Below are 141,333 nucleotides of genomic sequence, written 5' to 3'. Positions count from 1 at the left end.
CTGGCTGCTCTACAGGGAATAAGGTACAGGGAGCCACTGGAAGGAGATCAGCTGGAGACCTTTGCAGTGATCCTGGAGGAAGAGTGGTGGTAGTTCAGCTAGTGAGAAGTAGTCAGATTCTGAAGGTATTTTAAAGGAGTTGACAGGTTTGGCTGATAGACTGAATATGGGTTTTGAGAAGAAAAAGGAGTCGTTTGGATCAAGGTTTTGGTTTGAACAACTGGAATAGAATGTACTGAGACTGGAAGGCTACAGGGATTTTGGAAGTACAGAGCAGGAGTTTTGAACTTGTTAATTGTGACACGGCTATTGATCCTTGAAGTGTACATTCAAGTAGGCAGATGGGTATACCGGTCAGAAGTTTGGGGAGATTAAAAAGTTATGACCTTTTCTATCCTGTTACATGCTCTTTTATTCAAGGATGTCACCCTGTGCATTTCCTTGCTCAGCCCTATATTCCCTACCATCCAGGAATGCCAGTGCATCCACCAAATGGTAGGTCTGGTGACACAATAGTTAGCTCAGTTGCTAAGTGAAAAGTCAGCAGTTTGAACCCATCAGTGGCTCCATGGGAGAGAAGACCTGGTGATCTGCCCCTATAAAGATTACAGCCTTGGAAACCCTATGGGGCAGCTCTACTCTGTCATATAGGATCACTATGAGTCACAATTGACTTGATGGCACACAACAGCACAATATTTTGTTTAGACCCTTCTGACCTGGAACTGAAGCCATTCCCAGAGACCACCTTTCACCCAAACAATAGACAGTCCCCCAAAATAAACAGTAAGACCTAAGAGGAACATGTTACCTACAGCAATCAGTATACTAGATCAAAAGGACAACACTTGCCCAAAAGCAAAGATGAGAAGGCAGAAACAGGTAGAAAATTCAGATGAAAGGGAACGGAGAACCCAGGGTGGAAATGGGGAGAATGCTGACACATTGAGGGGAATGCAACCAATGTCATGGAACACTTTATGTACAAACTATCCAATGGGAAACTAATTTGCTCTGTAAACTTTCCCCTAAAGCACAATAAAGTTGTAAATAAATAAAAGTCATCTCTTCAAAAAAATTTATGTGTATTATTATCTATATTATTGAGAGATAGTAGTCTGTAATTTTTCTTTCCCATATTGCCTCGTTGGCTTTTGGTATCAAGATTACGCTAGCCTCGTAAAATGAGTTTGATTCTTCTTAAGAGCTTGGGCCAATTGAAGTTACTATTTATTCCTAGAATGTTTGGTAGAATTTGCCCAAGATGTTTGAGTTTTCATTGTGGGAAGATTCTTGCCTATCCCATCTTCTCTTCTATAGATATAAGTTATTTCATGTATAGGACTGTTGAGAATTTCTATTTCTTCTTAAGTCACTTTAGGTAAGCAATGTTTTTCTCTAGGACTTTTTAAAAATTTAAATTTATTGGCATAAAGTTGTTTATAAACCTTACTTTTATATGCTTACTGTTATTGCATAGTGATTTGCCCTCTGTGGCATAGGTTATTATGCATTTTTTTCTGTATCAGTTCTCCAGAGGTTTGCCAATTTTACTATTTTTTTCAAAGTGTTAATTTTAATTTTTGTTGATTTTCTTAATTTGGAGCTTGCTTCTATTTTATTAACTTGTAATTTATCTGTATTATTTTCTTCCTTACATGTTTTTGGGTTTATTTTGCTATTCTTTTTCTAACCCTTGAGATAGGTGTTTAGCTCATTAATTTTAAGTCTTTATTATTTTCTAATATGTGCTATATATTTCTTTGTAAGTTTTAACTTAGATACATTCCTAAAGGTTTTGATATATTATATTTTCATTATTGTTCAGTTCAAAATATTTTTAATTTGATTTCCTCCTGATCCATGTGTTATAAAGAAAAAAAAAATCCATGTGTTATAAAAAAGTGTGTTTTAAAAAATTTCCAAATATATGGAGATGTTCTAGTAATTTATTTGCTATTGATTTTTAGCTTAATTGCATTGTGACTGAAGAAACATTAGCTGAATACTTTAAATCCCCTGAAATTTATTGAGATTTGCTTTATGGCTCAGAGCCCTGGTGGCGCAGAAGTTAAGAGCTTGGCTGTTAACCAAAAGGTCAGCTGTTTAAATCTACCAACAGTTCCTTGGAAACCCTATGGGGCTGTTCTGCTGTGTCCCATAGGGTCAGTATGAGTTGGGAATTGGCTCAATAGCAACGGGCAATGGGTTTTATGGCTCACAATATGTGCCGTATTTATAAACGTCAGGAATGTGCTTGAAACAAATGTGTATTTTACAATTGCTGTGTACAGTGATCTATTTATGTTCATTAAGTCTAGTTCATGAAGTAGGCTCTTCAAATCTAATCCCCATTATTTTAGTCTCCCTTTTCTCTCAAACTGAGAAAGGTGTCTTAAAGTCTCCTATTATGGATGGCTGTTGATTTGTCTATTTTTCCATGTAATCTGTTAAGTAGGAGCCAGAATTGACTAGATGGCGATGGGCTTAGTCAGTAAAGTTTTGCCTTATGTATTTTCAGCATATGTTATTAGATGCATACAAATTAAATTTTTTTTTATATCCTGCTAGCAAAATTAACATTTTATCATTATCTTTATCTCTGGCAATGCTTTTTGCCCTAAACTCTATTTTCTATTAATACAGTTACACAAGCTTTCTTTTTACTAGTATTTTTATCTTATTACTTTAAAATTTTTTGTATGCTTTGTTAACATAGTAACAAAGTTATCACAAAAAAATTTTGAAGGGGTTCCCCTAAGGTCCGGAATGGAAGTGCTCCCTCTAGGCTTTTCTTTTGCTTCTGCCAGGCGGTTAGAGCACTTTCAGATGGAAACATTTCAGACCAAGTTCAGAGCTTGAGGTTTCTTGGCTATCACAGGCTATTGTTCCTGGGTAGCGCTGTGTGTGAGGGCCAGTCTCTGGTCATGACTTCTCAAGAACGGGCTCCTTCCCCTTCCCTTTTTTCTTTGTCTCTCCTCAGCACTAAGCAGCTTTATGGGCTCAGGGGGAGGAGGCATGGTTTAGCTCTGGTTTACTCTGGCCCTGAAGAGGGGATCCCAACTTACATGGAGAGAGTCTGCTTTAAGATTCCCCTCCCTTGACTTGTTCTGGGCCTTGACTTCTGTCCTGCCTGCCCTGAGAGTCTCTAAACCTAAGCCCAACTCTGTAAAAAAAAAAAATTTTTTTTTGTGGCATCTGCAAAATGCCCTTAATCCGGAAGTGGCTTTGGCGTTCTGTTATTTTGCTTACCTCCGTGCATTTAGATTTTCTCCTTAAATTTAGCCTGCTGGTTCCACGTGATCTTTTTAGCTCTTCAGTGCTATAAAATCTTTGACACCTGTTCAGTGGGAGGTTTCACTGACATAGCATAGCCCACTATAACTGAAAACAGAATCTTAACGTCAGTTTTAGACTTGTTGAGTGTGAGAGCCTGAAGGGACACATCCATCAAGTGACCATTCTGTGTTGATTTGCAGAAAAGAAGAAAATGAGGGGACCATTCCTTTTATAACACCAGTCTTTGCACACATCCACCTTACAATTGGCCGCCACTTCTGTGTTGCACTGCCAACATGAGGTGTCTTTTGAGATGTGAGCAGGATTGAGATAGACGCCACAGACAAGAACTCAGGGAAGTTTAGATGCTTTCCCTTCCTTGGGGAGGCAGAAAGATGGCGCCCAACTATTCCCATGTCTCTCAGTGACTTTCCTGTGTCTACCTGTCCTCTAAACAGCTGGCCTAAGGGCCTCTTACCTCCTCCTCCGTGGATTGTTCATGAAATGATGGGCTGTGTGGTAGCTGGTTAAAAGCATAGACTCCAAAGACAGGCTGGCTGGGTGGAAATCCTAGTGCCCCTCCCACCCCTCAACACTTGCTAGTTGTATGACCCAGGCAAGTTATTTAACCTCTCTCCACACTTGAGTTTCCAGATCTGCAATGTGGGGATTATAATAATGGTAACTAACTCATAGAGTTGGTAGGAGAATCAATGAGTTAATAATTGCAATGCACTTAAAGGATTGCATTGTATGCAATAAGAATTATAAAGCATCTGTTTAAAAAAAAAAAAAACTGATGATAAAGCCGGTTTTACTTACCTTCCAAGGTCAATGAGAACAATGGGGTAATTATTACTATTGTTCTTACTATTTTTATCTAGTGCAATCTCTTCATTTATAGATGAGAAACTGAAACCCAGAGAGGGCAGGGACTCAGCCAAGGCCACCCAACAGGCCACTGGCTCCCTGACCTGGGCAGCAGGACTCCAGGGTTCTAGTCCTTGCTCTGCCACCACTGACTTGCTGTGTGACTGTGGCCTAGGCTTATCCCTCTCTGGGCCTCAGTTTCCCCTTCCGTGGAGGCAGGGCCCGTAATCCCTCCTCCTGCCGCTAGCTCTGTCTGATCTTTGGGGGTGTTATGATCAGACCCTAGGGTCTGTATCAGGAGATTTGGGGGCTGTGGTTGCATACATGACTTAGGGACCCAGAAGGGCTGGGGCGCGTGGGGTAGAGTGATGAGTTGAAGCTCCTAGGACCCATAAGCTTGAGCATTTCCAGCCTCAAACCAAGTGCAACCATGCCTGTAGCACTTCAGTAGGTGTTGTCTGACATCTGGTTTGGGTGAGCAGCTTCTCACAAGAGAGGGATAGACCACAATGCTTGGTGAGAATTTGCTTCAGCCCTTTGGCTGTGTGCCCTCAGATCTCTGAGCCCGCCTCAGTCCTGCCTTCCCTGAGCTGAGGCTGAAGACTGGATTCTGTCCTTTAACTCTCTGCCTTTAGCCTGTCCCTGTCCCTCTCTGGGTCTCAGCTCCCCTCACTGAAATGGGGCAGGGGATGGGGTAAATAAGTCTCAAGAGTCCCTCTTGCCCGTCCATCAGGCAAATGTGTGACCTGTGCCTCCTTGTGTGTGGCTCTGATCTCCATCTGCTCTTAACCCAGGGGAAAGACATTGTTGAGTGTGACCGCTGGGCAACTGTCCCTGGCCACCTTGCTGCTTGGCTTCCCAGGGCCTCAGTGTTCCTCACCTGTGCACGGGGAGAACGGCAGACCCACATGGCAGAGCTGGTAGTCTGACCTAAGGTAATTCACCTGGTGCTAGCTCAAGGTCAAACCAAAAAAAAAAAAAAAAAAACCAGTTGCCATCGAGCCTATTCTGATTCATAGCGACACTATAGGACAGAGTAGAACTGCTCCATAGAGTTTCCAAGGAGTACATGCTGAATTCAAATTGCCGACCTTTTGGTTAGCAGCCAGCCTCTTAATCACTGTGCCACCAGGGCTCCAGCTCAAGGTCAGTGCTCAGTAAATGCAAAAAGTAAGTCCCAATCTACCAATGTCGCCTCCTGCCCCTGACAGGCCTCCAGAGCTAGATTCAGCTCCCAGACCCCTGCAAGACCCCACATTTCCAGCCCCAGAGTAGCCAGAACTGGGAAGAGGCCTTGCCTGGGGCAGTTCCAGAGCCCCTCTCTGAGACAGGGGCTCCCACACACCCAGATCCTGTCCTGCCTCCAGGCCAACCCCCAAATTAGTATCATTTAGTGAGGGCCACCAGCCTGAAGGCAGTTAATTGCTGCCATTAGCAAAACATTAAGACTTTAACGAACAATTAATTAATAAAACTGGTGACACAGAAGAACTAGATGGTGCCCGGCCACAACCAATGACTGCCCTGACAGGGAGCACAACAGAGAACCCCTGAGGAAGCAGGAGAACAGTAGGATGCAGACCCCAAATTCTCATAAAAAGACCAGACTTAATGGTCTGACTGAGACTAGAGGAATCCCGGCGGTCAAGGCCCCCAAACCTTCTGTTGGCACAGGACAGGAACCATTCCTGAAGAGAACTCATCAGACATGGAAGGGACTGGACAATGGGTTGGAGAGAGATGCTGACGAAGAGTGAGCTACTTGTATCAGGTGGACACTTGAGACTGTGTTGGCATCTCCTGTCTGGAGGGGAGATGGGAGAGTAGAGAGGGTTAGAAACTGGCAAAATTGTCATGAAAGGAGAGACTGGAAGGAGGGAGCGGGCTGACTCATTAGGGGGAGAGTAAGTGGGAGTATGGAGTAAGGTGTATATAAGCTTATAAGTGACAGACTGACTTGATTTGTAAACTTTCACTTAAAGCACAATAAAAATTATTAAAAAAAAAAAAACTGGTGACAGCCAGAGCCGATTCTTTCAGCAGGGACTAATTTTATTAACTACTCGGTCACTCTAGCAAAGGCTGATACCTGTGGGTTTGCATCTGCCAAGGCCCTAGTGAAAAAAAAAGATAACTGGCTATAATTCATAGAGGGTCAACTCTGTGCCAGGCACTGTACTTTAAAAACCCCATCTTATTCAATCCTCACGGTGAGATACTATAGCTATGCCCACTTTACAGGTAAGGAAACTGAGCCCCAGGAAGGCTATTCTCCCCCGAAGGTCACATAACTGAGTCCTTGAGGTCAAATGGATCCCAGGCTGTCTGACTCCAAAGGTTTTTCCTTTGGAAAACCAAAAAGCCAGTTGCTGTTGAGCAGATTCCCACTCATGGCGACCCCATGTGTTTCAGAGTAGAACTGTACTCCATGGGGTTTTCATGGTTGGAAACTTTCAGAAACAGATCACCAGGCCTTTCTTCTGAGGTGCCTCTGGGTGTGTTTGAACCGCCAACCTTTCCATTAGCACCCCAGTGCTTAACCGTTTGCATCACCCAGGGACTCTTCTGTTTCCTTTGATGGTTGGAAGGCTCCAGAGCCTGTGAGCTAAGGAGCCATTGCCTGATCCCTCAGGTAGAAGGGATGGATGTTCCCAGAGTGGCTTTCACTGCTTTAGTGATGAAGAAAGCCCTCGGGCCCTCAGACACACTCCTCCCTTTTATCCCCTCTCCTCAAGCCACATGCCTCCACCCCCACTTTCTGGATCCTTCCTCTGCTGCTTGCTTAGCTCTTCCATGTCTGTTGCTTTTCCCCTGAGGCAGTATGACCTGATTTTAGATGGCACTGGGGGAATAATTTTTAATTTTAGTATCATGAATTGCCCTTCAATAATTATGGCCTGTGACCCTGGTCATTTAAAGCACAGGTATTAGTTTTCTTCTAAAAAGCAATCTTTTTGAATTAAATAATAATAATAAAAGATTAATATATCTAAAAGAAAATATACTGTAAATATTTGGGAGATTTGGGGTGTGACTTGGGAGAAACGGTGAGAACAGAACTTGAACTTGCTTGTCTGAAGTTGGCAACCTGGTCTGGGTTACCCTATCTCTTTTAACCAAACAAGCCCAAGGAGGTGTTTTTCAGCCCTAAGAGAGAAGTCCTTTGCCTGGGGGGAAGTCAGCCTTTTTCCTCAGCCAACGGGCTCACGCCGCAGCCGGGTTATTTATTTTTCTAAAAATGTTATCAATGTTCTACACACACTTGGTTTAAAAATAATTGTGGTTGCCTGGAGCAGGGGTGGAGGGGAGATTGACGGCAAGGAGCACTAGGGTATTTCCTGGGAAGATGGAAATGGTCTATAATTTGATTGGTATCATTGTTACATACGCGTACACATTTATTAAAAGTCACCCACCTGAACACTTAAAATGTGGAGATTTTATCATAGGTAAATAGAGTCGATTTGAAAACAAAATCAAAACTGGAGCCACAAATATTCCTTTATGTTGGGAATTGCTCTTATTTGTTTTCAATTCTGGGTTCTGAGACCCGTGCTTTGCTGCACTACACTTTATGCTAGGTCTCATGCAGCCGTCCTCTCAGCTGCTCCCAAATCCAGTATTGACAGGGTTCTGCCACGTGCTGGGGACAGCAAGGACTCATAAAGTGCCAAAGGGCTACATTTGGCAAAGCGACGTTATGAGTCAGCCTGGAAAGAGTGGGTTCATCCATAAACGTTTTTGGGACAATTTGCTCTCCACTAATAAGAAAATAAAATTAGATCCCTACCTCACAACAAATATACGTGCGTACAAATTTCAGGTGGATTAAAATTCTAAATGTTAGAAAACTATCATACTACTAAAAGAAAATAGAGGAGAATATCTTTGTAAATGTCCTTCATGAAAGAAGTCACAAGAGAACATCACATTTGACTATATGATAACTTAAAACTTCTTTATGACCAAAGACATCAAGAATTTAGTTAGAAGGTATTCAGCGGACCACAGGAAAATGTTTTCCACACAGGCAATGAAGAATCAAAGTTTCTAACATTACAAAGAAGTCCTATAAATCAGTAAGAAAGTGACAAAAATCTAATTAAAAATGGGCGAAGGATGTAGACAGTTGTTTCACAAAGGAAGAAATTAAAAATGAATAGTGAAATTACAAAAAGATGTTCAGTTTTCTTTGTGGCTGCAGATATGTAAATTAAAACAATGAGGTTAGCTCTCTCCAGGTTAACAAGTGTTAAAAAATACTGATGTGGGTCTGGGAACATGACTATTTTCATACAGTATTGATGGGAATCCAAACTGGTACTAACTTTTTAAGGAGGGTAATTTGGCAGTACGGTGGCGCGGTGGTTAAGAGTTCGGCTGCTAATCAAAAGGTCAGCAGTTTGAAGCCACCAGGCGCTCCTTGGAAACGCTATGGGGCAGTTCTACTGTGCCTATGGGGTTCCTATGAGTTGGAATCGACTTAATGGCAATGGGTTTGGGATTTTTTTTTTTTTTTTTTTGGTGTAAACATTTTAATTGTACCAGCTCTATGACTCAGCAATTCCTCTTCCAGGAATCGCTCAGAAATAATTACACAACTGCCCAAAATATATGTTAATTACTGTGAAGAGTATTATACTGAAACTTGGAATTCACCTGAATTTCCTTCAATAGGCGGTTAGGGCTAACGTTTACATTTTGCATAATGAAATTCCTGCGTGAATTAAAAAAATGAACCGGAACTCTACGCATGGACCTAGAGAGATGCCCATTACACTTTGACAAGTGAAAAGAAAACAAGTCGCAAAAACTATGTAGAGCATACGAATCCTATCTTTGTAAAACAATTAATTGTATGTGTGAATTATGTTCTTGTACGTGCCATTGAGTTGGCCCCCCGATTCATGGCGACCCCTGACTCGTGGCGACCCCATGCACAATGGAATCTGACCGTTGTGTTCCGGAGCATTTTCATTGGCTGGTTTTTTGGAAGTAGATCTCCAGGCCTTTCTTCCTAGTCTGCATTAAGCTGGAAGCTCCACTGAAACCTGTTCAGCATCATAGCTATGTGCCTCCACCGACAGACGGGTGGTAGCTTCACCTAAGGTTCATTGGCCAGGGCTCCCACATCAAGGCAAGAATTCTACTGAACCGCCACCGCCCCCCAATATGAGTTATGTTGTTGTTAGGTGCCATCTGGTTGGTTCCGACTCACAGCAACCCTACGTACAACAGAACAAAACGTTGCTCTGTTCTGCGCCATCCTCACAATCTTTGCTATTTTTGAGCCCATTGTTGCAGCCACTGTGACTTTGGGTGCCTTCCAGGAGGAAGGGCTTATCTTCTGGCACTATATCAGACTATGTGCTGTGCTACTCATAAAGTTTTCATAAATTTTTTCAGAAGTAGACCGCCAGGTCCTTTCTTCCTAGTCTGTCTTAGTCTGTAAGCTCCGCTGAAACCTGTCCATCAGGTTTCAAATACCAGTGGCATAGCTTCCAGCATCACAGCAACACGCAAGCCCCCACGATGCAACAAACTGACAGATGACAGCTGGAATATGAGTTACGGGGATACATGATAATATGTCCAACACTTACTGAGTGCTTACTGCACGTGCCAGGAGCGTGAAATTAGTAGCATTCCTAGTCTATCATTGAGGAGACAGGCACAGAGTAGTTTAGCAACTTGCCCAAGGTGACACAGCTATAGTTTGCAGAGTAGAGATTTGAACCTCGGCAGCCTGACTCCACAATCTGAGCATTTGACCTTCTGTATAGACTTTTAGGCATAAAAACTTCTATTAACAGAGGTGACCTCCCAAAACAACATCGGAGAAGCTGAGTCACTTTTTAATAAACAGGACTAATAAACAAATAGGCACCTGAACTGGTATAAAGGACTTAGGATGCAAAGCCTTAGTTTCCTGCAAATCCCCTCTCCGGAGGCAACCACTTTTAGCAGTTTTAGTTCATGTGGTGGTTACCTCCAGGGCAGTAAATAACATGCTTATACTGTTATTTCCTGATTTATTAACCTTGGGTGTTATCTACTAACTGCTGCAAGCACTCAAAGGAAAAAAATCAGCTTTTCTTTTTTCTGCCTTCCTGTTATGGTGTTTCTTAATAACAGGGCCGTCTGTGGCACTGGCTCTGTGCTGGACCTGGGCTGGGTACTTTACCTGAATTGTTAGTGAGACTAGGCCCACTGAGGCTCAGGGTTGTGAATGGACTTGCCCAAGGTCACTGTGAGTTGGTGATGGAGGGGGACTGGACCCCTGGCCTGTGTGACTCTGGGGTCAGGCTCTTTTTGTGGTGCCCTGCAGCCCACCTATGGGTGACTGTGATGTACCCTGGCCCACAAGGGCCTCTCTCACTCTGGCAGAGGCTCAGCGTGGCCTGGGTAGGGTGACCCTGGCTAAGTGCCCACACAAAGGCTGGGCTGAGGACTCCCACTGGTTGGTGACAGTGGCAGGCATGTTTGCAGAGCGGCAGGTGTGGCCTCCTCGTGGTTAGCCAACAAAGGGTTTTCTTCTTCACTGCCTAGACTTTGACCCTTGGGGGCCTCTTCACAGCTGGACTTCCAGATTACTGCCCCAAGGCCCCCAGATCTCCAGGGCAACAGCTGAGCCAGTGGCTGAGGCCTGTAGAGGACTGGGTGCCTGATATTCAAAACCCCAGGGAAGAAAGCATCTCCCTCCCATTCCCAACACTGGGGTCTCCTGCAGGGGTGTTGCGGAGGGAGGGGGTGCTTTCAAAAAACACCAGTGCTAGGCCCCATCCCTAATGAATTAAATCAGCAATTGGGGTGGGAGGGCCTGCAGTCTAAATGGAGAGGAGCCCAGAGAAGGTGGTGATTTGCTGGAGGTCACACTGCAGTAGTGGGATGAGGACCTGGAGAGAAGCAGGCTGAGGGAGGGCAATGCAGAAAATGCTTGGGGTTTAATTGTGGGACTTGTAGGGGTCCCTGGCAGTGGAGGGAGGTCTTGCCCATTACACTGTGGCCCCTGAGGTGGCATGGGTGGTATTGACTCCACTCCTGTAGCTCCTAACCCTCTAGATCATGAGTGTCTTGCAGGTTTGTCTAGGGTAGAGGAAGGGCCCTATCGGTGTTGTGTCTGCACTTAGAGAGGCCACTGTACGCATTAAAGTTACTGACTCTTCAGTTCTCTGCACCTCGATCTCCTCATCCGTAAAATGGGTATGTGGGCAAGGATGGGGTAGGTTGAGGATTGTGGGAACCTTCTGGTTCTAAAATAAAGAATCATAAAGAAGACCCCTTAAGGAGCCAGCACTATCTTTGGAAACCACATATCCCCGACAAGAATCTAATAACCAAAATATATGTAAAACTTCAACAACTTAACAACAAAAAGACAAACAAATCACTAAATCAGCAAATGACTTGAAAAGACATTTCACCAAAGTTGTTGTTCGGTGTCCTCAAGTCAGTTCCAACTGATACTGGCCCTGTGTACAACAGAATGAAACACTGCCTGGTCCTGTGCCATCCTCATAGTCATTGTCATGCTCGAGCCCATTGTTGCAGCACTGTGTCAATCCATCTTGTTGAGGGTCTTCCTCTTTTTCACTGACACTCTGCTTTACCAAGCAAGATGTCCTTCTCCAGGGACTGGTCCCTCCTGATAACATGTCGAAAGTACGTGAAGTGAAGTCTCTCCATCTTTGCTTCTAAGAAGCATCCTGGCTGTACTTCTTCCAAGACAGATTTGTTCTTTCTTTTGGAAGTCTATGGTATACTCACTATTCTTCACCAACAAAGTAATTCAAAGGTGTCAATTCTTCTTCAGTCTTCCTTATTCATTGTCCAGCTAAGAGGACATTTACGTGGCCATCAGACACATGAAAAGATGCTCAACATCATTAGCCATCAGAGAGATGCAAATCAAAACCACAATGAGCTGTCATTTCAGTTCCACTAGGATGGCTAAGATAAAAAATAAAACAAACAAAACCCCCCCAGAAACTAACAAATGTTGGCGAAGATGTGAGAAAATTAGAACCCTTATCCATTGCTGGTGAGAATGCAATATGATACAGCCATGTGGAAAGCAGTGTGGCAGTTTCTCAAAAAACTAAAAATAGAACCATCATATGACCCAGCAATTCCACTCCTAGCTATATACCTAAAAGACTTGAAAGCAGAGACTCAAAAAGAGATGTGTCCACCAATGTTCATTGCAGCACTATTCACAGCAGCCAAAGCTGGAAACAACCTATGTGCCCATCAACAGATGAAAGGATAAACAAAATGTGGCACATACATATAACCGAATACTGCTCAGTCAGTAGGGGAAATGAAGTCCTGATACATGCTACAATATGGATGGAGCTCGAAGACATTATGCTGAGCAAAATAAGCTAGTTACAAAAGGACAAATATTGTATGAACTCACTTATATAAAAAGAAAAGGTGACTGTTTATTAGTGGTTACCAGGGGTGAGAGAGGGGGAAAAGGGGGGTTAACCGTGATGGAAAAATTGTATTGATTGAGGGTAGGGTTGCGTAGCCCATTATTGTAATTGTTGTCAATAAGTTGTACACCTGTACAAGGTTGAATTGTCAAAAGTTGTGTGATAGATATATGTACAACAACAACAAAAGAGTAGGTAGCTGCTGAGGTTGCTTATGTACAACCCAAAATCTCATGGTTCCTTGGTTTGGAGATTTAGGGTCATGGTTTCATGGAACATCCTAGTTAATTGGCTAATAACGGGTTTAGTGTTTCTGTTCTATCTCCTAGTTCATTGTACAGTGCCTGATATATTAAAAGCTTGCAAGTGGCCATCCAAGGCACAATAATTGGTCTTTATTCACCTGGAGCAACAAAGGAAGAAGGAGAGTCCGGAATAGTAGGAGGATACAAAATGTGTGGCTAACTGCCTTCATGAACAACTGTCTCCTTTGCCAGGAGACCAGAAGAACTGGATGGGACCTGGCTGCCATTACTGAACATTTTGATCAAGGATTTCATTGAAGAATACTGATCAAAAGAAGGCAAATGCAGAACAGAATTTCAAATTCTCATGGACCCTAGACTTTCTGAAACCATGGAAGGGTGGATGAACCCCTGAAACTATTGCCCTGAGATAATCTTCAAACCTTAAACCAAAAAAATCTCTGAAGTCATCTTAAAACCAAACAATAGTTAAGCTTCACTAGAAAAAATGTCTCCCTTGAGCATTACGCTCTTTTAAGAATGACCTGTATAGGATCGAAATGACAACAGCAACTGAAAAGATTAGGTAGGAACCTTAGGGGGCAGTGAGTTTATGTTAATGAGGGAGGAACAACTCAGAAGGGTGAGAATGATTGCACAACTCGAAGAATATAATCAAAGTCACTAAACTGTACTTGTAGAAACTGTTGAATTGGTATATGCTTTGCTGTGTATATTCTCAAAGATAACAATAAAATAAATAGAATTTAGGAAAAAAAAAAAAGAGCCAGTGCTAGGTGGGCTAACTCTTTGGCTGCTGTAATACAGAGATGCAGAGTAAAGCATAAATGAAAAGACGTTCATACATGTAATGGTCGAGGCCACACAGGGTAAGTGTGGTGACTTCAGGGTCTCAGGGATCCAGGCCCTTTTCCTCTTTGGCTCCTCCTTCCCCAGGGTGTGGTAGTCACCTACATGGTCGGTGGCCACGACCACGACCATGTGCCCTCCTTCCAATCATCAGGGAGGAGAGAAGCAGGAAGGGAAGTGTGTGCCTCTCTCTTCTTCTGAAAGATGTGATCCAAAAGTTGTAGCTATCACTCCCATTCAGGTCCCGTTGTCCAGAACTTGGTCACATGGCCACACTTAGCTATACAGAAGGCTAGGGAATGATGTCTTTATTCTGGCAGGCCGTGAACCCAGCCAAAAGCCGGAGGTGTATTTATATAAGAGGGGTGAGTGGATATTGGGGGACACCTAGAGAGCCTGACATGGAGTCCAGAGGTTGCCAGCTGGAGGCCCCATGGGTATTTTCTGGCCTGAGACATGCTTTGTTTGACTTCCAGAGGCCTTTAAATCCATCTGAATTAATTCCCAACATTTAGCAATTCAGATTTTCAAACTAAAATTGGATTTCTGGCTTCTTTTGAAAAACTGAACTATCAGGCCCTGCTGGGTCCAAATTCCCTCAAGTGACAGTTCACTGGAGCTGAGTAGTGTTCCCCAACATGGCCCGTACTCTCCAGTTTGCCTCAGGCCCCCACTCCCTATGGCCTCCCACCCACCCACCTACTTTCCCCAGCTTTGCCTGCCTGCTCCCTGTGGGCACTGGAGTTTGTAACTCCCGCTCACATGCAGCCATCAGGTTCTGCAGTTGAGGAAATTAAGGCACAGAGAAAAGAAGGAACTTGCCTGAGATCACCCAGTGAGCCTGGGAAGAGTTGGGACCCCAACTCCAGACTGTGAATTTGGACTTCAGCAAGTGTTCTGCCATGTCAACCACCTGAAGATTAGCTCATGTGCTTGGGAGGGCGATAGCCAAGTGGGTAAGCTAGTGGGTCCTGGAACCCAATGGGCTTTGGTTCAAATCTTGGCTCTTTCACTTTCTAAGACAAATATCATTAGCTCTCTAAGCCTTGGCTTTTTGGCAATGAGATGGGGTACTAGTAGAACCTGCCTCATAAAATTGTAGAAGAATTAAAGTGAGATGCAGGGTTGCTGGCCCCTGAGAGTGAGTATCTCCCTAAATTTTACACCCTACGTGCTTCACTCACCCCACCTTGCACGAGATGTACTTACTCTTGGGGAAAGAACTCAGGCCAGTGCAAAAGTGGTGGGCTTTATCTCCCTGTGGACTGGGAGGGGAGTCCCTGCATGGTGCAAATGGTTACCACCCTTGGCTACTAACCAAAAGATTGGAGGTTCGAGTCCACCCAGAGGTACCTCAGAAGAAAGACCTGGCAATCTACTTCCAAAAAACCAGCCATTGAAAACCCTGTGGAGTACAGTTCTACTCTGACACACATGGGGTCGTTAGGAGTTGGAATTAATTCAATGACAACTGGAGCTGGAACTGGACTGGGAAGGGCTGTGGCCACCCTTCCATGTAACTGGGCAGGGTTTCCTCCCTCGGAGGCCACAGCTGCCCCAGGTTGCTGAGGCCTCCCTCTCTGCAGGGCGCGGTGACAGAATCTGTGTCAGGCTGCGGAGGTGGGCTTGTGAGCAGTGCTTGTGCTGGGCTGCTCTGGAAACACAGACACCCTCTCTGACTCAGGCGTGCCCCTCCCACCACCTGTTCCTCAGAGGGAGCTGTCTGCCCAGGCTATAGTGCTAACACACGTTGGCATAACCTCCGGAAGTCACCAGCTGCACCTCCTGTCAGCTGCTCTGAAGATAACCCCCCAAGAGTGGCGTGCTTCATCATCAGGGGGCCACCCCCACTGTGCCCCCCACCGCCACCGCAGTGCAACATTTGGTTTCAGGCTTTATTTATGTAATCGATATACATAGATATTTGTTTTTGTTTTTGTTTTTTAATTGCACGAACTACATTAGAATGGCCAGAACGGAAATAATGATAAAATGGACAGAAAAACAAGAACAGCCACAACGCCATCAGCTGGCTTTGCTTCCTGATAGCATTGCTTAAGTGCTTATCGCCTGTCAGGCTCTTTGCGAAGCGCTTTCCGTGGGCAATCTCGCTGAGGTTGAGGTGGGAACGTGAGACGGGGAAACTGCGGCACAGAGCAGTTCAGTCACCTCCTCAAGGTCACACAGCCAGTATGAGGCAGAGCTGGGCCTCGAACCCCGCTCCAGAGTCCCTGCATTTACCCACTTCTCAGGTTGCCCCTCCTTGCCCCACCTCCCTGCTACCTTTAGTCCTGACCCAGAAACACAAAGTCCATATTAGACTACGAACAACTTTTTCCATTGCCTCCAGGTAACAACCCTGCTTCAGAGTAGGTGGGAAACAGAGCCCAGAGACACGTGGAGCATCCAACTCTTCATTCTGCTCATTTTCGCTGAATGTACCGTTATAAGCATTGTCCTCTTGTGGTCAGAGGACCATGAAGTGGGAGTGACCAACTGCCCCAGTTTGCCTGGGACTGAGGGGTTTCCCATGATGGAGGACTTGAAGTGCAAAAGCAGAGACCAGAAAAAAACCACTTGCCATCAAGTTGACCCCGACTCATGGCAACCCCACGTGTGTCAGAGTAGAACTGTGCTTCACAGCGTTTTCTTTCTTTTTAAACAATTTTATTTGTTGTTGTTGTTGAGAATATACTTACTGTGCGTCAGGTATGTTAGGAACACTCTAGAATTTTCTCACGGATACTGCTATTATCCCCATTTTTCAAATAAGCAAACCAAGGCTGATGCCCTCCATAGGGTTTTCTTTTTTTTTTCCATAGGGTTTTCGATGGCTGATTTTTTGGAAGTAGATTGCCAGACTTTTCTTCCAAGGTGCCTCTGGGTGGACTTGAACCTCCAACCTTTTGGTTAGAAGCTGAGGGCATTAACCATTTGCACCACCCAAGGACTTGGAATCAGGGACAGTCATAGTCAAATCTGGACAACTGGTCCACTTCCGGAGCTGAGCTGGACTGGGCTATCCAAGCCAGTCCTGGTGCTGGGCACTTGGACTGCATTCAGCTCTTCGTTGACCAGGGTGTGGCAGCTCTGTGACAGCAGCTTGTCACTACAGCATCCTTTCCTTGGGGGTGTGTAGGTTCAGAGGTTCAGAGAGTAAAGTCCTAAGGGAAGGAGGGGATGACTCTGAGAGGGCTTCTTGGAGGAGGAGGTATTTGAACTAGACCACAAGGGGGAGGGAGGTGGGATTTCTACTAGGTAGGGATGAGGGTGGGGAGATCAGAAGAAGAGGGACACCTGGTCCCAGTAAGTGGTCACTGGGCAGGCCAGACTTGTGGCCAGGGCTGTGTTGGGGTGCCCTTCATTTTTCTACCAGCTGGTGGGCACCAGAGATAGGCCAGCAAAGTTTGTCCTGTTCTAGTATACACGGCCTTGACATTTGAGCTTGCACCCATTTCCTGTGTTTGGTTGGCACATGGGGAGAGCCCCCGCTGATAAGACCCCAAGAGGAGTGACTCAGCTTGCCCTGACCCCGGCAGATCTTAGTCAACCTGAGATGTGGGGTAAATCCGGAGAGGCCCCACGGGGCTGCACAAGCACAGCTCCTGCATTGTCACGGAACGCCAAAGATGTGGCCTGATGCCACTGACTCCTGTGGGCTTAGGCAAATCACTCTGACTCCTTGGGTTGCCTTCAGTCTCCTCATCTGTAAAATGGGGACAGAATAGTCCCCAGAGTTGCTGGGATGGCCAAGTGAGCCCACTGGTTGACGTAGTGCATTTCAGATTAGTTTCCCCCTAAGTCTCCTGATGTGATTCACTTGAAAACAATGTAGGATAGCTTCCCTTATTATCCGCATTTCACAGATGGGAGGTGGTCTCCGGGAATGGCTTTAGTTCTAGGTTAGAAGGGTGTTTTAGGTGATAGTCTCAGGGGTTCTTCTAGGCCAGTAAGTCTGATCTTTTTGTGAATTTGATTTTTTGGTCTACATTTTTCTCCTGTTCTGTCTAGGACCTCTGTTGCGATCCCAGTCAGAGCCGTCAGTAGTGGTAGTCGGGCAGCGTCTAGTTCTGGTCTTGGTGGTCATGTAGGCTGTGGTTCTTGTGGTTCGTTAGTTCTTTGGACTAATTGCTCCATTGGGTCTTTGGTTTTTTTCACTCTCCTTTGCTCTGGATGGTAAGAGACTAATAGTTGTGTCTTAGGTGGCCGATCACAAACTTTTAAGACCCCAGATGCTACTCACCAAAGTAGGATGCAGAGCACTGTCTTTACGAGCTATGTTGTGCCAGTTGACATAGATGTCCCCCGAGTCTATGGTCCTTTGCCTTCAAGCCTAGGAACTTCATCCCATGAGGTGTCTGGTTATATCTAAGAGGCTTCCCTGACTGTGGCCCCTGTGTGCTCTGTCGTCTATGTACCTTTTTATTCTTTGTACTATTTTGTATTATCTAATTTATTGTTAGCAATGAATCTATTTACAAAATGCAAAATTCAACAATAAAGCATCTCAATGAATTGATGACAGTAACTTAGGAAAAAAAAAGAAGTGGCTCCCTTATAAAGAGAAATGATTTCCTGACGCATGCCCCAACGTGAATGAGCCTTAAAAACATCACGCTGAGCAAAATAAGTCCGTCACAAAAGGATGAATACTGTATGATCTTACTTACATGAAATAAGCAAATATACACCCCCAAACCAGCAAAACCCATTGTCAGGGAATCAATTCCAACTCATAGTGACCCTATAGGACAGAGTAGAACTGTCCCATAGGGTTTTCAAGGCTGTGATCTTCTTTTTTTTTTTTTGTCCCCTCCAGGGCTGTAATCTTTATGGAAGCAGACTACCACATCTTTCTCTTGCAGAGCAACTGGCGGGTTCGAACGGCTCAACTTTCAGTTAGCAGCCAACCACTTAACCACGGCACCCCTAGGGCTCCAGAAGCAGATATATAGAAATTTTTTTTTTTTTTTTTTTTTTTTTTTACCATGGGTGGGTGGGAGGGGGAGAGAGGGGGTTGTAGCTTAGGGGATATGAAGTTTCTGTTAAGGGTGGTGGAATAATTTGGAAAAGGATAGTGAGAATGGACACACAGCTTGAAGAATGTGATAAATGTCACTGAATTGTACGTGCAGGAACTAATGAACTGGTGTGTTTTGTTGTTTGTATTTTCACCACAATTAAAAAAAAAAGTGGCTCCCAGCTCCTAGGGGCCTCCCAGGGGGTAGTGAGGAGGCAATGGGACAACCCACATGATGAGTTTAGCACAGTGCCTGGTTGCCATGGTTATTATTATTATCATCACTCTCGCCATCAGATATGAGAATTGCTTATTTGTTATGGCGTGTTATTGTTATAATTCTATTTCATTTAGCCCTTTGTTTCAGGAGTACTGGGCCAGGCCCTGGATTGTGGAGCCCCAGACACCAAGTCCCCGGCCCCACAAATGCTCCCCAGGTACCTGCTGTGGCAGCGTCCTGGGCTTTGCTGATGTTGATTGCTTTGCTGGCCCCATCCTGTTTCCTGTTCCAGCCTCTGGAAGGCAGAACGGCAAAGGCTTCCTTCTCAATTAATAGATGACCTGAGGCACAGAGAGGTTAAGCAACTTCCCCAAGTTCACTCAGTGAACCAGCTCCAGCCCCAGCCCTTGATGTTTGATGGGCATCACAACACTTCCCATCGCCCTGGGGGCAGGATGTGGGGTGGGGGCAGGGGACGTGGGTGTTGGGAGCAGAGAACTCAGCTTTGGGTATCTAGGAAGTCACTGAGACTCCCCTGGTGTCCTTATCAGGGTGGGTGGCATCTCTGGGGTCATGGGGACAGTCCTCAGGACCCTTGGGAAACTCCAGGGCTTTAGGAGTCAGGCTGTCCTCCTGCAGACTCGCTGCTCTCTGGGACACTCCATTTCCCTCCTGGTGCCTCTTTTTCTGCTCGGATGGAGCAATCCACAGCTTCCTGCTGGGCAGAGCAGAGGAGGCATTAGCTTGCCAGGGAGAAGAGGGGTGGGGGTCCCTGGGGTCTGGGCTGGCCTCCAGGTATGAGTCTGAGCTGAAGCTAACAGCAGAGCCCTGCCCACCTTCTCAGGGGATCAGAGCTCTCCAACGCTTCACCCTACCTGGATCCATCCTCCCTCTCATCCGTTCATCTGTCCACCCGTCCACCCGTCCACCTGTCCATCCGTCCATCCGTCCATCCATCCCACTTCATCTCCCTGGCCTCATGTCTACCCTGATGCCTTTCATTCAGCAGTGTCGGCCTCCTCCTTGTTCCTTAAACCCACCAAGCACCCCCCACCTCAGGCACCTGGCATGTGCTGTTCGTTCCTTCTACCTGGAATGCTCTCACTCCAGGCATCCCAATGGCCACCTCCCTCTCCACCTTCAGTCTGTGCTTAAATCAACTTCTCAGAGAGAACCTAAAACAACCCCCTCTTCCATCCTCTCTTTCCGCTCCCTCTGCTTTATCTTTCTCTGTAGCTCTTACCCCTAGATGTATTTCATATTTATTTGTTTATCTTCTATCTCCTCCCAGTTCTAAGAGGGCAGAGATTTTCGCGTTTTGTTCACTGCTGCATCCTCAGAGCCTAGAACAGTGCCTGGCACACAGTAGGCCCTCAATAAACACTTGCTAAACAAATGGCTGAATGCATCCATCTTTCTGCCCTTCCATCTGTCCCTCCATGCACTCTTTCTTCCCATGGCTTGGAGATCTGTTGGGGCACACAGATGAGGAAAGAGATCATTCAGACACTGGTCCCAGGAGACGGGGAACTCCAGGGACTGTGGAGATACAGAGGGGTTGGGGGCGGTGAGGAAAGGTTCCTAGCGTCTTGCCCAGGGCCTAGCCCACAGTGGCACCTGATCCAAGCTTTGTTGAGAGAATCAGGGACTAACTGACAGCTTCTTGAAAGAAGTGGCATTTCAGTGGGTGGTTCTCAGCATTGGGGGAATCAGGAGCTGGGGACGTTTAAAAACACACATCGCTTACCAGGCCACCTCCCTCCACTACGGCACACCAGTATCTGGGGAATGGGTACAGGGATATGGGTGCTTTGAAAAGCTCCCCTAGAGAACTGCTGTTCTGAGTAGAGGCCTGAAGCTAGGGCAAGGGTCAGGCAAACAGGGTGGAGGCGAGTGCAGGGTGCCCTTCATGTGGATGGGAGTGGTGTGCCCAGGGCTTCAGGGGGCAGCTCCTTCTGGGCCCCTCCCTTTGGGCCTCTCCCGGGGTACCTGGAGCAGCTGCTGTCACCCCCTCTCCAGGAAGGAGTCTCCCCTCCCTGCCCTCCCCTTTGTCCGCCTCTTCCCCAGTATGTCCTGCAGGAGGAGGCTGGACTTCAAGAAAAAAGGGACTGCGTTCCCATCCCCCTGTGCCACACCCTGTCCCTTGCTTCCTGCCTCCAGCCAGTTGCTGGCTGTTTGCTTGTTTTTATTGCAGGCAGGTAAGTCTGGGCCCAAGATTCAGGAAGAGCCTGAACTCAGGAGGAGGCAGGAGGGAACTCACAGAGTCCACAGATTATAGACCGAAAAGTGGGAGAGGACCTCAGGCGGCTTTCCTCTATACACCCCTCAACAGACCTGAGGCTCAGAGCCATTCAGTGACTCCCTGTGTTCACCCAGTAGCCAGGGGTAGGCCAGAAGTCCCCAGGGGCAGTTGACTTGCACCCCTGGGGGGCGGTGCCAAAAGCCTATGAAGGGATGAGGTGAGAGGAGGGGGTTACTCAGCCCCCAAGGGGTCAGTTCAGCTTCTGCAGGGAGACCCAGGGATAAAGAAGGTGGTGGGAACCGCTGCTGTGGGGCCAGTCGGAAGTGGGGCTAGCGGGCAGGTGGAGCTTCACCTGGGGCCGCCCCTCACCTGGGGCCCGCCCACTGGGACAAGCTCAGACTGGGTGCCTGAATCCCTGGAAGGAGGTGGGAGGGGAGGAGGCAGGATCGACACAGTCTGGTGAGGGCCCTGCCCAGACCCACAGGTAAGAGGCTGTTGTTCAGGGTTGGGGGCAGGGGCAGGAATGGCCAGCCTGGCCCAGTTGACCTTGGGTAGCCTCTCAGGTTCAGTTCAATGCCAGTGGGCACCTGTGTGAGGCCTGGCCCTTGTCTGTTCAGGGTTCTAGGCATCTCCATGGAAAAGACTGGATTTGGAGGTCCCGATTGTTCCAGGGCCCCTGCAAGCTGCTCAGGGTAAGGGCTGGTATGCTCAATAGGTCATGCGGGTACCGGGAAGCTGGCTGGGTATAGGTGTGCTCCCAGTGCCCAGAAGAGAAGGTTGCAGAGCGCCCAGGGCAAGGCCAGGCTGTGAACCCTGGGGCTGGGATGCGGAGGCAGGAGGCAGGAGGCAGAGACTGAGTGCCTCCCACCTGTTTTCTTCCCCAGTGCAGGGAGCCTATTTTCTCCAGGGATCCCATGGGAAACTGGTTTGGGAGCAGGTTGGTCTGGGCTGTTTGACTTCTGACAAGGAGAAGTCAGCCTCTCCAGGTGAGCCAAGTGTAGAACAGAGCCCTCTGCCTCACCCCAGCCCCTGTCATGGCCTTCTGGGCCCTGACTGGAAGAGGTAGGCGGTAAAAGTCAAATTGCCCCTCCATGGGCCGTTCCTCTCCCTCCTGCCCAGGCCCCTCTGGTGAGACCCTGAACGGTGGTGGCCTAGGACATAGAGGGATGGCAGAGCCATCATGGAAAAAAGGCCTGGCTCTGCCACTGAGTCCTGTGGGACCCAGTCCAGCCCCTTCCCCATCTGCACCACGAGGGAGATGGGAAAAGCAGTGGTTTGAAAGTGAAAACTGGAGCGGTGGGCCCGCGCAAACCCAGTCTCGTGGGCCCCACATGCCAAGCAGACAGAGGTGGGTGGCTGCAGCCGCAGCGGAGCTGGCGCCATGCCTGCTCTGCCTCTCCCAGCTTAGCTCCCTGGGGCGTGTGGGCAGCCAAATGGGCCCCCCACGTTCCCTCCGTTAGTTAGGAACCCTTGCTAATGAGTGGCTGCCGTTGTTGCTCCATTACGCTTCCTAAGCCATCTGTGCTCCAGCACTCAGGGGGAGACCTCGGGGGCTCCCTGGCTGTGGGGGCTGAGGCACACGCAGAAGGCAGCGCTTCTGGGAGACATTGTGGGGCGTTTCCTGGAGCAGGGAGCTGGGTGCTTCCGTGGGCTTTCCGCAATGTTCTTCCAACTCCAGCTCCTTATTTTACTAAAGTAAGAGAAGTGGCAGCAGCCTTGGCTTCTGGGTGAGGGAACCGAGGCACTCTTTTTATGACTCCCTAGGTGAGTCTCCTGCAGCCAACATTTAACCCATGTCTGAACTGGCACCTCTGTGCATGCGTGCGTGCGTGTGTGTGTCTGTGTGTCTGTGCCTGTGTGTTTGTGTGTGCGTGTGGGGGTGAGCAGCAAGAGCTGCAGGGGGAGATCAAAGCCAAGATTCTGGACCCTGAAGATGCATAATAGTCAAGTGAGATGCACATTGTCACCTTCATCAAACAGAAACAAGTCCTGCCATCTTTGCACCCCGGCTGTGCTGCCTGGGGATAGTTACTGAACCTCTCTGGGCCTCATTTGCCTCCCTTGGAATGAGAGTGTTGCTGCCTCCCTGACTGACCAGGGGCACCTGGCTCAAGCCTTAGGCATCTGAGCAGCTGCCACCCAGACCTTACAAGCCAGGGCCGAGGGAGCTGCTGAACGAAGGGACACTACTGTGGAGACATTACCAGCAGCTGTGCTGGCCTTTGGGAGAGGGGATGCTGGTGACCCCATGCTAAGTCTGGGCCCTCTCATTTAGTCAGGAAGGCTCTGATGAGAATACGACAGAGAATATAGAAGCCTCTTCTGCCTCCTGCTTACTGGGGGAATTTGCATTTTTCAAGATAACCCAGTGGGGAGGATAAAGCTACACACAAAGAAAGAATAATGACAGTGACTCTTACTGGGGTCTGGGCAAAGCACTTGGCTTTTCCCAGCGGCCCTGCAGGATAGGCCCTGTTATCCCGCATTTTACACTGAAGATACTGAGGCACAATTTGATGCCAAGGCTCATGCTCTGCTGTTTGGAGGACTTTGCGGCAATGTTGGGAGGAGACTGGAGGGAGGATGAGGGGCAGTTTGGAGCCTCCCAGTCACTGGGTCTCCCCCAGGCAAGGCTGCCTCTGCCAGGGTGCCAGGCATTCTCCCAAGACTCAATTCTGAGAAGGGGGCAGAGCTTCTGGCTCCAGAGGCAGAGAGGGAAGGCACCAACCTGGCCACCGAGCTCCAATCCCCTGATGCCCAGAGATGGACAGGACCTCATTTGAGGAACCCAGGCATCTGGGTTCCCAGCCCGCTGCACCTGCTTCCCTCTGCGAGATTAGAGCAGACTGACAGGCACGTGACTGGGGTGGGGAGAGGGCTTGTTTGAGGCGGCCCATTCTTGTCCTGGGCTCAGGGGCTTCTGAAGGTAGTAGGTGGTGGCATGGCCAGAGTGACCTTCCAGGCCTGTTCTGACTGGATCCAACCTTCCCGCCAGGGGCCCTAGGTATGGATTCAGACATTTCGTCATGCCCAGGAGAGGGAGCAGCTGCTGTCTACCTTCTGTCTCGGCCAGCGGGGCAGCCAGGCGTGCCTGTCTCTGGGAGGTCAGCAAGGGGTGGTCCTCAGAGGCCCAACCAGCCTGAACTGTGTTTAACGAACTGCATTCCGCTGTGGTACCCTCCCAGCAGGCAGGAACAGGGGTGACTGTGGTGGGGGTGGGGGAGATGTCTGTCTGCCTGTCTGCCTGGACTGGGCCCAAGGCCACTTCTTGTTGGCATGTGGTCAAGATACCGTTGGAACTAGGACAGGGGGTAGCTGGAGAGGGAATGAGCCATGAACTCAGACCCTGTATGACCTTGGGCTGACTCCCCTCGCTCTCTGAGCCTCAGTGTCCTCCTTCAGCAAATGGGGCAAGGCCTCCCTGGCTGGGTTATAGGAGAAAACCCAAGTCACTTGCTGGTACACAGTAAGTGCTCGACAAGTGAGAATGGTCTCTGCGTCTGGAAACTTCAGGGGAAGGGTGGCAAAGGCCAGTGCTAGGGGCCAGGTGTGGACACAGGGAGCCTGGCTGGCATCCGGGGAGTGTCTCCTTCCTCACCACAAGCCCCAGTGCTTTTGAAACCTGATGCAGGTAAATGTGGGCGGGCAGACTCCTCCCCCCAGGGAGCCAACTATGTTGAATCTGTCCTTGGAGCTCCAAATAAGGTCTTGGAAAACAGGCTTAGACCTGGGCGGTTTCTGCCTCCTGCTTGCCTGGACCTTCATTTCACCATTTAAACTGGCACCAGTCTCTTGTACCCCGTGGCTGGGCTTGAATCTCCACTAGACTTGTCCCACGTTAAAGGCCTGGCATGGCTATGCTCTCTCCACATTTTGGATACAGCAGGCTCCCTGCTCTTCCCATGGCTAGGAATGGGTGGTGGGTGGGGGAGGCAGGCCTAGGGCAGGAGGCACACTGCTCCCTTTGTGAGGGCGGCTGAGTCACGTGGGCAACGCCATGCCCGCTGGGCTTAGGGTGAGTGTGACGGGAGATATCATTATCATGTGGCTGTGGCTGCCCCCACGCTTCTGAGCAGGAGGCTTTCCCATGGGAATGAGCAGGGAGGTATCCCAGGAGCACTGGCCAAAGAGAATGTGGACCTGCGTTTGAGTCCCGACTCTGCCGCTGACCAGCTGTATGGCTTTGGGAAGGTCTCTCTGAGCCCCAGTTACCATCTCTGTTAAATGGGAACAGGCATCACTGTTTTGTAAGGCCGGTGACTTAGTTTCCTAGTAACAGAAATACCAAAAGTGAGTGGCTTTAAAGATCAGAAATTTATCTTCCCATGGTTCTACAGGCTGAAAGTCCAAATCAAGGTCTGGGCTGGGTAGATTCCTTCCTTATAGGCAGTCCTGAGCGCTCCTTGGTTTCTTGGCTGGGAGGCTACCCTCACATGGAATCTGCTATGCCCCCGCCCCCTCCTGCCACCGTCTCCAGCCTCTGTGTGTGCAAATCTCTGGGTCTAATCTGCTCTTTCTATAACTCAGAGGTGAATAGATTTAGAACTCACCCTACTCAGGTAAGATCTAATTAACATAACAAAAAATCCTATCTCCAAACAGGATTACATCCACAGATGCAGGGGTTAGGATTCTGACACATATTTTGGGGAGCATAACGTAATCCATGCCAGAGAACGTGCAGTATAAAGGAAACACTGGACACGAAAGGGCTTTGCAAACTCTGGAGTGCTGTGCCTTTGGCATTTGTGTGGCTTTCTGATAATAATGATGATTCTGGGTGTCCTAGTCATCTAGTACTGCTCTAACAAACATACCACAAGCGGATGGCTTCAACAAACAGAAGCTTATTCTCTCACAGTCTAGTAGGCTAGAAGTCCAAATTCAGGATGTCAGCTCCAGGGGAAAGCTTTCTCTGTCGCCTTTGGAGGAAGGTCCTTGTCATCAGTCTTCCCCTGGACCAGGAGCTTCTCTATGCAGGAACCTCAGGTCCAAAGGATGCACTCTGCTCCCGGCACGGCTTTTTTGGTGGCATGAGGTCCCCTGTTTCTCTGTTGGCTTCTTTCTTTTATGTCTCAAAAGAGATCTGCTTGAGACAAAATCTAATCTTGTAGATCTCATCAACCTAACTGCCTCTAATCCATCTCATTAACACCATGGTGATAGGATTTACAACACATAGAAAAATCACATCAGATGACAAAATGGTGGAAATCATACAACACCGGGAATCAAGGCCTAGCCAAACTGACACATATTTTAGGGGGACACAGATCAATCCATGACAATGGCCAGCCTTTATTTGGCACCTGTGTGTGCTAGGTGCTGTGCACAATGGTTTACGAAGTCACTCAGCTTGCATGGGGAGGAGCCAGGACTTGAATTGCTCTTGTCCAATAATAACCCACCTAGGAGCTGGCAGTAGCTGTCCGCAGCCCCTCACCTGGGTGGGCGCAGCTCTTCACTGTTTGGGTCACACTCAAATGATGTCCTGGCTGGAGGGCTAGAGATAGAGAAGGGTAAGGCCACCAGGAACAAGGGGCTGAGGTCCCCTCTCAGGCCTCCTATCTCCTGCCAGTCCCAAGGTGTCCTCCCACTCATCCAGGCCTCTGTCCCCGCAGGCATCATGGATTTCTGTCCTCTGATCCTGTCCTGTGCTCCATACATTCTCCCAGGTCTCCCCGCACCTCCCTAGTGGCCCCATCTCATCTCCTCTGCAGGCTGCTCTGAAAAACGGCCAGCAAAAATGTGAGGCGCGCTCATTGGGGTGGGCCTGGGCTGTGAGCTTCACAGATAATCTGCCCAGTAGGTGGTGCTATCATTGTCCCCAAGTGATAGGCGGAGAGGCGGATGGCTAGAGAGACGATTGCCTGAATCACCCAGCTGGCAAGCAGGAGTAGAAGCCAGCTGGCCTAAGCCCAGGGCCTGGGCACAGCTGCTCTCTCCTCTGTCCCTTAAAGTGAAGCTTTTCTGCCACTCTGCCCTTCTGCGTTCCACGCCCCATCTGGCCTGTTACCAGTCTGCTAGTGCCCACAGCCTTTTCTGGGCCCAGCCCCTCACCCCTGAGCCCAATATAGCATTCCCAGCTGCCTGTTGGAGGGCTCCGGCACATGTCCTGGGGGCACCCACTGTGCCCAAGAGCAGCCTCTTCCCTGCCTCCCAGACCCACACCCCATCCTGTGTCCCCCATGCCTCGGCAGCGTATGGCATCTTCTTCCCTCTCCCCGTTTCCCAGTCTTCACACGTCGGGTGTCAGGGTGGGAGTCCCAGCTCTGCTTCTGGCCTCTTGCATCAGAGTCTCCTCCCTCTCCCTCCATCCTCCCCACCCCCTGGGCTGGACCCCAGCCTCGCCTCCACCCCTCCATCCTTCCCCCCACTGGAGTCTAGACCAGGATGTCTCACACTTCAGTGCCTACCGGGTCACCTGGGGATATGGTTAAAATGCAGATTCTGCTTCTGCAGGTCTAGGGCCCACCTGAGACCCTGGGCTTCTAACAAGTCCTCAGGTCTGTGAACCACATTTGGAGCACTCGCTACACCCCTCCCCACCCACACACCTTCCCTGGCCCCCAGTGCTTTTGATCGAACCTCAAACTCCATGCTTCCAAAGTCTTCCAGAATCTGCCCCTTACTCCTCTAATTAGATCCCACTTGCTACCAAGCATCACCCAATGTTCCTACCTCTCCACTCTGTTTATGCCGTTCCCTCTACCTGGAATGCCCTTCCTGCCTGTCTCTGTTTATCAAAGCCCCCTCCTCCTCCTTCAACTCCCAGCAAGGGCTCCACGCATTTGATTAAAGCTCTGGCTCTGTCACTCAAAGGCTTGGCAAGCCACTCCCTCTCCCTGTGCAGCTGAGGCTGCCCCAGGTCCCTGCTGGCAGGGCCCTAGGCCAACCTTCTGTAAAGTGATGATGATAAAGTACCCAGCAAGGGCCTGACAACTTGTAGGTGTTTGGTTAGTGCCCACACAGCTTGAGGCCCAGCCACGTACCAGCTGTGTGGCCTTGGATAAATTACTTTGCCTCTCTGATCATCTCTAAGACAGGAATACTAAAAAAAGACAGGAATGCTAGTGGTATCTAACCCATAGTGTCAGGAGGATGAAAAGAGAATGACCCACATAAAGCAGATGATCTTACACAGTAAACCCTCCAGATATTGCAGCCATTATCAGTACTGTTATCGGTACTAATAATAAAACCTGTTGCTGTCGAGTCCATTCTGACTCATAGCGACCCTACAGGACAGAGTAGAACTGCCCCAGAGTGTTTCCAAGGCGATACAGAAGCAGATTGCCACATCTTTCTCCTGCAGAGTGGCTGGTGGGTTTGAACTGCCAAGCTTTTGGTCAGCAGCTGAGTGCTTGACCACTAAGCCACTAGGGCACCTTAGTAATGATAACTTATTTGGTCCCTCTCCTTTGATTCCCAGAGCCCTCCGTTGGTTGCTTGTCTTCCAGGCCAGACTACTCAGAGCTGGGGTTTGCCTCCCACGAAGACTGGCTTGTTGCCCAGCACATAGTAGGTCTCTGAGAAGCCTGGCAGTGACTTGGCAAGCTGACTCCTGCCCTGGCCAGGCTGCCCAGCAGATCCTTTCTATGTGGCCACAGTGGCAGCTGGCTCCAGGCTTCTGGGTTCCTCCCTTGGGTTTCCAGATTGGCTGGGTTCCGTCATCTGTAGAGAGAGTGGGGCCTCCAGCTCTTCATCTGTGCCCTGCTGGTCTGTGCCCTCTGTGGTGTGTGGGTGGGGGGTGGGGGGCAGCAGCCCTGCTGGCCTGGCCTCTGGGGACAGCTGAGGCTGCCCTAGCTACCAGGACGCAGGGCTCTCCAGGATAGGCATTGGGGAAACTGAGGCTAAGAGGGATGACAACTCACCCAGAGCACACAGCATGTCAGAGGCTCCCCATCCTTTCCCGGAAAACTCACCTCCACTCCCTCCTGCCCCTGGCAATAACCAGGTGCCACTGAGGGAGGAAGCAGCAGACCTGAAATAGTCAAGTGCACATGGCACCCCGTGGGGAACGAGGCCGTTAGCTTGGAAAGCACAGCTCTGCTTTCTGGAACCTCTGGACTCAGGGACTCCCTGTACCCTTGGGATGGCTTTGCTGCCCTTCCTCCTCCTTGCAGCCAGCTTTAGGGTAGATGGGCAAGGGGTATATTTTACCTTCAGCAACTCCTGGCCTCCTAAACAAATAAAAAAACCCAAACACGTTGCCGTCAAGTCAATTTCAACCCATGGCAACCCTATGTGTTATACGGTAGAACCGCTCCATGGAGTTTTCTTGGCTGTTGCAACAGTTAAGTGCTTGACTGCTAATGGAAAGGTTGGTGGTTCGAACCTACCCAGCCGCTTTGTGGGAGAAAGACCTGGTGATCTTCTTCTGTAAAGATTACAGCCAAGAAAACCATAAGGGGCAGTTCTACCCTGTTATATGGGGTCGCTATGAAGTCAGAATAAACTTGACATCACCCAACAACAACACCAACAATCTTCATGGAGCAGATTGCCAGGCCTTTCTTGCATGGCACCAAACTTTCAGCTAGTAGTTGAGCGCTTAACCGTTTGTACCACCCAGGGACATCTCCTGGCCTCCCAGGCTGTCAGAAATGCCTCCGTTCATGCTCCCTGCACGTGGCATCAGGAGACTTTCCAGGCCCTTCAATTAGAATGCAGATTCCTGTGAGACAGAACGGAACCAAAGTTCCCGGAGCATCTGCCGTGTCCAGGTCCTGTGCCGGAGGTTTGGGAAGGCCAGATTTATGTGTGGTAAGGAGTGCCACTGTGAAGTCAGGCCACCTGGGCTCCAGTCCCAGCTCCGCGGCTCCCCAGCTATGTGACCTTGGTCTGGCTAATTCTCTTCTCCAAGCCGCATTTCTCCTCCTTGTCCTCTCCCTTCTTCATCATCATCCTTACAGTGAATGTTTATTGAGGGCTCACCAAGTGCCAGGCGCTGGTCTGAGCAGCGCGTTTTACTCCTTGCCACCACCCGTGGCACTATGGAGACAGTGTGAGGGAGCACAGAGCGTGGAATGTGGTAAATGGTCAATGTGTGACTTGGGAATTATTTATCTATGCTGTAAGGATGAGGAAAGACTGGAAGTCTCACTCCCAGGGCGGATGAATTTTTTCTGAAGCTTCCAGAAGGTTAAGTGAATCTTAGCAGTGGGAGGCAGCTGACAACAGAAGCGAGTGGCTGGAAGGAGGATGGGGATGTTGGCCCATTTCCTAAGTTCTCTATGAGCTTTTGAAGCCATCAAGCAAGAACGGTTCCTTGCCTGGGCCTCAGTTTCTTCTTTGGCCCAGCAGGTGGACTAAGGAAGATCATTTCCAGAAGCCCCTGGCGCATCAGAATGCTGAAGCCGGGTGCATGGTTTAGGGGACGTCCAGATGGCCCCTTTGCTGTTCAGACTACCTGGGGCTCAGAGCGTGGGCACGAGGCCAGCCCGCCGTCATGCGTGGCCAGGCTGGCCTCATGCCAGGCTTCATAACCCCGCCCGGCGTGTCTTCCGCTCTGCTGGTCAGCGCCGGCTCCTGTCCAGCCAAGGAGGCTGGACTCTGCTTCAGGAAGGGGCAGTTGTCGACTGGGCCTGGGGGTGGGGGCAGCATCTGCAGGTCTGTTGCTGTGGCAACACTGGCCTCTCTGAGGAAAGTTCAGGGTAGAACAGCCCCGGGGAAGCGACAGATGGAAGGCGAAGTGGCAGCGTTACCCCGGTCTGCGTCCAGAAGCCTGGCACCTGTCTGCCTGGATGGGGGTGAGGTTGAGGTCCCCCTGTGCCGGGCGCTGAGTCATGGTCATCCCCCAGGGTCACTGCCTCCGTGCTCTCAGCCCTGCCCCCCTTGGAGACGTTCGTGAGTCATATAGCATCATCGTCCCAGCCCCAGGAGGAGGGAGGGACCCAGCTGGGGCGGGAGGGGGCGTCCCCCCAACACACCCCGGCTCCTCCCCCCTAGCTTCACACTGGCTGCCCGCCCTGTCCTGCAGCAGGAGAGGGGCTGGGAGGCTCCCACGCTCACCAGCTCCCATGGCAGCGGGACCAGGAGGGCTGGTTAAGCCTTGAGGGGGATCCCGAAAAGTGGTCCAGCCACCTGGCCCCACGCAGGACCCTCCACCTGGCACCAGGTACCAGACCAAGGGCTCGACAGCAGGAAGGAGGAGGGATAGAGTGTGTGTGTGGCTGGTGAGCAGAGGGTGGAGGTAGTTAAATGAGGAATTGGGTGCGGTGTCCTGGCATCTTGATGGGATCAAGCCCAGATGGCTGTTGCTGTGGGGGGTGGTCCCTAGAGTTGGAGGTGCATGTCCTAGGAGATGCCTGGAAAGGGGATGGGGCCCAAGAGGAGCCGAACCTCTCAGAACCACTAGTTATTCGTTAGCTGGGGAAACTGAGACTCAGAGTGGCACAGTCGCTGGGTCCAGCAAGCTGGGTCTGCCCTCTGGGTTGTGGGATAACTGTCCACTCCTGTCTCCACTGGAGAGATGAGAGGACTGAGAGGGCAGGTGGTTGGCTCGAGACCACACAGCAAGTCCAGAGATGGAGAGAGGTCTAGGGAGATGGAGCCAGGGTCCAGCCTTGGGGAGGAGAAGGTGCTCCTGAGGCTGGCATCCCTGTGGCTACCCTGGGGGCTGGACCGGGCTCCCAAGTGAACCAGGGTCAATCTGCCTCTTCATCACCCATGGGTGTAGATGATCCAGCAACAGGGTCAGGGCAAGAGCCCACAGGGTGAAAATGAGCCCTGGGAGCTAGGGGTAGATAGGTGGGGAAGCAGAGGCTGGGGGCTGTTGAGTCCCCTGCTGGTTAACCACCAGACCTCAAGACTCCCATATGCTTGGAACTGATAGGACCTGCCCACCCTGGTGCCACCGCAGTGCCCGCCCTATTCCACACAGGAGGAGGGGTGGGAAACCGATGTTCCTGTACTCCCCCCTCCCCAGCCAGCTTCCTTTTTGTGGTGACGAGTGTGTCCACATGGGAGGGGACTGGTGCGCATTTTACTGAAGGGGACATGGAGGGAGTAAGTCGGGGCAGGGCTCTCTCCCCCCTCCCCTGGAGCAGCTCTGACCTGGGGTAGGGGGAGCAGGTAAGAATAGCCTTTGTGTATGTGTGTCGTTCCTTTGGAGGGCCAAGCAAGTTATTCATCTAAACATTTATTGAGCACCTACTGCATACCTAGTACCATCCTTGGAACTCCAGGGTGCCACAGACCCAGAGCCAGGCCCCCTGCCTCTTCCCTGTGGGGCACTCCAAGGGGAGAGGCTGGCTCCCTGGGGTCAGGGACTCAGTGAGAAAGAGCATCCCTGGTTGATGAGAGCCATCAACTGCTGAGTTGGTTCCTCAGTGTTCAGGCTAGGAGTCTGGTGGGGTCTTCCCTGCCAACGTCCAGGGTGGGACTAGCTCTTAGGGCTGGACCTGAACCCCTTTTCCTTATCCCAGGGGCCTAAGATATGAATCCTCCTTGCCTGACTTTCTCTCCGGGACTCAGTTGCTCCAGCTGCAAAATGGGTGTGTGGGGAGTGATACTAGCTGCCCTGCCACCCGTGGTCCTGGGGCTTGGCTCTGCGAGGATCTGGTCATTGAAGATACCTCTCCAGGCATAGCTGTGAAGGAGAGGCTATGCCAGGCAGCCTGCACTATTGTTGCTGGCTTTGGTGCCCTGGATCAGCCTAGCTGTGACGCCCGGACTTGTCAGGACACAAACAAACAAGACAGTTAAGATGTGAAGCTGAGGAGTGAGATAAGCATGCTAATAGAGGCCTGGAGACCTGGATGGACATGGGGAGGCTCTTTGGAAGGCAGTTAGGCTGGGCTTGGAGAGTGGTAGGTGGCTGGGTGGGGGGTGGGGAATGAGTGGGGGCTGGGAGTGGGAGGCAGGGGTAAAATATGTGTGTATCAGGTTGGGGCTGTGCTGGGGGTGGGAAGGGGGCTGGGAACATGCTTTCTGACCTCTGCCTAGCACCAGCCTGCACTGGCACTAGGCGGGCTTAGGCACCTTCACAGTCAAGGGGGAGCAGGGAAGGCATGCCTGGTGGAGGAAACTGCGCAGTTTGGGAAGTGACAAGGGGCAGGGGCAACGGGGTGTGTGACTGCACAGATATCTGGCATGGGTCACCTAGGACGGGTCACCTAGGGCATTGAGCACCAGGCTGGCAGGTCCTAATTGCTCTGTGTGTGTGGGCGGGGGGGGGGGTGACGGGCAGGGCCGCAGTGAAGGTAACAGCACCCAGGGACAATCTGTAAGTTGCACCCCCTCCACCTGATTTCAAGGCGAATAGATGTTGATCGTGGCAACGCATCAGCAGAAATGCCTTCCCTCCTCTTGTCCGGTGGCCTCAGTCAGGTGCCTTTCATATTTGTGGCACATTGGAATGTCATTCGAGCCTCATTTGGCTCCCCCTTGGACTTGCACCTGGGGGCAGATGTCCCCCTCTGCCCTCCCCATGCCTCTGGTGGTGGGAGGACCAGCAGCCAGGCCAGGTGGATGCCATGGGTAGGCTGGGTGGCCTGGCTGCAACCCCAGCCGAATGGGGAGGGCAGGTTTGTGATGTGGGGCTGGTCTGGCTTCCTCGGCCAGGGGTTGTTGGCCTCCAGACTTGTGCGTCAGGGGCAGCTGTGTGGCTGTGGGGGAAGAGGGGCAGGTGGAAGAGGCGGCAGAGCTGGGGCAGAGTCTATGTGTGTTATGGGATAGCCCTCCTAGCAGGGACACGGCATGACAGAAGCTGGATGTGGGAGAGGGCAGGGATGGCATGGAGGGGACCCCCACTGTCTGCACCTCAGCTGAGCCAGGCCCCGGTAGCTTCATCAGCAAGAGCGCGTGTGGGTGGCAGGCGATGGTGCTGGGCCTGTTTCAGTGGTGCAGGGAGGGGAGCTCCCGCCTCCCAGGTGTGAGGAGTTGGCGGCTGGGTCCTGAGAGGCCACAGGGAGGCGGGGATGGCTGGGGGTGGAAGAGAAGTGGCAACGCAGCCCCCAGCCCTGAACTGCCCCTCCTCCCTGACTAGTGCCCTAGCAGGGATCCCCTCCTCTGGGGCCGCGCTGTGGGCCCGCCTTCTGACTCACAGCAGATGGGGCATCACGTGAGCAAATCCACAGCCAAGGGTGACCAGGACCCCAGGGACCAGGCAGATGGCAAATGGGGGTGGGGCAGGGCTGGCACAAAGGGGCCTCTCAGATAGGGTGGAGGCGGGGCCCTGGCTGGGCCTCAGCTGCCCCAGCCTGCTGCCTCAGAGCCATCACTTGGCTAAGACCTTGGCATAGTAACCCACTCCAGTCTCTGGTCTTCACACCCCATCTGGGGTTCCTTGAAGCCCTTGGGGAGTCCCACAGATTCTGGGGTCAGGCCTGGGCTGCTGGGAAGGGGGGCAAGGGTTAGGGCAGAGGCTTGGAATGCAAGTTTTCTGACCATCTCTCGGCACCAGCCTACTCTAGCACAAGGTGGGCTGAGGCACTTTCTAGTCCCCTCAAGCCCCAAATTCCCTGCTTCTTTGGTGGCTTGGCCTGGGCTAGAACAATTCCAGACTTTCTCTGACCTCTGGGCTCTGCACTTTGCATGCATGTTTATTTCTGTGAAGCAGGTGTTACTGCTCTGCCCACTTCAGAGATGAGGACACCGAGGCAGGGGGGGCTTACTCAGGGAGTAACCTGAGTCTTTGGGGCTCTAGATTCTGGGCTCTTGTCCGTGTGCTCTTCTGCCTCTTTCAGTGGCGAGGGGCTCCTCGGCCAGGCCAGACTTCGTGCTGGGCGTTGGAGGGTATACGGCATTGTCTTAAGCCCCGCTACTACCAGTGCCAAGCCCGTGTTCCTCTCAGGCAACAGGACCCACTGAAAAAGCAAGGCTGGCTTGCATGGGGAGAATCCTTTGTTCCTTTCTGGTTGTGTGACCTTGGGTGTGTGCCTCAGTTTCCTCATCTGTAAAAAGTGGGTGATAATAGTACCTTTAGGAACTCTGGTGGTACAGTGGTTAAGCATTTGGCTGCTAGCAGAAAAGTCTGTAAATCGAACCCACCAGCCGCTCCTCAGGAGAAGGATGTGGTAGTCTGCTTCCTTAAAGATTTACAGCTTTGGAAATCCTATGGGTCAGTTTGGCTCTGTCCTATAGGGTCACTATGAGTTGGAATCAACTTAATGGTAGCGGGTTTGGTTTTGGTTCTGGAAATGATACCTACTTCAGGGACTAGTGCGAGATTTAGGGGAGTTAACATAGTAATGCATTTAGCATAGTGTCTGACCCATGTATATGTTAAAAAACAAAACAAACAAAAAAGCTCCCAAAAAGCCAACAGTGCAGTTGCTTTGACTCTGATGCATGACGACCCAGTGTGCCTCAGACTAGAACTATATGCCATAGTTTTTTCAAAAGTAAGTTGCCAGGCCTTTCTTCTGAGGTGCCTCTGGGTGGACTTGAACCTCCAGATTTCAGTTAACATTGAGCACATTAACCATCTGCACCACCCAGAGACTCCATGTAAATGTAAATGTTAGCTTTTATTATTCTCTCTCCCATTGGCCAGATGGGCACACTGAGGCCCATAAAGGCACAGTGCCTCTTGAAATAACTTGGAAGCCCTTCTTCCTGCCCCCTGGGAGAAGTGGGGCCACCTGGGCCCTGGTGGAACCCATCCCCAGCTCTCTCTCAGCCTGACTGCGCTTTGGCAGGCGGGCCAGTGTGGTGGGCGTCGGGATCTAAGGTTGGTGTCTACTCAGGCTCACGTGGTTTGTGGTACATTTGGCAGTTCCAGGAAGACCTGAAGCATTGGGCAGAGAAAAAAGCTTAGCCCCAGCGGAGCTGGCAGATCTTCCAGGCACCAGTGGACAGGACTCTCTGTATAAGTGGGAGATGGCCTGGGGGTGGGGACTTGGTTGTCCAGGAGCCAGTCCAAGCTCCTGTCCTCTGAAAGGCCTGCAATTCTGCAGCTCTATGTATCTGGCCTGGCTCCCCAGGCTCAGGGCCACTTAAGCTAACTCCAGAGCAAGCAATAATGAAATATTAAAACCACATCTGCCACCTCTCACACCCTTTCCAGTTCAGAATCTACTCCCTAACGCTTCGCGTCCTCAGGCCTCTGTTTTCCTCCCAGAAGCCCTGGCCTGCGTTCTTCAGGCCCATGAAGGGGGCACCAGTTGCTGTCCAGTCGATTTTGACTCATGGTGACCTTGTGTGTGTTAGAGTAGAACTGTTCTGAAGGGTTTTCAATGGCTGATTTTTGGAAGTAGATTGCCAGGCCTTTCTTCCAAGGCACCTCTGGCCTTGCAGCCTTTGGGTTAGCAGTTTAGCTCATTTGCACTACCCAGGGACTCCATGGAGAGGGGCAGGGGAAAGCAAACTGGTTTTGGAGGCTTGTATTTGCTGACAAAGGTTGCAACCTCTCTGGACCTCAGTTTCCTTGCCTGTAAGATGGAGTTAACAATACTACCCCTTGCAGAGCTGCTGCTGGAATTTAGGGCAATAAGGGTCGCAAAGTATGTACTTAGCACAATGTGTGGCTTCCAGAGGTCCTCCATCAACCCAGCTGAAGGTTTAATCTAGGCAGCCTGGGACTTCCTTTTGCTCCTTGAGATCTGAGGCCTGACCTGCTTGGCCACTGTCCTGGGCCTGGTGGGGAGACCTGGGTTTGAGCTGAGCAGGTCTCTATGGTCCCTTCTCTGCTGGAGATGAGTTCCTTGGGCTCCTGGGGGTACAGCTAGAGGGCTGACCCCTCCTAGGTCCCCAGCTGAGTGTGGCCTTCAGGCTGTGATTCTGTGGTTGACACCTGGGCCTCTGGCCATGTGGCAGGGGAATGACTGGCCAGACCCATCTGCCTCAATGGCAACAAATGCAAGGGGTGAACCCCAGGAGCTGGCCGGGGTGGCTGAGTCACTCTCAGCCCAGTGCCTTCTGCCCACGGCCCCTTGGCTGTGTCATTGTCTGAGCATGTGTCAGGCGGTCTGGGGGATACTCATGACCCAGATAGCCTTTCTTATGTGCAGAGCTCCACTGCCGATAGAGACTCTTGTTCACTCTTGGCTGCTGCTTGCCTTCTGAGATTTGAATCTTTAACTCACATTCAAAGATGAGGAAGCAGGTCAAAGTTCCCCGGCCAGTCAGTGGTAGTGAGGACTTGAATGTGGGTCTCCTGCCTCCTGGAATGGACTTTTTCCCAAGGCACCACAGAAGGGCTGTTCCCACTGGAGGGAGTGAGTTTCCCAACCTTGCAGGCATCTAAGTTTGTCAGGGCAGCTGTAGAGGGAACTTGGGCATCATGTGGGTTCTTTCTGGCTCCTTCTTACCCTGAGATTTTCTGATGCTGGTGGAGAGGGGCACCCATTTCCCACTTTCTCCCTAGCTGTTAAATCTCTTAGCAGCTCATGGGTCATTCTTGGGACATCAGGCAATGCTTGTGGTCATGGCACTTCCATCTAGAAACCCTCTCCATAGCCTTGCCTGCCACCATGCCTGAGATTCTACCATTAGCGCCATCCAGTTGCATCTACAGAAGCTCTTGTTGGCGTGTAAATATCTCCGTGAGCTGGATGGGTGCCCCAGAGGGTGCGAGGGACTCAGCGGAGAGAACTGAGGGGAGGTGGAGGGGGGCTGCCGGAGGGGTTGGGAAGGGGTGGAACATCCACCTCCCAAATCCTCAGGGAGCGGCGCTGCACTTGCTGTCCCTTATCCAAGAGGCCGGAGCCTGGGCCAGGTTGTTTCTGATCCCATGATGCTTTCCCCTCCCACATACCCGCAGGTGACATCACCTTGCTGGAGCCGTGGGCAGTGGGCAGGGCCCTGAAGCAATCCTGGTGCGTGGGTTCCTCAGAGCTGTATGTACTTATCCTATGTCCACTGCCACACCTACTGCACCCTCTGTGGGGGGAAGGGTCTGTTCTCCAGCTCCTCAGCTGGGAGCCCGGGCTGCCTGGGGGCCTGGTGTCTGACCTGGGGAGAGGAGGAGCTGACCTGGGTGCAGCACTCAGCACCAGCCATGAAGGAGGACAGCCAGTCCCTCTCCATGGAGATACTGCGGTAGATGACAGTACACGTAGGACTCCCAACTCTGCTCCCACACTTGGGCTTCGGGAGCCAGAGGCAGGAGCCATAGTAACTGCCGTCCGGAAAGAATGACCACAGGGAGCATCTAAAGACCACAGCGAGCAGTGAGGCAGTAAGCGTAGGGTCAAAGGTGGTCTGGCCTCTGTTCCTGGGCCATTAGGCCTTGGACTCTGCTTCTGTGCAGTGTCCGGCTCTTACTTCCATGTCAGGGAGACTCCAGGGCAAGGGCGGGGCTGCCGTGCAGGACAGTGGTGGCAGCACTGGCTAAGGGGTGGACAGAGCTGGATTTCAATCCAGTTTTACCAGCTGAGTGACCCTGGGCAAGCAGCTCCTCCTCTCTGAGCCTCAGTTTCCTCAGCTGTAAAATGGGAGTAATTATACCTCATCATGGGGTGGCTGTGTGAGTGATGAGAGGTCAAGTGCATATCCTGCTGTTTGTGCTCCATGTAGTTCCCTTCCCTGCCCCAACTGCCTTGTGGGGCTTTGTAGGCTAGTCCTTGGGTATACCCTCTTTCCAGGTTCCTAGACCCCAAGTCCCCCCTAGCCACAGACGTCGGCCATTTCCTCTCTCTGCTACACCTTGGGGAGCCCACATGGAGCCCAGGAGGAAGCTCAGTGGTTGCAGCAGTGAGAACATGACCCACCCTCATTGACAAACCCCCTCCCTCGGTCTCCTCTTAGCCCTGGGTCATAGGAGTGGGCCTTTAAGGGGTGTGGGTCCGCTAACTTTGCCTTTAGGGACAGAGAAAATCCAAGATTTGGTGCTCACAGGTTTAAGATGGCATCTCAGCCGTCATCTACTTGAATGACTGTAGGAATGTGTCGGTGGCTGTACGGGTTTAGGAAAGGCTTGGGTTGCCAGACTTTTGTACCGCAGGACTTCTCAGAGCCTTTACCAGGAGGCTATGTATTGTGACTTCTCCAGGAGGGGGAGCTAGGCTGGAGTTTCAGGTCCCACCCCTACTCTCAGGCTGTGCACAGTCTTGGGGGCGCCTCCCTGGACAAGCATCTAGCAGAGGCGTGTGTGCCCCTGACCCTAGAGAGTCAGAGGCTGGGGAGCGGGGATGGCTCAGTACTGGGGCCCCAGACTCTGAGTGGCACCTTTGTGTTGGAAGCACAGCATCAGGAATTGGCTCCTATGGGGAAGAGACTTGGAGCCTGCCTGACCTGGGCTAGAGCCCCGGCTCTGTCTCATCCATTCATTTATTCGATTACGCATTTCTTGAGCATTTGGTATGTACCAAGTACTGTGCTGGGTACTAGACATACAAGTGGTGAACAAGACAGACAAGACAGAGCGAACATTGAGAAATGGATACTAGGTATGCAAATAGCAGGGTAATTTCAAACAGCCTTGAGCGCTGGAAAGATAATAAGACAAGGTGTGGGAGGGAGTGAGGATAGGGACGTAACTCTGGTTGGATGGTCAGAGAAGGCTTCATAGGGGATGGGACATTTGTGAGACGGAGCTAGCCAGGGGAGGGGTCCTGGAAAGAATGTGCCATGTTGAGCAGAGGCCCTGAGATGTGTCTGAGGACAGTAAGGAGGCCAGAGTGACTACACTTGGTGCAGGGAGAGGATGGGGATGAGATAAGGCAGGAAGAGTAGAGTGGGGCCACTAGCTTGTTATTATGCTGCTCTCTGAGCCTCCCTGATGGCATAGCAGTTAAGTGCTACAGCTGCTAACCAAGAGGTCTGCGGTTCAAATCCACCAGGCGCTCCTGGAAAACTCTACTGGGCAGTTCTACTCTGTCCTATAGGGTTGCTACGAGTCAGAATCAACTCGACGGCACTGGGTTTTTGGTTCCTGAGCCTCAGTTACCTGGCTTATAAAATATACCTTACAATTTTTGTCCCCTATCCCCCTTCTGGAGGCACTGGCGATTCAGTGGTAGAGTTCTTGCCTTCCCTGTAGAGACCTGGGTTCAATTCCCAGCGAAATCACCTCAAGAGCGCATACACTACCCGACTGTCAGTGGAGGCTTGCATGTTGCTATGATGTTGATGTTTCAGTGGAGCTTGCAAACTAAGCCACACTAGGAAGGAAGGCCTGGCGATCTACTTCCAAAATCAGCAAGTGAAAATCCTGTGGACCACGACAGTTTGATCTGCAACTGATCATGGGGATGGTACAGGACTGGGCAGTGTTTTGTTCAGTTGTGCGTGGATTTGCTATGAGTCAGGGGCCCATTCCATGGCAGTTAACAACCACGACTCTGATCAAGACTGTTGTGGGTGTTAAGTGAGAAGGTAGGCTGTAAATCTCTTTGTCGGAGACTTGGCTCTGGGCAGCAATGAGCTATTACAGGTATTTTTATTATTACAAGTGAGTGGATGCTTGGTGACCATGGATGGGACCCAGGGTACTGTGCCTCTGTTTTTCCGGGCATCCCTGCATCAAGTGAGGAGCGCTAAGTGCATGTAAAATGTGAGGAGTGCCCATCTGTGGCCTCTCCCCAGCCCGCCCCCTGCCAGCTTCTTTTATATGCAGGGTCCTCTGATCCAACAGTGGCTGCCTTCTCAGACCCAGCCAGCCTGAATACTTTCCGGACAAAGGTTCTACCAGAGAACAGCAACTCCTTTCTTTGCTTTCTTTTCCTCTTCCTCCGGGGGCCCAAAATAGTGCCTGAATAGGACTCAGCTCTGGGCCAGCAGAGAGACAATAACAGCCTGCTGACTGAAGCCACCTCCTGGCCCTGGCCCATCAGCTGGCGGTGGGGAGTGGGGGGTGGGGGGCTGGCGGATGGAGGGGTGCTGCAGGGGCACTCCATCCCCACGACCCCAAGTCCCCACTGCCTTTCCTATGGCCTCTGCCAGAAACTGTCCCCAAGCACCCCCACTTGGTCTGGGAAAATGCTCAAAGCTGCTGGGCTGAGACCACGGGTCCCTTGGCCTTGTGAGCACCCCCCCACCATTTCCCCCTCTGCTGATGGTCTGGAGCTGACGGCCTTGGGGGGTGCCCACCTCATGGTTCTCTTCCATGCTCTGTCTGGCACATGGAGGCCACCCCACCAGAGGCGTATCTAAGGTGTGACAGGTATGGCATGTGACCTGGGTGCCACTTGAAGGGGGAGGGTGCCATGGGTGCAGTTTCTCCTCCCGCAAGCCTGGTAGACACAGAGGCATAGTGAGAGGCAACAGAGAGGGGCACTTGCCTCTGGGGCGCAATCTCAGGGGGGTGCTAGAAGAGGCATGGAATGACATTCCGAGGTGCCACAAATATGAAAAGCGCCTGACTGAGGCAGCGGACAAGACGGGGGAAGGTGTTTCTGCTGACAGTTGCCTTATCAACCTCTGTTCATCTTAAAATTGGAGGTGGGACACAACTTAGAGATTGTCCCTGGGCCCTCATTACCCTCTCTATGCCCCTGCAGGGGCACAATTTCAGTACTTGCCCTAGGTGCTGTTTTGCATAGATACGCCTCTGCACTCCACAGCTTTGATGTTATTTTCACTTTGACTCAATAGCTATGAAGACCTTTCAGAGCTCAAAGGAATGTGACCTTTTGGGAGGAAGCGAGCTCCTTGTCACTAAACCAAAAAAACAAACAAACAAAAACCAAACCCACTGCCACTGAGTAGATCCTGGCTCAGTAACCCTATAGGACAGAGTAGAACTGCCCCAAACAGTTTCCAAGGAGCACCTGGTGGATTCAAACTGCCAAACTTGTTTTGGTTGGCAGCCGCAGCTCTTAGCCACTACGCTAGAGGGTTTCCTCCTTGTCACTGGAGGTGATCAAATAAAGTTTGGATGTGTATCGGATGGAGGGAGGTGAGGGGGTAGGCATTTGGTCCTGAGGTCTTTGTGTCTCCGGGAAGATCTGGGTTGGAATTCCATATCCCTCCCCTACCAGGTGTGTGGCCTTGGGCAGGTCACACCACCTCCCTGAACCTCTGTTTGCCTAGCTATAAGATAGGCTCAATAAGACTGACTGCAGAGAGCAGTGAAAATGGATCTTTAAAGCACCGTGGAGTGCCTGGCACATAGTAGAGCATCTAGAAGCTTTGCCTCTCTGGGCACAGAAAGGAGCCTGGCCCACGCTTGGCTCCCAGGTACCCCTGGAAGAAGGCCAGAGAGAACCTCTGGTGGATCCCTGGTGCACTGTGGCAATCTGGGAAGATTTTCTGGAAGAGGGGGGTCCTAAGAATTTTGCAGGGAAGTGTGGCACACATTCTGAGCTCGTAGCAGCCAACGGTAGGGGCTTGGAGTGTTGTCCGGCCTGGGTTGAGGTCAAGGTCACAGGCCGGCAGCCTCCAGGGGCCAAATCCAGCTGCCAACAGGTGCTATTTGGCTACAAGAGTGGCCCCCATGGGGTTCTAAAAAGACTTGAGTTTAAGTCGATGTCAGACTGGCAGATTTCAAGTAAAAATCTGGATTTCTGCTTCTCTTGAGAAATTTGAAGCACTGGCACTTTGAGGTCCCTAACAGACAGGCAGGTGTTGTGTTCTCCAACGCGGCTCATAGCCTGTGGTCCTAAACCCTACCCTGCCTTATGCTAGCCTTCTGCCTGGCAAAGGCAGCCTCTGAGTTGGGGGATTTGGGTGCTGGACAAGCTGGACGTCGTGCACTGCACTGGGTCGGGGCGGGCAGTGACGTAGTCCCTGCAGCTGCCAACGGTTGCCAGGGGAACGGTTGCCAGGGGCTGCTGTCACCTGCGCCCCTTCTCCCCGACTGGCTGCTGGGGCTTGTCAGCCCATCTTCCCAGGCTGCCCCCATTGTCTGGAGCTCCTGTGAGGGGGTGGTAGCTGGGGCCGCCCAGCTTTTGAGTCTCCTCTGGCCTCTGGAACTGGAAGGAAACTGATCCAGCACCCCAGCGGAGCTGCAGCGTGCAACCAAGGAAAGCCCCTGGCTCATTCATTCACATTCACACCCTGTATGTGTTTGCAGTCCACCTATGCCACGAAGGAGGAGTCCAGGTAGGATTCTTCCCCTCTGCCCCTGCTCCCCTCCATCCCCACCCTCTCTGTCCTGGCCCCTCTCCCCTGGCGCCCTCCCTTCTTGTCCTCCCCCTCCCCTCTTTACCTACCTCTCTCCTTGTTTCCTTCCCTCCTCCCCTTTTCCATCTCCTCCTCCCTTCCTCTCCCCATTCCTTTTTCCTTCTGTCTCCCCTCCCCCCCATCCCCCTTGTTCTCCCCTCCTCCCCTCCCTACCTTCCCTTCCTCCCCCTTACTGTCCCTTCCAAGCCCTTGTTCTCCCCTCCCCTCCCCTCCCAGGTTCTCTCCCCTCCCCTCCTCTCCCCCTTCCCGTCCCAGCTTCTCTCCCCCTCTCCATGCCTCTTGCTCTCCCCTCCTCTCCTTCCCCTGCCTTCTTGTCTCCCTGCCCTCCTGTCTCCCTCTCCATCCCATTTCCCCCCACAACGATAGCACAACTGCAGGGTAGGGTAGGGCAGGACTTGACACAGGGACACTAGGGAGCCATGTAAGTCTTGAGGGTCTCTCTAGGGGAGTTGGCCAATTACACCAACAGCTTCAAGAACTACCAACAAGTTGGTGAGGGCCCCACGCCTCAGTCAGACCCCCACTGAAGATTTTTCTTGGTTCTCGGGCCACACCCTCACAGCCTGAGAAGTGCTGGGAGGAGTGGGCCCAGGGCCTGAGGAAGAGGCCTTAGTGCTGGGGTGAGAAGAAGGAGGGGGTGCTGAGGATGAGGGGTGATTTGGCAAGTTGTGATAGCTCCCGTGACTGGGGCCCTCAGGGAGATGGCGGTTAGCTAAACCCAGGGAAACACTTTTCAGAGGCATGTTTCCTGTGAATTTTAGAGAACAGCACTTTCTAGCAGGTCAGGCCAAGGGGAGGTGGGCTTCGAGACTGGAGCCTGGCTGCTCAGTTCATGCTCGTCTCCACCAGTGCTAGCTGTGTGACCTCCCAGGCCTCGGTTTCCTTATTTGTCAGTTGGGTGCAATGATATGTCTCCAGGTTCTTGGGAGGATGAAATGTGTGCAAAAAGTGTAGAACAACATGTTGAGTTTTCAAAGCGCTTGATTGTCTCATTGGTGATTCCTGGAGGTGGTGAGCACTCTGCACATGAGGTGTGCGAGAGCGGGGGACCCTGATGCTGAGAGATTCTGTGCTGGGGGCTCAGTGGGCTAAAATCTTGCTCCGTGCCCTCACTCCCTTCCCTGAAGGACACCTGGGCACAGTGTCTAGGGACTTGGGTCAGGGTGCCTCCAGGACCCCCAGCCCTGCACAGACCCCAGCCTTAGTTGCGGAGGGTGCCCAGCTGTGTGTCCTGTCCACCCCTCAGCCAGGGACCTGGGACTTGGAGGAGGGCTATTGGCTGACCTTGACAATGCCATGGGTCTCACATTCCAAAGATGGGCGTGTTGCCAGACCCAGGGTAGCTGAGCTGCAGCCCCCAGAAAACAAGCAGGGAGGTAACCACTGACCTTGGGGCCTGGCCTTGGGCACCATGGGAACACAGACAAAGGAAGGGGAACTGCAGCCAGACGGCTGAGGTAGCAGGCTGTGGCTTAAGAGGAAAGAGCCTGGCCAGGGTGGAGGAGATGACCCGCCATCCTCTTTGCCCCTTGCTGCCAGCCCAGAGGTAAGTCCTGCCTTCACCTGAGGGCCTTCTGAGTCTTGCTCAGTTTGTATGGGACCCTGGAGGGCCCTGGGCTACAGAAAATGTAGGCAGGGTGCAGGGATCCTAGTCACCCACTCAAAAGAGGAGGAGACTGAGGCCTCGAGAGGGGACAGGCTAGCCCAAAGGTCCCAGGACTAATTAGTTGGTCACAGAGCTGGTCCTGGACCTTGTGACCCTGACTCTTGGTTACCCGCCAACCCTGCTGTGGAAGCCTTCGCTCCCCGGGACATGTGCTGACTGGTGTGCGTCCTACTTAGTGCCCTACTCCTCGGGGGACGAGGCTGAGTGGGGACTCAGCCATGGCCTCTGCCTGGCTGCAGACCACCAGGGCCTGGAGCATTGGCTGGCATCAGGGTCCCTGGACAGCTTGTGAAAAACCTTAGTGCCCTAATCCTGCCCCAGACAGGGCTGATTCTGGGGCAGCCAGATCTGGGGCCCACGATCTGCATGCTCCTAATCCCTTCTCCTCCCTTAGGTTCTATGTCTCTTCAATCAATCCCAAAATCCTAAGAGCCTTTGATTCTCAGCTCCCACAACCTCTTGCATCCTTACCCCGCCCCCCCCCCCCCCTCTGTCTGTCTCCCTTCTAACATTCTGAGTGTCTCAGCGGCTTGGGGCAAGGCCGAGGGCCCAGCTGGTCATGGTTGACTTTAATGGAATGACTGACCTAGGGGATGAGGCTGGCAGCTTCCCTTTCCCCATGAGCTGGTGCTGTGGGCAGAAGGGAGGTGGGACGGGCTGAGTATACCCCAGGCTCTCCAGGGCCCTCTCACCTGAAAGTGTCAGTGACGGTTATGAGTTGGTGATGAGTTGCCCTGGGGAACACCGCAGCCTAAAAGGCTCCTGTGGCCCATTTCATGCTAGTTAATGGCCTCTGGGACAGCCCAGAGGGGAGGGAGCCAGAGAAGAGGGCTGGCAGGTTTATTTGTGGGGTCATTTTTTAAGGTTTCTGGAGGGTATTCTTCATGTTGATAACAGGTATCTGTCTAAGAAGGACTTCACCATCACATTGGGCTGGGGGAACTGTCGAACCAAGCTCTGTGGGTTTCTTGCCTGCAGGACTTATCAGAGCCTTTGATGTACTAATAATGTACAATAGCAAATACGGCCTGCAGCACTTCTCAAACCTGGGGACTAGCGCTCCTTAGAATGTGCTTTGGCAAGTTCCCTCATGGTAAAGATGGGGAGACTGAGTTACGGAGACGGGAAGGGACTCAGTGAACCACAATAACTGAAAGCATGGGCACTGGGGTTAGGTGGACATGGGTTTGAGTCCTGGCTTGGCCACTTTGGACTTCAGTTTCCTTATCTTTAAAGTGGGGATGCTAGTAGTATTTGTTTCATAGGGTTGTTATGAGGATGACATGATTCCATGATTAATAGAATTCATTTCACAGAGTTATTGTGAGGATTATATGATTAACTTGTGGAAAGTGCTTTGCATGATGCCTGACACCCACTGAGCGCTTGTGACGGGGGAACTGGACTCCTCCCTTCTTTTGCGTGGATTCCAGGCTCCTTTCCACTGGGCCAGAGAGACTCCTGTGTTTCCCACCCACCAGCTGGTGTCCTGCACTGTGGGGCCAGGTGGTGGTGGGGCTGTGGAGGCCTGAGGCCCCGGGCATTGGGGTCCTTGCAGACGTGTCATGAGGCTGGCATGCAGGGAGGAGAAACAGTGTACGCAAAGCCATGGAGGTGGGAACGTGTCAGCCCAGGCTCATTTCTGGCTGGGTGACCATGCTGGTCTCCCTGGGGCTTCTTGAGCAGATGCCCCGTTCCAGATGCAGGAGGCTGTGGCTAGGAGGACTCAGTCCCTTCAGGTGGGTGGGCCCTTCCCCACTCCTCCCCTTCCTCAGCCTCCCCATGGGCCAGGGCTCATCTGAGTATGCAGAGGGACTCTTGACCCCAGGTCTCGGCTGGAGCAGAAGCGGCAGGGAAAGGTCTGCACAGGCCAGGCAGCCCTCCAGTGGGTCCAGTGCAAGACTGTGAGCCTCACCCTGGGCATGAGTGGGCAAGGCCTTGGCATCAGCCAGCTTCTGGGGGCAGGCACCTAGCTGAAGTTTTTCCTACTTTACGTAGGCAATTCCTGACACCTGACATCACTCTGCTTCCCTCAGCTCCCAGAATGCCCTTCCTAGGGAGCTCTGTGTGGTCACCGAGCATGGCCCTCAGCAGCCGTCAGTGGGGTGAGGACAGAGGGAGGGGAAAGCAGCTCAGCATTAGCAAGCTGTGCTCTGTGGAGCTGTGGGTGCTGCTGAGGGGCTGAGGTGCTGGAGTGGGAGTAGGGTGTGGTCCTGAGTCCCACCTGGGTCTGACAGGGGCTGGGGGGGGCACCTCCACTTTGATCATTGGCTACATGGTAGTTCTAAGTAAGACTTACTTGCATACAGAAGTTTGGAACCGTTGGAAGGAGGGTCCTCTCAGCCCCCACCCTCAGCCCTTTGGAGGAAGCACCTGCAGAAGTTTCTGCTTTCTCTAATGTGCCCCTTGCCCCCAATGGCTGGCCTTTGAAGTCTGTCCTCTGTCCTTCTGAGCATCCTCCTTTGTTTCGCTTCTCCAAAGAGCTAGCCTGTCTCCGCCCCCAGCCTTCTTCTGCCTGCTTCCTCCTCCCCATCCACCCATTCACACATGAACACACACATATACACACCCATGCACCTCGCAGGCACCCCAACACATGAATATACTTGTACCCACACAAAAGACACAATGCACCCATCTACCCACACGCACACACATGCACCCCCTCACATGCATACACGTGTACCCACACAAAATACACAATGCACCCATCCACACACATGCACACAGGTCCACCCACACATGCATACATATACACACATGCCTGCACATACATGTACCCACACAACACACACATGCACCCATCCACACACATGCACAGGCACCCCCCATGCGCACACACACACACATGCACACAATGCACCCCACACATGCACACATGCGTGCACACACACGTACCCACACAAAATACACACATGCACCCATCCACATGCATGCACAGCCACCCACACACACACCCATCCACACACATGCACCCCCACACATGCATACATGTGTACCCACACAAAATACACAATGCACCCATCCACACATTGCACACACATGCACCCCCACACATGCATGCACATGCACACATGTGTGCACACACATGTACCCACACAAAATACATACATGCGCCCATCCACATGCATGCACAGGCACCCCCACACACGTACACACACATGCATCCCCTTTGCACACATATATGCACATGCATCCCCCTCACACACATACACACGTGCACCCCCTCACACACACATACACACAGATGCATCCCCCTTACACACATACACACAGATGCATCCCCCTCACACACATACACACAGATGCATCCCCCTCACACACATACACACAGATGCATCCCCCTCACACACACATACACACACATGCATCCCCCTCACACACATACACACAGATGCATCCCCCTCACACACATACACTCACATGCATCCCCCTCACACACACATACACACACATGCATCCCCCTCACACACATACACACACATGCTTGCTTACACTCTCGAGGATTCCTCCTCTGCCCTCTCCCTGCCCCTCTCCTGGGCCAAATCCTTCCTCCCCAAGGCCCTTTACCCAGGGCTTGGCCCCGAAGGTCGGGGAGTCGGCAGCTCCATGTGGACCCCCCACTGGACAGCAGTTGAGGAGCGGGGTACGGAGGTGCACGGGGAGGGGGGGCAGAGGAGAGCTGAGCTGAGTTCTCTCCCTCTGTCTCTCCCGTTGAGGGACCATTGAGGAGGAGCCCCTAGGTGGGCAACACCTGACTCAGATATGAAGATTGACTCTGGGGCTCCCTCCCTCCCTGGGTCTCTCCACACCCACCAACCCAGGCCCTCCCTTTTACCAGCCAGCTATCCTTTAGGAAGCCCCTCCTGGGTTCCCGACATCCTGCTGAGCGCTGGGAGCACCATAGAGGAGCATGGCACACCCTGGCCCCGTCATTCACCAGGTCTTCCTCACCTCTCTCTGTAAAACAGGGCTGCTGGTGCTTATCCCAAGTGTGTAAACCAGTGGTTCCCAAGCCTGCAAGTGTCACTCAATGGGATACTTATTAAAGCCTGGCCCCTGTGCCCTACCCAGACCTGCTGCGTCAGACCCTCAGTGCGTGGGCCCTGTGAACCTACATTTTAGCAAACTCTTTGAGGTGCTTCTGCCCCCTGGCAGGTTTGGGCACTTCTGATGTGAGCACCTTGCGGCAATGGGGACCATGTAGGTTGAGCATGGCCTGTGGGCCAGTAATGGTAGCCAGTTCTGATGGGAGCTGGGGATTAGGTAAGATTTCATGGGAAGGATGTCAAAATATGGTCTCAAAAGATGAGCTGGGTTGTCACAGGGATTACCACTTGCTGTCAGGTCTACTCCAACTCATGGCCACCCCGCGTGTGTCGGAGTAGAACTATGCTCCATAGTAGAACTCAATGGCTGTGCTTTTGGAAGTAGATCACCAGGCCTTTCTTCCAAGGCACCTCCTGGTGGCCTCAAACCTTCAGACTTTCGGTTAGCAGCCAAGCTCGTTAACCATTTGCTCCACCCGGGAACTCCGTTACAGAGACAGGGAAGGCCACGGGAGCAAAGGTCTGGGAGTGGGACGCGTCAGTTTAGGATTGGCCAGTGAGCCACAGTGTGTGGAAAGGGAAGGAGAAGAAAGGGAGGGGGGCCGGGTTCAGGGCATCTTCCTGGCTGGAGGTGTCGCCTGGCCGGGAAGGGTTAGCCCAGAGCCGTCTAGTCCTGTCCACTCAACTTCCACCTCCATCCTCCGGAGGAAATGGGTTTTCCAGGAGCCTGATCTGGACCGGCGGTGATCGTGGCTCCACTAGGCATGGCAGAGGAAGTGACTCAGTCCCCTAGGGGAGAAAGTGAGCCGTGGGTCCCCTGCCCCCGCCCCGCCCCACCCCCACCCCCCCGATGCAGAGGGGCAGGACTGGGCCTGAGTTGGAGCCCCTTCTCCTGGCCCAGTCAGCTCTGGGGTAAAAATGAGGGTCTCAGCTTAGGCAGGCCCCAGCCGCCCTCTGCTCTGCCTGGCCTCTTGGGAGCCCTGGGATGGTGGCCCCCATTGTATCTGGCTAGGCCGTCCTGTTCTGTTCTCTGACTGTGTTTACGGAAGGCCTGAGGTCAAGGCTGCTCAGGAAGTGGAGGTGGGGAGGGTGCTCCCCTGGGGGCTTGGTCACAACCCCTCTCTCCCAGACTAGAATCCTCTATACTGCGTGTGGCCCTGGTTGTCCCCCATTTTATCTCCTGAGGACCTTGGTCTACCTGGCCCCCCAAGCCAGTGGGCTTGGGTGAGTGCGAGCATGTTCTCTAGAGTAAGTCTGATTTTGAACCCTGATACCACCCCTGTGTGATCTTGGAACCCATAGCTCTTCTTAGACTCAGTTTCTTGATCCGTAAAATGGGAAAGCAATAGAACCAGCCACCCAGGATGCCTCTGAGGATTTAATGTGATAACACAGATGTGTCTACTGCTGTTACTGTGTTGTTGATAGAACACCCCTTCTCAGTGACTCCCCTGGCTCTGGGGGCCTCTCTGGCCGCAGTTGGTTCTGATAGGACTTGATGGCTTGAGGCCAGTCTGTCCAGCTCTGCATCTACCTTTCCAGAGGCCTGGGGGTCTAGGCCTGTGTGCAGGCTCATGTATGGGCTCCTGGCTCCTGGTGCTGGGATTCAACCTGCAGAACAAGCCTCCCCACAGCTGTGCCTCCGATCCCGTGCCTTGTCATGGATTCTGACTGTGAAGGAGAAGGTGTGGTGAGATGGGCCCCAGGAAGGGTCTCTGTGGTGTGGTGGAGCGGTGGAGTGGGGGTAGGACAGCGCCAAGTGGACATTCAGGATGATGCCCTCTCCCTTCCCCATCTGGGTTGGAATCTTCTTCTTGTCCCCAATCTAGCCCTCTTACCCCTCAGCAGGTTCTGGAACAGCCTGGCCAGGGCTGCAATGAGGGAAGTTTTCTGGGTGGGGTTTCAGCCTTCTCTTTGCCCTCCCGGAAGGGAAGTTTCATGCTTGAAGAATTTCCCCTGAAGGTGCTCTGGAGCTGGTGTGGAGACTGTGCGGGGTAGGGGGGTGGCGTGGGGGGACTGGGAGCTATGACAGGCCAGGGGTGGGGGGTGAGTCCGGGGCAGGCATGAAGGAGCTGGACAGGAAGTATACAGAGGGGTTTATTTAACACCTATGGCGCTTACCATGTGTATGGCCCTGTTCTACCGGGGATCAATTCATTTAATTTTCACAACTACCCTCGAGGTAGGCTCTGTTTTTATTCTTATTTACAGGTGAGGGAAGTGAGGCCCAGAGAGAGTGAACAACTAGTGCAAGGACACACAACTAGAGAGTAGGGGAGCCAGGATTTGAACCCAGGCCGTCTGGCTTCAGAGTCCACTCCACTGACTAAGGGTGGGTTAAAGGAAGCGAGACTGTCCCTTCTAGACCCCTGAGAATGTTGATAGGGACAGAATTATCTACTTTGGAGCAGCTGTTGAAAGAGGTGGGGTGGACAGGGCATAACCCAGAAACCGTCAGGGTCTTGCAACCTTCCCTCTTATCTGTGTTTGGATCTCTTCCACGACACCCCATGGTGGTTCGGCCTCACTCGTGTTCCTCCACTGATGGGGAGCTCACTCCCTGGCTCTACCCCCGATGCCCTCAAGCACAATCCAGGGGGCTGATGCAAGGCAGATGATTCTGCCCCACCCTGGGGCTTTGTCCTCCAGCAGTAGTGGTCCACTCTGAAGGCTAGTGGGCCGGAGAGATGCATGGGTTCTGGTCAGCTCCACTCTGCTTGCTGCGTGACCTCAGGAAGTCACTAGCCCTCTCTGGGCCTTGGATCCAGACACCAGAAAACAGGAAATTGAGACTGGTGCTTAAGGTGATGTGTGAGCTATGAGTTCACAGTGCAGTGCAGTGGTCACAGCCTGAGGGCTGCCTGGAGGTGGTGACACTTGGATAGGGGCTTGGTATTAAACAGAAACAGAAACTGGCAGAAAGGAGAAGTAAAGAGGAGGTCTGGGATGTTGGGTTTCCTTCTGGTAACCAGAGATGGTGGGAGACAGTTTCAGAAGGAACCAAAATGCTTAGAAAGGACGCAGAGTGAAACCTTACAATCATATTTTCGGAAACAGTGGCTGTTCCTGAAAATGCTTTCACGTCCTTCCTCTTCAGGATGTGATGCCACCAGGGAAAAACGAGGAGCCCACTCAACATATGACTGGGCTGATGAGTCTGAGAAATTGGTGCTCTACTCTACATGGTGGGACATTGGGAACCGGCTCTGGCTTGGAGAGGCCAGATTGGTTCAGGAAGGTGAAAGTGAGCACCTCCCTGGGACACTTCTCCCTGTGATACTGCCCTCAAACGTGCAATTTGAAAGTCATCTCTTCCTGGAAGCCCACCTTGGTTTCTCCCTAACACAGATTCCTTGCATGCCTCCAGGGCGCCAGGCCTCTCTTCATCTGGCTTGTGGGAGATGGTTGCATCTGTCACCACCATCAGATGCAGCTCCCCACAGGATGAGGGTGCCTGTTCATTTCTACACCCAGCTCTGTCACGGGGTTGGGCAGCAGTTGGCAATGCGGAGGGCCAAGCCATCTGGTGTATCTTTACAAGTGCCAGGCACAAAGGTTCCCAGACAGGTGCTATGGTCCTGTCCAGGGGGGGAAAGCCCTGGACTCTGGAGCAATCTTAGGCTAGTCATTTAACTCCTTGGGCCTCCGGTTACCTGTCTGTGAAATGGGCCAACAGGAGTGTCCACTTCACAGTACTAGAGTGAGGATTAATGCAAGTGCGGGGATTGGGAGAGGTCAGCACAGAGGCTGGCAGATAGTAGGTGCTCAGCTAATGGAGGCCTGAGGGGGGCAGAGGCGCCCACTCTACCCTGGGGTGGGAGGTGCTGGACCACCCAGCCAGCCATGGGGAGTTCTTGTCTCCTGCAGAGACAGATGTTCCCCTATTTTGTTCCTGCTGCCCAGGGTCTTGGAACTGGCCCCCTCTGGTGGTCATGATAGGAAGTGCCTCTCTCCTCTAGCCCCTGTAGAGGGTGCTGTGGGCACGTTGATTTCCGTTTCCTTCACCTGGATTCCCACCAAGCCTTTATCCCATTAAGTCTGTGCGCCAGGCCTCGGGCAAGGAGAGGCATCAGGGGTTCTCTGGCTGGCTGAGGAGGAAACAACACGATCCTGCACTGACTAGGGAGGCATTACAGAGGGGATTCTGGTCAGTGGTGGGAACCAAAGGGGGTCAGGGTCAGGACTGACTCTGGAGGGAATTGAGGAAGGCTTCCTGGAGGAGGTGTCCCTCGGGCTGGGTCCCAGGGTTGGTGATGGTGAGGTTCCTGGTGGAGAGCTCTGAGAACCTCATTTCTTCTGTATCTCCTCCAGATCTGGTGGGGAGCAGGGTTATGGTGGTTCTAGGTGATACTGCGGACACTAGACAAGATGTCACGTCACTCCTGGGCCTGGGAGGGAGGCACTATTATTATTTCCATTTTTGGCAACTTACACAGGGTCCTGCAGCAAGTGAGAGGTGGAGCTGGGCTTCGGGCTCCACTGAGTTCCGGACAGCTGCTGCCTCTTGATGCTCAGCTTCTGGCAGCTCTGAGGAGGTCCACGGGCTGTTCCACACTCAACTCCTTGCCTTGCCTCCTAAATCCACGTCACGCTGGGCTGCTCCTCTGCAGGACTGGCCCAACCACCCTGCGGTCCAGGCCCTTGGGTAACACTCCTGGCCTCTTGCAGGCGGTGACTTCTCTGTGTGACTTCTAGGAAGGAAGATGGCTGCCCAAGGGCTGCAGACAGCACTGTTCCCACTGGTTGTGCTCCTACTTATCCAAGGTAAGACTTTCTAGGGCAGCTGCCAGTACCTAGGATAAGCCCTCTGTGCAGGCATGAGCCTGCAGGCACAATTTAGCAAGTGGATGGTGCCTTTTAGCAAAGAAGAAGGCTCCCCTTCTCCTGAGAGATGCAGCCCCACACCAGGGTGCACAGCTCGGGCTGGGAGACATGGGTTGGATTTCAGTCCCACTTGCCTCTGCAGCCAGAGCATCCTTGTGCAGTGCACAGCCTACATGACTGTCCATGGCAGACTTCGCCTCATTAAATACTTTATTGCTATTAAAATACTTTTTTGCCTTTGAAATTATTCTTAATTTTGATTTTGCTCTTTTCTTTTTATTTTTTAAAGCCAGTGATTAAAAAAAATTTTGTGTGTGCTTTTAGTGAAAGTTTACAAATCGAGTCAGTCTCTCACACAAAAACTTATATGCACGTTGCTACATAATCCCAATTGCTCTCCGCCTAATGAGACAGCCCGCTCCCTCCCTCCACTCCCTCTTTTCTTGTCCATTTCGCCAGCTTTAACCCCCTCTACCCTCCCATCTCCCCTCCAGGGAGGAGAGGCCAACATAGTCTAAGTGTCCACCTGATCCAAGAAGCTCCCTCCTCACCAGCATCCAAAGCCAATGATTTTTGAGGAGACAGACTCACATTTTTGTAGACCTTTTTTGAAGTGTAGGTCCTTGGAATGTGTGTAAACCCCAGGGCCGTGCGTTCTGGGCCCAGGGCCTTTACTTTCTCATGTCCTACCCCTGAGCCCCACCTGTGGCCTTGGCTTCCCCCAGGTACCCTCTGTGGGGGCCTCCAGGAAGACTTCCGCTTCTGCGGCCAGCGGAACCAGACGCAGACGAGCAACCTTCGATATGAGCAGACAGCAGTGCTGCACATCTCCATCAAGAACTCCGAGGGGGCTCTGACAGTGCACGCCCCCTTCCCCGCAGCCCCTGGGGCTTCCCGAGTCCTCCCTGACCGCAGAGGCCTCTACCACTTCTGCCTCTACTGGAGCCGCCACACTGGGAAACTGCACCTCCGCTATGGCAAGAACGACTTCTTGCTGAGTGACCAGGCCTCTGGCCTCCTGTGCTTCCGGCACCAGGAGGAGAGCTTGGTCCAGGGCCCCCCACTGCTTGCCACCTCTGTCAGCTCCTGGTGGAGCCCCCAGAACACCAGCCTGCCCGGGGCCACTAGCTTCACCTTCTCCTTCCACAGTAAGAGGACTCCCAGGCAGAAGGGAGAGCTGAGGCAAAGTTCGGGAGCAGGGAGGGCAGGCTTGGAAGCTGCCTGGGCTCTGTTAGGTCACGGAGCCTGGGCTTTGTACAGGTAGTAGGGACCCACTGACGGCATCTGAGCAGGGGAGGCGCCTGATCCAAGGTGTGATTCTGAAAGCTTTGTGGGAAGGTAGGGCTGAGGTGAGAGGGGCAAAATCCCATTCCAAGGCTTCAGGGAAGGTGCAGGAGGTTGAGATCGGAACAGGGCAGGAGTGAAGAATCACTGTAGATTACTTATCCCCATTTCACAGAGGAGAAAACTGAGGCACAGAGAGGCTACCTAGAGCTACAAAGCTCTTAAGTGAGGGAGTCAGGATTTGAACCGGGCAGCTGATTGGATTGAGGTGGAGAATGGGTACAGGAAGAGAGGTCAAAGTTCAGGAAAGCTTTCAGGCTGACTCTGGGATGTGGAACTTGTGTCTGTCCTGCCTGAGGGGGTGATGGGGGTGAAGCGGCTGCTGCCTCTGTTAACTACTGATGGGGGTGGGGTGTGGAGATGGGAGAGGAGAAGGTGGCCAGGGGAGTTGAGGCTTTACAAGGGCCTAGAATTCCCTGATTCTGGTTCTTTCTAGGCACCTCTGGTTTGGGGTGGGGCTGTACCCGAGATGGAGGGTACGGCACTTTGGAAATGTTAGCCAGCCCAGGCTCCTGAAATAGCCTGGGGTGGCAGGGGCAGGTCCGTCTCCTGGCCGAGGTGCCGTCCAGCGCAACAGGCAGGGGTAGAGGCAATCAGACGGGCTCTCCACCCCCAGGCTAGGATTCTACCCTCCACTTGGGAGGATTTGGGGCAAAGTTACAAAGTGCCATTCTGAGAATGGATCTGACCTGGTCTGGTTTGCCCTGTGGAGTGCTTTTTAAAATTTGAGCCAAGGTTTTCAAATCCCCTAAAAATCAGACTTTCTGGCTTGTAAATTCAGATGTGGTTACCCAGGGCCTTGATGGCACGGGGCATGTCCCCTCCTCACATGCCCCACACCCCCCTCCCAGTCTGCCTACCTCATTGTGTCCCCTGTCTGGCTCCTGGAGACACCTGGTCTGCAGCCCTGGGGAGGGGGCCGGAGGCTGGGGACAGGGAGGCCAGCGGGTGTGGAGTCCCTGAACTACTGTACAAGCTGCCCATGTTCCTCCTGACGGAGGCCAGGCTAGGCCAGGCCCTGAGATGGCCTCCATTTCCCCGTGTGCAGATAGAGGGTGCCTGGATAGGCTGTTAGGCAGGCCAGGCCCCACCCCACCTGCTGGGGTTGGAGGTGCTGGAGGGCTGCATGTGACAGAGCCCCTTCTAGCTGGCCTCATCTCTCAGTAACTTTAGGCGAGTCTGTACCACCTCTTGGAGCCTCAGTTTCCTCTTCTGTAAAATGGGGGTAAAAACATTCAGAGTCCTGGTGAGGCTTAACTGGGAGAATAATGGGTGTGGCCCAGCTCCTCAATCAACAGCCTTCCAGCGGGTCTGTCCATTCCTCTCCCCCAGAGCCTCCCCAGAAGGCTTCCCACAATGCTTCGGTGGACATATGTGAGCTGAAGAGGGACCTCGAGCTGCTCAGCAAGCTTCTGAAGCATCCCAGGAAGAGTTCAAGAAGGCCCTCGTCCACCCCTGCCCGACAGTGAGTGTGGCTGGCTCAGGGGGTGGGGGTGGAGGGAGGTACCCGCCAGACCTGGTCCTGGATGGGCTGGGGACCTGGGGCTGGGAGGCACGTTGGAGGCCTCTGCTGGGGCTGGAACATTCTCTGAACTTCTCTGGCTCGTCTTTTCTTCTCCTCCTGGAGTTGCTGAGACACAGCCACCCAGGCTGGGCCCCTCACCAGGCTGAGCCCCTCATCCATGTGAACCAGTAAAAACAACCCATTCACAGCCATCCTCCTGGAATGGCTGTTCTCAGGTCCCCCTTTCCTGAATAAAGGAGAGACTGTTGGCCCAGTTTAGAGCTCAGCAGACTGAAACCCAAGGTGGACAGGGCTGCCCCATGACCCAGAGTGGGTCAGCCCAGGCAGAACTGGCAGTTCTAGAATAGTTGGTGAGCTGCCCCCGGTCTCTCTTCTGTTCTATCCATCTCTGCTGCTCCAGCTTCCTCTCTCCCCCCTCACCTGGCCATTCTCTCTCTCCCACACTCACCTGTTTCTCTCTTGTCCCCCTTTTTCTTTCCCTTGCCCTCTTCCTCAGTCATCTAGTGCTGCTGTAACAGAAGTACCACAACTGGATGGCTTTAACAAAGAGAAGTTTATTCTCTTACAGTCCAGTAGGCTAGAAGCCCGAATTCAGGGCACTGGCTCCAAGGGAAGGCTTTCTCCTTCTGTCGGCTCTGAAGGAAGGTCCTTGTGATCCACCAGCCTTCCCTTGGTCTGGGAGCATCTCAGCTCAGGAACCTCAGGTCCAAAGGATGCGCTCTGCTCCTAGCACTGCTTTCCTGGTGGTATGAGGTCCCCAACTCTCTGCTTGCTTCCCTTTCCTTTTATCTCTTGTAAGATAAAAGGTGGTACAGGCCACATACCACGGAAACTCCCTTTACTTGGATCAGGGATGTGATATGGTACAATCCCACCGTAATCCTCTCTAACATAAAATTATGATCACAAAATGGAGGACAAGCACACGGTACCTGAAATCATGGCCTAACCAAGTTGATACATACATTTTGCGGGGGGGGGGGGGGAATGATTCAATCCATGAAACCCCTCTTCCCCTCTCTCTGCCCCTGCCTCTTCCTTATGTATCTGCCTGAGTCTCTTTGTTCTCTCTCTCTCTGCCCGCCTTCCCTGCCCACCTGGTCCCCTCGCCCACAGTCACACACCCCTCTTTCCTCCCCACCAGGCATCTGCAGAGCCTCGAGTCAAAGCTGACCTCCATGAGATTCGCAGGGGACACAGTGTCCTTTGAGGAAGACCGGATCAATGCCACAGTGTGGAAGCTCCAGCCCACGGCTGGCCTCCAGGACCTGCACCTCCACTCCCGGCAGGAGGTCAGTGCCAAGCCAGGGCTAGGCCCGAGTGGGAAACAGACCTGGGGCCCACAGAAGTGGAGCCGGGGGTGTGCCTGCCAAGCAGCCCCCTCCTCAGCCTTTCCCCGGGCTCTCTGTGGGGCAGAGGCGGGCTGACAGGGAGGCCCTCAGGCTCAAGGATAACCCTCCTCAGTCAGTGTCTACCCCATGGTACTGACGACCCAGTGGTGGAGACAAGCAGGAGGGGGAACTGTTCTCAGCCCCAGGGGCTCCTGGGACACACCTCTATGAATGCAAGACCAACCCCAAAATGCCTATCCATGCACCCTTCAGTGGGTCCCTTTGGCTACCCATGTGGCCCACCACTCCAGGTGCTAATAGGCAGGGCTGGGGTCTGAAGCCCTGGACAAGAGAACAGGCATGTGATTCTCCCAGCCTGTTTGCCCCTGGGCCTCTGGGCTCTAACCACAGGGCCCCCTAGCCAGAGCTGGTGCCCAGGAGGGAGGAGTGAGAAGGGCTGTGGTAAGTCAGCATGGCTTCCTGGAGGAGGTGGGTTAGAGATGGCAGCACCCAGGAAGGGATGTGCTGGGGGCTGGGGGGCACCTCTGGCTGAGCCCTGAAGGGACTCTGTTTCTGCAGGAGGAGCAGAGTGAGGTCCTGGAGTACTCGGTGCTGCTGCCCCGCGTGCTGTTCCAGAGGGCCAAAGGCAGGAGGGGGGAGGCCGAGAAGAGACTCCTACTAGTGGACTTCAGCAGCCAAGCCCTGTTCCAGGTATGGGGCCCTCATGCTCATGCCCTCCCCTGGAGAAACCAGTTTCTGATGGAGAGATGGAAGGAAGGCATGCAGCCAAGTCTCAGCCTCCAGGGGTCAAAGCCTTTCCTTGTGCAGTCAGAAATTGAGCTGCAAGGTGAAAATCTCCCCAGGAGAAGTCCAAGTCATGTAGTTCTCACTACAGTGTAAATGATTACATGGGCAAGAATCGTTTCCAGAGAGAAATTGCATCTCAGAGAAATGTGCTGGGGGGAGAGAGGAATCAAGAAAGCCTTGGGGACTCCTTGGCCTTTCTTCCTCAGCCTTGAGCCCCTCTCTATACTCTTCCCCCAATCCCATATATCTAGGACAAGAATTCCAGCCAAGTCTTGGGTGAGAAAGTCTTGGGTATCATTGTGCAGAACACCAAAGTAGTAAACCTCTCGGAGCCTGTGGTTCTCACCTTCCAGCACCAGCCACAGCCGGTGAGCATGAGAAAACCAATCAGAGGGGGCAAGCATCCCTGGCTTGGCCGTATCCTCCTTTTGACCCCTCCCTCCTATCTCACTTATCCTTAACAAAAAGACTGCCTGGCTGAGGGTAGACTTCCTCTGCCTGGGCCTTTACAAAGGGATGGAATGTAATGGGATCCACTCTCCTTTCCTTTTCCTATAGAAGAATGTGACTCTACAGTGTGTATTCTGGGTTGAAGACCCGACATGTGAGTACAGAGGGGAGGTCTAGGCTGGGCAAATATCTGGAGGAAAAAGAGGGTCCTGGAGTGTGGGGATGGGGAGTTAATCAGGGAAGACTTCCTGGAAGAAGGTAAGCTTTGAAGAGAGAGTGATGGCCAGCTAGGGACCTGCATTTAGGGGGTTAGAGTGGGGTCCTTGGGGACTGGGCTTGATCAGAGCAGCATACTGTCCCCTCAGTGAACAGCCCAGGGAGCTGGAGTGACGCTGGGTGTGAGACCCTCAGGAGAGAGACCCAGACGTCTTGCCTCTGCAACCACCTGACCTACTTTGCAGTGCTGATGGTGAGTGGTCCTCCGCCTACCCCCAGGCACCATAGCTGAGTCCTTGTTCTGTGCCAGGCACGTTTCACACATTATGTTATTTATTCCTTATAACAACCCCCCAAGTAGCTCCTGTTGTTGTCCCATTTTATAGATAACAAATTGAGGCTCAGAGATGGTAAGCAGCTTACCCAGGTTCACACAGCTGGAAAGTCCAAGATCTGGTCTGTGCAGCCCTTGCTCTTTATTCCCAAATTTTGATGTGCGTTGGTATCACCTTGGGAGCATGATTAAAAAACAGATTATGGACCCAGCCTGGGATTCTGATTCCACAGGGTTGGGGTGGGGCTGGAAGTGTATTTCTAATGAGCTCCTGAGGGGATACTGAGACCCTGAATGGAGGCCCCTGCCTGAAGTGGGCTCCAGTGCCCCCAGGATCATAGAAGCTTTGTATCCTAGGTTCATACTCCCAGAATCCTAGGATTCTAGCATCTGAGGGACTCTAGAGGCCACCAGCTCTTCCTGTGGTTGTCCAGTTGAGTGTCCCTGGTGGTGGGCAGCTCACTCCCTCACAGGAAATCTATTCCCATGTTGAATATTGTAGAAAAAGTAAGTGGCAGGAGAGAAAAGACAAATAGAACAAAAAAGAGTTCTTGACCTTTGTGGGTGAGGAACCCATTTGAGAATGTGGTAAGAGCTACTAAACCCCCTCCAAAAGAATACACTTATGAGGACCATATTCTGCTCGGGTTCAGGGTGATGATTCATAGGCTCCCATTTGGGACCCATGGGTTAGTCCCCATCCAGGGCAAATCCTCAGTGTTGACTGGGACACTGAGGCCAGCCCTGACTTGTCTCCCGGCCCAGGTCTCCTCTGTTGAGGTGGACGCTGTGCACAAGCATTACCTGACCTTCCTGTCCTATGTGGGCTGTGTCATCTCTGCCCTGGCCTGCGTCTGCACCATTGCTGCCTACCTCTGCTCCAGGTAGGGCCTGGGAGGGGCAGGAAAAGGGGAGCGAGATGCTCCATTCCAGGGCCCTAGTCCGGGACCCCATAGCCATGGATACTGGCCTCAGAGATTGCCACCGCACCCCCACCCCACCCCCTGAAATGTGTGCGGGGGTGGAGAAGCCGTGGGGGTGCTGTCTGCTAAGCTTGGGGGTGGGGAGTGAGATGGCAGGGTGGGGGGAGCAGGGCACACCGTCTCCTCAGATGTCTGGTGTTTGAACAGCACAGCATTTAAAATTTTAATCAACTGCCAAAATTTAAATATTGGGAGAGTTCACATAAAAACCTAGATTTCTGCCTTTGAATAATCAGATGTGATACCTCTGGGTCCAAGTAATAATATAATGGTGATGATAATGATAACAGTTAACACTTATATTGTGCTTCCCCTGTGCCACCCACTGTCCTGAGTGGTTTACCTTAGTAACTCAGTTCATCCTCACAGCAACACTATGAGGGAGGCTCAGAGAAGGCAAGTGACTTGTCTAAGGTTGTACAGAGAGGAAGTGGCAAAAGCAGGCCTACAACCCTGGCAGGCTAGCTCCAGGCCCACATGGCCACAGTTGCCAGAGCCGAGCTGCCACTGTGGACAGGCATAGTCTTGCCAGCTCTTTCTAGCCCCCATTCCCTCGTTTGAGAGTTTTAAGGCCTGTCTCCTGCAGATATTTGAGTTTGACCCTCATGGGGCTTTTGTCATCCCAGTCCCAGCTGAGTTAGCTGGGGAAGAAGGAGCCCTGTGCCAAGCTTTTTTTTTTTTTTTTTAATAATTTTTATTGTGTTTTAAGTGAAAGTTTACAAATCAAGTCAGTCTCTCACACAAAAACCCATATACACCTTGCTACACTCTTCCCCTAATGAGACAGCCTGCTCTCTCCCTCCACTCTCTCTTTTCTGTGGCAAGCTTTTGCCTGAATGAAGAGTGCCTTCTTCATTCACCCTCAGACTGGCTGGCTATGGTGATTGTGGTGATGGGGCGTGTTGTCTGCATTGTCAGTGCTTGGCTTGGCCTAAAGTGGGGTCTACCTGCAGTCAGGTTCTGGGCCTGTTTGGGTGGAAGGGAGACATCCTTAGTTCTGTGGACACCGGGGTATCCTCCCTGTCTTTCACACTGGGGAAGGGGAGGAAGAGCTGTGTGCGTGTACATACATGTATGTGTGCCTGTGTCATGTGTGTCCATAGCTGTACACGCAGTGGGGCTGGAGCAGATGATGTGGAGGGATGTTTGACGGGCTCAGGGGAAGCCTGGGGCAAGGATGGAAGTCCCCCATCACTACTAGTTGATCACAAACATGCCGGAGAACATGGGACAGGAACCCTTAGGAACTGAGCGTGTTATCTGTGCCAGACGTTTTACTTCTGGGTAACCCTCACCCTGACTCTGGGAGGGAGGTGTTGTGCTGCCACTTCACAGATGAGGAAACCGAGGGTCTGAGGGGAAAAGGGCAGACCAAGGTGGAGTATTGTGCTAGGAACAGGGTGGGGTGGGAGCCTAGGGTGCTGGGGTCTGTGTGCTCTGTAGCACCTCTGGGAGCCAGCTGTCTGCAGGCAGAGCACTGTGGGGGGATGAGGAGTGGGAAGCCATGGAGGAAAGCTGGCAGTGCCGTGGACCACTTAGAATCCCATGGGAGTTGTGCAGGCCCAGACTTGCTAACCTGCAGACAGACAGATGCTCATACCCAGGTTCACAGCTGTGGAAGCACAGCCCTGCAGACAGGCAGGCAGATGCAAAACATGGCATCGATTCTCCAAAACAGCAAAAAACCCCAAATCTTTCCCCTCCAACCGTGGGAGTATCTGGTTTATTGTAGTAGCTGATTTGGCTTCCTCACTTGGCCTGACTAAGTCTTATATTAAATGCTCACTTGGTGCCTTGCCTGTGGGTACTGGTCGCATGTGCACACGGACAAGTAGGAAGCAGACTGGCTATATCCAAGAGAGTAAGATAGGGTGCGTGCATGTGTGTGTGTGTGTGTGTGTGTGTGTGTGTGAAGCCTGGGAAGGCTTCCTGGAGGAGGAAGACAAGTGGGCATACCCCTGCCATCCCCTTCCCACACTCGCCAGCCAGAGTGACCCTGTCCCTCCCCCCGCACAGGAGGAAGCCTCGGGATTACACCATCAAGGTGCACATGAACTTGCTGTTGGCCATCTTCCTGCTGGACGTGAGCTTCCTCCTCAGCGAGCCGGTGGCCCTGACGGGCTCTGAGGCTGGTTGCCATGCCAGTGCCATGCTCTTGCACTTCTCCCTACTTGCCTGCCTCACCTGGATGGGCCTCGAAGGCTACAACCTCTACCGACTTGTGGTTGAGGTCTTTGGCACCTATGTCCCTGGCTACATGCTCAAGCTGAGCCTCATGGGCTGGGGTAAGTGGGTGGGGGTAGGAGTATCTCCCTGGCTCAGGAGGGCTGTTGGTGGGCCTCCCAGACCTGCCTTTCCCACTTGACTTTTGGCAAAACTCAGGTACCTGTTTCCATTTCTTCACCTACCTCTCTGACTGGTCCGTCTCTGTTTCCTTCACCCACTCATCCTCAGGGGTCCTTCACCTTGGTTGGGTCAAGGTCCCTTTTAGGAAGGCGAGGCAGTGGGTCCTCTCCCCAAGAAACACAAATTCCCCACATCGCTCATTGCATTCAAAGGGGGTTTTCAGGCAGGGCTGCCATGTATGGATGTGCAGCTGTACCCATCAAAAAGCACCCAGCTTTGGATGAATGGGGCTGAAATCCAGTCTCCTCCACCTCCAGGCTGGCGGTATCCCTCAGGTAACAGATTCCCCGTGGCTTTGGCCATGTTCTTGGCCAACAACATCCCAATTCACCTATGGCCCAGGCCTCTCTTGTGTCCGGGCCCAGGAGCTCACATCACAAGTCCTTTTGGACATTTCACAGGCCCCTCAACCTCCATGTGCCCGACCCCAGCTCCTCCTCCTGTGTTTCTCACTTGTTCTCTTTGTTGACTCCATCCACTCACATGACACACTTCTGTGTCAGACCTGGGTGTTGGCTGTGGGCGACCCCTCCAGGGAGCTCTCCCTCTGTACCTCATGAAAGAGATCTAGGCCCAGCCCAGACATCCCCTGGGGGCAGAACTCTGGATGTTCCCCTTCTACTCACTCCCACCCACTAGTGCCCCGTCGTTTCCTTTCATCTCTCATAACTCCAGCCCCTTAGATGGGAACTCCAAGCCCTTTCTCCCAGGGCCCCCAGGTGGTGAGGGGATAGGGTAGGGTCAGGGGAGATGGGCCCCCTATGGGAAACCCAAACTAGAATGGGGAAGGAGAGGAGCCAAACTCAGGGGCCACTTTCTCTGAATGTCGGGGGACTGGGCAGGCTCTGGGAGCACAGGCTCTAGAGGAAGTCTCACCCTTAAGGCCCCCATGATGGCCAAGAAAAGAGTGGGCCTTGGGAAGTGGGAAATGGAGCTCCAGAGTTTGTCATCCACAGGGTTCCCCATCTTCCTGGTGACACTGGTGGCACTGGTGGATGTGAACAATTATGGTCCTATCATCCTGGCTGTGCACAGGACTCCAGAGAGAGTAATCTACCCTTCCATGTGAGTGGCCGTGTGAGGTGGGGGCAGGAATGTGGGCCTCAGGGTACAAAGGCTGGAGAGCAGACCTGGGCCCAGGCCATGCTGTCTAGGACACTCCTGGGTTCCAGACTGCTGGAGCTATTGGCCTGGGAGTGGCTGGAGCACTAGGCTGAGGACCAGGAGGGTGAGAGCAGGCCTGACTCTGCCATTCACTCGCTGGGTAACCTTGGGCAGGTCCTGGCACCTCCCTGGGCCTTAGTTTTCCCATCTATGAATGGGGGAGAGTTGAAGCAGATGAACCCCCACTATGTTCCTTTGTTGCTCTTCTGTCTCTTCATGCAGATGGAAAGACTTAGGCCTAGAAAGGCCAGAGATCCCCTGCCACACTGAGGGGCAGTAGTAGAAGCAGGACTAGAAGCTGGGGGGCTCCTGAGACCCAGGCTGGGAAGGAGTCTTTTTTACTGGCTCAGCATTTTGAAAATTTCAGCCCTTCACATCCTGACCCCATGTTTTTTTCCCTATCCTTGTACCGTCTGTATTATTATTTACTTAATATTTTTCTTTAAATCATCTGACTCTTTAGCTTAAATGTACTTTGAAATATTTATCAACACTATAAATAGAAAACAAACACCGCATGTCATAAACAGCAAGAAGTCATGAAAACAGACACAGTGACAACAAAACCTTGTTATTAAATTACAGCTTGATCATATTGCAGGCGAAGGCTGAGCCTGAGGCCTGCTGTTTGTTGAAAAGGAAGACTAGCAAGTGTTAAAGACATTAAAGACACGTTAGTACCAAACTGAGTCTTTTCCTTGACTAAAGGAGAGGAATATAAGAGAACTGAAATGGGAGTGATTCTCTCATTTGTAGCTCAGGTTCACTACAGGGCACAGCCCTGGTCCAGGAAGCTGTGCCAGCCAGGCCATGAGCTGAGCCCTCACATCTTGCCTACAGGTGCTGGATCCGGGACTCCCTGGTCAGCCACATCACCAATCTGGGCCTCTTCGGCCTGGTGTTTCTGTTCAACATGGCCATGCTGGGCACCATGGTGGTGCAGATCCTGCGGCTGCAACCTCACGCCCAGAAGTGGCCCCACGTGCTGACACTCCTGGGCCTTAGTCTGGTCCTCGGCCTGCCTTGGGCCCTGGTCTTCTTCTCCTTTGCCTCTGGTACCTTCCAGCTTGTCGTCCTCTACCTCTTCAGTATCATCACCTCCTTCCAAGGTAGGCATTGACAAGACTCTTCCCCTCAGCCCAGGCAGGGTGCCCATGTGCAGAGCACAGGGCAGAGAAGAGAGGACTTAGGGGACTTGAAGGCTTCCCTTCTCAGTCTTCCCATCCATAAAATGGGGGCATCCAGGCCACATCAACAAGTGTTTATGGAACACCTACTATGTACAAGCACTATGCTAAGCTCTGGGGTTACATTCATCAGGTTGGCCAAGTGAGGACTCTGTTCCCATGGAGCTCACATTCTAGTGGGGAGGACAATGGACGAGCAAGCTACCAGCCACCAGAGGTGACATCAGAGAATAGGAGAATAATAGCAGACAACGTGAGGAACAATGCCAGTGCCGGAGGCCAGAGAGACCAGGGAGCCTTCTCTGTACGAGAGCCATTTGAAGGCCCTCCCCAGGCTCTCATGTGTGCCGTGAGGCAGCTGACTTTACCTTTGAGTCTTTGTTTTCTAATCCATGATATGAAAGGGACTTTGAAGATTATAATTCACCCAGCCAACATTTATTGAGCCATAAATAAATCATGTATTATTATTTGAAGTGTTGGCAGTTCAAATCTGCCAGGCGCTCCTTGGAAACTCTATGGGCAGTTCTACTCTGTCCTACAGGGTCGCTATGAGTCGGAATTGAATCGACGGCACTGGGTTTACTGGGTATTATTATTTGGGGGAGAAGCAATACAAGGTGGTGCTTAAGTGGGTGGGCTCCGGAACATGGCCACCACTGTTGGACTCCTGGCTCTGCCATTTCCTGCTCAGCCAAGCCCCCTTACCTCCCTGGGCCTCAGTCTCTTCATTTGTAAGATGGAAATAATCATGAACAGGACCTCATAGGACCCTTAAAAGAATAAAGTGAAAAGATGTGTGCCAAGGACTTAGTCCAGTGCCTGGTGCATAGTGGGTGCTCCTGAGTGGTATTACATGTCATGTGGGTGCCCGACAGCATGTGTGGGGAGAAGGGTGGGATAGGGAGGGGGGGCAGAGCTGAGTCAAGGTGGCTCTGGGTGGGGAGGAGGTAGAGTGGAATGGGCTGCTCCCGACTCTGAGCCTGTACCCCCTCTACTGCCTCCAGGCCTCCTCATCTTCCTCTGGTACTGGTCCATGCGGCTGCAGGCCCGGGGCGGCGGCTCCTCTTCCCTCAAGAGCAGCTCAGACAGCGCCAGGATCCCCATCAACTCGGGCAGCACCTCATCTGGCCGCATCTAGGCCACCAGCCCATCTGCCAGCATGAGGAAGCAGAGACTCGGCTGCTCCTCACCACAGCCTTTGGCCCCCACAGCCGGGCCCAGCCCTTGGCTGGCCAACCTTGGAAATTGAGAAGGCCCAAAGTCCTCAGAGGGACGGGGCTGTTGCCATGGGGACCAGATTCCCAGGCTGGGCTTTCTGGGTCCAGCTCCCAGTGGGCTCAGGAGTGCACGGCTGCACTGGCAGTGGGATCACCCCCAGCCATCCTAACTGAGGCTGAGGCCAAGCTGTTCATCACCTCTCTCAAGCCCGGCCTCGCTGCTGGGCTTGGGACCTGCAGGACCCAAGATCAGGTTTCACTCTGTGGAGTATATTCTCATCCCTGTGCCACTGTTTCAGGGCAGAATGTGGCCGTGGCAGCTCAGTCTCCGGTGACCACGATGTAGCACTCAACCAGCGCTCCTGCAGCCCCTATCATTTTAACCTGAGGGGAGGCAGAGCTTTGGAGCCAGACCCTGGAGGAAGAGTGGCCCCTCCCTTGGGCATAGTGGCAGCTCCCCTACCTTCAAGCCTAGGGCCCCCTCCCTCCCTCAGCATCCCAGCCTTCCCTCCTCCCTCCCAGAGGTCCCTCTAATCTCCCTCCTATCCTAAGAGCATCCCCAGCCCACATCCTCCCCTCAGGCCTCCCCAGGCCCTCCCCCATGGCCAACTCACAGCCTAGGGTCTCTAATTCCAATGCTGTATTTTGGGTGGTGGTTTCCAAGAGCCGCCTGGTGCCTGCTGTAAACCTTTATGTACTGCACAGACCTCTGCCTGTCCCTGACTCAGACTTAGTATAGATGTTCTACGCTGGGCTGTTCCATCTCTCCTTCTGGGTCTCTCTACAAGCTGCATCACCCTTGCTCACACCTGCCAACCCTATACCTCAGGAGGGTCTTGGCAGCTCCTGAAACCCTTTTGGGGCAAGAACTGTGGAGGGTAACAGTCCAAACTTCTTCTACTCCAGCACTCTGAGGACTGAGACATACCTCCCCTGGTGACACTGGCCTAGAGCCTAATGCTCTCTCAAGGGGTCACCTCCGAATACCTGCAAACAACCTTGTGCACACTTGGCTGCCCAGCACAGTTGATTCCGTGCAATAAGCACACACCGATCAGTCCCTGGCTGTGTCCAGCCCTGTGCTAGGTGGTGGGGACACAGACCCAGCCTCTCCCCTCCGTGAGTTCTCAGTGGAGTGCAGGAGGCATGCACTAGACAAGAGCTCCTGGAGCTACAGGCACAGGGTCGGGGAACCATCATCCTTGGCTGGGAATCCAGGAAGACTTCCTGTAGGAGGTCACGTATGAGCTCAGTCTTTAAGATGGGGAAGGTTTTCTTTTTAAGTACCAGTTCATTTGTCTTTGATTATTTAAGATAAAAACAAAAACAAACAAAAAAACCCTGTTCGTTGTAGAATATTTGGAAACTGTAGAAGAGTATAAAGAAGAAAATAAAAATCAGCTGTCATTGTCACCTAGCAAACCAGCATAAACATTTTGGAGCATTTCCTTCTGAACCTTTTTCTATTTTATTTTATTTTTTTGGTAAGATTCACTCGTTCAAGTGCTTTGAGGCCAGACAGGTGACAAGAAGGAGAGAAGAGGGCCATGTGGGAAAAAAAATAAACTGCTGGAAATCTCATCAAAGAGGGCATGTGCTGGGGAGGCAGCAGGGAGTAGTGGGGTCTGGAGAACTGGAGGTGGCAACCCCACGCCAAGGAGCCGCTGCCGCTTACCTCCAGCCAGTCACTACTCTGTAGGGATAAGAAATCCCAGAAACTCCAGATGGTGGTGTGAAATCCCTTGATTTAAAAAAAAAAATTTTTTTTCACTGGCCAAAGAAATCACATTTGAGGGCTGGATTCATTCCTTGGCCAGTATCAGGATGCACATAACCAGCATAAAGACCATTCTGAAGTAGGAGGGCTGCCAAGAACAGAATGAGTGGACTTTTCTCCCATTACTGCTGTCAACCCAGGGCTTCCAACCATGTTCATTCAGATTCAGACTCCTGCCGAGGCTCTGCTTTTCTAACAAGTTCCCAGGCGATGCTAATGCTGCTGGTTAGGGACCAGTTCTGAGAGCCACTAGCACAGTAGTGATTCCTAAAATTTATTATACATAAAAATCACCTGGGGATCTTGTTAAAATATAGATTCTGATTCAGTATATCTGGGGGTGGAAATGCAAATTCTCAGCAGCGGTTCGAACTGGGATGAACCAGGCTGAAGCACTGTGTCAGCCTTGTCCCATCAAATCTCCCCTCCCCGCCCTGTGACAATAGGTGAGGTGGATCTTTTAGGTTTCCAGCCCTGTTCAGTTATGAGAACGGTCATGCTTGATAATTACTATTCCTGTTCAGGGAGGAAAGTCCAGTCTAGTCTAAACCAAAGCCCAAAGCAGGCTGGCATGAGAGCTTTCTCCCCTCTGCAGCCTCCTCCCCTATCCCCTGGCTGCTCAGGTGGGCACAGGTAGGGCAAAGGAGCATAGGATCAGTGTGATGCCACCTTGTGGCCAGAGGTGGACTGGCCATGTCCCCAGGCTGCGGAGCATTTACATGTTGGCTCTTTTTTGGGAGGTGTGGAAGGAACATGGGTGTGGGATCTTTGGGCGCCTGCAGGGAATGTGACATATGGGCACCCCCTGTGCCCACCTCAACCCTTCCTCTTTGCTCCTGCCTCTTCCATTGGCCTCCCTGCCTCTTTCTCCAGACAAGGGGTGGAGGAGGGTTCTCTTCTGCCCCTCAGCTCCTGATATTTGAAGCCAAACCTTCACAAGTACCCCCATTTGGCAGCTCAGTGGGGTCAGCATGGCTCCCCTCCTTACAGGCTTTCAGTCTCTGTGAGAGGGTCTCTCTGAGCCCCATCACTTGGCTAGGGCCAGCTGGCTGGGGAGGGGGCACTCCCTACCTCTCTGATCTTCAGTGGGAGGGGAAACAACCAGGTCTCCTCTCACAGGCAGACAGGACTCCCCTCAAACAAATTCTCTCTCTTCAAAGAACTCTCTAGAACGTCTCGTTTCTGTTTTCGAGGCTGGCTTGTGTAGTGGGGAGAGGGTGTTAGGTCTGGTCCCGTCTTCTTGTGGCATGCCCTGGTGGGGGCACCTGGCAGCTTTGTGGTTATGGGCTGTGGGGCTCAAGACCACAGGACCACTGTTCCCACCAGGCCGTGACAGGTTGGCATCTGGAAACATCTCTCTGGTGTGGAAAAAGGATTGGTGCAGCCAGAGGTGAGTCAGCTGGCCCAGTCTGGCCAGATGACTTGAGGCCTTGCCCCTGAAGTCAGTGTCTACTTGGAGCTGCTGGGACAACCGTGGGGGCTACAGCACAGAGAAGTGGAAGTCACAGTTCTGTTTACCCCAGGAAGGGGGCTTCACACCAGTCCCTACCCCTTGGAGACCTAGAAGGAGTTCTTTTAGAGAACAGACTGTCGGGAGAGGTAACCCTCCTCCTGGCCCGGCCTGAGTCTCCCCAGCCCCTTTCCCAGCCCCCTGGCCCTGCCTTCTGGATGTGCTTGGCACTATGTCTTGGTCTGCAGACTCCAGGTGCTTCACAGACAGGTACCCCTGAGGCCCTCTGAGGGTCAAGGCTTTCTTTCTCTGCAGGCTCTGGAGGAAGGTCCTGGTCTCTTATGAGCTTCTGCTCCTGGGTGGTCTTCACGTGTCTTGGCATCTCTCTTCCTCCATATCTGTTTCTTTCATTTGCTTATTTGATCTCTTTTATATCTCACAAGAGATTGATTTAAGACACCCTACACTAATCTTGTCCATTAACATAACAAAGACAACCCATTCCCAAATAAGATTATAACCACAGGCATGGAGATTTGGGTTTACAACACATATTTTGGGGGGACAAAATTCACTCTATAAAAGTAGGTCAGGCTTCAGGATGGGTCTCTGAGGTGGACCCAGCACGTCACAGTTCACAAAGCCCTTATCCATCACGTCCATCTCCCCTCATCCATGGCCAGGAGGGCAGCAGGCAGGCAGGCAGGTCAGAGGAAGGCTGGCTGTGGTGCGGTGGGAGGGGCAGGCCCAGTGGTTCCTATCTGTGCTTCAAGCCTTCCTGAAGAGGAAGTGCCTGGGGCTCAGGAACCCTGGATTCTGACCTGTGCTCCATGAGAGATTTGCATCTGCCTCCCACACCCTGTGAGTAGCCCAACACTCCCTCCCCACCCCATCAGAGGACTGAGTCCCGTCTGGATACCATGTGGGAGGAAGAGGCCAGCTGGGGCTGGACGGGCCCTAGTGAGACTCCAGTGTGAGCAAGGCCATCTCTGGCCCACGGCCTGGGGAGGGTGCTGGTGAAGACACCCCTTCATGAAGGTGCCCTTTGCCTCCTGTTCTCGGAGGGGCCCTGCCTCACCCACATGACTCCTTGGAGCCATAAGAGTTGGAGCCTGAGTGGTCAGCTTTCTCCCTGCCCCCTCTCCCATGCCACACCTGGTGTGTGTTTGCAACCCCCATTTCCCGCTTGGGCCCCTTGTGACCAGCTGGGAGATGACGACAATAATTTCACAGCAATGATCATCATAAAACAAGAATGATAACAGTGGCCTTGCCCACTGACTGAGCAATCCACATACATCCCCTCATGAGGCCACCACATCCCTCAAGAGCGGGCCAGAGGCAGACGATAGCACACGCAAGGTCACCGGCCAGGAAGTGGCCAGGACGGTCACCGCCTTGCTGCCGCTCTGTGCCTTGTGCTATCCAGCGTGGTGGGGGAGACCCGGGTGTGGGGCCATCTCCTCTCCTTCCAGGCTCCTGCAGGTGTGGGCCTGAGCCTGTTGTGTTGCTGTGTGCCATCTAGTTGATTTCAACTCATAGTGACTGCACGTGACAATAGAACTGCCCCATAGGGTTTTCATGGCTGTGCTCTTTATGGGAAGAAGCTCTGGTGGTACTGTGGTTAAGCTCTTGAACCCACCAGTCATTCCAAGGGAAAAAGATGTGGCAGCCTGATTCCATAAAGATTACACAGCCTTAGAAACTGTATGGGGCAGTTTTACTGTGTCATGTGTGGTTATTATAAGTAGGAATTGACTTGCCTGCAACAGGTTTGGTTAATCTTTATGGGATCAGGTTGTCAGGTCTTTCTCCCTTGGACCCGCTGGTGGGTTCGAAGCCCTAACCTTTTAGTTAGTAGTTAAGCTCTTCAACTTTTGTGCCACCAGGCCCTGGCCTTGTTCAAACCATAGGAAGGAGCTTGAGCACCATCTGCCTCTCCATCCTCATCCTGCTGCCAGGCCCTCTGCCCGACAGGCACCTCCTCCCCTCGAGGCAGCACCATCACTGTGTCTGCTTCACAGAGAGGGAAACTGAGGCTCAGAAAGACCCATCCTCCAACTGAGGCCCCAGCTGGGAGGGGAGGGTCTGAGCTAGGTGTGCCCAGCTCTGAATTCTGTGTTCATCACCACTTCCCAAGGTCTGCTTGGGTGTGGTTGCCTCTTCCAACGTGAGACTTACACCCACAGCCCACCAGGCAGGGCCCTGGGAGCAGCGACCCTGGGTGGGCTCAGGAATACCTGCCCAGTCTGGCTCCCTCTGGAGGTGGTCACAGAGTAGGCTGAGACTGGGAGCACTGCCCAGTTCCCTGTACTCGCCTTTCATAACCCAACCGATGGTGCCATTGAGCAAGAAGAGTGAGAAAGAGGCCACAGGAAATGGCGGGGGTGGGGACAGGCGGTTCAGTAGAGCCTGGGACCAGAAGGCCAGGAGGCCAGACAGCTGCAGGGCTCCGGCCAGGTCAGACAAGGCTGGACAAGGATGGTGACACCCAGGAGCTTCAGGGTCCTACATTTCCTGCTCCTTCTGCTCTTGGCTTCAGGTGAGCAGGTCCATTCGTCCTCTCCTCCTGCCAAGCTCTGAGGCCCTGCTCTGCTGAGGGGCCAGGTGGGGGGAAGGTCTGAGACACAGCAGGGGTGGAGAGTGGGGGTTTCTGGGGTTCCCTGAGGAGCCTGCCCTGACCTGTTCAGCACCTTTGCTAGCCTTGTCCCTCTGGTCAGTCCTGTCGTCCCAAAAGGCTTGGGTCAGCGCTGGGCCTCAAGTTCCCTTTCTTTCCAGAGTGCCTTTGTTGGGGTGGTGCAGAGTGCTTCCCGGCTCCCCCACTTCCAGGCTGTGGGTCCCTGACTGGCCTGGCTCTGGGATGTGGCTTCACTGGCCACTGAGCTCCTGGGGAAGGGGGACAGAACCCTTCGGAAGCTGAGGCCAGGCAGGCTCACACTGCCCTCTCCCCACCCCTTCATCGGGCCCCTCCACCCTCACATACCACCCACACCAGCTCCCCCTCCCTGTCTCTGCAAATGGTCCCACAGCCAGCCAGAAAAAGACTCCTCCCACTTCTTCTCTCCCCAGCCTTGTGTAGACAAACACCTGGTGGGTGGTTCTCGAGGCTAAGCTGGGAGCTCAGGCCTTTGCTGCTGTGGTCCTTGCTCTTGGGTCAGCCACCTCCACTCATCGTCCACCTGGTCTGTTCTTTACTCTTTGTTCGCTCTGTGACATCTACAGCCATCCCTTTGGGCAATGGGAGATGCTCCCTCTGCCATGTTCCCATCTCAGCTCCATGGTCCTACTTGCTCCTGATTCAGTGAGTGGCTGTGCGTCTGTCTCCTCTGTGTCTGTCCAGCATGGAATGAATGGCCCCACTCTTGGACCCAGGGAAATGTGGATTTGAAGCTCAGCTCCCGTGTGCTGGCGGTTGACTTTGGGCACATTGATCAGCCTCTTTGGGCTTTAAGAACCCTGCTTCCTTGCAAATGTCAGGGGATTCAGTGAAGCGTGGAGTTCAGTCCCCAGTTCAGAAAAAGGGTGAAATGGCAGCTCGATCCTCCCAGAGGCTTGGTTCAGAGAAGTTCATTGCCAACACTTGACGGATAATTTATTATTAACCAGAGAGGGGCTGCCACCAGGTCTCAGTAGATATCATAAGGATGCTGGGTCCTTCACAAAAGCTGTAATGCACTGGTTGGGCACTCATGGCTCCTCTGAGTGAACACATCGCCCCTGTGGTGCTGGCGGCGCTCTGGTTTGGGCAAAGCATTAGCGATTTGAACAGTGTGAGGAGCTTTGAGATGTTTACATCTAGAGGTAATCCTTGTTCCTTTGTGGAGGTTTATGGGTGAGTCTCCATCCACTCATTTGTTTATTCACTCATTCACTCATTCTCAAAACACTGACAAGCCCTATAAGCTGTGCCAGGCCCTTTGCTTGTTACTGTGGTGGTCCCTACCCTAGTGGGCTCTCAGTCTAGCAGAATGACAAGGGTTGGGGAGGTGGGAGCCCAGCATCTGGGGACTCTGCAGTCAGGAACCAGCAGGTGACAGATTCACACTGTAACGAACAACCGAAAAAACCAAATTCATTGCTATGGAGTGGATTCCAACTCATAGCAGCCCTGTAGGACAGAGTAGAGCCGCCCCATAGGGTTTCCAAGGAGCAGCTGGTGAATTCGAACTGCCAGCCTTTTGGTTAGCAGCCAAGCCCTTAACCACTGTGCCACCAGGACTTCTAAGGGGGACCAGAGAGAAGCTTTAATAAAGGAACAGTTTACAAAGGCGTGGGCACGGGCAGAAGGACCAAGAAGGGGGTGACGCACTAGGGCTGGCACTGAGGTAAGCTGTTAGCATCCCTGGGCCTGAGGGCAAGGGAGGGAGCGGGCACCAGACAGGAGAACAAGCTGCGGCTGTAGGAGAGATGGGGCCACAGGGGCAGAAGGAGAAGCAAATATCCACCTCTCCTACCCCCCTGGCCTCCTGTCCCCTCCGCATTTACTGAACCCAAATGGAAGCCAAGAGCACAGAGCCCTGTGGGTGCTAACCTTGGAGGCCCGCCTCGGCCACAGAGCGGTGGACAAGTATGGAGGAAATGTGAAGGCAGAGGACGCCAGTGCCTACACAGGAGGGGAGATGGCCTAGTTCAGGGTCTCATGTCTGGTCTAGATGCTTTCAAAGTCTTCAAGAAAGAATTTTGTGATATTTAAGTATTTGTTCGGTGCTAGGTACTAGTCAAGAGCACCAAATACATGACAACACCGAAATTTCGCAGCAGGCCAGAGGGACACTGTGTTACCACCCAGCAGTGGGTACACCCAGCACCCATTCATAACCCCATGGGCATATGGGGGGCTGGGATTGCAAAGATAATGGTACCTCCCTTGAGTTGCCAATTTCCTCTCCTCTCTTTTCCCCTCTTCCTCGCTACCTTCTTTCTCTCTCTCTCTCTCCTTTATTTAAAAAAAAAAAAAATCCCAGAGTTGCCCTCAGGTGGATTCTGACTTATAGCAATCCTATGTGTGCTAGAGTAGAACTGCTGCATAGAGTTTTCAAGGCTGTGACCTTTTGGAAGCACATCGCCAGGCCTCTTAGGGTGGATTTGAACTGCCAACCTTTTGCCTAGTAGTTGAACACTTAACCTATTGCACTACCCAGACACCTCAAAAAAGCAAAGGTGGATTATATTATATAAATGATCATCTACTGCCTGCTTTTCTCACTAAACGATGTGTCATGATTATCTTTACAAGTTAGCAGAAGTTTAAGTTTCCTTTATAAAAGCTAATTAAAACAGCATTGTCATACACAGATCTGATCATTATAAAATCTGTTCTAAAATATAATTTTTTGCCCTAAATTTCCTCTAGCTTTGCTGTCTTTATCCTTACTGTGTATTTCATTTTTATCTTAATGATTAAATATTAAGTAGTTTTTTAAATTGTGAAAGTAGTATTGTGCATAGTTTTACAAAAAAAGCAAACACTGGAGGACAGCATAAAAAATGAAAAGTAAATGTCTCCCTGCCCACTTCACCCCAGCTCCATATATTTCACAGGTAGCCTCCCTTAACAGTACCTACAGTGTTCTTCCAGAAAACAAGACCCACCCCGACGCCCAAATGGGTAAAGATCAGGAGGAAGTAGTTCACAGACAAAGAGATAAAAATGGCCAGAGAATATATAGATAGCTACTTTTTTTTTTATTACTCAAACTCCTTAAAAAAACAAACCCAAACCTGTTGCTGTCGAGTTGATTCTGACTCATAGCGACCCTACAAGACAGAGTAGAACTGCTGCGTAGACTTTCCAAGGAGCGCCTGGTGGATTCGAACTGCTGACCTTTTGGTTAGCAGACATAGCACTTAACCACTACACCACCAGGGTTTCCTCAAACTCCTTAAAGATGTGAAAATTAAAAAGAGATTAGTTTTACCTTTCAGATTGGCAAAAAATTTAAAAGTTTGGTAAAATCTAGGATTGTGAGCATGTGGGGAAATAGTCACTGTTGTCTGCTTTTGATGGGAGTGGAAATAGGTACATTTTTGGAGGGAAATTCAATAATATCTAACAATTTTTAAAAGCACATACATTCCTATTATAAGAATGTTTTTATGAATTCTCAGCAGGAACTGGCAAACATGTACACTCTCAAAGATTGTCATTGAAGCATTGTTCAAATAGCAACAAAGAAACAAAAAACAAACCCACTTAACTGTCCATCAATAGCAGACCTGTTGCGAAAGTGTCGCAGCGCCTGCATGATGCAATAGTATGCAAGTGTTGAAAGAATAATACGGATTAATGTGTGCTGATGTGGAAAGCTCCCTAAGATGTAACGGATATATAGCTTAGAGATCCCATTCATGTACATTTTTAAATAATCTACATATAAGTATTTGTGTATGCATAGAAAATTTCCAGAAGGTTGTGCAATCAACTGTTAAAAGTGTTTACCTTTGGAGCGTGGCCTGGAAGCTGCAGGAAGGGAGACTTTCACTTTTTATTTACGTCCTCATGTACTTTTTAACATTTTTAAGAACTCTATGCATGGATTGACTTTTGTTGAGAGGCAGGTAATATCTGGACGCCCAGACATACATCCAACGCAAATATACAAATAATCTTAACAATGAAGTTCTCAACTCCTGGAATAAGTCATAATGGCTCTTTGAACCCCTACAATGGGCTATGTTCTTTATGTTATGTCCCAGAACTTGGAAGGAGGGTATTAGAAACCCCATTTGCAGGTGAGAAGATATAGGCTCAGAGAGTTTAAGTAACTTGTCTGAGGTCCCATAGCTAGCAAGTGACCTAAAGCTTCCACTCCATCACCTCTACCAGGTGAAAGAGAACTGGACTAGAAGTCACGAAAGCTGGTCTCTAGTCCTGGAGCAGCCTCCAACAAGTTGGTGACCTTGGACAAGTGACTGCGCCCCAGGGGGCCTCAGTTTGCTGTGTTCTGTACCTTCCTCAGGAGGTAGCTGTGAGAGTCCTAACGTGAATGTGGGAGAATGAGGCAAACCAGGACAGAATACCCCCGATAGTTACATCGTGCGGTCACAGTTGTCAGGGCTTCGTAAAGTCTGATATGGAACACTCATGGAAAGTCAAGAAGACTCCACGGGGGAGGTGATAAAGGAGTAATAGCACTAACATATGGACCTTTTTATCTACAGAGCCACATGCTAAGCCCTTGGTATGTGTTTTCCCCAAAGTATCCCACTGTAAGGTGGGGGCAGTATCTCTTTCCACTTTGGAAACTGAGGCCAGGGTCTGGGTTTGAGTCCAACTCAAGTACACACAGCCAGTGTGGGTGGACTGGGATTCCAGCCCATACCACCAGAATCTGGAGCTCAGTCTCCTTCTCAACCCCCTGCTGTCTCCTCCCCACCCAGCCCTGTCACACTCTCTGTCTCCCTCCCTCAGGTGAAAAATATCCCGAGAAGCCGCGAAACGCCTGCCTGGGGGTGGTCAATTCGGGCCAGTATGACTCCTTCAGCCTGAACAGCACTGCCACGTGCTTCACAATGTGTAGGCGGAAGGATGACTCCTGCAATCTGAAAAACTTGCAGAGGTGAGGGGGCCCTCGAAGCTGGGGCAGAAATCTGGGGCTTTGGGATGGGGGAAGCAACCAGGAAAGGGATGGAGCCATCAGCCCCCATGGCCAGAAAACATAGCTCCCATCTCATTCTTCTATTTGTTGTTTGACACCCAGACCTCCTGGGAATCAGGGGCCCTGCTGGTCCAGGAGATGCAGAGATTAATCAGCTCTGCCCTTGGGAGTTGTGGAGCGACAGACATGGGCCCAAATGTTGATGACTCCAGAGTGTGATCATACAGATCTAGAAAGGTGAACAAGGTGCCAGTTGAGCCCAGAGAAGGAAGCCTGCCATGCTTCACCCATGAAAGGAGACAAACCATGAAAGGGCTTCGAAGGTTGCACAGGAGTTTTCCAGCTGGATTCAGGCAATGGTGGGGGATACAGTCAGCAGAACCTACTTGAACATTGAAGGAGAACTACAGTGCTTTGAACTGTGAAACAGTAAAGATCTGAGGGAGAGAGCTGTCAGAGAGAGGGGAACAGGTGGGGGATAGGCCTAGAAATGTGAGTAGGGACCAAAGTCCAAAGAGATTGCGAGCTCTGCAGAGGAGTCTGGATTTTATTCTATACCAGTGGGGGGTCGGGGTGGGGGGAATGGGAGCAATGACATATTTTAAGCAGAGGAAGAGCATGGTCAACTTTGTGTTTTTAGGAAGACTGCTCAGGCTTCTGGGTGGTGACACAGGAGGAGACATGCCCAACTGGCACCACGCACCAGGAGAGGAGAATGGATGAGAGAATTGCGTGGTGTGTAATCAATAAGACCAAGAGACCAATTAGATGAGGGGTGAGGGAGAGGAAGGTGTTTAAGGTATAGCATCTCCGTGAGTCATCTCCAAAAATACTCTGCTTCTCTCTCCTCCACTTCCAATAAAAGTTGCCTATAACTCTTCAGGGATACCCAGAACAGTGCCTGGTATATTCGCTATTGTTATTGTTAGGTGCTATCCAGCCATTTCTGAGACAGAGTAGAACTGCCTCATAGGGCTTTCTTCCTGTAATTTTTATGGAAGCAGATTGCCAGGTTTTTCTCCCGAGGAGATGCTGGGTGGGTTCAAACCGCCAACCTTTCGGTTAGCAGCTGAGCAGTTAACTGTTATGCCACCAGGGCTTCTTATACCTGTTGCCATTGAGTTGATTCCAACACATAACAACCCTATAAGACAGAGTAAAACTGCCCCTTAGGTTTCCAAGGAGCACCTGGTGGATTCAAACTGCCGACCAGGGCTCCTCATAGTCAGCACTAAATAAATATTTGTTAAATAAATGAATGAAAACCCTGCCCTCTCAAGCTTGGTGTTAGGAGAGCAATCTGACTGAATGACATCATTTCAGTGGCCTGGAAACACCCCAATGTCCACCTGCAGTTTCTTAGCTCCAAAGAGCCCTACGGGGGCTCCTCTTTGTGCTGCCTTATGGTGGCATTGTCATGGAAAAAGCAGGGCTCTGAGATCAGAGAAATTGGGTTCTATTCCAAACTCCATCATTTATGAGCTGTGCCAAGTGCCTTCAGCTATCTCTTCTATCTTCACAACAACCCTACGAGGTAGGTCTTGTTATCAACCCATTTTTCAGATGAGGAAACTAAGACTCCAGAAAGTCAAATCCCAAAGGTTAAATAACGTTCCCAGCTGATAAGTAGCAAAATGAAACATGAAGCCAGATCTAGAAGGCAGTTGGGGGGTATATAGTATTATATAAGCTGAGGTCAGATTGACAGTGCTCAAAAGTGGCACTGGATGTTGGACAGGTTGTCTTTCAGCTTGCTCATCTGTAGAGTGGAGTTAAAAATAACACCCAACTTACAGAATTATTGTAAGGATTAAATATATAATTCGTACATGTTAGCTATTATCATTATCTCATTATTAGCATAGTTATTTTACTATTATTCCAAAGCCTTCATTCTTTTTTTTTTAACTTTTATTGAGCTTCAAGTAAACGTTTACAAATCAAGTCAGACTGTCACATATAAGTTTATATACACCTTACTCCATACTCCCACTTTCTCTCCCCCTAATGAGTCAGCCCTTCCAGTCTCTCCTTTCGTGACAATTTTGCCAGCTTCCAACTCTCTCTATCCTCCCATCCCCCCTCCAGACAGGAGATGCCAATACAGTCTCAAGTGTCCACCTGATACAAATAGCTCACTCTTCATCAGCATCTCTCTCCTACCCACTGTCCAGTCCCTTTCATGTTTGATGAGTTGTCTTTGGGAATGGTTCCTGTCCTGGGCCAACAGAAGGTTTGGGGACCATGACCGCCGGGATTCCTCTAGTCTCAGTAAGACCATTAAGTATGGTCTTTTTATGAGAATTAGGGGTCTGCATCCCACTGATCTCCTGCTCCCTCAGGGGTTCTCTGTTGTGCTCCCTGTTAGGGCACTCATCGGTTGTGGCCAGGCACCAACTAGTTCTTCTGGTCTCAGGATGATGTAAGTCTCTGGTTCATGTGGCCCTTTCTGTCTCTTGGGCTCATAGTTATCGTGTGACCTTGGTGTTCTTCATTCTCCTTTGATCCAGGTGGGTTGAGACCAATTGATGCATCTTAGATGGCCGCTTAGCATTTAAGACCCCAGACGCCACATTTCAAAGTGGGATGCAGGATGTTTTCATAATAGAATTATTTTGCCAATTGACTTAGAAATCTCCTTAAGCCATAGTCCCCAAACCCCTGCCCTTGCTCCACTGACCTTTGAAGCATTCAGTTTATCCCGGAAACTTCTTTGCTTTTGGTCCAGTCCAGTTAAGCTGACCTTCCACGTATTGAGTATTGTCCTTTCCTTCACCTAAAGCAGATCTTATCTACTAGCTAAACAGTAAAAAAAACCCTCTCCCACCCTCCCTCCCTTCCCCCCTCGTAACCACAAAAGTATGTATTCTTCTCAGTTTATACTATTTCTCAAGATCTTATAGCGGTCTTATACAATATTTGTCCTTTTGCCTCTGACTAATTTCGCTCAGCATAATGCCTTCCAGGTTCCTCCATGTTATGAAATGTTTCACAGATGCGTCACTGTTCTTTATCGATGCGTAGTATTCCATTGTGTGGATATACCACAATTTATTTAACCATTCATCCGTTGATGGACACTTTGGTTGCTTCCAGCTTTTTGCTATTGTAAACAGAGCTGCAATAAACATGGGTGCGCATATATCTGTTTGTGTGAAGGCTCTTATTTCTCTAGGATATATTCCGAGGAGTGGGATTTCTGGGTTGTATGGTAGTTCTATTTCTAACTTTTTAAGATAACGCCAGATGGATTTCCAAAGTGGTTGTACATTTTACATTCCCACCAGCAGTGTATGAGTTCCAATCTCTCTGCAGCCTCTCCAACATTTATTATTTTGTGTTTTGGATTAATGCCAGCCTTGTTGGAGTGAGATGGAATCTCATCGTAGTTTTAATTTGCATTTCTCTAATGGCTAATGATCGAGAGCATTTTCTTATGTATCTGTTAGCTGCCTGAATATCTTCTTTAGTGAAGTGCGTGTTCATATCCTTTGCCCACTTCTTGATTGGGTTGTTTGTCTTTTTGTGGTTGAGTTTTAACAGAATCATATAGATTTTAGAGATCAGGCGCTGGTCGGAGATGTCATAGCTGAAAATTCTTTCCCAATCTGTAGGTGGTCTTTTTACTCTTTTGGTGAAGTCTTTGGATGAGCATAGGTGTTTGATTTTTAGGAGCTCCCAGTTATCTGGTTTCTCTTCGTCATTTTTGGTAATGTTTTGTATTCTGTTTATGCCTTGTATTAGGGCTCCTAGGGTTGTCCCTATTTTTTCTTCCATGATCTTTATTGTTTTAGTCTTTATGTTTAGGTCTTTGATCCACTTGGAGTTAGTTTTTGTGCATGGTGTGAGGTATGGGTCCTGTTTCATTTTTTTTCAAATGGATATCCAGTTATGCCAGCACCATTTGTTAAAAAGACTATCTTTTCCCCAATTAACTGATACTGGGCTTTTGTCAAATATCAGCTGCTCATATGTGGATGGATTTATATCTGGGTTCTCAATTCTGTTCCATTGGTCTATGTGCCTGTTGTTGTACCAGTACCAAACTGTTTTGACTACTGTGGCTGTATAAGAGGTTCTGAAATCAGGTAGAGTGAGGCCTCCCACTTTCTTTTTCTTTTTCAGTAATGCTTTACTTATCCGAGGCTTCTTTCCCTTCCAGATGAAGTTGGTGATTTGTTTCTCCATCACATTAAAAAATGACATTGGAATTTGGATCGGAAGTGCATTGTATGTGTATACATGGCTTTTGGTAGAATAGACATTTTTACTATGTTAAGTCTTCCTATCCATGAGCAAGGTATGTTTTCCCACTTAAGTAGGTCCTTTTTAGTTTCTTGTAGTAGTACTTTGTAGTTTTCTTTGTATAGGTCTTTTACATCTTTGGTAAGATTTATTCCTAAGTATTTTATCTTCTTGGGGGCTACTGTAAATGGTATTGATTTGGTGATTTCCTCTTCGATGTTCTTTTTGTTGATGTACAGGAATCCAAGTGATTTTTGTATGTTTATCCTATCACCTGAGACTCTGCCAAACTCTTCTATTAGTTTCAGTAGTTTTCTGGAGGATTCCTTAGGGTTTTCTCTGTATAAGATCATGTCATCTGCAAATAGAGATAATTTTACTTCCTCCTTGCCAATCCGTAAAGGCTTCATTCTTAATCTCTCTAGTATACCTTCCTCATAAGGTTGTTGTTGATATCGAGATAATGCATACAGAGTTATCAGCAAAAAGTAGAAGCTCAGTAAATGTTTATGTTCTTTATTTTAATGACTTCTGATTATAAAAGTAATACGTAATTTATATTCATTGTAAAATACTTGGAAAACAGCTATAGAAAAAAAGGAAATTTCCCCTAATCTCAACATCTAGGAAAAAAAAAAAAAAAAACCAAACCCGTTATCATCAAGTCAATTCCGACTCATAGTGACCCTATAGGAACTGCCCCATAGGGTTTCAAAGGAGCAGCTGGTGGATTGGAACTGCTGGCCTCTTGGTTAGCAGCCGTAGCTCTTAGCCACTACACCACCAACAGGTAACCATTATTTTTATTTTGGTATATTTCTTTTTAGCCCTTTATGTAATATGTAAGGTAATATATAAACAGACATGAAATGTATGTATTTATAGTTAACTAATTGACATCACATTCTATCACAACTCATTTATCCATTCTACTATGTTAATGGATATTTGGGTGATCTACAGTTTCCGGCTTTATTCATATAGTGCTGCTATGAATATTCTTGTTGATGTGTTTTGGTGAACATATGTATTTTGTAAGATATATCCCTAGGGGTGGAATAGGTAGATAATAGGGTAGGCACAGGAGCCCTGGTGGCACAGTGGTTAAGCATTTGGCAGCTAATCAAAAGGTCAGCAGTTCAAATCCACCAGCCACTCTGCTGGAGAAAGATGCAGCAGTCTGCTCCCATAAAGATTTGCAGCCTTGGAAACCCTATGAGTCAGCTCTACTCTGTCCTATACGGTTGCTATGAGTGAACTCGATGGCAATGGGTTTGGTTGTGGTTTTTTTTTTTTTTTTTTTGAGGGTAGGCAGAGACTGTCAAATAGTTTTCCAAAGTGGTTGAACCAAATTTCACTTCCACCAGAAGTATAAGATAGTTCCAGTTGCTTCACTTCCTTGACAACACTTGGCATTGTCTACTTTTTCATTTTAGTCATTCTGGCAGGTTCGTAGTGTATATCATAGTGATTTTAATTACACTCCCATGATGACTAATGGAGTTTAAAACCTGGACATTTGGATAGCCTCTTTGTGACATGCCCTTTTAAGTCTTTTATACATTGCTCTATGGGGTTATTTGAAATTTTATTAGTGATTTTTAGATGTTCTTTATATATTCTGAATACATGTCCTTTTGTCAAATGTATATACTGTGAATATCTTCTCCCTCATTGTAGGTTGCCTTTTCATTCTTGTAATGCTGTCTTTTGAAGAAGGGCAGAGCTCCTCATTTTAATGTAGTGCAATGTATTACAATTTTTCTTTATAGTTAATGCTTTTGTATCCTGTTTAAGGAATCATTGCCTACCCCAAGATCATAAAGATACTCCTCTGTGTTTTCTTCTGAAAGTTTCATTGCTTTATCTTTCACATTTCTATCTACAATCCACAACAATAACAGTAACAAACTGTGGAAAATCTGCTCTGCTTCTCAGAGGTTTACAGTAGCAAGTACTTAAGACATCAGTGAACTAGAGGGTAGGAGATAAACCCTACAGGTATTCATGGGCCCCGCACCTCAGTAAATTTTTGGAACGCTCAGAGGCCTGGAGAAGGCTAAGCTACCCTCTCCATGGTGAAAGACAAAGTGTTGAACCTCTTTGCCCTACCATGAAAAAACAGGCACAATGTGGAAAAACACATGCCAAGAAGCTATATTAATCTCAGACAAAGAAGATGATGCTTAAACAGGTATTCACTTTGTAATTATAAATTCAACTATGCATCTATGTTTTAGAGAATTTTTGAATATGTTACATTTCATGACTAAAATAACTTTTTTAAGTGCCCTGAGAACCAGATCAGAAAATCTCCCTTTGAGAAAGTAAATTGTACTTCTTTTGTGAGGCCAAGGAATTTTTTTTTAGGTACATGAGGTGAAATTTACGTGTATGTAGTGAAATACAATTCACTGTTTTATTTGGTAACAATGAAAATTGCAACACTTCTTTGTCTAGATTTCAAAAAGGCAAATCAAAGCTGGGATCAATTTGGTGTTAGCTCAGTCAATGGATTTGAACAATCCAGACCCACTCTTTCTAGCTGGATTGTGTCCTTATTGTCTGTCCCACCTAAGTACGTTTGGCTTACTCTTTCTGTTGTGCAATATTTTTCCTGTGATCTCATTTTTTTCCCCCCTTGGTAACAATGACTGTTCAAAAATTATGCCAAATGAAAGCTTCCCTTTTGTCTCCCTGGAAAGCCCTCCATAGCTTCTCCTTTCCAATAGTCTTGGTCTGGTTGTACCTGCTTCTGTTTCCCTTTTCTTCCACCGCTACCCTGGTCCTTACCTGTTCAGAATTGCTGAGGGATCTCACCCTAACAAGATTAGCACTAATCCAGAGAACACAAAATAATAAATGTTGGAGAGGTTGTGCAGAGAATGGAACACTTATATGCTGCTGGTGAAAATGTAAAATGGTATAACCACTTTGGAAATCAATTTGACGCTTCCTTAAGAATCTAGAAAAAAAAGTACCATACCATCCAGCAATCCCACTCCTTGGAATATATCCTAGAGAAATAAAAGCTGTCACTTGAATAGATATATGCACACCCATGTTCATTGCAGCACTGTTCACAATAGCAAAAAGATGGAAACAACCTAGGTACCCATCAACAGACAAATGGATAAGCAAATTATGGTATTTACATACAATGGAATACTATGCAATGATAAAAAAAAAAACAAAGATGAATCTGCAAAACATCTCACAACATGGATGAATCTGGAAGACATTATGCTGAATGAAATCAGTCACAAAAGGACAAATATTGTATGAAACCACTATTATAAGAAATCAAGAAAAGGCTTTAACACGGAAGAAAACATTCTTCAATGGTTACGAGGGTGGGGACAGAGGAAGAGGGGGATTCGCTAACTAGATAGTAGAAAGCAATTATCTTAGGTGAAGGGAAGGAAAACAGAATTGCTTAGGGAGGTTAGGCAGCAGCGTTCAGGATCCAGGTATAGGAAAAGGAATCGTCCCCTGGAGTGCAGGGAGGTTCAGTACCACGGAGAGCACCCAGGGCTTGCTTTCCCCCTAACAGTTCAGCTAAGGGGCCCTGGTGGCACAATGGTTAAGTGCTCAACTTCTAACCAAAAGGTCGGAGGTTTGAACCCAACCCTCTGTGAGGGAGAAGATACCTGGAGATCTGCTCTCGTAAAGATTACAGCCTAGGAAACCCTATGGGGCAGTTGTACTCTGTCCTATAGGTTGCTATGAGTCGGAATCGACTTGACGGCACACAACAGCCACAACAAGGATGGCAACGCGACAGCAGTAAAATAAGTGCCAGTTAACTTTTGTGTTCTATGTGGTTCCCAAACCAGCTCTGTTGCAAGACATGCTTAGTTTTTCAGAGGCTAAGACATGCTTAACCTTCAAAGGCTGAGTTCCCAGTGTTCAGCTGGCACTCAACAAAAGTGGTGACATGCTCAGTTATGCCACACAGCCATCTCCTCAGAGTTGAAAGTACTCAGAGGGGCAACCATCTGGAATCCCTCAGGATCAGCCCACATTGATCCCAAGCCACCCCCTTCCTCCTGTAGCAATCCCAGAGTCTGCTATTTGGTCTTCTGGGCCACCCTTCTCACCAAAGAGTCTGTCGATTGCTATGCGTGGTATCTCTCCTCCTGTCATCCAGGCTGGGGACCAAGTAAGTGAGTGGGTAATTCAGCCTGTAAGATCCTACTCTCTCTCCTGACCCCTGGCCCCCTGCAGATACTGGCTAGATTATGAGACCCACCTGGTGGAGAACACTTCGATAGAGATTGTGAATACATCTTTTGTGAAGACTTTGGTCCATAACTTCAGCACCGACACCTCAGATGACCTGTATTTTTCACTGACCCCCTCTCAGGTAAGGGATCCCCCCCATCCCTGTTGGCTGGTCCTGGGTCTACTTCTCTCAGGCAAACTTTTCAGAATTCTGAGACAGTCATGGTCTGTGCTTGGTACCCGTCAAAACTTATCCCTTCTGTGTCCTATTTTGGCAGTTCTTTCTCCTTGCTAACAAGTGCTAGTGAGTTCACTGGATGAGTGGATCGTGGTAGTAGATTAGGCAGGGTTGTAGTAAGAATCGTTTGGAAAAGCACAGAATTGAGTGTCAGCAAAACTGGCTTCCAGTCCTAGACTTTCCACCACTTCGCTAATCTCCTCCAGGAAATCCCATCTCCTCTTTGAGCCATACAGTCCTCATCTGTAAAATGAGTTCTAAATCTCCTCCACAGTCTAAAATTCCCATGATCTCTTCCACCCAGAGAACAATTTGAAACCAGATAAAGGGCACATTTGATAGTATAGTAAAACAGTTAAATTGGCAGACCCTGGTTTACATTGTTCCTGATTCAGATCCCAGCTGTGCCCCTTACTATCTATTGTGATCTTGGGCAAATTACTTAACTTTCCTGAGCCTCAGTTTCCCCATCTGTAAAATGGTGATGGTATTGCCCACTTTCAAGGTTACTGGGAGGAGCAAACTAGATGATGGACAGGGAATGCCTACCACAGTGAGGACTCAGTAATGGTCATCAGCCTTCCTTAAGGAATGAACGTAATGGCGAAAGTTTAAGCACACAGGAAAGTTGGTTAATGTGAAGGAACTTTTTGGTGTATTTGGAGAAGGAGAGGTGGAAGACAGATAGGGTCTTTCTCAACTCTTTTTTTTTAAGCAGCTGAGCCCTCGGCATGGGGTACACACTAGCCACAGGAATCGCCCACGTATCCCTCTGACACAGGGTCTGGGCTGGGAAGGGGAAAATTGAGGCCTTCAGCTCCACCTCGTAGCTCCGTGTTCCAATGCCTCTGGAAATGCTTTTAAGGCAGGCACCAGGGGGCATCAGGCTACAGTCCCAGGAAGAAGAGGGATATCAAGAATGAACACAACTTTTTTTTTTCTGTAATTACCAGTGAAATTTATCTTAATGTTGTGACCGTTTTCAGTTTTTTGTTAATTTGTCATTGGTCGAGGGGCAGGAGGACACACGCTCAGTGTGGATTCTTATGGGCTCCATTTCTGCCTCTGCCATCTCCCTTCCTGAGCTCCAAGGGAGTCACACTTTTCTGATGGTCTTATTGTTTCCCTTCATTCCCCAGTCTGGAGCTAGGCACCATCACCATAAACCAAAAAAACAAAAACCCTTTGCTGTCAAGTCGATTCTGACTCATAGCAACACTATAGGACAGAGTAGAACTGCCCCACAGGGTTTCCAGGGAGCGCCTGGTGGATTCGAACTGCCAACCTTTTGGTTAGCAGCCATAGCTCTTAACCACTGCACCACCAGGGCTCCACCATCACTATAAGTCCTATTTAAAAACAGAGGCTGTGAGGACCTGGCCAAAGCACGCCACAGACAACCACACCTTCCTCACACTTGCAAACTGACTGCCACAGTCCAGGAGCTCTTCCACATGTCATCTGTTCACAGCCTTTCTGTTTGACAGGTGGCCATAAGGCACATTGTTACCTCCCTTCTCATATACGGGACACTGAGGCTCCATGGTGCCATGAATTGTCCAGGGCCTCACAGGCTGGGAGGTGGCAGAGCTTGGACTGTGTCCCAGGTGTCCTGCCTCTCAGAGCTTATGTCTGCAGGTGCTGCCCTTCCACCAGGATCTGCCTCACGTTCCCCTCCCACCTGGGGGAGTGGCAGAACTCATGGGGCTGGAATCCTTGGGTAAAGATGGGTGCTGCTGTGGCTGTGGTTACAGATCCCAAGGCAGGTGATGGAGAATGAGAACAAGCCTCCTGATAGAGTCCTGCTTCCCAGGAGTTTTTTTGAATCCTTGCGGGGCAAGAGGTCTTCGGTCCGGTTGGCCGTAACCATCCTGGATGTTGGTCTGGGGAATCTCTTCAAGGTAAGGAGAGGCCTGGGTGGGGCTCAGGGTAACTCAGCAGTTAAATGCCAGGTTCACTTGGGTCCCAGGCCCCAACTCACCCTCACTGGAGTCTTTGCTGAGGGGCTGGTTGGGCATGGTGGGGCAGCAGGTCAAGCCTCGAGAATGTTTCAAAAGCAGCCTCATGACCATGGTCACCCCAGGCCCCTGTCTCTGCAGTCACCCACTCAGAGGTCTGGCACCCCACACACCAGAGCTGTGGACTTGAATATGTAGCCCAGGTGTGTTCATGTGCTCACGTGTCCATGTGCAGGCACAAGCACGCAGATACTTTCATATCAGCACGCTAATCATGTGTGCCCAGGCGTGGCCATGTCCACATGAGCAAGTGTCCCCACACCCTTGAAAATATGTCTGCCAGGTGTGTGTACCCAGGGCTGTAGATCTCTTCATGTGCAGACGTGGACCCCTGAGTGTTGTTGTGGCCAGGGGCACCCCCTGTCCTCCATTTCTAGGCTGAAATTTCTTCTGGCCTTGTGCCCTCTGGTTAAGTGGACAGAGGAGCTCTGGAGGCCTACAACTGAGAGGCATGAGTTTGGCAGCCGGTTTGCCTGGAGGGGGCCCCTGGACCCCTGGCCAGTCTTTTCCCTCCAGGCAAGGGCCATGGGTCCTGGAGGCTTCCAGGGACCCTCAGTCAGGGTTGGGGCTGGGGCAGCCCTTCTGCAGCCTGGCCTCCCCCTACACAGGGCCCCCGGCTCAGCCTGGAGGATGGCAGCAGCGTGTTGAACAATCGCCTGGTGGGCTTGAGTGTGGGCAGTACGCCTGTCACCGGGTTGGCCAAGCCTTTGGAGATAACCTTCTCCCACCAACATTACCTCCCCGTAAGTCCCCTGCCCAGGCCTGGCAGTCACAGTGGGGCAGACAGCCGGGTGGGCACACATGGGCATATGGGCTCTGAGCAGACACGCATAGGACACTGTGCCTCCTAGGCTTACACGTGCACACAGGACTATGCATTAGGGCCAGAGACACTTGCCCGCCCTGTGCATATATGCCCACGTGCCCCCAGACAATACCCACTTGCTTGCTCATAGAGGTGCACATCCAAAAAACCAAAACCCACTCCCATTGAGACCTGGTAACCCACATGCATGCATATGATGTCACAACCGTCCACCTCCATGTGCCCCTAAAGTCACATGCACACAGACACGCAACCCCCCTCCAGCCATATGCCATATTCACTCCCCTCACATGCTGATCCAAGGTATATGAAATGATGCAGTTTGCTTTCCTCTGAGACCCATGGGACTGAGCCTTGTTTTCTACCCAATGCACACATGCTAAGACACATGGGAATGTGCTACCCCCCTTTTCCCTCCTTCCCCAGTAATTTTCACCCTCTGGTTTCAGAACATGACCCTCAGCTGTGTATTCTGGGATGCGACTAAAGGTAGGGCCTGGAGGACTTTCTTGGCATGAGATAGTGGGGAGGGGATAGATCCCTTAGCAGGTGGAGTGGCCTTCACCCTCAGAGTTCTTCCTCTCCCCTCTCTTCCTGGTGCCTCCTCTCTCAGGGCCGACAGGAGACTGGGCATTCAAGGGCTGCTCCACGGAGCACAGAGATAGGAGTACCGTCTGCCGCTGTGATCACCTGACCTTCTTTGCCCTGCTGCTGGTAAGGGTCCCAATCTACCCTGACCCCAGCAGTCCTGGAGGCTCCTGCCTGGGGAGGGGGTTGCCTGGCAGGGCCAGAGCCTGTGTAGGGTGTGGGCCAGGCCTCTGCTGAGAGGGTTCTGCTTTGCGGGGGGGGTGGTCACCCACAGAGGCCAATCCTGGACGAGGCCACCGTGCAGGTGCTCACACGCATTTCCCAGGCGGGCTGTGGAGCCTCCATGCTCTTCCTGGCTTTCACTATTGCCCTCTACACTGTCCTGAGGTGAGTGACTCCACTTCCCACCCCATGCTTCCCTCCTGCCCTCAGGGAGGCGGTAAGGCAGGGTAGAAAGCACCCTGGCTGTGCAGCCTTGTACTGACACCCTCTCCAAACCTCAGTTTCCTCATCTATAAAATGGAGTTAGAGGTTGAAATGTGGCAGGGCTATTTCAGTAGCAAATGACAGAAACTTGACTCAAATTGGCTTAAACATAATAGGGCATCGTGGTTTCCGTAATTGAAAAATCCAAGGAGAGTGGGCTTCAGGCATGATTGGGTCCAGGGGCTCAAAAGATGTCACCAGGACTTGGTTTCCCTCTGCATTTCACAGCTTGGCTTTCCCCTTTATTAGTCATGTCAGGCAGCCTCTCCACACTCAGGGGCCCCTGGGAGCCCCAGGTTTTCATCACATCTTCTTAGCAACTCAGGCAGAAATAAAAAGGGGTTCCTCTCCCCCAATATTTCTACACTAAGTCCCTGAATTGGGGTGGTTTTTTTTTTAATTTTATTTTGAATGTTTTTTGTTTGTAAAATATTTTATTTTATTGCTTTCCAAAATATTTTATTTTGAAATAGTTATAGACTCATAAGAAGTTACAAAAATAGTACGTAGAGTGCTGTAGACCCTTCACTCAGCTTTCCCCAATGGTGACATCTTACAACTGAAGTACAATGTCAAAACCAAGAAATTGACATTGGCACAGTACTGTTCACTAGACAACAGGCATTATTCAGTTTTCACCATTTTTTACATGCATCCATTTGTGTGTGTGTGTGTGTGTGTATGCAGGATTGGCTAAATCATTTGCAGGGCCCAGTGCAAAATGAAAATATGGAGCCCCTTGTTAAAAAGTTTAAAGCGCTTGGCTGCTAACCAAAAGTCCGTGGTCGAACCCACCTGCTACTCCATGGGAGAAAGGTGTGGCAGCCTGCTTCCATAAAGATTTATAGCCTCGGAAACCCTACCGAGCAGTTCTACTCAGTCCTATAGGGTTTCTATGAGTTGGAATTGACTTGATGGCAGAGGGTTTGTTAAAAAGTTTTTAAGAATTTTAAGACAGTGACAGTGACTGTAGAGCATTAAAAACCAAGCACAGAGCCCTTCTGGGCACCACGTCTTGTGGGACTGTGAAGACCATGCATTCATGAAGCTGTGTCTTGTGTGTGTGTGTGTGTGTGTGTGTGTGTGTGTGTGTGTGTGTGCTATCCCATGTATAGACTAGGATTGATCTTTACTGGCCTGACCTGGATCAATGTACCCATGACTGAACTGATCATGGTCTTCAAAGGATGGAATGCACAGATTGGCCAAGTCAGGCCATGTGCCTGCTGTTGGACTTGAGATACCAAAGGGCCAACCCCACCCAAACTTCATGGCTGAATGTGGAGAAGGGTGTTCCTTAGAGGAACTTGGGGCTGATTACAGAAGGGGAGGTGGTGAGTGCAGAACGGGCAGAAACAGAGAGATGGCCTAACCCCACTCTCCTAGGCCCAGGTTGTGGCTGAGGAACCCACAGGACCTTTTGAAGGAGCCTATAGGGAGCCTGTGGGAGCAGCCCCATGCCTGGCCTGCCCTGTCTCCACCTCCTGGAGGTACCTTTGGGTCTCCTGACTCCTGGACCAGTTCTCTGTCACTGCCCTTCTCGACGTGCCTCTTTGCCTCCTTCACCATTTGACCCTGGGCTTCTGCCCCCCACCAGCCCCACCCAGTCCATCTGAAGCTGAACTATGAGCATAAGTGGTGTCACCTCCACCCCCCAAGCCTTAGCCTAGGACAAGCTAAGCATGACTTTCCAGCCAGCTGCATTGCTGGATCCTGTGAGCCGGGCTTGGAGCATCAGAAGGAACAGTCACCAGCTCCCAAGGGTGGGGCCTCGTAACTCAGGTGAGGTGGACATCATCCTGCATGCCCCCTGCAGGCAGCCCTAGGCTCCCATTCCTTTGGTGAGAGTCCTTTGGGATCTGATTTCCTAAGAATGCATAATGGGAGTTCGACTGGGGGAGATGAGCCTGGGGAGGCAGCCCTGGGCAGGGAGGCTAGAGCCCAGAGTCAGAGCTCCTGCTCTGCTTGGTGACTCCCTGTCCCCCCTCTGGGCCTCATTTCCCCACCTATCAAACTGGGTTAATGATACTCACCCTACCTCCACTGTAGGCCTTGACATCCATCCATCTGTTCATCCACTCACTGAACCAACAGGAAGCAGGGCCTCCTCCTGCCCGCTGTGCTAGGCCTTGAGTTCATGGAGAAATAAGGGGCAGGGTAGAGTTACATTGTGATGGTGAGAAACTTCTACATCCACCCAGGCTAAGGGGCCTTCAGGAGCCCTGGTGGCATGACAGTTATGTGCTCGGCTGCTAACCAAAATGTTGGTGGTTCGAACCCATCCAGTGGCTCCACAAGAGAAAGACCTGGCAAGCTGCTTCTGTAAAGATTACAGCCAAGAAACTCCTATGACTCTGTCACACAGAATCGCTATCAGTTGAAATGGACTCAATGGCACCCAACAACAACAACGAGGGGCCTTCAGAGTCAGCCTCCTCAGAAGGAAAAGTCTAAGGGGAGTTCTGAAGGTGGAGGAGGAGTCAGCAGTCAAAGAAGTTGGGAGGGCCTGAGAGGCAGGGACAGGCATTGAGAGCAGAGTGAAGAGCGTGGGTGAAGTCCAGGAGGTATGAAAAACAGAAGGTGTTCAGGGAATTACAAGGTATACAGTTTGGGTAAAGCATCAAGCCAAGGGGTGAGGCCGGCAGGACCTGGAACCTGTAGGGTCCTGTGGGCCATGAGAGAGGTCCTGAACTTGAACCTGAGTGCATCACAAACTGGCTGCTGGGCAGGAATGGAAGCTGGAAGATCAGGCGGAGAGCCAAGGGCTCATGGTGGAACAGAGGAGGTGGGGTGGAAAGGCCTGGGTGCCCCATGAGAGTTGTGGCCCCTTGTGCCTTTCACTGGCCCTTCTTGGCCCAGGTTCTTCCGGCAGAGGTTCAAGTCAGAAGATACCCCCAAGATCCATGTGGCCCTGAGTGTCAGCCTGTTCCTCCTGAATTTATCTTTCCTCATCACTGTGGTGAATGGCTCGCAGGGCTCCAATGCTGCCTGCTGGGCTAGGGGAGCCGTCTTCCACTACTTTCTGCTCTGTACCTTCACCTGGATGGGCCTGGAAGCCTTCCACCTCTATCTGCTTGTCATCAAGGTCTTCAACACCTACTTCGGGCACTACTTCCTGAAGCTGAGCCTGGTGGGCTGGGGTAGGTGCTACCTGGATGGTCAGAGGAGATGGATGGGGTGGACATTCCCTCCAGCCAGGCCCTGGGGCACCGGCTAGGGGAATTTCCCTGGGGAGAGAGGAGCTGTCAGACAGGCTCAGGGTTCAAGGAATGGGCAGCTGGAGGGGTTCTGGAGGAGGGCATGCCCAGGGAGGCTGCATTGCCTTACCTCCTCCCCTTGCTCCCAGGCCTCCCTGCCCTGGTGGTCATTGGCACCGGGAGTACCAACAGCTATGGCCGCTACACCATCCAGAACGAGGAAAACCGTACCACGCTGGAGCTGTGAGTGGTGGCTGGGGGAGCAGAGCTGATACCAGGTTCCAGGCTTCACATATCGGAGCCGGAGGGAGGGGGAATGGAGGGAGTCCTAGGACGAGAGATTCAGTGTGATGAGGCCAGAAAAATCTTCAGACCCAGCTAGCTCATGGCATGCAGGGGTAAATTGAGGCCTGGAGGGAGGAAGGAAAATGAGAGAGGGGAGCTGAAAAGGGGGAAAGAGAACTGAGCCAGGAGGCAGAATACTGGGCTCTAGCCTGGGCTGCCACTAGCCCATAGAGCACCTTTGGGCAAATTGAAAAATGTGCCCCACCAGACGCTTAACCTGGTAAGTGGAGGACATGCTGGATTTCAGCTCCCAACTGCCCCCTCCACCCATTGTACAGCGCACAACCTGCCCAACCACTTGTAGCAGCCCTGGTCCTAGTCCAGGCTGTACTCTTGACGTATTGTGTGACCTTGGCCAAGCCCCTCAGGGCAAGCTTCAGTTTCCTCATCTGTACCATTGGGATGATCAACATGCTCTTTTAGAGCCTTTTGTCCTTGCAGTACAAAGTGGAGCTGAGCTGAGCCTTCAGACTCCTGCCCTGGCATTCTCATGGTGCCCACCCCTGAGCCCATAGCCAGCACAGAGCTGGAAAGGGCCAGCAGGGCCTTGGGCCTGGCCCCAGAGTATCACATCAGGGGCCAAAGGGCCTGGATGGGAACTGTGGTGGAATGGCAACCATGTACCTACTCAGTGAGTCTTCAGGAGGCCGTTTGGAGCTGCCGGATGTAGGGTTTTACAAGAGAAGCTGAAATCTGGATATTTATGCCAAACCTGTTTTTTAGAGGATAGCTATTAATTCAATTTTTTTTTTTTTTTACAATATATGTGGAGCAAATGAAACATGCCTTTGGGGCCAAATTGGCCCTTTTGCACACACGGTCTAAAGAGGCCCTTGACCACCTGCCCCAGGAGGAAAGCGGGGTAGGTGGGTGGAGATAGGGGAAGACATTTTGGTCTTCAAAGGTCAGTCAGGGGAGACTTCCTGGGGACTTGCTGGGCAACGCTCTCCTCTCCTTGTCCCAACGGCCATCCTCTTCCTCCAGGTGCTGGTTTCGTGAGACGACTGCCCTCTATGTCACCGTCCATGGCTACTTTCTTATCACTTTCCTCTTTAGTGCCATGGTCCTTGGCCTGGTGGCCTGGAAGATCTTCACTCTGTCAAGTATCACAGCGGGCAAGGAACAGGGGCTGAACTGGAAGGGGGTTCTCACTGTGCTGGGCCTCTCTAGCCTGATGGGCATGACGTGGGGGCTGGCTATCCTCACACCCCTGGGCCTGTTCACCATTTATATCTTCGCAGTGCTCAACTCCCTGCAAGGTGAGGCACCTGTACACACACACACACACACACACACACGAACGCACGCGCGCGCACATACACACACAGGAGCTTTCTGTGCTGGATTCTAGTGTAATTCCTTAGCACTATCTTCCAAATCCCTGCTGTCTCTCAGTTTATCCCATCTAGTTATCTTGGAGCCCTGGTGGAGCAGTGGTTAAGAGCTCAGCTGCTAACCAAAAGGTCAGCAGTTCAAATCTACCAGCGACTCCTTCGAAACCCTATGGGGCAGTTCTACTCTGTCCTATAGTGTCCCTATGAGTTGGCATCAACTCGACAGCAACAGGTTTTTTTGTTTTTAGAGTTATCTTGACTGTTAAGCTTTTTTTTTTTTATTTCAGAGATCCTATATTTTTACTCTTTTTTTTATTGTGATTTAAGTGAAAGTTCACAATTCAAATCAGTTTCTCGTACAAAAACTTATACACACATCGTTATGTGACCCTAGTTACTCTCCCTACAATGTGACAGCACACTTCTTCACTCCAGCCTGTATTCCCCGTTTCTATTCAACCAGCTCCTGTCTCCTTCTGCCTTCTCATCTTGCCTCTGGACAGGAGCTGCCCATTTAGTCTCATGTGTCTACTTGAGCTAAGAAGCACACTCCTCACCAGTATCATTTCATGTCTTGTAGTCCAGCCTAATTTTTGTCTGAAGAGGTGGCTTCGGGAATGGTTTTAATTCTGGGCTAACAGAGAGTCTGGGGGCCATGTCTTCTGGGGTCCCTCCAGTCTCAGTCAGACCATCGAGTCTGGTCTTTTTACTAGAATTTGAGGTCTGTATTCCACTTTTCTCCTGTTCCATCAGGGACTCTCCGTCGTGTTCCCTGTCAGGGAGGTCCTTGGTGGTAGCCGAGCACCATCTAGTTCTGGTCAGAGACCCTATTTTTAATTTCCAAAATTTCTATTTGGTCCTTTTCTAGAAATAGGTTTCATTTTTCCCTGATTTTTTCCCTAATGTCTTTTAAGCAGAGTTTTTAAATAGCCCCCCTCCCTGCATGTCCCCACCCACAAGCTCACTGCTACCCCTTTTCACCCCCAGGCATCTTCATCTTTGGCTGGTTCGCTCTCCTCTACTTCCCTAGTCAGAGTGCCTCCTCGTCTGCAACTACCCAAGCCGACCAGACCCACTCGGTGTCTCATGGATAAAGAGGCTGCCAAGTGGCTAGACTGGGAGCTGAGCCCTGAGCTCTGGACTCAACTCTGACTTACTGGGTAACCTTGGGTCAGTCCCTGCTTCTCTCTGGGCCACAGTCTCCTTCTCTGCACACTGTGGCTGAGGAGGGGAGATGGAGACCAGGTTGGACCACGTGGCCTCAAAGGTCCCATCCAGATGCATCTGTGGTTCTGAGAGTTCATGAATCCAGGAATGCAGAAGGTTAACGCGCTCATAATCCTGGGCCCCCTCCCAGCATACAGTGACGCCTCCCCTCCCTTTCCCGCTCACCTTGGTAGCAAAGCAGCCATTCTTTGCCCTTACCCACCCTCTGGTCTCAGGAACAGCCTAAGCTTAAATAGGAGAGTCTCTTGTAGGCACAGACCCTTGAAGGAGCCCCAGCCTCTCCCCTTACCCCTGTCACTTCCCTCTCAGACTCCAACTTCTGGCTGCTTGTACCTGTGAGGGGAGGTTTCCAGGAGGTCATTGTCCCCTCAGGCATTGGAGGAGTTGTTGGCTGAACTTTTTAGGTGGGGGGTTGGTCCTCCTACCCAGCACAGCCCTGGTTTCTGCAGTCCCACCTGGGCCCATCCTCCCTGAAGAGCCTCTACCATTCAGGGGCTGCCAGCCTTCAAGATGTCTGGGGACATGGCTTCAGAGAACGTCACAGACTCAGTGGGTATGACACCTCAAACAAGTCTGAGTCTCCACTCTGACTGCCAGGTGGGCAGCTGGACCTTGGATCTGCAGTCTTTTGGGAGTGGCCAGACTGTCACATGCATACTGCACACCTGAGGGATGAGCATTTTTGCTCCTGTCTGTTCAGTGTGTGGGTCAGGGGGCTGAGGGTGGGGGAGCAGGCTTGGCATTTCCACCAGAATTGGAACTCCAGTGGAGCAGGAACCATGACTGCCTCCTCACTGTTTCCGCCCAGCCTGAGCTCAGGGCCTGGTGCAGTTCAGGCCCAGAATAAATATTTGTCGGTTGAACGAATCCATGTGCAGGTTTGGCTCCAACCTGACAGGGCCCTGAGCCAGGAAGTGTTTCTCAGGCCAGATCAATTTGGGTTTGTTGTTTTTCCTAGTGGCTGTCCCTCCATGTCTCCATTGCATTTTGGTTTCTCTGGTAGGAAACAAAAAGAGATAGAGATCGTAGAGGTAGAGGTAGAGAGAGATAGAGAGAGAGAGAGAATTAGCAGACAGGCTAACACTGAGAGAGAACAGAGACAGAGAGAGGAGGCAGCCCCCTGGCCTGCCCCAGTCCGAGGGTGGCGAGCATTGGTGTCAATTCTCTCCTCAGGTCCAACCTCACAAGTTCCCGACCCCATTAGCCTTAACTCTAGCCTTAACTTACTAAGTACCATGGGAAATCTCACCCTCCCACACAACCTCTAACTTTTCCAATGTGCTTTGGACACTGCCAAGTGCCTTACACAGGTGAGAAGTTATTATTACTAGACCCTCCCTCACAGCCCCAAAGCTGTGTGAGCTACCAGCTGCCTCCCCCTCCCAGGTGCTGGTGCTGATGTCTGACAGGAATGGAGGTGGTGCTCCCAGAAGCCCTTGCTTCCCCCTCCTCCCACCCTGCAAACAGACAGGAAGGCTTTATGCAATTCACTGTGTTCCTGGAAGGGAAATCCTGAGGTGTGCACACTGCATCTGTTGAGCCTCATTATCAGTTTTTGTGGACAAACTTGCTAGGTTTCAGACTTATCTTCATAGACATCTGTTTTTCAAGGGGAGGGCTAGGTGCCCTGACATCAAAGTCTCAGAGTTAGCAACCTGTGCTCAAAAGGAACAGCTGTTCCAGGGTCAGACAGGCCTGAGTTCAAATCTTGGTTCTGCTACTTAGGGTTTGTTACCCTGAGAATGTCACCTCACCTCCCCGAGCCTCAGTTTTCCCCTCTGTAAAATGGGGATCATAGAACGTCCTCATCTTGTCCAGAGAGCATTGAGACGACAACAGTAAAGTGCCTGACAGTAGGAGTAGGCTGACTCTCCAAGGCCTCCTTGGTTAAAGAAAAACCAAGCAGAACCTTCATGAAAAGCAAATCATGACCCTCCGCAGCCTAGATGTAAAATAAGAGCGTGAGGTTAAAGGTCCCTTCCAGATTTCCTCTATAACTCTGCCAACAGACCAGCTCTGCACTGGGACAAGGAACTGGGGCCCCAGAGAGGCCCAGCAACCTGCCCAGAGCCACTCGGCAAGTTGGGCTGAAGCTAGGGCTAGGTGCCCTAGGGAGCCCTGATGGTGCAATGGTTAAGCACTCAGCTGCTAACCAAAAGGTGAGTGGTTCAAACTTACCAGCCACTCTACAGGAGAAAAGACCTGGCAGTTTGCTTCCGTAAAGATTACAGCCTTGGAAACCCTATAAGGTAGTTCCTCTCTGCCCTACAGGGTCACTATGAGTCAGAATCAACACGATGGCACACAACAACAACAACAGGTGCTTCCTGAGCTGCTGACACCTCCTCCCAGGGCATTCCCTGGATTCAAGAATTATCGTCTTGTCCCTGACCTCCTAGTCTCAAGGGAAACCCTGGCCTGTGGCTTTCTCAGACATGCTCACCAGTATGTGGGGCTAACCAAATCGCAGGCCGCAATGGGCTCATTTCCTGGTACAGATGGGGAGATGTAGCCAACTTTGGGGTGTGCTCCTGTTCTAGCTGGTTCTCCACCCTAGGTCCAGGCAGGGGCTGAGGGGCTAGGGTCCCTTATCACCTGGGGTCTCTACAAACTGTGGCTCTGAGGGTCAAGCTGGACACTGTGCTGAGGCCAAGAGGAGTTGTGGCAAAAATATATCCCAAGGCCTAGAGTAGATGGACAGGGTTCCCAACCATTGAAGGGTAACAAACGCAGCCCAGGAGGTGGGATGGCACTGAGGTTGAGAGTGCAGACCCTGAGGTCTGCCTGCCTGGTCCAAATTCTGCTTCTGCAACTTGCCTGGGGCAAATTCCTCACCTTCCTCAGCCTGTGAAGTAGGAGTACCTGGATGGTGCAAATGGTTAACTAGCAGCTGCTAACCAAAAGATTGGAAGTTCAAGTCCAACCAGAGGTGCCTCAAAAGAAAGGCCTGGCAGTCTAGTTCTGAAAAACCAGCCACTGAAAACCCTATAGTCTGACACACACAGGATCACCGTGATTTAGAACCAACTTGATGGCAATAGTTTTTTGTTTTAAAGTAGGGATAACAGTAGCTGCCCAAAGGGTTGATGAAGGATTAAATTAGAGACCAGTGGGCATGTGTGTGGCTAAGCCAGGCTTTGTTCTGATCATAACCTTATAAGGTCTTAGGGTCCCGTGGTGCTCCAGGTGCCACAGGGAGTGTCCTCTTCACCTCGGCACCCTGCCTGTTCTCTCTGTTCTGCCCAAGTTTCTTCATTTCTAGTATTTTTTCATTATAATATAAAATATACAAGGAAATAAGATGTATTTACTCTGTGCTCTCAGATAGACAACTTAATATTAAAATATAAACCCCCCTCACAGAGAATTTATTAATTCAATGAAATTACAATAAAGATTCCAGTTGATTTTATTTTATAGACTCTCAAAAAATTTATTCTGTGGTTTATATGGAGGCATGTAGTCCTCAAAGAGCTAAGTCAACCTTAATGAAAGAAGGGCTTAGAAGGAAGACTTGCCTCCAGATATGAAGACATTACAAGGCCACGGTGGCAATCTGTGCAGGCATAGGCAAGACCACTAGGGAAACAGACCAGAGGCCTCAGTGGCAGACCCATGTACCCCTGGGACTTAAAACACAACAAGGTGGATCACCAAGAAGGGACATATGGCCTGATAGATGGTGCTGGAAAATTGTCTCATTATACATAGAAAAATAAAACAGGATCCCTACTTAACCCTTCATACAGAGCTGGGCTCTAGGCAGATTAAAGATCTTACTGGGGAAACAGTGCTATATAGTTAAAGTTGGAAAGTATCTTTGTGAGTTAGGGGCAAGGAAGGACTTCTCCAACAAAAATTCAAAATCACAAAACATTAGATCAAAGCCAGATACATTTAATTACATCAAAATTAAGGCTTTCTGTTTAATGAAGGACCATGGACAAAGTTATCAGACATATGACAAAATGGGAGAAGATATCTGCAACATCAAAAACCAACAAGAAATTAACATGTGGAAATTTTGCCAACCAACACGAGAAGACTTCCTCAATAGATAAAAACGGGCAGAGGTTTCAAACAGGCGTTTTCCGAGGAGGAAACATCTAAGACAAACAAGTTAGCACACGAAGACAAGTGTAAAATCATTCATAACCGGAGAAATGCACATTAATAATCAGCTCTTGTGGGCTCATATAAGCTGGCTTCAGTACCAGCACCAGCAGAGGGACCTGTACCCAAGGGTCTTCTGTGCCTGAACCTGCAGTCAGAGAAGACTACATTTCCCAGAAGCCTCCTTTCCCAAGACCCGCCCCCAGCTTCCGGAAAAGTGTTCCTATGGAGATAGGCTAACAGACACTACAGGCTGTCCCTCAAAGGGGTGAGGAGAGAGCAGAGGACTGCGGGTGACTAGACCCTACCTGACAGGGTAGTGGTGGTGGTGGTAAGAGGGCTTTTCAGCCTGGAGGCCTCCCGCACTAACTTTCTGGGGAAGTTTTCTCTGTCTCTCTCTGTCTCTGTCTCTCTGTCTCTGTCTGTCTCTGTCTCGTGTGTGTGTGTGTGTGTGTGTGTGTGTGTGTGTGTGTGTGTGTGTGTGTGTGTGTAGGAAGAGGCTGCTGCTGGGGAGGGGGTTCAGAGTCCATGGCCTCTGGAGAGGGCCCAGGAAACTTGGAGGGTGCAGGAGGTGCTGACCACACCGGTGACACTGTCAGAGGGGGTGACACCAAAATGACTGTCTATAAAATTTTTGTGCAGTGTTTCAGCAGAAATTTATTATTTTTAATAAAAATATCCCTATAGTTAGTTATAACAACAAAAACATTTTTCATGAGCCCAGCTTACATGTATCACTCTATTTACAAGGCCGAAACTCTAGGCTAATTTACTTTTTGAACCTTCTAATGCCCTCCGGTCAGAGCTGTCTTTACCACACAATTACAATTGTGCTTCGAATTGCGTGGTTTCGTTGGCATGCTACATACACTTGCTGTTGGTGTTTTCCTAGTTGCTGATTTTGTCAAATTTTCTGATGTTTTAGCTACAATATTGTTGTAATTAGTACTTGTGGACCTGTATCAATAACGTTTTTGAGAATGCAGTAGTAATTAAAGGAAAAGAAGGGGTGAGATACGGGAATTACAATTTATGGGTAACATTAGTACAAAAAACATTGTTAAGGATTCTTACGGTCTGGTATGGGAGGTGGTCCATGAGGGAGGGGATGACACCATGAGTTACCACACTGGGTGACACCAATCCCAGTGATACCAGTGTCTCTGGCACCTTGGCCTTTTCCAGTCACACTTCTTTTCTTGCTCACCTCAGTCTCCACCTCCATCCCCACCATCCCTCTGAGACTTCCCCCATCTCATTAGGCCCTTAAGAACGTGGATTTCAGAGCCAGAAATATATGGGTTCAAATCCCAGATCTGCCACTTACTAGCTTTGTCAGTACGCTTAGCCTCCCTAGGCCTCAATTTTCCCATCTTTTTCTATCATAATAGTGTCTACCTCATAGAATCGTCACAGGTTCAGGTCCAGGCAAGCATGGAAGCTGCTCTGCCACTTGGGCCGTATAATCTAGCAGATCCAATGGTACTGTAAGTGTCCGTGGCAGATAGAGATGCTGTTGACAGCCCCGTATTGGTAAATCAGGAGTCCTGGTGATGCAGTTCCTAAGTGCTCGGCTGCCAAGCAAAAGGTTGGTGGGTTGAACCCACCAGCTGCTCCGAGGGAGAAAGATGTGGTAGTTAGCTTCCATAAAGATTTACAGCTTTGGACGCCCTGTGGGGCAGCTCTACTCTGTTCTGTAGGATTGCTATGAATTGGAATCAACTTGATGGCAATGGGGTTTTGTTTGTTTGCTTTTAAATTGGTAAATCACAGTGCGGACACCTAGCTTTTGGACGAAAGCCCCGCCATCCTCTGCAGATAACTACTCTCCTTTGAGAAACAGTTTTTGGCTTGTTACTGAGCCTTTGTAGAGGCTGAATGCTTAACTATGAGCCACCGAGTCACCAGGAGCCCTGAGCTGCCCATCATGAAATGGGTGTTGTGTGACACACAAAGTCATAGAGTCGGACGTGCACAGCAGCACTCCATCATCAAATGGAAGTGGTATATATGAGATCGGACCAGGTTTTCCCTCCCTAACAGGCTTGGTCCAAGGCTGGTGGCCAGTCACTCGCCTCCCCAAGAAGCTGAGGCAGCAGGGCAGGGGTGGGTTGTGGGGAGGGGGCTAGCCTTTCCATCCTGGTCCCTTTTCTTTACTCAGTCCTGGCTCCACCCTTGCTCTTTTCTCCCCAGTCCTCAATATCACCCCTACTCATCCCCACATGCATCCTGTGGGTCAGTTCTCCTCTCTGGACCTGTGCTCTGTTTGTTGTGAAGAAAATAGATATTTGAGGTGGGGTGCTAGAGAGAGCTGAGCTGGAGGCAGGAGGCTGGCAGATTGGCTGGGACAGGGCTCAGCAGCTTATAGCAGAAACCTGGTGAAGGCGGTTTAAACAATAGAGGCTGAGTTTTCTCACACGGAAGTCTGGAGGTGGCACTCCAGGCCTGAGATGGTGGCTTCACAGTGCCACTAGGGACCCCGGCTCCCCCAGTGTTTCCACCGTGCCTTAGCAGGACTTCCATCTTCGTGTGGGTCATCTCATGGTCACACATTGGCTGCCCCACCTCCTACTTGATATCCCTGTTCCAAGCAGGAGGAAGGAGGAGGGCAAGGGCAAAGGGTCTGTGCCAGCTGGGTCTGGCCCTTTTAAGTCTTCCCAGAAATCCCTCCCAGCAACTTCTGCTCACATTTCATTGGCCAGAACTGGGTGATATCACAGGGCCACCCCTAGTTGCAAGGGAGTCTGGGAAGCTGAGAATTTTAAACTGAGCAATTGCTACCCGCAACAAAATTGTGGTTCTGTAGTTTGGAAGGGGGGCTGGATATTTGGCTTGGTAGCTGGTGGTCAGCTTTGCTCTGTGGCCACCGCTATGGCCTTTCTAAGTGCCCTGGTATGGCTTGAAAAATGGCACCCATATTTGGGTTGACACAGGTGTTGGCCAGGAGAGCCCAGACTGTGTGTTCCCATCCCCCACTCTGCCCCTCATCCGGGTGCCTTTGCCCTGCCCTTTCCCTCTCTGCACCTCAGTTCCAAATTTGGTGAGATGAGCTATCATTCACCTGCCACCTTCATTTTTTTTGTTTTTGTTGTTGCCATATTCTGTATCACCTTACTATCATACTTTAAACCAATTCACGTATTGGCCTTGTTGTTAGGTACCATCAAGTCGATTTTCAACTCATAGAGACCCCACGTGACAGAATAGAACTGCCCCATAGGGTTTCCTAGGCTGTAATCTTTACGGGAGCAAACCACCGTGTCTCTCTCCCATGGAGCCACTGGGTGGGTTTGAACCCCCAACCTTTGGGTTAGCAGCTGAACACTTAACCACCAAACCAAAACCAAGCCAAATCCATTGCTGTCAGTTTTAACTCATATTGACCCTATAGGACAAAGTAGAACTGCCCCATAGAGTTTCCAAGGTTGTAAATCTTTACGGAAGCAGACTGCCACATCTTCTCCCATGGAGTGGCTGGTGGGTTTGAACTGCCAACCTTTAGGTTAGCAGCTGAGCACTTCTACCACTGAGCTACCAGGGCTCCTCGTTGGGCCACCAGTGCTCCTTTATTGGCCTTAAGGAGGCTTTATAATACTACAGCATTAGCATCACTTGCTATAAAGACAAAATAATTGTTAAATATACTAAAAGGAAATCAACCTTAAGTTTGGGTCACCTCCTGCTGCCCTGACAATAGCTGAGGCCAGCTTTGCCTTTGTTTTAAAGGGAGATTTGCGAGTGTTAGAAAGAAGTTACAGATGTGCTAGCACCAAAGTGAGACTTTCTCCTCGACTGAAAAGGAATTTAAAAGGAATCACTGTCTCCCTCTGTGATCTAAGCCACTTAAAACCACCTCGTAGGCCCCCCAGTGACACTAGTGGGCTTGCTGGCTCCTCCTTCCCCGGCTGCCAACCAGCCATTCTGAGTGCTTTTGTCCCTCCTCCATTTCCAGGGCTGCGCCAGGATGGAGGTCCTGAGGGAGAAAGTGGAGGAGGAGGAGGAGGCCGAGCGTGAGGAGGGGACAGAACGACTCTCGAGGCCCGAGAAAATGCCTAAGCTGCTGCGGAAGGAGGCAACCACCCTGACGCCGGAGTTGCTGAGAGACATGGAGCAGAAGCTGTCAGAGATCAAGGTCCCCATCCCAGGGGACCCCCCGTGAGTGCCAGGGTTGGGGCTTCAAGCAGGGCTGGGGACCAAGGAGCCAGACTGAATGATGGTGCCTGGGCTGGGAGGCAGGGCCAGGACAGGACAGGGAGATGGGTGGATAAGAGTGAGGGCTTGGCTTTCAGACTGCCTGGTCTGAGTCTTACTAGCTATGTGACCTTGGGCAAGTCACTTCACCTCTCTGTGCCCGAGTTCTTCTGTCTGATAATAATACTTGCCTCCTACGAAGTTGTGAGGATTAAATGAGGGAGGGGTAGAGTCTATCACAGCTAAGGTGGACTGAGGATCCCCTATGTGCCAGGCATGGCCTCCCACGAACTAACGCCACCCCTCTTGCGGGCACAGGACTGATGATACCATTGACATCGCCAATCTGCCCCCTTCCTACAAAGTCAACACACCCAGGGAGGAACAGCTGCTACAGGTGGCAGACAACTTCTCTCGCCAGTACAGCCACCTGTGCCCAGACCGCGTGCCCCTCTTACTGTACCCGCTGAATGAATGTGAAGTGCCTGTAAGGCCGGGGAGGACAGAGGATGGGGAAGGGTGGATTGGGGGGGCGGGACAGAGAACAGAGGGTGGAAGGTGGAGGGTGGTGGGTTGGGTTCTCCAGGGTCTGCAGCCACAGCACAGACCTCCCGGGGGTCAGAGCAGAGTCAGGCCCCACCCAGCTTCTAATCTGCAGGGGCATAAACTCAAATGCCAACAGGCCCCAGCCCAGGGGGTCCACTAATGGCAGGGGAAATGCAGACCTTGGGTTAGCAGATCAAGAGTTGAGGGGAGCTGGGATTTTGGGGGAAATCTCTGGTTTGTAAATGCAGGCAGATAATACAGATTTTTAAAAATCACCTGGTGGGCCAAATAAAACAGGTCTGTGGGTCCCTGCCGGCCTGTGGGCGGCCGTTTTGCAACCTTTGAATTAATTCCACGCCTTCCATTTACAGATGGGGAAACTGAGACCCAGGGAGGCTCAGAGACCTGCTCTGGCTCACAGGGCTGGAAGGAATGATGGAAACACTCAGGCCCTGGGACCCATCCTGGTCTACTTGGTCTTATTTCTCTGCCCTTTGCTGGACAGGGCCGACCTCTGGGGCTGGAGGCTGCACTGGCTGTGCAGCTGTCCCTGGCCCAGAACCTCCATAGGCCCAGGGGAGGGCATTACACCTGGGAAGGAGACCAGGACACTACCAGGACCATAGTGGGGGAGCCCAGGAAGCAGAAGACCGGGGCTCCCTGTTCAACTCCGACTTGCTGGGTGACCCAGGCAGTGTTCAAAGGCCTCTCTGGGCCTCACACTCCTCCTTGGTCTCCTGGAGGTGGGAGGAAGACATCTTTCAAAGCCCATTCAGCCCACATCCAAAATAAGCTGGTATGTCCCCTGGGTGCCAGTGATGTGATCAGGGCCTCCCCAGTCATCCTGCCGCCCCACCAAGTGCTGCCATATGCCTGGCCTGTGCATTACCTTCCCAACACCCCAACAACTGTAAAATTAAAACAAACAAACAAACAAACGGTTGCCATTGAGTTAGTTCTGATCATGGTGACCCCATATGTGTCAGAGTAGAACTATGCTCCACAGGGTTTTCAGTGGCTGGCTTCTCGGAAGTAGATCACCAGGCCTTTCTTTCAAGGCACCTCTGGGTAGACTCAAACTGCCAGCCTTTCAGTTAGCAGTGGAACGTGTTAATCACTTTTGCTACCCAGGGACAACTATAAGATAGGTCCTGTTATTGTCCCCATTTACGGATGAGGAAACTGAGGCTCAGAGAGGTGAGGGGACTTGCCTTGGCTTACACAGTCGGTAGCAGAGCTGGGGTCTAGCTCTAGGCCACCACCCAGTGTGGGGGAACTGGTGCTACCAGGGCCAGGGGCTGCCCTGCCACCTGGTGTTCACAGGGCCTGGCCTCCTGAGCCTGCTCCGGCCTCTAGGGCCTTCCCTGTGGATTTGAGGAAGGTCCCACCTAGCAACAAGTCTCACAGGGTCCCCACTGCACGTGGCCTCCCTTGCCAGGGTCTTAGTCATCTAGTGCTGCTGTAACAGAAATACCACAAGTGGGTGGCTTTAACAAACAGAAATTTATTTTCTCACAATTTAGGAGGCTGGAAGTCGGAATTCAGGACACTGGCTTTTAGGGGAAGGCTCCCTCTGTGGGCTGTAGCTGGAAATCCTTGTCTCAGCTTCTTGGCATTCCTTGGAGATCTCCAGGTGGCATTTATCTTTCCTCCATTTGTGCTTGCTTGTCCTATGTCTAATCTGCTCTTTTTATATCTCCAGAGTGACTGGGGTTAAGACACACCCTACTGATATGGCCACTTTAATATAACAAAGAAAATCCTCTGCCAAATGGGATTATACCCACAGGTATAGGGGTTAGAACTCCAGCACATATCTGGGGGGACACAATTCCATACATTACACCAGGTCTCTCCCCTTGCAGAAGTTCGTGAGCACGACCATCCGGCCCACGCTGATGCCCTTCCCTGAGCTGTACAACTGGGACACCTGTGCCCAGTTTGTCTCCGACTTCCTCACCATGATGCCCTTGCCCGACCCCCTCAAGCCGGTAAGCACCACTCCAGGATGCATCCTCAGGCCCCTGAAACTTAAAATGGGAAAACAGACTGAAGCTGGGAGAAGGAGGCTTAGTTGGGCTCAGGCCACAGCCCATGAGCCTGTCTGGCCCCTAGCTCTCAGAGACCCGCAACGGGAAAATGGGCCCAGAGAGGGCGGGGCACTTGCCCAGAGTCACACAGCAAGCCCAGAAGGGGTAAAAGAGTCTCATTTTCACGACTTTAGGGGGTGAGGAAAGGAGAGAGAGGGTAAGGCCCCATGCTCACAGCCCTCACTCAGCTTCAGCTTTGGGCTCCCGACCCGCTCAGTCAGCTTCTTGTTGAGAAGGGAGGAAATAAGGGGCAGGTCAATGGTGGGGAACTGATAAAGGGAAGAGAAGGAAAGGGCGGGGCATAGAAAGTAAGGGGAACTTGGGAGTAAAACAATAAAGTTGCCAATCAGAGAGCATCGGACCCAGAAGCATGCTTAAAGCTTCTCCAGGCCAGACATGGTTTTCCTTCAGGAAATTCACAAGCCTCTTAAAATTATGCAACATGTGGCATGTGTTTCCTGGGCATGGAGTCCGTGGTTTTCATCTCAGTCTTAGCAGGCTCCCTAACCCACAAGGGTTAAAAGCACTGCTGGGGTCCAGCTGGCACACGCTGACAGGTGGGCTGTGCCTGGCGGGATGGCCAGGTGGGGGCACCAGGTGCCAACTGTGCTGACCAGCCTGCTGTGCCCAGCCCACGCACCTGTACTCCTCGACCACGGTGCTCAAGTACCAGAAGGGCAACTGCTTCGACTTCAGCACGCTGCTCTGCTCCATGCTCATTGGCTCTGGCTACGACGCCTACTGCATCAACGGCTACGCCTCACAGGACCTGTGCCTCATGGACCTGACACGGGAGGTGTGCCCGCTCACGGTGAAGGCCAAGGAGGTACGGCCAGGCTCATGTCGCCCGAGGGCATCTCACAGATTGTGCGTTACCACTGCTGTCACTCCCACCCTTAAAGACATGTGGAAGAGGTAGGTGGGAATATACAATGGTGCAGCCGCTGTGGAAAAGTTTGGCAGTTCCTCAGAAAGTTAAACATAGAGTTATTATATCAGTACCAACTGCCATCGAGTTGATTCCAACTCATGGCGACCCCGTGTCTGTCTGAGAAGAACTGTGCTCCATAGGGTGATTTTTTGGAAGTAGATTGCCACACCTTTCTTCCAAGGCGCCTCTGGGTGGACTCAAACCTCCAACCTTTCAGTTAGCAGTCTAGCGTGTTAACTGTTCGCACCACCCAGGGACTCAGCAATTCCACTCATAGGCATATATCTCCCCCCCAAAAAATTGAAAGCAGGGCCAGCTGTAAAGAGATACTTTTTCACCAGGGCTCACTGCAGCACTATTCACGATGTCCAAAATGTGGAAACAACCCAATTGTCCATCAACAGATGAATGGATAAACAAAATACAGTATATCCATACAGTGGAATAATGGTTGTTGTTAGGACTCGTGGAGTTGATTTCGACTCATAGCAATCCCATGGGATAAAGTAGAACTGCCCCATAGGGTTTTCTTGGCTGTGATCTTTACGGAAGCAGATTGCCAAGTCTTTTTCCCATATATCAGCTAAGTAGGTTTGAGCCACCTATCTTGTGGTTAGAGGCCCAGCACTTAACCATTGTGCCTCCAGGGCTCCAGTGCCTGCTATGACATGGATGAACCTTGAAAACATGCTGAGTGAAGTAAGTCAGACACAAAAGGACAAATATTGTGATCCCACCTACATGCATTATCTGTGTAGGCAAATACATAGAGACAAAAGTAGAACAGTGGTTACCACGGGCTAGAGGGAGAGAGGAATGAGGGGTTATTGCATTAAAAAAAAATAAATATATACACCTACACTGGGAGGTACATGCCCCAAACCTTTTTGCCAAAACATATGGATATCTGGGTGTAGAGGAGAAAGCCGAAGGTGGAAAGTTGGAATATTCCATCTTTTTCCCAGACCTGCTGTATGATTCAGAGCCATGGGTGTGGTTGTGAGGCAGGGCCTCAGTCAGGACACCCTGTAAGAAACAAATAAGCTCCTCAGAGATTCTAATGCCTGGCAGGGTTTGGGAATTGCTGGAGTTTTCAACTTTGTATCCTTAGTACGCACCCAGTGCATGGCATGTTGTCGTTGTTGCTGTTGTTGGGTACTGTTGAGTCTATTTCAACTTATAGCAACCCTTTGTGACAGAGAACTGCCCCCATTGAACTTTCTAGGCTGTAATCTTTACGGGAGCAGATCTCTAGGTCTTTTTTCCCATGGAGCAGCTGGGTGGGTTCGAACCACCAACTTTCCGTTAGCAGCTGAGCATTTAACCGTTGTGCCATCAGGGCTCCTTGCCTGGTATGTCATCAATTTAAAAAAAAAAAGTGTCCCTGCAGCCTCTAACCCTGCTCCAGCCCTAGAAGCAGCACTATCACCAGGCAGCCCCTCAGCTGCCCTGGCAGCTTCTACTTGCCATTCGTTCATAAATCCAACCACTGTTGACTTCTCTGCCTCAGCGCCTTACCACATACAGCCCAGTTCTCCAAACCAGCTCTTCCTCCTCCTGGTTGTAACTCAGTTTCAGCTACTATGCCCCCGAGTAGGTAAATTTTGTGAGTTCTACGTGGCTTATAAGGCACCCTGGTAGCATAGTGGTTAAAGCACTAGGCTGTTAATGGAAAGGTTGGTCGTTCGAACCCACCAGTGACTCTACAGGAGAAAGATGTGGCAATCTGCTTCCGTAAAGATTTACAGCCTTGGAAAGCCTACGGAGCAGTTCTACTCTGTCCTATAGGGTCACTATGAGTTGGAGTCGACTCAGCGGCAATGAGTTTTGGTGATATGGCTTGCATTTTAAGTGAAACTATTCCAGGAGTCCTGGTGGTGCAATGGTTAAGCACTTGACTGCTAACTGAAAGGTCGGCGATTTGAACCCAGCCAATGGGTCCATGGAAGAAAGACCTGGTGATCTGCTCCCAAAAAGATTACAGCCTAGAAAACCCAATGAGGCAGGTCTACTCTATCACATGGGGTTGCTATGAGTCAAAAATGACTGGACGACACCTAATGATATTTCACATTTACCCTATACACTCGTTAAAAATCTGTCTAGACGTTTTCATGTAATGAAATAACAAACAAACGGACAGACATTTGGTTCTTTTATTTCAGGTAAAAAGGCCCCTTTCTAAGAGCAAAAAAAAAAAAGGTTACCAGCCCTCCAGCAGGTAGTGGTTGTGTTTGTGTTTTTATGGCTGTTGATTGAGATCTCCATAATGGCTGGAGGCTGCTGGGGACACAAGAGACAGCCTTAAATGCATTTTAATTTTCGGAATCATAAAGCATCTCTTTATATTTGGAAAATTGTCGTACTGCACACAGAAGACACTTTAAATGAGCTTGAATGAGCTCTGGAGCTCTGTGGTTAGAGCCAAGCCCCTGTGGTTGTCTGCAAGTCAGGGGTTGGCATCCGGGGCCCCAGAACACCCAGCAGGTATACATGTACCTGTGTTGCACCTGTGTGAGCCCTGTGGGACCCAGGTGGGTGCTCTGGTGGAGTGAGGGTGAGAAGGAGGGAGAGAGCCTTCCCCCTCAGGCCACCCCCACCCCCACTCCAAGAAAAAACTTTTGGTCCCAAAGGCCTGTGAGCTCACACACAGGCCCATGTCTCAGCCATAGTCAGGATCTTAATAATGGAAATATCAGGACTAACAGATGCAGAGAACTTTCTGGTTTATAAACTGCTTTGATGTCCACTGACTTAGCTACTCCTCACAACTGCCCAGTGTGGTAGGAATTATCACTCCTATTCTACGGATGGAGGCCTGGTGGCGCATGACTGGACGACACCTAATGATATTTCACATTTACCCTATACACTCGTTAAAAATCTGTCTAGACGTTTTCATGTAATGAAATAACAAACAAATGGACAGACATTTGGTTCTTTTATTTCAGGTAAAAAGGCCCCTTTCTAAGAGCAAAAAAAAAAAAGGTTACCAGCCCTCCAGCAGGTAGTGGTTGTGTTGAGGGCTCAGCTGCTAACCAAAAGGTTGGCAGTTTGAATTCACCAGCTGCTCCTCAGAAACCCCATGGGGTAGTTCTACTCTGTCCTGAACAGTCACTATCAGTCAGAATTGACTCAATGGCAATGGGTTTGGATTTGGTTTATTCTACAAGTGGGAGTCCATAGGTGATGCAGTTAACACACTCAGCTGCTAACCAAAAGGATGGAGATTTGAGTCCACCCAGAGCCACCTCAGAGGAAAGGCCTGACAATCGACTTCTGAAAAACCAACCATTGAAAACCCTAAGGAGCACAGTTCTACTCTGACACACATGGGGTCACCATGAGTCGAAATCGACTCCATGGCAACTGTTATTCTACAGATGAGTGTGTTCAGATGAAATTGGAAGGTAAAATAATGTGACCAAAGTCAAACAGCTGCTCAGTGGAGACCCATGGATGGAAGCCCAGGTGGGTCAGACTCTAAACCCTGGAGATATGCTCTTTCTGCCTCTTAACTGCAGCAGGCCCCTTCTGCAGCCTCTGCAGTGGTCTTTTCTGCCAATCTTTCTTGCCACCTTAGCGTGCATTCTTGTACACACACACACACGCACACATACACACAGAATTTCATCACTTCCCTTTCCCAGCAAACTCTTACTTTAAGTCAACATATGAAACCCTCCAATGGCAAAATCTGAAAATCCTGACACCCTTTTTAATTTGCCCCACTTCGCAGATGGGGTCACATAACTGGCACTCGCTGTGGAGAAAGGAGAAGGCCATGTCTCCTGAGCTCCCACCCTGGGAGGCATCTTACGTGGGCATTTTATTGTGTCTACTACTCAGAACAACCCTGGTTCTGAGGGTGCTTAATATTCTCACTAATATGTTACAGACGAGCCTGGGGTTCAGAGATGACAAGATGTACCTAAGGTCACAGAGCTGGAGCTGAGCCTTTGTCTGCATGTAGGGCCAGAAAACCCATATAGTCAAGGAACTGTGATTTCCTGCCTGGAGGGACTGTTGGGAAGTCCTCAGCTCTCAAAGTGTGTGTGGTGGGTGGTTCAGGGCCATTGACCCATTTCTTCTCTTCGGTGACAGGTGGTCCATGCAGAGGAAAAGGCACCACCTAAGAAGTATGCCATCAAACCCCCCAGGGACCTGACCAGCAGGTTTGAGCAGGACCAGGAGATGAAGAGACAGGAGGAGATCAAAACTGCAGAGGAGAAGCAGCTGAGGGAGGAAGAGGAGCGCCTCATGGTGAGTCCACAGTCCTCAGTCCCCACCCCCAGCTCAGCTAATGAGAAGGGCTGCTGTGAGTGGGGAAACAAACACAGGTCAGGGAAGGAATGCATTTCATGGATTCCCAGTGCAGCTCTGGCACTCTCCTTGTTCCAGACTCTTCACTGGAGACATACCTACATCTACCCTCCCATCCATCCATCCACCCATCTGTCCATCCTCTCATCTCCCCTGACATCATTCAGCCTCCCATATCTCCTCTCATCATCCATCCATCCATCCATCCATCCATCCATCCATCCATCCATCCATCCATCCATCCATCCATCCATCCACCCACCCATCCATCCATCCATCCATCCTCCCACCCACCCATCCACCCACCCATCCATCCATCCTCATCTCTCCTTCCATCACCCATAAATCTTCCTCTCTCTCCTTCCAACACTTATCTATCTTCCCATCTCTTTTTTCATCATCCATCCTCCCATCTCTCCCTCCATCACCCATCCTTCCATCTACTCTTCTACTCCCACCCATCCTCCCATCCTGCTTCAATCATCCATCCTCCCATTCATCCATCCTCCCATCCTTCCCTCCTCCCATCCATCCACCCATCTCCCCTTCCATCCATCCACACTCTCATCCTCCCTCTTTCCATCATTCCCTTCCACCTACCGTTTTCTGAGTTTCCCCCCTGGTCCAAACCCTAGGGATACAATAATGGACATGGCACAGTCAAAGTCCTCCCAGAGGGAGACTGGCAAGGCCGAGCCATATGATGTTCCATTACCCTTCTTTGGATGAAATCTCACCCAGAATCACAACATACAAAGCCAATAAATCCCAGATACCCTAGAATTCCAAAGAGTCCAGTTTGTAAACCATAGTTCATGTGAAAGCCTCCCATTTTATTGATAAGAAAATGGGCTCAGGGCAGGATGATGTCCTCAAGCCAATGGTGCAGTCAGGATCAGAACTAGGCTCTCTTGCTGGACCCCTGACTCTCTCCTCCCCACCCATGTGACCATGGTCTCCCACCTCTCCTGTGCAGGAGGCGGAGAAGGCAGCACCCGACCCCCTGCATGGCCTGCGGGTGCACTGCTGGGTCCTGGTGCTGTCAGGGAAGCGCGAGGTGCCCGAGAGCTTCTTCATCGATGCATTCACAGCACGCAGCTACAGCACCCAGGACAGCCACTTCCTAGGCATTGAGAGCCTCTGGAACCACAAGAACTACTGGGTCAACATGCAGGACTGCTGGAATGGCTGCAAGGTGCCCAGGAGGGGGCCTGGGTGGCTGTGGCTGTGGCAGGGACAGTTGGGGGGGCGGTGTGGAGGGGAAGATGAAAGTGATCAGACCTGTAGGGAGAACCAGCCGCCAAGACATAAGGGCTTTGGACTGCCCCTGAGCTGAGTCCCCATAGCCACCCCTTTGCCCGTAAGTAGCCACTCTGATGTGACTGTTGTCTCTCTTTTGATGGATGTATCCTTTTAAAATGTGGATTGCTTGTGTTAATGAATTTCTAAAAACTCTGTATTGAAGTGTAACATACACGTAGAAAACTACAGCCATCCTGAGTGCACAGCTCAGCGAATTTCCATAGATTGAGTAGAGATGAAGAAATAACAGAACATCAGCCACACCCCAGATGGCCTCCTTGTGTCCAGTTACTAACCGCGTGCCCTGGAGCCGATTCTGACTCGCAGTGACCCCATGTGTGTCGGGGTAGAATTGTGCTCCATAGAGTTTTCAATGGCTGAAGTTTTGGGAAGTAAATCACCAGGCCTTTCTTCCAAGGAGCCTCTGAGTGGACTGGAACCTCCAAACTTTCAGTTAGCAGCTAAGCGAGTTAACCATTTGCACCACCCTCCCCCAAAGGTATACATGTATTTTTAATTTATGGAAATGGCACTGATACATGTGTGTGTGTTTCAATTGCTTACTTTATATTCTTTTTTTGCAAGAGTGCACAGAAGAGCACTCATACCTCATTGAATTATCACATACCGAACACACCTGCATAACCAGGACCAGTACCCCACAAGTCCCTCATGTCCCCTCCTGGTCACTATCCCTTCCATCCTCCCCAAAGTTAAGTACTATCCTGACTTCTACCAACATACATTGATTTTGTCTGTTTTTGGACTTTGTATAAATTGAATCATACAGTATATACTCTTTTATATCTGATACTTTCCCTCAGGATTATGTTTTATGAGATTCATCCATGTTTTGTGTGTAGCTGGAGTTTGTTCATTTTCCCTGTTTATTGATTTCTTTATTGTTGAATATACCAGAATTTATTTATCCATTCCATAATTAGTACACATTTAGATCATTCCAGTCTGGGACTATTTTGAATAGTGCTGCTATGAACATTCTTGTACATGTGTTCTGATGAACTTGTATACTAATTTCTGTTTGGTAAATACCTGGGAGTGGAATTGGTGGCCATAGGATATCCCTGTGTTCAGTTTTGTAGATAAAACGATTGCACCGATCTACACTCCCACTGGCAGCGTGTGAGAGTTCCAGGTGCTCTACACCATTGTCAACACTAATATAGCCTCTTTTTAGTTTTAGCTATTCTATTAAGTATGTAATGGTATTGCATTATCGTTTCATTTGAAAATGCAGGAAGTTTTAACTTATTAATTATAATAATTGTCTTAGTCATCTAGTGCTGCTATAAGAGAAATGCCACAGGTGAATGGCTTTAATAAAGAGAAGTTTGTTCTTTCACAGTCTAGTAGGCTCGAAGTCCAAATTCAAGGTGCCAGCTCCAGAGGAAGGCTTTCTCTCTGTCGACTCTGGAGGAAGGTCTTTGTCATTAGTCTTCCCTTGGTCTGGGAGCATCTAAGTGCAGGAACTTCAGGTCCAAAGGATGCGCTCTGCTCCCAGAACTGCTTTCTTGGTGGTGTGGGGTCCCGGCGTCTCTCTGCTCACTTCTCTCTTTTATATCTCGAAAGAGATTGGCTTAAGGCACTATCTAATGCGGTAGACCTCATCAATATAACTACCACTAATCCATCTCTTTACATCATAGTGATAGGATTTACAACACACAGGGAAGTCACGTCAGATGACAAAATGGTGGACAGTCATACAACACTGGGACTCATGACCTAGTCAAGCTGACAGATATTTTGGGGGGCACAATTCAATCCATGACAATAATTAAGGATTTTCTACATATACAATCCTATAGATGAATTGTGACAGTTTTGTTTCTTCCTTTTCAATCCTTGTAATTTTTGTTTCTTTCCCTCGTTTCCTTTCTCTGTTTAGTACCTCCAGTATAATGTCAGATATAAGTGGGGACTGTGGGCATCCTTGTCTCGTTTCTGATTCAGAAGGAAAGCCTTAATATCTTAACATTTCATTATTCATATGATGTTTACTATAGTTTTTTTTTTTTTTAACAGTTACCCATTTATTATAAGGAGTCCTGATGGTACAAATGGTTGAATGCTAGGTTGCTATCCAAAAAGTTGGCAGTTCGAACCCACCCAGAAGCTCTGAGAGAGAGGGATCTGGCAATCTGCTTCCATAAAAATTATAGCCAAGAAAACTCTATGGGGCAGTTCTACTCTGTCATGTGGAGTCGCTATGAGTTGAAATCAACGTGATGGCACCTAACAACATTTACAATAAGCAGTTATTTTTTTTAGTTACCCATGTATTATAACCAGTTTTTTTTTTAACTGTAGGTTTTTATTGTAGCTACTGTTTATCAGACTAAGAAGATTCCTTTCTCTTCTTCAGTTTTCTAGCAGTTTTTTTGTTAATCAAAATTTGTTTTTATCAAATGCTTTTTCTGCATCTATTAAAATGATCATATGATTTCCCCCTTTATTCTACCAACTGGGTGAATTTTTACACTGATTGTTCTGCTTTTCTTTATTGAGCTATAATTCACATTCCATAAAATTCATGCTTTGAAAGTACATTTCATTGTATGGATAGGCCGTGATTTGTTTATCTGTTCATCCCCTGATGGACATTTGAGCTTTTTCCACTTTTGGTTTTCAAAGCCTTAAAAAAAAAAATTGAACTTCAATGTTATTTGGCATGATGATGAGTTTATGTATCAATATGAAAGATTCACATCTTAATGCTTCCTACATATTAAGTCACTGAGCCCTGGTGACGCAGTGGTTATGCGCTTGGCTGCTATCCGATAGGTCGGTGGTTTGAATCTACAGCTGCTCCTCAGGAGAAAGAGGTGGCAGTCTACTTCCACCCATGAACATGGCTTTTGTATTTTTAGTTAATTCCTAGATAGTTTATAGATATTGTTGCTCTTGTGGTGGGTATCTTAATTTTTCATTATACATTTTAGTTGGCTATTGCTGGTATAGATAAATATTATTGATTTTAAAGTAGCAAAGCATGATAATGATGATGGCACTGGGTACTTTGTTGTTTATGGAAGTAGAGGGGGTTCAGTGATAGGATCCTTGCCTTCCATGTGGGAGCCCGTGGCTGAATTTCCAGCCAATGCACTGCCACCACCCATCTGTCAGTAGAGAGAGGCTTGCGTGTTGCTATCATGCTGAACAGGTTTCAGTGGAGCTTCCAGACTGAGATGGACTAGGAAGAAAGGCCTGGTTCTGCTTCTTAAAATCAGCCATTGAAAACCCTGTGGATCACAACAGTCTAATCTGCAACCAATCATGGAGATGGTGCAGGACTCGGTAGCATTTTGTTCAGTTGTGCCTGGGGTCACCATGAGTTGGGAGCCCACTCGATGCCACTAACAACAACACTCACTTCTTATAAAAATGACAGAATTTAGGACAAGATTTAAAGAAATGCAAACATCTGTACAATTTGGTTCCTCTCCACTCACCTTTGCTTATTCCAATCACTGCTGTACCTAGGACCAGTTCTCTCCCTTCCCGTCATCAGTTCTCTCCCTCCCCCAACCTGCTAGAGCAGAGTCATCCTCAGGAGCCCCGCCAGGGCTCAGACATGATGTTAAGGACTAGGATTAGGGCTGGCCTGCTCGGGGCAGCTTAATGTTAAAGCCCCTTATGGGCAGCTTTTCTTTGACCTTTGATCTTCTTCTGGAACACTGATTCTGGGAGTAGGGCACAAGGTCCTGGGGAGGTGGGTTGGAATGTGCGGTGCCCCCCATCTGCTAGGAACTACCTGGCAAGTGAGCCACTTTGACTGAGGGAACTGATCTTATTCCTTAGGTGAGCTGGGGTCAAATGAAGGTGGAGGACCACAGCATAGGGAGAAATCCCCCATCTGCCTCTTATGTTCGACCTCCACATATGCCCTGCCTAATCCCTTCTCCTGGCATGGGTAAACAACATGTTGTTGTTGTTGTCTTATGCTGTTGAGTTGATTCTGACTCCTGGCAACCCCATATGTTACAGAGTAGAGCTGCTCCAGAGGGTTTTCTGGATTGTAATCTTTACGAGAGCAGATCATCGAGCCTTTCTTCCACAGTGCTGCTGGGTAGGTTTTGAACTGGCAACCTTTTGGTTACCAGCCAAATGCAAACTGTTGTTGTTGTTGTTAGGTGCCATCCAGTAGCTTCCAACTCACAGCGACCCTATGTACAACAGAGCAAAACACTCCCCAGTCCTTCCCCGTCCTCACAGTCGTTATTATGCTCGAGCCCATTACTGCAGCCCCTGCGTCAATCCGTCTTGTTGAGGGTCTTCCTCTTTTTCACTGACCCTCTACTTTACCAAGCATGACGTCCTTCTTTAGGGACTGATCCCTCCTAATAACATGTCCAAAGTATATGAGTCTCGCCATCCTTGATTCTAAGGAGCATTCTGGCTGTACTTCTTCCAAGACAGATTTGTTCGTTCTTTTGACAGTCCATGGTTTATATAATATTCTCCGCCAGCACTGTGATTGAAAGGCATCAGTTCTCCTTTGGTCTTCCTTGTCCGTTGCCCAGCTTTTGCTTGCATATGAGGTGATCGAAATCACCAGAGCTTGAATCAGGCGTACCTTAGTCTTCAAGGTGACATCTTTCCTTTTTTAACACTTTTGTAGCAGATTTGCCCAATGCAATACGTTGTTTAATTTCTTGACTGCTGCTTCCATGGGTGTTGATTGTGGATCCAAGTAAAATGAAATCCTTGACAACTTCAGTATTTTCTCCATTTATCGTGATGTTCCTTATTGGCCCTGTTGTGAGGATTTTTGTTTTATGTTGAGGTGTAATCCATACTGAAGGCTGTAGTCTTTTGATCTTCAGCTAGTGCTTCAAGTCCTCTTCACTTTCAGCAAGCGAGGTTGTGTCATCTGTATAATGCACATTGTTAATGAGTCTTCCTCCAATCCTGATTCCCCTTTCTTCATATAGTCCAGCTTCTCAAATTATTAGCTCAGCACACAGACTGAATAAGTATGTTGAAAGGATACAAGTTTGACGCGCACCCCTTGTTTTGTTTGAGCTACTGCCTCTTGATCTATATACACGTTCCTCGTGAGTACAATTAAATGTTCTGGAATTTCCATTCTTCTCAATGTTATCCATAATTTGTTATGATCCACACAGTTGATTGCTTTGCATAGTCAATAAAACACAGGTAAACATCCTTCTGGTATTCTCTGCTTTCAGCCAGGATCCATCTGACATCAGCAATGATATCCCTTGTTCCACGTCCTCTTCTGAATCTGGCTTGAATTTCTGGCAGTTCCAGGTGGGCATACCTCAGTAGCCGCTTTTGAATGATCTTCAGGAAAATTTTACTTGCATGGGATGTTAATTGTATTGTTCGATAATTTTCGCATTCTGTTGGATCACCTTTCTTTGGAATAGGCATAAATATGGATTTCTTCCAGTTGTTTGGACAGGTAGCTGTCTTCCATATTTCTTGGCATAGATGAGTGAGCGCTTCCAGTGCTGCATTCATTTGTTGAAACATCTCAATCGGCATTTTGTCAATTCCTGGAGCCTTGTTTTTCGCCAGTGCCTTCGGGGAAGCTTGGACCTCTTCCTTCAGTACCATCGATTCCTGATCATATGCTACCTCCTGAAATGGTTGAATGTTGGCCAATTTTTTTTGGTATCGTGACTCTGTGTATCCTTCCGTCTTCTTTTGATGCTTCCTGTGTCATTCAATATTTTGCCTGTAGAATCCTTCACTATTGCAACTCAAAGCTTGAATTTTTTTCTTCAGTTCTTTCAGCTTTAGAAATACCAAGTATGTTCTTCCCTTTTGGTTTTTTTATATCCAGGTCTTTGCACATGTTATTATAATACTTTTCTTTGTCTTCTTGAGCTGCCCTTCGAAATCTTCTGTTCAGCCCTTTTACTCATCATTTCTTCCTTTTGCTTTAGCTTCTCTATGTTCAAGAGCAAGTTTCAGAGTCTTTTCTGACATCCGTTTTGGTCTTTTTTTTCTTTTCTGTCTTTTTAATGACCTCTTGCTTTCTTCATGTATGATGTCCTTGATGTCATTCCACAACTCGTCTGGTCTTCAGTCATTAGTATTCAACGCATCAAATCTATTCTTGAGATGGCCTCTAAATTTAGGTGGGATATACTCAAGGTCGTACTTTTGCTCTCATGGAATTGTTCTAATTTTCTTCAGCTTCAAGTTGAACTTGCATATAAGCAATTGATGGTCTGTTCCACAGTTGGCCCCTGGCCTTGTTCTGCCTGATGATATTGAGCTTTTTCATTATTTCTTTCCACAGATGTAGTTGATTTGATTCCTGTGTATTCCATCTGGCAAGGTTCACGTGTGTAGTCATCGTTTATGTTGTTGAAAAAGGTATTTGCGATAAATAAGTCATTGGTCTTGCAAAATTCTATCATGCAGTCTCCAGCATTGTTTCTATCACCAAGGCCATTTTTTCCAACTAGCGATTCTTCTTCGTTTCCAACTTTTGCATTCCAATCACCAGTAATTATCAGTGCATCCTGATTGTATGTTCAATCAATTTCAGACTGCAGAAGTTGGTGGCAGTGTTTTTGTTGTTAGGTGCCGTCGAGTTGGTACCGTTTGTTATGCTTGAGCTCATTGTTGCAGCCACTTTGTCAATCCACCTCGTTGAGAGTCTTCCTCTTTTCTGCTGACCCTGTACTCTGCCAAGCCTGATGTCCTTCTCCAGGGACTGATCCCTCCTGACATGTTCAAAGTGTGTAAGACGCAGTCTCACCATACTTGCCTCTAAGGAGCGTTCTGGCCCCACTTCCTCCAAGACAGATTTGTTCGTTCTTTTGGCAGTCCATGGTGTATTCAATATTCTTCGCCAACACCACAATTCAAAGCTGTCAACTCTTTTTCGGTCTTCCTTATTCATTGTCCAGCTTTCACATGCATATGATGTGACTGAAAATACGATGGCTTGGGTCAGGCGCACCTTAGTCTTCAGGGTGACATCTTTGCTCTTCAACACTTTGAAGAGGTCCTCTGCAGCAGATTTACCCAATGCAACGCGTCTTTTGATTTCTTGACTGCTGCTTCCATGGCTGTTGATTGTGGATCCAAGTAAAATGAAATCCTTGACAACTTCAATCTTTTCTCCGTTTATCATGATGTTGCTCATTAGTCCAGTTGTGAGGATTTTTGTTTTCTTTATGTTGAGGTGTAATCCATACTGAAGGCTGTGGTCTTTGATCTTCATTAGTAAGTGCTTCAAGTCCTCTTCACTTTCAGCAAGCAAGGTTGTGTCATCTGCATAACACAGGTTGTTAATGAGTCTTCCTCCAATCCTGATGCCCCATTCTTCTTCATATAGTCCAGCTTCTCGTATTATTTGTTCAGCATACAGATTAAATAGGTATGGTGAAAGAATACAACCCTGACACACACCTTTCCTGACTTTCAACCAATCAGTATCCCCCTGTTCTGTCCGAACAACTGCCTCTTGATCTATGGAAAGGTTCCTCAAGAGCACAATTAAGTGTTCTGGAATTCCCATTCTTCGCAGTGTTATCTATAGTTTGTTATGATCCACGCAGTCGAATGCCTTTGCATAGTCAATAAAACACAGGTAAACATCCTTCTGGTATTCTCTGCTTTCAGCCAGGATCCCTCTGACATCAGCAATGATATCCCTGGTTCCACGTCCTCTTCTGAAACCGGCCTGAATTTCTGGCAGTTCCCTTTCGATACACTGCTGCAGCCATTTTTGAATGATCTTCAGCAAAATTTTGCTTGCGTGTGATATTAATGATATTGTTCTATAATTTCCACATTCGGTTGCATCACCTTTCTTGGGAATAGGCATAAACATGGATCTCTTCCAGTCAGTTGGCCAGGAAGCTGTCTTCCATATTTCTTGGCATAGACGAGTGAGCACCTCCAGGGCTGCATCTGTTTGTTGAAACATTTCAATTGATATTCCATCAGTTCCTGGAGCCTTGTTTTTTGCCAATGCCTTCAGAGCAGCTTGGACTTCTTCCTTCAGTACCATCGGTTCCTGATCATATGCCACCTCTTGAAATGGTTGAATATCGACTAATTCTTTTTGGTATAATGACTCCGTGTATTCCTTCCATCTTCTTTTGATGCTTCCTGTGTTGTTTAATATTTTCCCCATGGAATCCTTCACTACTGCAACTTGAGGTTTGAAGTTTTTCTTCAGTTCTTTCAGCTTGAGAAACGCCGAGTGTGTTCTTCCCTTTTGGTTTTCCATCTCCAGCTCTTTGCACATGTCATTATAATACTTTACTTTGTCTTCTCGAGAGGCCTTTTGAAAGCTTCTGTTCAGTTCTCTTACTTCATCAATTCTTCCTTTTGCTTTAGCTGCACGATGCTGAAGAGCAAGTTTCAGAGTCTCCTCTGACATCCATCTTGGTCTTTTCTTTCTTTCCTGTCTTTTCAGTAACCTCTTAGTTTATCTTTGGACTTAGTGGTCGGTGTGTAAATTTGAATAATAGTGGTATTAACTTGTAGGTCTTCCTTGTAGGTGTATGGCTATCACCCTACCACTGAGAGCAGTTGTATTTCAGGATGTATCTTGAAATGTTCTTTTTGACGATGAATGCAACGCCATTCCTCTTCAAGTTGTCATTCCTGCCATAGTAGACCATGTGATTGTCCCATTCAGAATGGCCAATCCCAGTCCATTTCAGCTCACTAATGCCTAGGATATTGATGGTTATGCGTTCCATTTCATTTTTGACGACTTTCAGTTTTCTTAGATTCATCCTTTGTACATTCCATGTTGTAATTATTAATGGAGGTTACAGCCAACATGAGGAGGTCTTATTTTAAACCTGAGGTTTCTTGGGAGTGGTCAGATGCCCCCTCCCTTAAAATCTCTAGAGAGTAGCCTGTCCTTGGCTTGCATTTGCTCTGAACACTGCCCCGGACACTCTCCAGCCCTCGCAGAGTGACCTCCAAATCCAGCCTATCCCAGCCCAGAGGTTTCTGAGCCTCTCACAGAGACCAATAATGGATTGCTTTACAGGGAGATTGGACAACACGCATCAAGTCCCCCCACCACCCCTCCTCTGAGCCTCAGTTTCCTCATTAAAATGAGAAGGGTGGGGATGGACTCTGAGAGGCTGCCTGGAGCTAACATTCTGGCCCTCTGAGACCCGGCCCCAGGTCCCTTCTCTACTCTCAGAGCAGCTGTTTCCACCATCCCTTAGAGCAGATGGGGGTGTGGCGGCAGTGGAGTGCACTCAGTGTATCCCTTCCCCATCAGGACTTGGTCTTTGACCTGGGAGACCCTGTGAGGTGGGAGTACCTACTCCTGGGGACTGATAAGCCTCACCTGTTCACGACCGATGACGAGGATGATGGGATAAATGATGATGACGACGATGTGGAAAATCTGGTGAGTCTCGGTGAGCGCATGGGGCCGGGATGAGGTGTGGGGAGGGCTTCACACCCCATCTTGTGTCAGGCCAGCCCGACGAATGTCCCAATCTGTGTGTGTATGTGTGGGGGTGGGGATGGTCCGGGCAGACCAGTTACATATTCCTCAGGGCAGAAGAACTCTCCTAGCCTGGATCATGCCCCCATTTTACAGAGGGCAAACTGAGGCCCAGACCTGCCCAGGGCCACTGCTGGCTTAGAGGAGGGCTGGGACATGAATTCAGGTCTCCTGCCCAAAACACAGTCCACTGTTGTGCAGGGTTGCCCTGCTCGCTGTGAAGAGCACACCCCTAGAATGGGGTAATATGACCTTCTCACTGAGCCCCTGGGAACTCCAGGGCTGTCTGTTCCTCACTTTCCATCCTTTGTGACCACTTCCAGGCTTTTCTTGTCTGTCGTATTAGCCCTTCTAAAGGTTGTTGGCCTAGGGCCATCAGCATCCCTTCCAGGCAGGTCTTCGGGAGGCCCCGTGTGTGGTGTTTAGGGGCACAGGGACCTTAGTTACTGGCGGTGAACCTGTGCGAATTTCCTGTTACAAGCTTCAGTTTTCTTATCTGTATGTAAAATGGGGGAGGGCATCATAGTGGTATTCATAGTGCAGTGAAATCCATGGGCGCCGGAATTCAATGAGACTGCCTTGTTTTTCCATGTCTCACAAGGTTTCCACCTTTGACAGGGTGCACTGTCCCTTTTCTATCACCCATTTTAGTGGAAAATACTTGAGTTTTCCTTCTCTGACAGGTTTCTGCCTTACACAGATTCCAGCTTTCGCAGGTTTTACTGTTATACTAATAGTTGGTAACATTCATACGCTCTTACTGTGTACCAGACACTGTTGTCGGTGCTTTACAGTCACCCAGTGAGGTGGCTACTAGTATCATCATCCATGATTATTATCATCCCATGGTACTGATGGGAAGACTTATACACAGACAGGTTAAGTAACTTACCCAAGGCTGCACAACCAGTGAGTGACAGAGCTGGGATCTGAACCCAGGCAGTCTGGCTCTAAAGTCTGGGTTCTCAAGGAGACTCTGTCCTACCTCCTGGGGCTGCTTGAGGGAGAAACAAGACCGTGGGTGTGATGTGCCTGGTACAGCAGTATAGGTATGCCTGGGAAATGGTATACTGTGTTCTCAGCATCCTCATCTTTGGCGGACAGGTCCTGGGTCACAGGCGCCCCCTGCTGGCTGACCATGAGGCATAGCCCAGGCAGTGTATAGCGAGGCCAGCCCTGGAAGGAGCACCCATAGCACCCCAGCCCACTGGTCCTCAAGCAGTTCCAGTCACAGGACCTAATTCCATCCTTGGGCCTGAAACCCTTGTTACTGTGAGGACGGTCCAGTGGTGTCCCTATAGAACCAGAGCTCAGCCGTGGGCCCCGGGGAACAAACGGAGCCTCCAGCCACCACCAGCAGCTCCTGCCGGGCCACCTTAGAGATTTTTGAGAAGGCTCACTGCTGACTGCTCACCCAGTTTGTTTGTCACCTGCAAGAAGTCACAACTGGTGCCAGAGGTCTGAGCAATGTCGGTGGGAGAAAATTTTACATGGAGAAAGTCTTATCCATCCATGTTTCCATGGTTACCTAGTTTGAGAACCATTTGTGTGGACTAGGCCTTATTTTATAGATGAGGAAACGAAAGCTCAGAGAGAAAAAATAATGATGGCAGCCAGGCAGTGTCCCAAGCTCTTTGTATACATGATGCCATTTAATCCTTCCAAGAGGTCCATTTTACAGTTAAGGTAACTGAGGCTCAGAGGGGTTAAGAGACTTGCCCAAGGCCCCTCTGCTGGTGTCTGATGGAGGGTGGCGCTTGGATCCACCTGACTCCAGAGCCACTCTCTTGAAGACTAGCCCATGCTGTGCCTGGCGCCTCGGCTGAGCAGTTGAGGAAAGGTGAGTGCAGGGGAGGACACTCTGCCAAGAGGTGACTCCTCTCCCTCCGTAATTGTGGGCTCACGCCTGAAAGGTGTGGGGGTCCAAGCTTCTCACGACCACCGGCTCCCCTAGGGAAGCTGATGACACATCTTGGCTTGGCTGAGGGAATGAGACAGCTCGGGCCCTAACGTCTGCTTCAAGGCCCAGCCCTGACCGGCACCCTCCTACTCCCAACCTCTCTCAACAGGGCAAGGAGGATGAGGAGAAGAGCTTCGACATGCCGCACTCGTGGGTGGAGCAGATTGAGATCTCCCCAGATGGTATTGGCTTGTTCAGAAACCCTTGCCAGGCTCAGTTCCAGGGCAACAGCTAGGCTGGGCTGCCCTGGCCCCTCCCCCTTTCTGCAGCATCCCTGTTCACACACTCTGTGACCTGGCACCCAGGAGGGGGCTCAGTTCGCCTGTGCTCAGTGTGGGGTACCCCGGGGTTGGGTCACATGGAGGACAGGGACACAGGCCTCCCCCTTTCTCACCCCCTCTGCCTGAAGGAGGCACAGGGTTCAGATGGTGCAGGGGGTGTCAGGACCCAGGAAGGTCAAGCAGAGAAAGCAGGAGAGCGGGAATGCTCACGCCCCATGTCGAAACATGCTGGCTGCTGAGCTTCCCGTTTGGGAGCACCCAGACCCATGGGGAGGGCAGAGGCCATTCCACTAGGGTGGAAAGTACTGGAGAGGGTGTCACAGGAACCCAGAGGGGCCCACCTGGCCCAGCTTAGGCGTTGAGGGCTCCCAAGAGGTGGGGCTCCCTGAGCTAAGTTTGGAAGGGTCGGAAGGATTCAGCCCAGCAAGGGCAGGAGGGGACCATGTTTCAGGCAGAGAGACCTGCACAGGCAAAGGCCTGGCAGCCAGGGAGACTGATGTGTCTGGGGAGCAGATGCTCAGGTCGGGCTCGAACCCTGTTCTTGTGGGCCTGTGCCTCTGCCTGGCCTGAGAACGCCCCGAGGGGACTTGGGGCCTGGCAGGGGCAGGAGGGAGCAGACAGTGTGATGGGCAATTCCACTGCTGAGACTCTGTCCTGAGCGAACAATGAGCAAGAACAAAGAATTCATGACACAGGTGTTCATCATGGTGCTGTTTATAACAAAAAGTTGGAAAGAACCTAAATACCCAGCAGTAGGGGATCGGTTATACCATTAGTGCTTATCCATATGTGGAGCTGCCTTCTCCCTCAGGCCTGGGCTCCCCGATCTGGGGAAGAGAGCCCTCAGACCTACTCTGTGCCCACAGCATTCGAGACCCGCTGCCCCAATGGGAAGAAGATAATCCTGTACAAGAGGGCGAAACTGGAGAAGTGGGCCCCGTACCTCAACAACAATGGCCTAGTGTGCCGCCTCACCACCTACGAGGATTTGGAGTGTACGGGGCAGCCTGGCTGGGGGAGCTAGGGCAGGGGCAGGGGTGAGGCTTGATGTGGGGAGCAGGAGAGCTGGGTCTCCCAGTGTGTCGTGTGACCTTGGGCACATCACTGCCACTATCTCAGTGTGTGTGGGCTCTGCTGACCTCTGTGTGTGGGGAACAGGGGGGTGGAGGCTGGAGGAGCTGGCTGGCTGCAGCGAGCTTCACTCGGCACCACAGGTACCAACATTTTGGAGATAAAGGAGTGGTACCAGAACCGGGAGGACATGTTGGAGCTGAGGCACATGAACAAGACCACAGGCCTAAACACTGACTACTTCAAGCCAGGCCACCCCCAGGCTCTGCGTGGTGCGTGGACTCCATTACTGGTCAGGCAGGAGCCCAGGGCAAGGAGGGAGTACACACTGCCTCCATGGCAGCTGGTATGCGGTGGGAGGAGTCAGCATCCTTGTATGGACAGGGTTCCTGGGTGGCAAGCAGCAGAAACCATCTCTGCCTCCCTAAGCAACCTGATGTGTGGGGAGATGGGGGGAGCTCAGAAAATCCAAGGAGAAGTAACAAATGTTCCTCCAGGAAGTCATAGCTGGGGCTACATGCCCATTCTGTGCTTGATGTTGGGCAGGAAGCCCAGCAAGAGGGCACACAGTGGGGACCACAGTTAAAGGAGATAAGGATGTTGAGTAGTAAAACCAGTAAATGTTCCCCACAAGGGCAATGCAAAGGGCAGATGGTGTGTAAAGTGTGGACATGGCCATGAGCTCAGAAAGTTGGCAAGGGAGGGAAGGTCATGTCTTGGGAGAGAATCAATAACCCTTTTCAAGAATTCGCGAAGGAAAAACATAGGGCCAATACACATTTAAAAACATGACCAACCTCATTTGTTGTCAAAAAAAAAAAAAAAGAAACTAACCCAATAAGGGACCATTTTACAACCCTCAAGTTGGTAAAGATGGAAAAAAATAGTCCCACCGGTGTGAACAAGCGTGCAAAGCAGCAGTCACCCTGTCACTGCTGGTAGGAGAGCAAATTGGCACAACTTTTCTGGAGGGCAGTTCGGCAAAATATATCTACAATGGTCTTAAGATGTGTACCCTCTTTGACCCAGCAATTCCACTGCTGAGAATCTATCCTGAGCAAGAACAAAGAACACATGAGAGATGTTCATCATGGTGTTGTTTACAATAACAAAAAGCTGGAAACAACCTAAATACCCAACAATTGGGGATTGGTTATATCACTAATTCTCATCCATACGTGGTGCTGCCTTCTCCCTTGGGCCTGGGGTCTGTTATCATGCCAGCTCTCATAGTTCGGTTGCTCATCTGGCACTTTCTCTCCTACCCTCCCCCATCACAGTGCACTCATACAAGTCCATGCTCCCCGAGAATGACCGAGTTATGGAGTTTTACCAGTCGGCCCGTGTGGATGGCCTAATAAAGCGGGAGGAGACGCCCAAGACGATGACGGAGCACTTCCAGGGACGGCCAGACTTCCTCTCCTACCGCCACATCAACTTTGGCCCCAGGGTCAAGAAACTCCCTCTGAACAGCGCGGAATCCAACCCCCGACCCATAGTGGTAGGAGTTCGCTGGGCCTGGGGACAGGGGGCCCTCATTCCGTGGCAGGCCGAGGTCACCATGGGATGGGGAGAGCCTTGGCTCTGGGGTGCCATCAAAGCCTGAGACATTTCATGAGCACCAACTATGAGCCGGAACCCTGGTGACACAATGGTTAAGAGCTCGGCTGCTTATTAAGGCAGTTCTATTCTGTCCTACAGGGTCTGTATGAGTCAGAATCGACTGGATGGCAACGGGTTTTGGTTTGAACTATGAACTAAGTGCTTTACCAAACGCACCGTCCCAGGGCTGTCTGATGTCAGGCTATGCCCTTAACCGTTGGGCCAAGTATTTCCTCACTGTTCTAAAAAAATGCACACTTGTCACAAAACATTTGGAAAATATGGAGAAATATGGAGAGAAAAGTAAATACATCTCAGAATGGCATTTGTCAGAATTACCGTGTATTAATGGGTTTGGTTTTGAGAGTCTTTTCTACCTTACTTGAGATCCATGCATGTGTAATCCTCATATCATCCACTTAAATTAAAGTGTGCTTTTCCTCTGTGTCATTACAAATTATTTGGCAACTGAGTTTAATGGCTGCATACCACAGCAGCTCTTTCTAGCAGTAAAGGATATCTAGTGATGGTAGTAGGCAACCGGGAGAGGTGGTGAGCTCCCTGTCTCTGGAGGTGGGCGAGCAGTCTTGTTGAAGAGCTAGAGACGTCTAACACCATACAGGGCTGGAGCGGCCTGGCCTGAGAGCTGTGGGGCCATAAGAACCACTGTCTGGCTGGGGGTCTGCTCCACAGGAACCTCCAGAGGACACCAGACCCCAATGTCCCTGAGTGCCCTTGGGGGCATGCACAGAAATCCTTCCCCCACCTCCTGTCCTCTGCCTGTTCTGGCCTCACAGAAGATCACCGAGCGGTTCTGCCGCAACCCCGCGAAGCCCGCGGACGAGGACGTGGCCGAGCGTGTGTTCCTGATCGCGGACGAGCGCATCCAGCTGTGCTACCACTGCCGCAACGACCACATCACGGCCTCCAAGCGGGAGTTCCTGCGGCGCACCGAGGTGGACAGCAAGGGCAACAAGATCATCATGACGCCTGACATGTGCGTCAGCTTCGAGGTGGGCCTGGGAGCGTGGCCGCGGAATGCAGCGGGTGGGGGGAGGAGAAGCCGCTCGGACCTCGGTCCTGTCCCAGCAACTTGGGAGAACCAGGACCGGAAGCTCTGGCTCCCAGTTGGAAATTCACCCTGCTCCTTGGGATAGGAAACCCTAGTGGTGTAGTGGTTAAGCGCTATGGCTGCTAACCAAAAGGTTGGGTGTTCCAAACCACCAGGCGCTCCTTGGAAACTATGCGGCAGTTCTACTCTGTCCTGTAGAGTCGCTGTGAGTCGAATCGACCCGACCTAAGCGGGTACGGGCTCCTTGCGATAATCAAAAGCTCCCGTCTGGGTACCCCTCTCTTTGCAGCTCTTTTAAAAATCTCCCCCTCTTCCACCAAGGAGAACCCAATGGGCTGAGACCACTCCCCACCACTACCCCTGGGCAGGGAAGACCCAGATCCAGAGGACCAATGCTAAGTAGGAAAAGACACCACCACTGTGGTCTGATTTTCTTAGTTCAAATCCTCACTCCTCTGGCACCTTTCTCAATCCCTCTGAGTCTCTGGCTCCTGCTCTGTTACTTGTGTTTTTACAGATGAGGAAACTGAGGCCCAGAAAGGTTAAACAACTTGTTTTAGGTCACACAGCTAGGAAGTGGCAGGGGCAGATTGGAACCCAGGTGGCCTCTCCATGTCAGTGTGCTGGTTGTTGTCCCAGGTGGAGCCGATGGAGCACACTAAGAAGCTTCTCTACCAGTACGAGGCCATGATAAAGCTCAAGAGCGAGGAGAAGCTGTCCAGACACCAGGCCTGGGAGTCAGAGCTGGAGGTAGGGTCCCATGGGAGAGTGGGCAGGTGAGAGGTGATGGGGTGGGCGTGTCTTAATCACACCCCCCCCCTTTCCCACCCCAGGTGCTGGAGATCCTGAAGCTTCGAGAGGAGGAGGAAGAGGGGCATGTGCTGACCATCTCCATCTATGACACCAAGCGCAATGAGAAGAGCAAGGAATATCGGGAGGCCATGGTGAGCCCCCTCCATCGCTCCGGCCCCAGCTTTTTCTGGACCAGCCTCCCACCCCCACCCCCTGGCTTCCAGGGTGGCAAGAATGACTAGGGATTCTACTGGGAAGCCCTTTGTATAAGGGCATGAAGTTACTGACACCATGGTATTCATCCTTGCTGCTGAACTAGCCATTTCTTTGATTCACCCCGGAGTCCTCATGATCTAAGCCAGGTCTTCCCCCCACTTCCAGGGGCTTCTGGTTAAGCCATGGTCTATACTGTATGTGGGAAAGAAGAAAACGTACCTGTGTACCCGCCTCCACCCTGGACTCCTATAGAGCTTGAAGCCTTTCCCCGAAGCCCCAGCAAGCCGACTGTGGCCACGGGCCTGAGTTCTTAGGCCACCCCTGCAGCGCAGGGTGTTCAAGTTACACCCACAGGTTGCAAGTCCTGGCTTGGTTTCCCAAGCTGGTTTCCGAATCTTCTTCATCAAACAATTGGAAATCTCTAAAAATAGTTTGCAGTTAGTGAGCTGGGGCAGGGCATCAGATGACTGGCTCCCAAACCCGAGGGGGTGGGCGTCAGCCCCCACATCTCCACTTCATGGCCATCTGTGCTGCAGGACACAAGGCCCCAGGATAAAAGGGAAGCATGAAGGCAGTTTCTGGTGGTTTTTAATTTAATGTCATTAACTCCACCACCAGGGAGCCCTGGTGGTGTCACAGTCAAGCATTTGGCTGCTAACCAAAAAGCTGATGGTTTGAACCCACCCAGTGTCTCTGCGGGAGAAAAACCTGGTGATCTGCTTCTGTAGACTGTAGCCTGGAAAACTCTATGGGGCAGTTCTACTGTCACATGGGGTTGGGATGAGTTGGAAATGACTCGACGGCACACGAAACCACCACCACTCATTGAGCAAGCGTGTCGGCAACAGACTATGTGTTTACAGATATGATCTTGGCTGAATCCTCAGAGGAAACTCAGGCTTAGATAAAGAGCCCTGAATTCATGGAAGAAATAAGAGCTAGGCTGTTATCCGTAAGCATGGGTACAAGACACCAGCCCACAGGTCCCCTCTAAGGCCTCAGCCCAAGGCGCCCAGCACTGGGTCCTGGATTTGTGGCCTGATTTTGCACTGTCACAATGTGGACCTGGCTGAGAGGTCCCTGATGCCCCTTGCTGCCCCACATGACCCTCATGCCCACTCCCCAGGAACGCGTGATGCACGAGGAGCACCTGCGGCAGATGGAGACCCAGCTGGACTACCTGGCCCCATTCCTGGCACAGCTCCCACCGGGCGAGAAGCTGACACGCTGGCAGGCTGTGCGCCTCAAGGATGAATGCCTCAGCGACTTCAAGCAGAGGCTCATCGACAAGGCCAACCTCATCCAGGCTCGCTTTGAGAAGGTGCAGCCGAGGCCCTGGGAGGGGCGCGCAGGGTGCCTTGGCATCCTCATCCGGGAAATGGGCCCAGGGCTGTCTGCCCCACCACCTCACAGACTTGTGAGGGACCGAGGAGGGGATGAGCGTGTCAGTGCTCAGGGTTTTCAAATGATGAGGTGTTCTTCCTCACTCTTGTTCATTGGATGGGTGGGTGGGTGGATGGATGGGGTGGGTGGAGAGATGGATGGATGGGGTGGGTGGAGAGATGGATGGACGGGGTGGGTGGAGAGATGGATGGACGGGGTGGGTGGAGAGATGGATGGATGGGGTGAGTGGAGAGATGGATGGATGGGGTGGGTGGAGAGATGGATGGATGGGGTGGGTGGAGAGATGGATGGATGGGGTGGGTGGAGAGATGGATGGACGGGGTGGGTGGAGAGATGGATGGATGGGGTGAGTGGAGAGATGGATGGATGGGGTGGGTGGAGAGATGGATGGACGGGGTGGGTGGAGAGATGGATGGACGGGGTGGGTGGAGAGATGGATGGATGGGGTGGGTGGAGAGATGGATGGATGGGGTGGGTGGAGAGATGGATGGATGGGGTGGGTGGAGAGATGGATGGACGGGGTGGGTGGAGAGATGGATGGACGGGGTGGGTGGAGAGATGGATGGACGGGGTGAGTGGAGAGATGGATGGATGGGGTGGGTGGAGAGATGGATGGACGGGGTGGGTGGAGAGATGGATGGATGGGGTGAGTGGAGAGATGGATGGATGGGGTGGGTGGAGAAATGGATAGAGTGGATCGGTGCATGGGTGGATGGATGGGGTGGGTGGAGAGATGGATTGACGGGGTGGGTGGAGAGATGGATGGACAGGGTGGGTGGAGAGATGGATGGATGGGGTGAGTGGAGAGATGGATGGATGGGGTGGGTGGAGAAATGGATGGATGGAGTGGGTCGGTGCGTGGGTGAATGGATGGGGTGGGTGGAGAGATGGATGGATGGAGTGGGTGGAGAGATGGATGGATGGATGGGGTGGGTGGAGAAATGGATGGCTGGAGTGGATTGGTACATGGGTGGATGGATGGGGTGAGTGGAGAGATGGATGGGGTGGGTGGAGAGATGGATGGATGGGGCGGGTGGAGAGATGGATGGATGGGGCGGGTGGAGAGATGGATGGGGCGGGTGGAGAGATGGATGGATGGGGCAGGTGGAGAGATGGAGTGGATCAGTGAGTGGATGGATGAGGTGGATGGGGGGGTAGATGGATGGCTGAGTGGGTGGATGGATGGAAGCGTAGATAGATGCACTGACCCATTTCTGCGGGTCAAGCATGCACCATATACTTCCCATATTATCTTACTGCAAACTGCTCTACAAGGTGGGGGTGAGGGCACAATGAGCTTCAGTTTTCAGTTAAGAAATTGGAGGCTCTGAAAATGTAGGAAATTTGTCCAGAGCTGAATAGTTGTCTCAGTCTTGACCCCTGCTTTGATCTCATGGACATTATGTCCTCCTAAACACAGCCTCAGCAGCCCCCAACCAAGACCCTGTATGGCCTCAGCCTCTGCCTTTCTGACTTCTGGGTGTGGGGGCAGTGGGGCCCTGTCTGGAGACTAGTGGGATTTCAGCCTGCAGCCTGGGTGAGGTCAGCCCCCATCAACTCTTTCCTCTCCTCCCTGTGCCCACAGGAGACCCAGGAACTGCAGAAGAAGCAGCAGTGGTACCAGGAGAACCAGGTGACCCTGACTCCCGAGGATGAGGATCTGTACCTGAGTTACTGTTCTCAGGCCATGTTCCGCATCCGCATCCTGGAGCAGCGGCTCAATCGGTGAGGGGGCAGAGGATCTGGAGAGGGGGGCAGGGGGGCTGGGCCACCAGCTTCATGCTCCCTCACCCCTTGTTGCCCTGCCCTCCAATTGCAGACACAAGGAGCTGGCGCCCCTGAAGTACCTGGCTCTGGAGGAAAAGCTCTACAAGGACCCACGCCTGGTGGAGCTCCTCAAAGTCTTTGCCTGATGTCCCTTCTGCACCTCTGCTGCTTTCACGCCCCTCCTGGGGCCTTGGCAGAAGCTGCCAGAAAAAGCACCCCTTCTCCACAGCCTGGCCCCTGTGTTCCCTTCACCCAGCTAAGGATGGCCACTTAGGCGCCCTGCCTCACTGCCACACCACCTCCAGCCCTTTCTGTTCTTGCTTCTCACGACTTTCCTGTAAATAAACTTTTAATTTGCAATTTGCATCTCCTATTTCACAAGCTCCAGCACTTTTTCTCCTTCCCTTCTTTATCTGTAGCCTGGGGGCTTGTCCTCCTCCCTTCTTCTTGGCTATCTTCATTTGCTTCCTTTTCTTCTGCACCTCTGTAGACCATCCCCCTCCCACCCCATTGCCCTTGAGTGGATTCTGACACAGAGTAGAACTTCCCCTGGGGTTTTCTTCGTTGTAATCTTTATGGAGTGCCCTCCAGGCCTTTCTTTCACAGTGCTGCCACTGGGTGGGTTTCAGTCGACAACCTTAAGGTTAGTAGACAAGTGCAAAAATAACTGGTTAGATCTCAGTGTGGCTAGGGTGGCCCAACTCTTGAAGTGGGATGACAAGGCTAAGGTGCTCACCCCGAAACAGTGGGGTGTGAATCTCAGCTCCTCTTACCAAAAACTTTTTACCCATCTCTGAAATGAGGATGGTGCTGTTGTCATTAAATGAGGTAAGACTTGTAAAGCAGAGAGGACTGGGAGTTGACAAAGAACGCACCCACTAAATGTTAGCGTAAAAAATGGCCAGTAAACATGAAAATGTGGTCAAATTTATTAGTGATCAGGGAAATTTACTACTACAGCACACCCACCGGAATGGATGAAATGAGTAAGTATTGGTGAGGATGTGAAGCAACTGCAACTCTGATACACAGCTTCCCTAGTGGGAGTAAATCAAAGCAACTGCTTTGGAAAACTGGCAGTAAGTATCTAGTAAAACACACATATACCCCGTGGTCCAGCAATTCTACCCCTAGGTATTTACCCAACAGCAGTGCGTACATATGTCCACCAAAAGGCATGTACTAGAAGGTTCATAGCCTCACTATTAATAATAGCCTCAAACTGGAAATTACTCAAATGCTCATCAAGAGTAGAATGGAGAAGATGGCTGACTAGGTAGATGCTACCTCGGATCCTTCTTGCAAGAAAGACTCAGAAAAACAAGTGAATCGATCACATGCATGACAATCTATGAACCCTGACCATCAAACACAGATCTAAAGAGTTGACCTGAGCGACAGAGACTGAGAACGAACAACCACGGGGAAGCAGCAACTGTTTTTGGAGCCTGGAGCCAGCGTCCCAGTCAGGAAACCTTGGCGCCGGGCTTTGGATTGGGTGCAGGGGAGCTAAGCACAGCATCCTGAGACAGCGCAAACACGGGGCGCAGCCCTAGCCCCCTGAACTGACCTCGGGGGAAGCCCAGCCAGTGCATGCAGGCAGCACAGCCACGCGGCTGAAAGGAGGAGAAGTCACCGGGAGGCAGTGACTGGTTTTGGAGCCAGGAGTGCAGCATCCCAGCCAGGGAACCTTGGCGCTGGGCTTTGGACTGGGAGCGGAGGAACTAACTGCGGCTTCTGAGACAGCGCAAGCATGGGACACGGGCCTGACCCTCAGGGTCAATCTCTACCCAGCCAGCACACAGTGGATGCGCCCCTCGGGAATCTCAGATAAAACAGTCGTCCCAAGTAAGATAAGTAACTTTGTCTATATTCCGGGGTGCTACTCTCTCCTATTTATCTGAACCCCCCCTCCCCTTCCCAGGCGGCTTCATTAACGTTGGAATTTCCTGAGCCAGAGGATGAACAGCACTGCGGTTTTTCTTTCTTTGGTCTTTTCCAAACCCATTCTCCTGGCCTGAGAGAAGCAGCTACAAAAAACCCAGGGACCAGAAATCCTTCCCTAATTGGACTAAAAACACAGAACCAGCTCCACCCAAGCATATGTGATCCACAGTCTTGGGCTTTCATCCCTACAGGGAACAAGGTGGCTATTATAATGCAAGAGCATTTCTGATAGGGATCTGACTGCAATTGTTTTAGCGGATTTACTGGAAAGACAAGTTTCCCAGGTCTCATATCTCTGCGTATTCAACAGAGCCCTCACTGACCCACAACAGGGAACTGAGGACTGAAGCTCCCCTCAGACTACCTAGCCTCCTGCCTTAGGAGTCTAAGGAGGGTGACACCTACCAATCTGTAGAGGTACTTGCACTGGGGGCCTAAGGTACACCTGCAGAGCCCACCCACCAAGGTGCTTTAGGAATAGAGACACACCTACCTCACTGACACTTAGGAGAAGCCTGTCAGTATCTTGCCCCCACCCTGGACTGTGAACCCCAGCTGCTACTAGAATCTGGTGCACACAACTATCACCACTACTTCTCTAGGTGGATAGGTGACAGTCTGCACCACACATCTGATGACCCAAAATCAGATTCTACTCAAGAATAGTGAATGGACTCAGGCATATATATCTGGTAACAGCCCAAACCAGCTGGTAATAGGACATAAGTGAGTCAAGGGCTACAACAATCAAGACAGCGCAATCTAGTAGCCCATCTACGTATATTGAAAGAAAACAAAACAAGATAAGACTCAGTGAGCAAATATAGAATAAATCACTACAATATCTTAGTGATGGCTCGGAGACAGCAGTCGATATCAAACCACATAAAGAAGCAGACCATGACTGCTTCTACAACTCCCCAAACTAAAGAATCAAAATCTTTCCCAAATGAAGATACAATCCTGGAATTGCCAGATACAGAATATAAACAACAAATTTACAGAATGCTTCAAGACATCAGGGATGACCTCAGAAATGAAATAAGGCAATCTATAGAAAAAGCCAAGGAACACACTGATAAAGCAGTTGAAGAACTCAAAAAGATTATTCAAGAACATAGTGGAAAAATTAATAAGTTCCAAGAATCCATAGAGAGACAGCATTCAGAAATCCAAAAGATTAACAATAAAATTACAGAATTAGACAATGCAATAGGAAGTCAGAGGAACAGACTCGAGCAATTAGAATGCAGAGTGGGAGATCTGGAAGACCAGGGAATTAACACCAGTATAGCTGAAAAAAAATCAGATAAAAGAATTAAAAAAATGAAGAAACCCTAAGAATCATGTGGGACTCTATCAAGAAGAATAACTTGCATGTGATTGGAGTCCCAGAACAGGGAGGGATAACAGAAAATACAGAGAGAATAGTTGAAGATCTGTTGGCAGAAAACTTCCCTGACATCATGAAAGGCGAAAGGATATCTATCCAAGATGCTCATCGAACCCCATTTAAGATTGATCCAAAAAGAAAAACACCAAGACATATTATCACCAAACTTGCCAAAACCAAAGATAAAGGGAAAATTTTAAAAGCAGCCAGGGATAAAAGAAAGGTCTCCTACAATGGAGAATCAATATGAATAAGTTCAGACTACTCAGCAGAAACCATGCAGGCAAGAAGGCAATGGGATGACATATACAGAGCACTGAAGGAGAAAAACTGGCAGCCAAGGATCATATATCCAGCAAAACTCTCTCTGAAATATGAAGGCGAAATTAAGAAATTTACAGATAAATACAAGCTTAGAGAACTTGCAAAAACCAAACCAAAGCTACAAGAAATCCTAAAGAAAACTGTTTGGTCAGAAAACCAATAATATCAGATACCAGCACAACACAAGGTCACAGAACAGAGCATCCTGAGATCAACTCAAATAGGGAAATCACAAAAACAAATTAAAATTAAAAAAAAAAAAAAAACTCAAAACAGGGAATCATTGACGTCAACATGTAAAAGATCACAATAATCAAAAAGAGGGACTAAATACAGGTGGCATAGAACTGCCATATGGAGAGGGATACAAGGTGATATAGGACAATACAAGTTAGGTTTTTACTTAGAAAAATAGGGGGTAAATATTAAGGTAACCACAAAGAGGTATAACAACTCCATAAGTCAAAATAAAAGCCAAGAAAAACATAACGACTCAGCAAACATAAAGTCAAATACTATGAAAATGAGGAACACACAATTTACAAAGAAAAACGTCTCAGCACAAAAAAGTGGAAAAATGAAATTGTCAACAACACACACAAAAAGGCATCAAAATGACAGCACTAAACACGTACTTATCTATAATTACGCTGAATGTAAATGGACTAAACGCACCAATAAAGAGACAGAGAGTCTTAGACTGGATAAAGAAACACGATCCATCTATATGCTGCCTACAAGAGACGCACCTTAGACTTAGAGACACAAACAAACTAAAACTGAAAGGATGGAAAAAAAATATATCAGGCAAACAATAAGCAAAAAAGAGCAGGAGTAGCAATATTAATTTCTGACAAAATAGACTTTAAAGTTAAATCCACCACAAAGGATAAAGAAGGACACTACATAATGATAAAAGGGACAATTGACCAGGAAGATATAACCATGTTAAATATTTATGCACCTAATGACAGGGCTGCAAGATACATAAAACAAATTTTAACAGAACTGAAAAGTGAGATAGATACCTCTGCAATTATAGTAGGAGACTTCAACACACCACTTTCAGAGAAGGACAGGCAGGACATCCAGTAAGAAGCTCAACAGAGACACGGAAGACCTAATTGCTACAATCAACCAATTTGACCTCATTGACTTATACAGAACACTCCACCCAACTGCTGCAAAGTATCCTTTTTTTTCTAGCGCACATGAAACATTCTCTAGAATAGACCACATATTAGGTCATAAAACAAACCTTTGCAGAATCCGAAACATCGAAATATTACAAAGCATCTTCTCAGACCACAAGGCCATAAAAGTGGAAATCAATAACAGAAAAATTAGGGAAAAGAAATCAAATACTTGGAAACTGAACAATACCCTGCTGAAAAAAGACTGGGTTATAGAAGACATTAAGGAGGGAATAAAGAAATTCATAGAATGCAACAAGAATGAAAACACTTCCTATCAAAACCTCTGGGACAGAGACAATGCTCCCCAGAACTTCTGATGGCACAGGACAGGAACCAACCCCGAAGACAAATCATCAGGCATGAAAAGGACTGGTCAGTGGGGGGGAGAGAGATACTGATGAAGAGCGAGCTAATTAAATCAGGTGGACACGGGAGAGTGTGTTGGCAACTCTTGACTGGAGGGGGGATGGGAAGATAGAGAGAGATGGAAGAAGGTAAAATTGGCACGAAACGAGAGACTGTAAGGGCTGACTCAATAGGGGGAGAGCAAGTGGGAGAAGGGAGTAAGATGTATGTAAACCTACATGTGACAGACTGATTGGAATGGTAAATGTTCACTTGAAGCTTAATAAAAATTAAAAAAAAAAAAAAAAGACAATTACCATTCAGCAAAAAAAAAAAAAAAAAAAAAACCTCTGGGACACAGCAAAAGCAGTGCTCAGATGCCGATTTACATCAATAAATGCATACATACAAAAAGAAGAAAGAGCCAAAATCAGAGAACTGTCCCTACAACTTGAACAAATAGAAAGTGAGCAACAAAAGAATCCATCAGGCACCAGAAGAAAACAAATAATAAAAATTAGAGCTGAACTAAATGAATTCGAGAACAGAAAAACAATTGAAAGAATTAACAAAGCCAAAAGCTGGTTCTTTGAAAAAATTAATGAAACTGATAAATCATTGGCCAGACTGACTAAAGAAATACAGGAAAGGAAACAACTAACCCGATTAAGAAACAAGATGGACCACATCACAACAGACCCAACTGAAATTAAAAGAATCATATCAGATTATTACGAAAAATTGTACTCTAACAAATTTGCAAACCTAGAAGAAATGGATGAATTCCTAGAAAAACACTACCTACCTAAACTAACACAATCAGAAGTAGAACAACTAAATAGACACATAACAAAAAAAGAGATTGAAACGGTAATCAAAAAACTCCCAACAAAAAAAAAGCCCTGGCCCAGATGGCTTTACTGCAGAGTTCTACCAAACTTTCAGAGAAGAGTTAACACCACTACTACTAAACATATTTCAAAGCATAGAAAATGACGGAATACTGCCTAACTCATTTTATGAAGCCACCATATCCCTGATACCAAAACCAGGTAAAGACATCACAAAAAAAGAAAAGTACAGACCTATATCCCTCATGAACATAGATGCAAAAATCCTCAACAAAATTCTAGCCAATAGAATTCAACAACATATCAAAAAAATAATCCACCACGACCAAGTGGGATTTATACCAGGTATGCAAGGCTGGTTTAATATTAGAAAAACCATTAATGTAATCCACCATATAAATAAAACAAAAGACAAAAACCACATGATCTTATCAATTGATTCAGAAAAGGCATTTGACAAAGTCCAACACCCATTTATGATAAAAACTCTCAGCAAAATAGGAATTAAAGGAAAATTCATCAACATAATAAAAGGCATCTATACAAAGCCAACAGCCAACATCACTCTAAATGGAGAGAGCCTGAAAGCATTTCCCTTGAGAACGGGAACCAGACAAGGATGCCCTTTATCACCGCTCTTATTCAACATCGTGCTAGAGGTCCTAGCCAGAGCAATTAGGCTAGACAAAGAAATAAAGGGCATCCAGATTGGCAAGGAGGAAGTAAAATTATCTCTGTTTGCAGATGACATGATCTTATATACAGAAAACCCTAAGGAATCATCCAGAAAACTAATGTAACTAATAGGAGAGTTTGGCAGAGTCTCAGGTGATAAGATAAACATACAAAAATCACTTGGATTCCTCTACATCAACAAAAAGAACATCGAAGAGGAAATCACCAAATCAATACCATTCACAGTAGCCCCCAAGAAGATAAAATACTTAGGAATAAATCTTACCAAAGATGTAAAAGACCTATGTAAAGAAAACTACAAAGTACTACTACAAGAAACTAAAAAGGACCTACTTAAGTGGAAAAACATACCTTGCTCATGGATAGGAAGACTTAACATAGTAAAAATGTCTATTCTACCAAAAGCCATCTATACATACAGTGCACTTCCGATCCAAATTCTGATGACATTTTTTAATGTGATGGAGAAACAAATAACCAACTTCATATGGAAGGGAAAGAAGCCTTGGATAAGTAAAGCATTACCGAAAAAGAAGAAGAAAGTGGGAGGCCTCACTCTACCTGATTTTAGAACATCTTATACAGCCACAGTAGTCAAAACAGCCGGGTACTGGTACAGCAACAGGCATATAGACCAATGGAACAGAATTGAGAACCCAGATATAAATCCATCCATATATAAGCAGCTGATATTTGACAAAGGCCCAGTGTCAGTTAATTAGGGAAAAGATAGTCTTTTTAACAAATGGTGCTGGCATAACTGGACATCCATTTGCAAAAAAATGAAACAGGACCCATACCTCACACCAAACACAAAAACTAACTCCAAGTGGATCAAAGACTTAAACATAAAGACTAAAACGATAAAGATCATGGAAGAAAAATAGGGACAACGTTAGAAGCCCTAATACAAGGCATAAACAGAATACAAAACATTACCAAAAATGACGAAGAGAAACCAGATAACTGGGAGCTCCTAAAAATCAAACACCTATGCTCATCTAAAGACTTCACCAAAAGAGTAAAAAGACCACCTACAGATTGGGAAAGAATTTTCAGCTATGACATCTCCGACCAGCGCCTGATCTCTAAAATCTATATGATTCTGTTAAAACTCAACCACAAAAAGACAAACAACCCAATCAAGAAGTGGGCAAAGGATATGAACACGCACTT

The 141,333-nt window shown here is 50.0% G+C and overlaps 3 protein-coding genes across 8 annotated transcripts; all 3 read left to right on the top strand.

Moving 5' to 3' along the window:
• The first annotated feature begins 31,197 nt into the window (after positions 1-31,197).
• ADGRG1 (adhesion G protein-coupled receptor G1) lies at positions 31,198-68,123 on the top strand. Of its 3 annotated transcripts, none has more exons than XM_010596058.3 (14): positions 31,198-31,304; positions 53,606-53,674; positions 54,460-54,882; positions 56,411-56,543; positions 57,748-57,895; positions 58,514-58,645; positions 58,993-59,109; positions 59,300-59,345; positions 59,557-59,660; positions 60,507-60,625; positions 62,741-63,009; positions 64,087-64,195; positions 65,135-65,403; positions 66,489-68,123. In XM_010596058.3, the coding sequence occupies exons 2-14, from the start codon at positions 53,614-53,616 to the stop codon at positions 66,620-66,622; spliced, it is 2,064 nt and encodes a 687-aa protein (XP_010594360.1). In that variant the 5' UTR covers positions 31,198-31,304; positions 53,606-53,613; the 3' UTR covers positions 66,623-68,123. The 3 variants fall into 3 exon arrangements, with proteins under 3 accessions (XP_010594360.1, XP_010594361.1, XP_064130049.1); XM_010596059.3 differs by having other exon boundaries at positions 53,579-53,674; XM_064273979.1 differs by lacking the exon at positions 31,198-31,304 and adding an exon at positions 49,927-50,158.
• A 4,196-nt stretch (positions 68,124-72,319) lies between these two features.
• ADGRG3 (adhesion G protein-coupled receptor G3) lies at positions 72,320-99,610 on the top strand. Of its 4 annotated transcripts, none has more exons than XM_010596146.3 (12): positions 72,332-72,470; positions 77,340-77,487; positions 85,999-86,137; positions 87,988-88,134; positions 88,860-88,994; positions 89,527-89,566; positions 89,691-89,791; positions 89,940-90,052; positions 93,011-93,291; positions 93,498-93,591; positions 94,678-94,952; positions 96,015-99,602. In XM_010596146.3, the coding sequence occupies exons 1-12, from the start codon at positions 72,410-72,412 to the stop codon at positions 96,119-96,121; spliced, it is 1,641 nt and encodes a 546-aa protein (XP_010594448.3). In that variant the 5' UTR covers positions 72,332-72,409; the 3' UTR covers positions 96,122-99,602. The 4 variants fall into 4 exon arrangements, with proteins under 4 accessions (XP_064130050.1, XP_064130051.1, XP_010594448.3 ...); XM_064273982.1 differs by lacking the exon at positions 72,332-72,470 and adding an exon at positions 78,167-78,261 and having other exon boundaries at positions 77,374-77,487; XM_064273980.1 differs by lacking the exon at positions 77,340-77,487 and having other exon boundaries at positions 72,320-72,470.
• Positions 99,611-102,449: 2,839 nt separating this feature from the next.
• On the top strand, positions 102,450-136,162 carry DRC7 (dynein regulatory complex subunit 7). The gene is made up of 17 exons (XM_023555559.2): positions 102,450-104,522; positions 104,877-105,045; positions 106,970-107,095; positions 107,826-108,020; positions 112,230-112,388; positions 113,425-113,643; positions 123,010-123,141; positions 125,310-125,382; positions 126,348-126,476; positions 126,696-126,824; positions 127,833-128,053; positions 128,952-129,167; positions 129,866-129,976; positions 130,060-130,170; positions 131,361-131,555; positions 133,224-133,363; positions 133,458-136,162. Exons 1-17 carry the CDS (start codon positions 104,332-104,334, stop codon positions 133,549-133,551), a joined length of 2,610 nt encoding a protein of 869 aa, XP_023411327.2. The 5' UTR covers positions 102,450-104,331; the 3' UTR covers positions 133,552-136,162.
• Positions 136,163-141,333: the final 5,171 nt, after the last annotated feature.

Source organism: Loxodonta africana, chromosome 21 (genome assembly GCF_030014295.1).
Source record: "Loxodonta africana isolate mLoxAfr1 chromosome 21, mLoxAfr1.hap2, whole genome shotgun sequence".
NCBI classification, from domain to species: Eukaryota; Metazoa; Chordata; class Mammalia; order Proboscidea; family Elephantidae; genus Loxodonta; species Loxodonta africana.
The sequence above is the reverse complement of the archived record's forward strand: the minus strand, read 5'-3'. Positions and strand labels throughout refer to the sequence as shown.

Coding starts and splice junctions, on each gene's coding strand:
- ADGRG1 (XM_010596058.3), top strand. CDS start 53,614: ATGGCTGCCCAAGGGCTGCAGACAGCACTGTTCCCACTGGTTGTGCTC. Junction 57,896..58,513: donor ACCTCCACTCCCGGCAGGAG/GTCAGTGCCAAG, acceptor CTGTTTCTGCAG/GAGGAGCAGAGTGAGGTCCT. Junction 60,626..62,740: donor GCTGCCTACCTCTGCTCCAG/GTAGGGCCTGGG, acceptor CCCCCCGCACAG/GAGGAAGCCTCGGGATTACA.
- DRC7 (XM_023555559.2), top strand. CDS start 104,332: ATGGAGGTCCTGAGGGAGAAAGTGGAGGAGGAGGAGGAGGCCGAGCGT. Junction 113,644..123,009: donor ACTGCTGGAATGGCTGCAAG/GTGCCCAGGAGG, acceptor CTTCCCCATCAG/GACTTGGTCTTTGACCTGGG. Junction 126,825..127,832: donor CCACCCCCAGGCTCTGCGTG/GTGCGTGGACTC, acceptor CCCCCATCACAG/TGCACTCATACAAGTCCATG.
- ADGRG3 (XM_010596146.3), top strand. CDS start 72,410: ATGGTGACACCCAGGAGCTTCAGGGTCCTACATTTCCTGCTCCTTCTG. Junction 77,488..85,998: donor AATCTGAAAAACTTGCAGAG/GTGAGGGGGCCC, acceptor GGCCCCCTGCAG/ATACTGGCTAGATTATGAGA. Junction 89,792..89,939: donor CCTTCTTTGCCCTGCTGCTG/GTAAGGGTCCCA, acceptor GGTCACCCACAG/AGGCCAATCCTGGACGAGGC.